General features: G+C 40.6%; 3 protein-coding genes, 1 long non-coding RNA gene and 1 other non-coding gene across 9 annotated transcripts in view; 4 read left to right on the plus strand and 1 right to left on the minus strand.

The window, feature by feature from the left end:
• Nucleotides 1-4,403: 4,403 nt before the first annotated feature.
• Nucleotides 4,404-36,059, plus strand: TMEM184C (transmembrane protein 184C). The gene is made up of 10 exons (XM_060147718.1): nt 4,404-5,085; nt 13,357-13,487; nt 13,586-13,622; nt 14,272-14,477; nt 29,732-29,806; nt 30,911-31,004; nt 32,844-32,956; nt 34,293-34,392; nt 34,917-35,088; nt 35,307-36,059. Exons 1-10 carry the CDS (start codon nt 4,963-4,965, stop codon nt 35,570-35,572), a joined length of 1,317 nt encoding a protein of 438 aa, XP_060003701.1. The 5' UTR covers nt 4,404-4,962; the 3' UTR covers nt 35,573-36,059.
• Nucleotides 36,060-37,736: 1,677 nt separating this feature from the next.
• Nucleotides 37,737-67,169, minus strand: PRMT9 (protein arginine methyltransferase 9). The gene is made up of 12 exons (XM_060147139.1): nt 66,820-67,169; nt 64,233-64,381; nt 61,926-62,162; nt 61,035-61,202; nt 58,622-58,724; nt 57,152-57,258; nt 55,454-55,646; nt 53,196-53,379; nt 49,970-50,687; nt 42,709-42,862; nt 38,442-38,564; nt 37,737-38,150 (listed from the first exon to the last, which is right to left on the minus strand). The coding sequence occupies exons 1-12, from the start codon at nt 67,006-67,008 to the stop codon at nt 37,935-37,937; spliced, it is 2,541 nt and encodes an 846-aa protein (XP_060003122.1). The 5' UTR covers nt 67,009-67,169; the 3' UTR covers nt 37,737-37,934.
• TRNAG-UCC (transfer RNA glycine (anticodon UCC)) lies at nt 43,432-43,504 on the plus strand. Its single transcript has one exon. It is a non-coding gene; the product is annotated as a tRNA-Gly (tRNA).
• Nucleotides 67,170-67,350: 181 nt separating the features above from the next.
• Nucleotides 67,351-99,886, plus strand: LOC132519217 (uncharacterized). The gene is made up of 3 exons (XR_009540121.1): nt 67,351-67,981; nt 70,351-70,399; nt 99,717-99,886. It is a non-coding gene; the product is annotated as an uncharacterized LOC132519217 (long non-coding RNA).
• An 11,170-nt stretch (nt 99,887-111,056) lies between these two features.
• Nucleotides 111,057-144,179, plus strand: part of ARHGAP10 (Rho GTPase activating protein 10) — a 326,931-nt gene continuing 293,808 nt past the window's right edge. For 3 of the 5 annotated variants that reach the window (XM_060147720.1, XM_060147722.1, XM_060147721.1), the window contains exon 1: nt 111,066-111,403. In XM_060147720.1, coding sequence (XP_060003703.1) covers nt 111,250-111,403 — 154 coding nt within the window. In that variant the 5' untranslated portion in view covers nt 111,066-111,249. Of the gene's footprint in view, nt 111,404-120,673; nt 120,795-144,179 lie in introns of all 5 variants that reach the window. The other 2 variants (XM_060147723.1, XR_009540249.1) reach the window with 2 other exon arrangements.

A 144,179-nucleotide genomic window follows, 5' to 3' on the forward strand; every position in this document is an offset into this window, starting at 1 on the left:
AAAAAAAACCATTTTCATTATGCTCATGGATATTTTTAACTTTATTTTTTTAGACCAGTTTTACGCTCACAACAAAATCGACAGAAATGTACAAAGAATTCCCATATCCCCCCCCACCCCCAAGAGCCCCACACACACAGCCTCCCCCATTATCAGCATTATTCACCTTAATGGTACATTTTTCATCAAGGATGAATCTACACTGACACAGCATAATCACCTAAAGATCATAGCTAATCACCCAAAGTCCACAGTTTACCTTAGGGTTCACTCTTGGTTGTTGTACATTCTTGGGTTTGGACAAAATTATAAGGGCATACATTCATCATTATAATATCATATAGAATATTTTCACTGCCCTAAAAATCCTCTGTGTTCTGCCTATTCACCTTACCCCTCCCCCCATCTGGCAACCACTGATCTTTTTATTGTCTCCATAGTTTTGCCTTTTCCAGAACGTCATATAGTTGGAATCATACAGTATGTAGTCTCTCCAGATTGGCTTCTTTCACTTAGTAATATGAATTTAAGATTCCTCCATGTCCTTTCATTGCTTGATAGCTCAATTTTTTTTAGCGCTGAAGAATACTCCATTGTTTGAATGTACCACTGTTCATTAAACTGTTTATTATCTAATCTTGGTTGCTTCCAAGTTTGGGAAATTATGAACAAAGGTGCTATAAACATCCATGTGCAGAAGATTTTTTTTGTGGACATAAGGTTTAAACTATCTTTGGGTAAACAATAAGAAGTGTGATTGTTGGATCCTATGGTAAGAGTGTGTTTCATTTTGTTAGAAACCATCAAACTGTCTTCCAAAGTAGCTATACCATTTCACATTCCCACCAGCAGTGTATGAGAGTTCAATCACTGGTGAAATCCTCAGCAGCATTTGGTGTTGTCAGTTTTCAATTTTGGCCATTCTAACAGGTATGTAGCAGTATGTCATGGTTATTTTAATTTGCATTTCCCTGATGACATATGATGTGGAGGATCTTTTCATATGCTTTTCATATGCTTATTTGACAACAGAACAGATGAGTTCTGTTAAGGTCTTTGGCCCCTTTTTTAATCATGTTTTGCTTCCTTGTTGTTGAGTTTTAAGAGTTCTTTGTATATTTTGGATACCAGCCTTTTAACAGATGTGTCTTTTCCAATTTTTTTTCTCAGTTTGTGTCTTTGTTCTAGTTCTCTTGAGCTCATTGATTCATCAGGTCAGGAATTAGGAGAAGGCACAGCTAGAATGGCTTCCTCTGGTCCATACGTCTAGCACCTCATCTTGGAAGACTCAAAATGCTGATGGGTGACTCAAATGGCTGGAAGCTAGAATCCGCTTCTCCACTCACAAGTCAGGCACCTGGGCTGGGCTAACTGGAGGGCTGGGCTCAGCTGTGACTGTCACTCAGCATACCTTCAAGGGCCCTCCTGATGTGTCTTGGGCTTTTCACAGCACACCAGCCTCAGACAGTTAGACTTCTTACACAATGGCTGAGAGTTCCAAAAGCAATTGTTCCAACAGATAAGGTGGAGTTGCATGGCCTTTTATGACCTAGCCGCTAAGGTCATATGGTGAGGATGATCATTTTCACTGTACTTTATTGGTCAAATCAGTCACACCCTTCCCAGATTTAAGGGGAAGGGGTACAGAGTATATATTTTTATGGGAAGAGTAAAGAAGTTGCAGCCACATTTTAAAACCATCACAGACATATTTCCATAGAGAGATACGGTAATAAATGCCAAGGGGTTAGCAGTGCCCACCTCCCAGAATCCCTCAAAGCGAATTTTGTTAACCTATTATTTTAAGTCAGACTAATCCAAACATATCCTCCATGGATGGCAAAATTTCACCTACCTATTTTCATGTGATACAGTAATAAACAGAAACTTCATGTTATCTATGTAAATTGCATCAAGAATGACTAACAGCTTGCTTTTGACCCCAGTACCATCTGCTAGTTATAACCATTTCTTATTTTTCAAACACGATCAAGCTCAGATCCACCCTCAGACTTAGGCTAAGTCATATCCTAAGAAAGAATACAGAGAACACCTAGAGCAAGTAAAGCAAGTAGATCAGGATCATGCCAACATTATGGCTTCTGAAATCAGCGGCCAATCCTTGTCTCAGTGATTACTAGATTTTAGGATTTCACGGACCAAGAACAATTTCAGGAATAAAACAAATGGGAGCAAATAAAGTCACCAACTATTTATTTTCCAAAATAAGAACATCTAGAAAACAACTACTCTGTAACTATCATCACATTAAAAAAAATAGAATGGACAATTTCAAAATAAAGCATAATCCTTTAGAATGAATAAGTTTGACCAAATAAAAACTCACTATGTATTTTTTTTCCTCATTTCTCTGCTCACCTGTAGAACCTTCATCATGAATGAACCCCAGTTCACACACTGGTGTGGGAAACCACCTGTGCATCTGACATTCTGGTCCCTTCCCTCCCTTGCTTTATTCTAATAGTTCTAGAACTTTAGCGTGCTCCTAGAAACTCAATCTAAAAGACAGACAGGGACTTCCCTGGCAGCCCAGTGGTTAAGAATCGGCCTGCCAATGCAGGGGGCATGGGTTCGAGCCCTGGTCCGGGAAGAACCCACGTGCCGCGGAGCAACTAAGCCAGTGTGCCACAACTACCGAGCCCACGCACCACAACTACTGAAGCCCGCGCGCCTAGAGCCGGCGCTCCTCAACAAGAGAAGCCACCGGTGAGAAGCCCGAGCACCACAATGAAGAGAAGCCCCCGCTCACCGCAACTAGAGAAAGCTCACGTGCAGCAACGAAGACCCAACGCAGCCAAAAATAAATAAATAAATAATTTTAAAAATAAATAAAGACAGACAAGTAAATTATTATAACATGTGAGTGCCATAAGGTTACGGGTCGGGGGGAGGGGGATAGGGGATCAAGGAAGTTTTCACAAATTACGTGAAAAAGATTTGCCCATGAGAAAGAATGGGAAAGATTATTATAGATGGCAGTGACTGTGGCTGAAAGCACAGAGACAATCTATATATGCAGTATATCCAAGGAAGACTATATTGTGTACCAAAAAAGTAAGTAGTGGATATACTTAGTTGTAGAGTAAGGGTTACTTTTCTCTTCTTTATTCTTCTATTGTTTGAAATTCAACAATGGAGTATGTGTTAATTTAATGATCAGGAAATTTTTTAAAATAACGGCTTCAATTTTGTAGGTTAGTTTAGAAAAAACAAACAAAAGGCCTATTTCCCTTTAAGAAATCAGTTTGTATTAAAAGAGGCCAAATTTTAAAAAGGAGATGTTATCAAGCTCCAAACTTTGGCTAGGACCCTGGGGAAGACAACATTCCCTCAGTGCTTCTGTGAGAATCTTAGTCTGGGTGTATTCAATACTGCAAGCCTTCTTGTCCATATATGGTCATTAGTCAGAAATTCTCAGGTGGCAGGTACTGACAGGTCCAATGCTGGAGTCAGACATCAAGGTTAGAATCCCAGCTCTACCACTAACTAGCTCAATGAGCTTTGCAAACTACTTAACCACTTGAATCCGTTTTCTCACCTGTAACATGGAAAACTGCCTACCTTTGGGGATTTTTGTGTACATCAACTAATATACTGTAAGAAAAGCGCGTAGAAAATGACAGATATAGGACATATTTGTGTATCTAATTGAGAGGTACATATTTGTTTGCTCTATTGGTTTAGGAAGGCTTTAAGATCCCATTTGCCATTTGTTTGCTCTGGTTCAGCTAAAAGCTTTAAGCACATAAAATTTCTTTGTCAGTTGTAATGTCAACTCTCTGAAACTTAAACGTATGCGAGTTTTTAACAAGTTCCAAATGCAGTACTGCTTCTAAAATTAAGCTATCCCTAGAATGATCTTTCCGCACAATCCCGAAATAACTAAGTGGCTCTACCCCTAGATTCTGGCAACTGACACAAAACTAGGTGGACGTTTCCCTTTTTTTTTTTTCTGTCTTCTTAGTCCAGCTGACTCCCCTATCCACTCCCAGGGAGAATCGGAGATGTTCGTGCAGATAAAGGTTCAGCTCTAAGGTAATGGCCTCTTACCCAGGCTTTCTTAAAGCTGGAATATAGTCAGCAGAACAATGTAGCAGGAGTTCCTCATGTGTTCTCAAACGACCTATACAGCTTGCAGAATCCTCCTTGGCCACTGGGCCACCCGGCAGCAACGGCACAACTTCCCCACACCTCGGCTTCATCCAACCTTGTACCCTTGGTATCCATCCCAACAGCCCCGCCCCGGAAAATGACCAATCAGAGAGTGGGAAGTGAGCCGGATGGGGAGGGCCTATCTTGGCGCTGTCCACGAATCACCAACCTCAGACAGCGGGGGCGGAAGCGGAAGCCCTGGTTTGGCCTTGGTTCCGCCTTGGGGGACTGGCCCGTGGGAACCAGTGAAGAAATCCTGCGGCTGGTGGGTGTAAGTTTTCATCTCTTATCTATCAGCGGAATCGGCCGAGCAGACACCTGCGAGCGCGGGAGGGAGGGAACTTCACCGCCCAAGAAAAGAGTGAGCGGGCAGGCAGCCGCGGGGCAGAACCGAACTGATTGCAGGGTCTCTACAGGCCGGTCCGGCTTGGCGCCTCTCCCCTCGAGGCCATGCTGCAGGCGGAGCTCCGGGCGATTCCTAGGTGAGAGCAGCGGCTCTGTCGGGGATTCCACCGCGGAAGAACAGGGTAGTTGCAAGGTGGGGAAGAAAGAATGCTGACCGCACTGCTCCCCAGTAGTACCCTGAGCCGCCGCGTTTGTGGCAGCAGCAGCAGTAGCAGCAATAGAAAGCACAGCGTGGGCCGAGGAGGCGGTTCCAGCTGGTGAAGTCGCTCCACGGCTGTTTTTCCGTAGTATGCGAGTCGACAGAACAGCCAAAGAACAGAGACCCCATTACCATCTCCTTCGAGCTATTTTCCCTTGCTACTCGGAGCTGATTTATGCGGAAACATGCCTTGCACTTGTACCTGGAGGAACTGGAGACAGTGGATTCGACCTTTAGCGGTGGTCATTTATCTGGTGTCCATAGTGGTTGCGGTTCCCCTATGCGTGTGGGAATTACAAAAACTGGAGGTAAGAGGGTCCCGCACCATCCGCCTCTACCCTTTCTTCTACCGTCCTGCCCAGCTAAGGTAGCCTGTTTTTATCCCGGATGCTCCAGACTTGATATCCTGAAAACCATGTCCTGTAATGAACCCGTGACATAACCTGTCTGGTTTCTGGTTGTTAACGGTTTTTCAAACCATGCTACTCGTGAAGGTAGGACCGAGAAAATAAAATATATTAAGATAGCTGCTTCGGAGAGCACTGTTTTGCAAACATTGATCAATATCCTGAAAGTAAGGTAACTTTACTTCTGAAATCTGATCTGTTTAAATATTAAGACTTAACTAGATCTAAAGACCAGGTGTTGAATTTTATTAGCATTTAACTAGCTTCCTGAATTAAAGGATTCGAGTTGGTTTAACTTCGTTTTTACTTTAGAAATTAACTCTTAACAAAGGTGTTGAAAAAAGTCCCTTGTATATTTTTTGATGTCATATTCTTATTATGACATCAGTAAAGTACTATAAGCTGAAAGACCCCAAGGTAAATATTTAACTAAGTACTTTATAAAAATTGTAATGAGCTTTTAAGTTTGAAGTTCATAAAATCCAGGGAAGTATTTTTACTTAGAAACAACTATTTCACAAGAGTTATGATAAGACCATGGCTATTTTAGGCCTTTTGTGTGGGAACAATCTTTATGTAATTAAATGAAATGCATTTAATATATGTTTGTTTTCTGTATGTTCACTCAATTTTTTTTGGTTGACTTTTCTAAACTAGCATAGTCCATATAGTTATTCTTAATATTACTATAATATTACACTACATTAAGTATTTCTAGTTTGTTAGATATTTAGGTTACTTCCATAATTTGTCTACCAGAATTCATATATAGACATCTTAATACAAATAGGGATTTCTTACTTTGGAGTATTTCTTACTTTGAAATATAGGAACTATTTTAAAGATTAATACTATGTATAATAACCTAATTTAAGACTTCTCTTAGTTGTTGGTGTCAATGACAAAAAATTAAGAAAGAGACGGAAAATTTTATTCAAGCCAAACTGAGGATTATAGCCCGGGTGACAGTCTCTCAGAGAGCTCTGAGGACTGTTCTGAAGAGATAAAGGGGGAAGCCAGTGTATACGTGATTTTGGCAAAGGGGGTATGTGCAGTCAAGCGCACATCTCGGTAGAAGGTCACAGGTCATGAGGAACAGACATCTAAGTTAATGGTTTTAGTGCTTTTCTAAGTATGGGAAGATGCAAGAATCCAGGTTCATAAAAATTTTCTCCTGAAAATATCTATCTGAAGACAAGTTTTCCCAGAGCACAGAGTGCCTCATCCTGATCTTGCCCCAACACACACCCCAAATTCCTTTCAGGGTGTATAGCCTCAGTGGCTAGTGATTTGATTCTTGTAGAACTGGATGGTGGGCAGCAGTCTTTATTTTACGATCCCTTCCTTTTCGGTCTCAATTTCAGCCAAAGTTTGGGAGGCATTTCGACCAGTTTGTCCCATGTGGCTAGGAATGCTAATTCCCAGGTCAGGTGAGGATTTTGTTGATAGGCCACTCAATGTGCTATTACTGGACGAGGCTCTGTTAACAATAACCAAAAGCCTCTGGGCCACCTATCTTACTGTTACTGTCCAGGAAACGGTTCCCTCTTCTTGTTGTTCCCTCTTCCCATATAGAAGAAGTTACACGATTACGGTTATGGATCTTATAGAACTATATATTTGGTCAGTTGTTTCAAGTGGCCTAATCATCATTAATTTTATCTGAGTCTCAGTCACACATTTGGTAATGCAAGAAACAATAATCTTGTAAAACAGGCAGAAGACAAGTAATTTAGCTAGTAACATTAATAACGTCATAAGTAAGTATTAAGCTACGAACTTCGTTAGGTATGGCCCGGTATCTCCCCAGGTCGTCTGACCAGTCTGTTCTGCACCAATCGCTGTCTTTAAGGGGAATGATATATTGGCATTGCACATAAAGCTCACCAGAGATGTCTGCACTGACAAGGCTAGTGGTGGGTCACCGTGACACCTTTCAGAATTGAAAAAGGAATGTTATCTTCTAAGGAATTATGTGGCTGGTACCAGAAGGAGAAAAAGTGATCACTATGGTTGAGCAGGTATTTCTGCCATTGAGGAGGTCTGGTTAATGCATAATGCAGATGCGTGATGCATCTAGAGGGGAGGGAGGAGGCCAAAGGGCAGAGAAAAAGTTCTATGTGTAAATATTTCTTGTCTTGCCTTAAAATGTAAATTTTTATTTCATCACTGATGTCAACTGTACTTTTTCAGTACGGGCTTTTAAGGACAATTTTAATCTGCAATCTCGACTGCTAACATCCTGAGCCAGATTCTCATCGTGTATTCCCTGGACTGTTCTGAACATACCAGCCAGAGTGTCCAGTTAAAACAGAAGTCACGTTATGTGTGTCCTCTGAAGGTTTTCCAGTCACTCCTAGTCCTGGATTAAAAGCCAGTTTTCCTGACTATGGCATTGGAGCCCAACATGATCTGAGACCACCCCCACCTCACCGCCCTCTGACTCTCTCTCCTCAGTTCCTGTGTCTCCTCCACACCTGCTTTGCTCAAATACTGGGCGGGCTCCCTCCTTAGGGCCTTTGCATGTCATAATATGCCTTTCTCCAGATGGTATTCTCATTCTTTTGTGTCCTTCAGGTTTTTACTTCAATGTCACCCAGCTACCCAGTTTAAAAATCGCAAGCTTCACTTCCTCAACTCTTGATATCCTCTTCCCTTCTTCTTATTTTTTAGGACTCACCACCATCTAACAGGATACATTTTTTATCTTGTTTTCTCCTTCTTCTCAAATATCGGATACTTAATAAATGATTATTTGAGTCCCAGTGATAAATCAGGATGGTATTCTGTATGGTTAGAGAGAGAAACATGGCACCTACTTTCATGGAACTTGGTGATGGAGACAAACACAACCAGCAAAAACAAATCAATAAAATAAAATTATGTAAAATGCTTTGAGGAAACTAAAAAAGATCTAAAAAGCGAACAAGCAGGGCAACATTATTACACATCTTCAAAAGCCAACTCTACCAGCCTATGGAAAATTAAGTGGAAGTGGAAGAAGTTAGAAAGTTCTTTAAGATAGTTCAGAGGTAGTGGGTGCCTGGGCTACGATGACTTATGGCCCAAGTCAGAATAGCAGAAACAGAGATGGAAAAGTGAATTTTAAGTATCATTGGAATTGAAGAAACAGGGCTTGACACTGGATTGGATTCGGGAAGAGAGGCAGTGGGAGAAAGGGGGAAATCAAGAACCACTCTGAGTTTTATGTCTTGAACAACAAGGTAAATGGTGATGCCAATTACCAAGATGGAAACTTGATAGATAAAGACAGGTTTGAAAGCATTTGAGTTCTGTTTGGGACACTTAGTTCAGGGTATATGAGAGACATTCCATTCACATGGGCACGTCAAATATGCTGTTGGAAATGCAAGTCTAGAGCTCAGAAATGTTTGAGCTGCAGATATAAATATGAGTTGTCAGAACAGAGATGGTGTTGAAAGCCATAAAAATGGATGAGATTATAAAGGGGAAGAAGAAGAAGAAAAAGCAGAGGATTTGGCACCAACATCTATAGGTCACAGGGAAGAATAGGAGCTTTAAAAAGCAGCAGCAGCCAGTGGGGAAGTAGGATGCCAGGAGAGGGGTGTCGTGGAAGCCAGAACAGAAGGACAAAGTAGTGAACAGTCTGCTGCGGAGCCATCCATTGGAGGGTCATTTGTGATCCTCGTCATGGTTTCTATGGAGGTATCAGGTCCGAAACTAAAGGGAGTTGTTTGAAGAATAAATGTGGAGTGAATAAGTGGTATCAGAATATGAAGACAGGGACTTCCCTGGTGGCGCAGTGGTTAAGAATCCACCTGCCAATGCAGGGGTCACGGGTTCCAGCCCTGGTCCGGGAAGATCACACATGCCGCAGAGCAACTAAGCCCGTGCACCACAGCTAGTGAACCCACGTGCCACAACTCCTGGAGCCCACGCACCTAGAGCCCGTGCTCTGCAACAAGAGAAGCGGCCGCAATGAGAAGCCCGCACACTGCAACAAAGAGTAGCCCCCGCTCACCACAACTAGAGAAAGCCTGCGCGCAGCAACAGAGACCCAATGTAGCCAAAATTAATTAATTAATTTAAAAAATATGAAGACAAGTTTTTGTTCATTTTGTTTGTTTTGAGTATTTTTTGACTCAGGAGAATGAGTGGCACAGTAGATAGAGAGGAGTGTGGGTTAAGGGAGGGTCCCCCACCCCCACCCCACCCAACCATTGTGTTTTGTTGTTAAGGTGTTAGAGACACTAACCACAGCATGCCCCTAAGATAAGGTATAATTTTCTTTAATCTTCTTAATAGTCCTGAAGCATAGGAATTACCCCCGTTTTACAGATGTGAAAACTGAGACGGATAAGTGGCTAAAGTGACACTATGCTAAGTACTTAATATACAATCATTCTCATTATTCACTGGATGAGTTTATGTCTCTAAAATGCATAACACTGTGCCCGGCACATAATAGGTGCTCAGTAAGCCTGAATTATTACTATTGTTTTTAAAATATCATCACTATTGTTGCAGTGGGGCAACAGTTCTGGGATAGCATTTTCGGATAGCATTTTCATTGGGATTAGCTTCACAGCTGAACACCTAAAGCAAAGTTATAATGCATCTGATCGAGCACTAGAAAAAGTAATTGACATGTTTAGGGACAGTTTCGTATGAAAAATACTTGTCTTTTAAACATCAGAATCACAATGCTCACCCTGTGAGAACTCAGTGGGAACTAAGGTTGTAGAAAACTGGAGGTTCGGCTAGCCCATCCCATGTCCATGGGGCATATACTCATGACTGGAGTGGCCAGGTGACCATCTGCACTACTTAAACCATCTCTCTCATTCTCTTACTTGGTTGAGCATGTTTAAGTGAGGTCATGTAAGTTAAATGCACACATCAGGGACTTCCCTGGTGGTCCAGTGGTTAAGACTTTACCTTCCAATGCAGGGGGTGCAGGTTCGATCCCTGGTCGGGGAGCTAAGATCCCACAGGCCTCGGGGCCAAGAAAACAAAACATAAAAGAGAAGCAATATTGTAACAAACTCAATAAAGACTTGAAAAATGGTCCACATCAAAAAAATCTTTAAAAAAATAAAATAAAAAATAAATGCACACATGATGTCACGTTGCTCTGCATTCGTTTCACCCTGCCCTGCTGGTCCTATGTTCCAAGTAGCTACTCTGTGGAAGTGCTCCCTTCTTGCCCTCAGGACAGGTGGGCCCAGAAAGCACTCTCCTGTTTCTCTTTAACTCTCTGCTCTGAAAGCCTTTGGCTGAGTGAGTTAACTCACTCCTGGAGGCTGGTCTTTAATGGTCTTTTTCTTTCCTCTCTGCTTTCTTCAAGTTACCTTAGGAAAAAAAAATCTACACTACTTACCTCTTCCTTGTTTTGTGAGCCCAATAAACCCTACTTATGGCTGATAAGTTTAACATTAATTGTATCCTTCTATCAGTGTGTCTCAAATGTGAATAATTTATTTAGAGATAAATGTAAATTAAAATAAATGTAATAATCATATAAATAATTTGTACAGATACCTAGAGTTGACTTGTTACATATAATGTCACCTAAATATGTACACACATAAAATAGGTTCAGTTCTTATGCACACAGCTTTTTAAATAGCTTAAAATCAAAACAGTTATAAGACCAGTGATTCAAATTAGTGGCATTAATGTGGACAGGTGATGTTTTTCTGAAACTGATTCATCACTTGCAATGTAAAACTGGTACTAACTCTATGATGCAAGATTTTAAAAATTTGGAATCACTATAGTGAAATGACTCTATTCTCCAGTCACTTTTTTTGTTTGTTTTGTTTTGTTTTTTTTAACGTCTTTATTGGAGTATAATTGCTTTACAATGGTGTGTTAGTTTCTGCTTTATAACAAAGTGAATCAGTTATACATATACATATATCCCCATATCTCTTCCCTCCCTCCCACCCTCCCTATCCCACCCCTCTAGGTGGTCACAAAGCACCGAGCTGATCTCCCTGTGCTATGCGGCTGCTTCCCACTAGCTATCTATTTTATATTTGGTAGTGTATATATGTCCATGCCACTCTCTCACTTTGTCCCAGCTTACCCTTCCCCCTCCCCGTGTCCTCAAGTCCATTCTCTAGTAGGTTTGCATCTTTATTCCTGTCTTGCCCCTAGGTTCTTCATGACCATTTTTATTTATTTATTTTTTTAGGTTCCATATATATGTGTTAGCATACAGTATTTGTTTTTCTTTTGCTGACTTACTTCACTCTGTATGACAGAGTCTAGGTCCAACCACCTCATTACAAATAACTCAATTTTGTTTCCTTTTATGACTGAGTAATATTCCATTTTATATATGTGCCACATCTTCTTTATCCAGTCACTTGTTTTATGACCATTTGAAAAAGAACTTTCTTCGTTATAGCACATGGAGGACACTTGACCATCATTAGTCACGAGCACATAATTTTTCTCTCAACTCTACCACCAAGTTCTACCTTTTGGCACTAAGGCAATCATAAAAACAAATGTGGGCATTAAAAGTACTTGGCACTACTGTTCTTAATGATCACCTTATAATGAAGATCTAGAATATATTATTATTAAGTCATCATTAAAATGAGTACTGAACTTTAAATGAAACTGAGCCAAGGAAAAATCTCTGAAAAATTATTGTTCAGACGTTCTTTTCAGAATCTTCACCTCTGTGTATTTGCTTTTGACTTGCTGCTTTGATTAATCTCCAGCATTCAGCAAGACTTTTATTTGCTTTTCAAGTTTTCCATACAGTTGAATATAGAAAGTCATTGTTGTAAAAATACGTTCTCTATACTTTTTTCTACTTCTTTAATCTTTGACCCTTTATGAAAAAAAATCTTGTTTAAAACAGCAAAAACTACAAGTTGTGGGCTTAAGTTCCTTTTCCATTAACTGTTCAAACTCCTCAAGTACTAAAAATAAATGCCCACCTTTTTTGCTTTAAAACGTTAGCATTTGCATTTTTTTTTAATTAAAAGGATTCACATTCTTCAAAGCAGGAGTACAAGTTAGCATAAAATTCATTCCTGAGGGCCCCTCAGATAGAACAGAGTTTCAGCTAAATTTGTTTTTACCAGAAAGCGAGTGGATTACTTCAACTCTATGTTAGGATAAGGTAATTCAAAGTATATTTTTAGAAATTGAGATTTTAGAGGTTAAAATGTTGATCAGATATTGACCTAAGAAAGAAATTAGGGACTTCCCTGGTGACACAGTGATTAAGAATCCGCCTGCCAATGCAGGGGACACGGGTTCGAGCCCTGGTCCGGGAAGATCCCATATGCTGCAGAGCAACTAAGCCCGTGTGCCACGACTGAGCCTGCGCTCTAGAGCCGTGAGCCACAACTACCGAGCCAGCGCACCACATCTGAAGCCCACGTGCCTGGAGCCCGTGCTGCACAACAAGAGAAGCCACTGCAATGAGAAGCCCGCGCACCACAACGAAGAGTAGCCCTCACTCTCCGCAACTAGAGAAAGCCTGCACGCAGCAACGAAGACCCAACTCAGCCAAAAAAAAAAAAAAAAAGAAATTAGATCTTTTGCAAATGTAATGTCCTGAGTTGATAATGTTGTATATAAGAGGGGCAACCTATATTAGCGCGGGTCCCTTGGACAGGAGTTGTGGCAGTGATTAGAAAATGGGAGGGTCAAAAGACATGATGCATGTAAAGAACTCAAAAAAGTTATCAGGCAAATAGTCAGCAATCAGTAACTGTTTTACTAACATGTTGGGTAACAGTAAAATTTGCAGAAAACATTGATTTGCAGATTTTTATCCAGACATAAAAGCAGAGGAATAAACCAGAAGAAGATTTTTAGATTTGACTTGCAGAAAATTTTAAAACTTTTGTACATCCTCAATCATAATAATCAAATATAAAGGCAAATAACAAGTTAGGGGGAAATGACATGATGTTATTAATATTCTTAATGTATACAGCGCTGTTACAAAAGGCCACATGAGGAAAAATCCACCCCCTCCCACAAAAGCATAAATGGGCTGTTTATTGAAGAAGTAATAAAAATAGCCACTAGTCATTTGGAAAATATTGAGCCTCGATAATAATCAAATAAATAAAAAGTTTTAAATACAAATATTTTATTTAGCTCTTTAGTTTTAATATCAGAGAACTTATACTAACATATTCTTTGCTGATTAAGGTTGGAATACACACCAAGGCTTGGTTTATTGCTGGAATCTTTTTGCTGTTGACTATACCTATCTCGCTTTGGGTGATATTGCAGCATTTAGTGCATTATACACAACCTGAACTACAGAAACCAATAATAAGGTAAATCTTTATATGTTTTGATTCTACTAGTGTTGTGTTGGCTTATCTCATAAATATGATGTGAACTGTTTTAAATTTATGTTTTGCTTTCCAAATAGGATTCTTTGGATGGTACCCATATACAGTTTAGATAGTGTAAGTATGCTTCATTTTATCTCATTAACTAAGAACTTGTTTGATGATGCTAACTGTAATTAAGGTAATAAAAGGAATATTATTTGGCAATAAGGAGTTAGGTTAATAAGTGAAAAGGTTCACTTGTTTTTAATATTAATAGAGAAGATAAAGTATAATCATAGAAAAGGCAGACGTTTTAAAATTTAAGATTAGTAGCTCTTAGTCCTTTAAAGAATGTAATACTTAAATTACATTATCATCCTTTTTATTTATTATAATATTTATTTGGACCAAAACAGAAATCTTCCCCAGTGGATTCTAGTACATGCAGTTGTTACAGATAACTGCTTTAATTTGATTAAATATAAAGAAAATATCTTTAACATCATTTTCTGTGATTGTGTCAAGAAGTTTCAGATTATATTTAAGAACTCAAGTACATAATTTAACTTCTCTCTTCATATTCATTATTTACCCCCAACACAAATGTTTTTGTTTACCAATATCCAAGATGTTTATTGCTTTTAAAAATTCATTTCACAGATTGGTAGCCCTCGTAATGATAAAATTTAGAAAGTTTGATCTAATTATGTGAGTACCATGAATTGGAGTGGTAATTCATTTTATCGTAGTTGCAACTGTTTTTAACATCTGTGCTTCTTCATAGTGGATAGCATTGAAATATCCCAGCATTGCAATATATGTGGATACCTGCAGAGAATGTTATGAAGCTTATGTCATTTACAACTTTATGGGATTCCTTACCAATTACCTAACTAACCGGTATCCAAATCTGGTATTAATCCTTGAAGCCAAAGATCAGCAGAAACATTTCCCTCCTTTGTGTTGCTGTCCACCATGGACTATGGGAGAGTAAGTATGTTTGGTTTTAATTCTTTTATGTTGGGTTTTATTTAAGCGGGTTTAACTATCATTTCTCTGCAAAGTAGTGTGTTAAGTACTATATGCAGGACGAAAAGTATAAGACAGAGTCCGTACCCTCATGTAGTTCATAGTCAAGTGTGAAGACTAAGAAAACACATTTTTATAACCCACACATATAAGATAGTTTCTTTTACATTATTCACCCTAAATAGAAAATTAAAATGTTGTGGGGAAAAAACCTTAGAAATCATTTAATCAACATCCTCTTACAGTTGGGAACCAGGGTCTGCAGAGATTAACTTATTCAAGTCACACAGTGAATTAATGGCAAAATCAGGTCTAAAACTCAAGGAGAATGTAGTCTAGGTGAGGAAACAGCATTTGATATGAAATTAGAGCAACAAATAGCAATGTTTATTCTAGTAATATGTAAGTTGGCCTTATTATACATTCATGTAGGACAGTAAAGGAAAATAAAGCCTAAAAGGTTAAGTTGAAACTAAGATTGCATTTACTCTATGAATTTATTTTTCGGCAGGAAACATTTGAAGCCAGAATTTTAGAAAGATTAATTTTACAATACTATACAGGATGCGTTAGGGGGACAAGAGTCCAGAAGGGGAAATAAATTAGGAGGTTATTATAGTAGTTCATTTGTGAGATAAGCTGAAGAGGAGTGTGAAATTGGAATAGAAAGGGAGACAATAAGAGAATGCAACTGGAGAATCAACAGGACTTGATCACTGATAGAAGGGGATGTAGGTGGAAGTTGCAAGCCAGTGTAACTGGAATGACTTGGAGGAATCAGTGTAGATATATGGCCTAGGGTTAGCTCCATTGCCTTCCATGCAGTACGGAACCATTTCTACAACATCAGCACTAAATGGAGCACCTAGTATGTGCTACTATATAGATATAATACGTATAACAGATGTGGAACTTAATGGCACTTACAGCTTGGTTAGGAATTAAATGAAGACACAAATATATAGTTACTTATTTCAGGAAATGCTATGAAGGAAAAAGAACAGGAGTCTATGAAAGAGGGTAGTAAGGAAAAAGTAACGTTGGTTGAGGATCAGGGGAGAGATATTGTGCTCAACTCCAAATAAAACAAGAACAAATAGGGATTTATGGCCAAAGAGATTGGGGTGGTCACTGGATGGAAAATTACTAAGGAGACATCAAGGGTAGGGGGATTCTCTCTAAACTGGCCTGATAAGAATCTTACTAAAGGCAGGCCAAGTAAACATCAAGGGTGAGGGAAGAGGAGCTTGATCGCATTTCCAGGGTAATCAGAAACTGGGGGTGGGGTGTGCTGATGATGGGTGTCTTAGCAGGATTTTTTGCTCAGACTGACTTCACAGGCCAAGGACAGGGCCTAAGGATGATGCCTAGTTGAAAAGAAGGCTCAGAGGAGCCCTGTCTAAAGTTTGATCAAGGAGAGAGATTGTCAAGTGAGAAGCCATTATAGGATGTTAAGCAGAGGTCTGGTTTCCAAGATTACTTGTACTCTTTGTAGACTGAACTGGACGTGGGCATAGATGCAAGAGATTGCAGTGGTCCGGTTAATATGATGATGATGATGGTGGTGGTGGTGGCAGCGGCAGCTTGGCTTCAAGCAGGACTCTTCTATTAACACAGAACCTGAGATGAGGCTCTAGCTGCCTTTTCAGGCTGGCTCATCACAGCAGGTGGTCAACCCCAGAGCTTTTTCAAATGATGCTATAGGTCAGAATTTCCCTTTTCTGTGCTTGTGCAATTGATTTATTCCTAACTACACAAGCAATTACATTTATTCTTGTTAAGACTCTGTGTTGGTTTCATTTTTTTCCCTGAGACGCTTAGGTTCTGACAGCTGCTACCTGAATAATATCAGCAGTGCATCCATAACTGTAACCCAGGTTTTCTTTCCTTTGAAGACATTAAGCATTTACCAAATCCATGCCGTTTGGGGGTATGGTTTTAGTAATATAAAACTTCTCATTCTCTCGTATATAAGTACATTTTAGGTTACCAGTCTCCTTCTATTAGATAACTGGTGTTATATATATGATCATTACTCAGAATATTGCTGTGGAGGATAATTCAGTATAATGCTTTGGTTTTAAGATGCAAATGCCACAGCAAGTTTCTAGTCCTTAGATGTTAAAATTAAGTCTGCTTTTTGTACTCTGATTTCTGTGACATAAGCAGTGAGCACAATGAGTTTTCTTTTCATGAATTTTAGATTTTATGTATGTTAGTTTGTGAGAGGAGGGGAACATTTTACCCAGTGATTTGATACTGTTATGAAACAAATGTTTTCATGAAACAGTACTAACTCTTACTATGTATTCCCTTCCTCCCTCTTGTTTCTAAAATTTGGGTCACAGCCTACTGAATTACATTTGACACAATTTGAAAAAATTTGCCCTAGGGTATGTACCTTGGAGTGGATATGCTAGGTCTTTAGGTTTTGTGCAACTTTGTGATAAATTGATTGCTGAAGTGGCAGTACCAAATTACTCTCCCATTAACAGTAGAAAAGATTTCTAATTGAACCACAGTCTCACCTATACTTAAAATTACCAGGACTTCTTTATGTTTGCCTGTTAAGAGGGTGTAAAGGATTTCCCTGATTAGTAGTGAGGTTGAGCAACTTTTCATATGTTTATTAGCCACTTGTGTTTCCTTTCTGAGGAATGATTGTTTCTGTTTCTCATTTTTTTTTTTTTTTTTTTTTTTTTTTTTGCGGTACGCGGGCCTCTCACTGTTGTGGCCTCTTGCGTTGCAGAGCACAGGCTCTGGACGCGCAGGCTCAGCGGCCATGGCTCACGGGCCCAGCCGCTCCGCGGAATGTGGGATCTTCCCGGACCGGGCACGAACCCGAGTCCCCTGCATCGGCAGGCGGACTCTCAACCACTGCGCCACCAGGGAAGCCCTGTTTCTCATTTTTTAATGGGTTGTCTATACAGGATCTTGATATGTTTAGATACTAATTCTTTATTTAATGCATGTTAAAAATATCTTTTTCTAGTTTTTGGCCTGCTTTGGCACTTTTACTATATCTTTTGATAAATGAAAGTTGTGAATTTTTATATTGTTGAATTTATCAATCTTATTTTATAGTAAGTACTTAGTGTCTTGTTCAAAAAATGCTTCCTGACCCCAGGATTATAAAACCATTCTCCTCTGCTTTTCTTCTAAACATTTCATATTTTTTCCATTAAAGCTTATAACAGGGACTTCCCTGATGGTCCAGTGGCTAAGACTCTGCGCTTCCACTGCAGGGGGTGCGGGTTCGATCCCTGGTTGGGGAACTAAGATCCCGCGTGCCGTGCAACACAGCCAAAAAAAAAAAAAAAAAAGACTTATAAACACATTGATTTTTTTTTTCATATGTTGTGTGAGGTAGGAATGCAGTTTCATTTTATTCCATTGCCTTCCTGACCTAGCACCATTCTGTCTCCTACCTCACTGGTCTATGTAGCCATCTCTGCTGTATATAAAGGTTCCATATATATGGGTCTATTTGTGATCTTCGTTTTTTATGTTTTATTGGTTAACTTCTCTATCCCCGGACCAATTCCATACATTAACTACTACAGTTTATTAATAAGCCTTAAAATAGAAGGGCAGATGCCCCACCCCTGTTATCTTGGCTATTCTTGGGTCGATGCTCTTACATATAAATTTTAGAATCAGCTCGTCAGGTTGTTTGAAAAGCCCTATTGGAGTTTTTGTTTGTTTGTTTTTTTGCGGTACGCGGGCCTCTCACTGCTGTGGCCTCTCCTGTTGTGGAACACAGGCTCTGGACGCGCAGGCTCAGTGGCCATGGCTCATGGGCCCAGCCGCTCAGCGGCATGTGGGATCCTCCCGGACCGGGGCACGAACCTGTGTCCCCTGCATCGGCAGGCGGACTCTCAACCACTGCGCCACCAGGGAAGCCCCTGGAGGTTTTTGATTGGAAGTGAATTCAATTTTCAGTTTATTGACATTTTTATGGTTTTGAGTCTTCTTATCTATGAATATTGTCTACTCTCACTTATTTAGTTCTGCATTTATCTTTTGATTAAGTATAGTTTTCTCATAAAAGTAAATCTTTTGTTGACCTTATTAACATCTTATATTTTATTGCTATTATAAATGACATCTTTTTAAAAGTTAGTTTAATTGCTGCCAGTGTGTAAAAAGGCAGTTGATTTTTGCATATTGAGCCTATATCCAAAAGTCTTGTTAAGTCTTCTTATTCTGTAGATGTTAATAAGTTCTCTGTAGCCAGTCATCTTCAAAAGAAGGATTTGTTTGCTTTCTAGTCTTTATACCACACATTTCTCTTCCTTCTCACTGTGCTGATGAGTACCTCTAGACTTTCTTGTATCATTCCTGGTTTTAAAGGGAATTCTTATAAAATTTCACATTTGGATTTAATGTTTCTAAAGGTGTTTTGTAGGCACCCTTTATTAGGTTAAAAAGCTCCTTTTTACCCCTAGTTTGTTAAGAGTTCTTAATCATGAATATGTATTGGATTTCATCAAATGCTTTTTCTATACCTATTGAGACAATCATAATTTTTTGCTTTTAACCTGTTAATATAGTGAATTAGATTAATGGCTTTTCTAATGTTAAAATCCCCTTGCTTTTAGAAGATAAATTTTAAGTGGTTATGATGTATCATCAGCTTTTCTACATCATAAGCTTTATAGAATTTTTACAGCTTTGTTCATGAGAAAGATTGGGTTATGATTTTCCTTTCTTATACTGGCCCTGTCTGGTTTTCACATCCAAGTTTTGCTGCCTGAATAGGAGTTATTGCATTTTATTTATATATCACAGAAAGAGATTATATACTATACCTTCAAACATTAGTTCTGGACTGTTCTTTGTGGGAGGACAATTATAGAACTGTTTAGGCTTCCCGTTGTTTCTGGAAAAAAATTTTTTTTAACTATAGCATTTAGGAATTAAGCAGAATAGACAAAATTTAAAAATATATAGTTAGGGGATTTCCCTGGTGGCACAGTGGTTAAGAATCCGCCTGCCAATGCAGGGGACATGGGTTCGATCCCTAGTCCGGGAAGATCCCACATGCCGCAGAGCAGCTAAGCTCGTGCGCCACAACTACTGAGCTTGAGCTCTAGAGCCCATGCGCCACAACTATTGAGCCCACGCACCACAACTACTGAAGCCCACGCACTCTAAGGCCCGCATGCTGTAACTACTGAGATTGTGTGCTGGAACTACTGAAGCCTGTGTGCCTAGAGCCCATGCTCCGCAACAAGAGAAGCCACCACAAGGAGAAGCCCACCTACTACAATGAAGAGTAGCCCCTGCTCATTGAAACTAGAGAAAGCCCATGCACAGCAACAAAGACCCAACACAGCCAAAAAAATGTATAGGTAGGGACTTCCCTGGTGGTCCATTGATTATGGCTCCATGCTTCCACTGTGGGACGCAGGTTCGATCCCTGGTCGGGGAACTAAGATCCCACGTGCCACATGGCACGGCCAAAAAATAAAAAATAAAAATAAAATGTATAAGCATATATTAGTTTATATCTTAATCTCTTTTGAATCTGTCATTATGACTCCTTTTCCCTTTCTAATGTTACTAGTATCTCTATTTTTTCCTTGAACAGTCTTGCTGGAAGTTTGCCTATTTTTAACTAGTCTTTTTAAGAACTGACTCTTGGTTTTGTTGATTATCTGTATGTTTGTTTTCTATTTCATTAATTTATACTCTATTTTTACTTCATTTCTCCCATTTCCTTTGGTTTACTCTGTTCTTATTCTAACATGAGTCTTAGCTCATTAATTTCTAGCCTTTCTTCTTTTTTAATACTGCATTTAAAACTATATAATTCCGTTCATGTTCTGCATTCACTGAATCCCTGTTTTTGTTGGGGTATAATTGACATGCAACATTATATTAGTTTTAGTTGTCCAACATAACTATTCAATATTTGTATATACAATAAATGAAATGACTACCACAATAAGTCTATTTAACATCTATCGCCCCATGAATCCGTTTTCATATTTAACATTTTCATCATCATCCAGTTTAAGGTTTTTAAATTTCTGTTTGGATTTTTTCTTCACCCAAGTTATTTTGAAGTATTTTAAAACTTCCAAATATGAGGATTTTTTTTTTCATTTTATTTATTTGCATTGTAGTCAGAGAATGTATGAGACAGTCTCTGAACTTGGTTAAGATTTGTTTCATGCCCTCTGGTACATGATCAGTTTTTATAATGGTTCTCTGTGTGCTTGAAGAGAATGTGTATGCTGTATTAGTGAGTGGCTGTGTAGTGTTTATCTCCATGAGGTCAATCTTATTTTATTATGTTATTCAGTTTGTCTACATTTCTGTTGATTTTGGCTACTTGTTCAGTTACTGAAAGAGACGTTGAAATTCTGCCACTGATAATTTGTCAATTTCTTTGTGTACTTCTGTCAGTTTTTGCTTTATGTTTAGATAGTTTCTATTCCAAAAAATCTTTTTTGTCTTAAAGTTACTTTGTCTGATGTTAACAGGTATCCTATCTTTCCTTTGTTTAGTATTTGCCTGGCTTACCTTTCACTATCTTTCACTTTCATCTTTTCTGTGTCCTTATGAGGTGTATAACTTTTTTTCTTAAGTTTAGTGTTTTCTTTAATTCTAATCTGATGATACATCACTTATACAAGGTATGCTATTTATATTTTTGTGATTATTGATATATTCATTTATAATTTTGGGGACTTTTTGTTCTGTCTCACTTTTTCTAGTTTCCTCTTTTCATTGATTACACTTTTAAAATAAACTTTTATTTTGGAATAATTTTAAATTTACAGAAAAGTTGCAAAGACAAGACAGAGATTTGCTATTACCCTTTATCCAGCTTCCACTAATATTAACATCTTTTGTAATCCTGGTGCATTTGTCAAAAGTAAGAAATAACATTGGTACAATACTATTAACTGCAGACTATTCAGATTTCCTCAGTTTTTCCACTAATGTCCTTTTTCTGTTCCAGGATCCAATCCAGGAATCCAGATTGCATTTAGTCTCTTTTTAAAAATATAAACTTTCATTTAATACTTTGAAAAAGCTATAAGAAGTTTGAGAAGGTCCTTCTAATTATTTAATAAATAATTTTAAAGTTTTTCAATCATTTCTGGGATACAAACAAATTTAATAAATGTAATAGACAAATCTATTTTATACCACCCACATTGAACAAAAGTTAATACATTACAGGTCCGTGATTCCATATTTGCAATTATTAAAAAATGTATATATATGTACATAAAGCCTTGAAAACCAAAAGTTTTTTCATAGCTTATCTAGTGATAAAACTTTATTTATAATCTTTGACTATTTGTAGTTTTAATGTGACTATCTTACTGTTTATGGAGTACACTGCAGCTGTATCAATGTTGGGTTACATGTGCTACTCCAAATCTCACTGATAGTTGATTACATTATTTTGTTGCTGTTTTTCTTATTCCATTTTTTTTCCCCTCACTACTAGTTTGGAAGTTATAGTTTCTATTTCTAGTCTTATTGTGATTATATAAAGCCCTATTTTAATCTTAAAAATTAGATATCAATTTTTGGATAGAATTTTTTTTTTTTTTGGTAATTCTTTTATAGATTTCACTGTAGTGCATCAATTTATTTGTTCCTTACTCCTCTTGCATCTCAGATCTTCTGACTGGGATCATTTCCTTCTTTCTAAAGTATGGCCCTTGAAAGTTCATTTAGTGTCAGTGTATCAGTGGCAACTTTTCTCAGATATACTTAACGAAAAATATCTTTATTTTGCCCTCATTCTTGAAAGATAGTTTTGCTGGATATAATCCTTTGTTGACAGGAATTTTCTCCAAACATTTTGAAGATTTTGTTCCACCTAATTCTGGCTTCAATTGTTACTGTTAAGCCTCTACTGTTAATCCAGTTGTCATTCCATTATAGGTGACCTATCTCCAACTGCATTTTTTTGGAAGTTTTAAATTTTATTTATGTTTTTATACAGCAGGTTCTTATTAGTTATCCATTTTATACATATTAGTGTATATATGTCAATCCCATTATCCCAATTCATCATACAACCACCCCCCACCAGCCACTTTCCCCTCTTGGTGTCCATACGTTGTTCTCTATGTCTCTGTCTCTATTTCTGCTCTGCAAACTGGTTCATCTGTACCATTTTTCTAGGTTCCACATATATGCGTTACTATACAATATTTGTTTTTCTCTTTCTGACTTACCTCACTCTGTATGACAGTCTCTACATCCATCTACGTCTCTACAAATGACCCAGTTTCGTTCCTTTTTATGGCTGAGTAATATTCCACTGTATATATGTATCACATCTTCTTTATCCATTCATCTATCGATGGGCAGTTAGGTTACTTCCATGTCCCAGCTATTGTAAACAGTGCTGCAGTGAACATTGGGGTGCATGTGTCTTTTTGAATTATGGTTTTCTCAGGATATATGCCCAGTAGTGGGATTGCTGGGTCATATGGTAATTCTATTTTTAGTTTTTTAAGGAACCTCCACACTGTTCTCCATAGTGGCTGTATCAATTTACATTCCCACCAACAGTGCAAGAGGGTTCCCTTTTCTCTGCATCCTCTCCAGCATTTGTTGTTTGTAGATTTTCTGATGATGCCCATTCAAACTGGTGTGAGGTGCTACCTCATTGTAGTTTTGACTTGCATTTCTCTAATAATTAGTGATGTTGAGCAGCTTTTCATATGCCTCTTGCCCATCTGTATGTCTGCTTCGGAGAAATGTCTGCTTAGGTCTTCTGCCCATTTTTTGATTGGGTTGTTTGTTTTTTTAATATTAAGCTGCATGAGCTGTTTATATATTTTGGAGATTAATCCTTTGTCCATTGATTGATTTGCAGATATTTTCTCCCATTCTGTGGGTTGTCTTTTCATCTTGTTTATGGTTTCCTTTGCTGTGCAAAAGCTTTTAAGTTTCATTAGGTCCCATTTGTTTATTTTTGTTTTTATTTCCATTACTCTAGGAGGTGGGAACAAAGGAGATCTTGCTGTGATTTATGTCAAAGAGTGTTCTTCCTATGTTTTCCTCTAAGAGTTTTATACTGTCCGGTCTTACATTATGTCTTTAATCCATTTTGAGTTTATTTTAGTGTATGGTGTTAGGGAGTGTTCTAATTTCATTCTTTTACATGTAGCTGTCCAGTTTTCCCAGCACCACTTATTGAAGAGACGTCTTTTCTCCATTGTATATCCTTGCCTCCTTTGTCATAGATTAGTTGACCATAGGTGCATGGGTTTATCTCTGGGCTTTCTATCCTGTTCCATTCATCTATATTTCTGTTTTTGTGCCAGTACCATACTGTCTTGATTACTGTAGCTTTGTAGTATAGTCTGAAGTCAGGGAGCCTGAGTCTTCCAGCTCCGCTTTTTTTCCCTCAAGACTGCTTTGGCTGTTCAGGATCTTTTGTGTCTCCATACAAACTTTAAGATTTGTTTTTTTCTAGTTCTGTAAAACTGCCATTGGTAATTTGATAGGGATTGCATTGAATCTGTAGATTGCTTTGGGTAGTACAGTCATTTTCACAATATTGATTCTTCTAATCCAAGAACATGGTATATCTCTCCATCTGTTTGTATCATCTTTAGTTTCTTTCATCAGTGTCTTATATCTGCATACAGGTCTTTTGTCTCCCTAAGTAGGTTTATTCCTAGGTATTTTATTCTTTTTTTTGCAGTGGTGAATGGGAGTGTTTCCTTAATTTCTCTTTCAGATTTTTCATCATTAGTGTATAGGAATGCAAGAGATTTCTGTGCATTTATTTTGTGTTCTGCACCTTTACCACATTCATTGATTAGCTCTAGTAGTTTTCTGGTGGCATCTTTAGGATTCTCCATGTATAGTATCATGTCATCTGCAAACAGTGACAGTTTTACTTCTTCCTTTCCAATTTTTATTCCTTTTATTTCTTTTTCTTTTCTGATTGCCATGGCTAGGACTTCCAAAACTATGCTGAATAATAGTGGCGAGAGTGGACATCCTTGTCTTGTTCCTGATCTTAGAGGAAATGCTTTCAGTTTATCACCATTGAGAATGATGTTTGCTGTGTGTTTGTTGTATATGGCCTTTATTATGTTGAGGTAGGCTCCCTTTATGCCCACTTTCTGGAGAGTTTTTATCATAAATGGGTGTTGAATTTTGTCAGAAGTTTTTCTGCATCTATTGAGATGATCATATGGTTTCTATTCTTCAGTTTGTTAATATGGTGTATCACATTGATTGGTTTGTATATATTAAAGAATCCTTCCATCCCTGGGATAAATTCCACTTGATCATGGTGTATGATCCTTTCAATATATTGTTGGATTCTGTTTGCTAGTATTTTGTTGAGGATTTTTACATCTAAATTCATCAAAGATATTGGTCTATAATTTTCTTTTTTTGTAGTATCTTTGTCTGGTTTTCGTATCAGGGTGATGGTGGCCTCATAGAATGAGTTTGGGAGTGTTCCTTCCTCTGCAGTTTTTTGGAAGAGTTTCAGAAGGATGGGTGTTAGCTCTTCTCTAAATGTTTGATAGAATTCACCTGTGAAGCCATCTGGTCCTGGACTTTTGTTTGTTGGAAGATTTTTAATCACAGTTTCAATTTCATTACTTGTGATTGGTCTGTTCATATTTTCTATTTCTTCCTGGTTCAATCTTGGAAGGTTATACCTTTCTAAGAATTTGTCCATTTCTTCCAGGTTGTCCATTTTATTGGCATAGAGTTGCTTGTAGTAGTCTCTTAGAATGCTTTGTATTTCTGTGGTGTCTGTTCTAACTTCTCCTTTTGCATTTCTAATTTTATTGATTTGAGTCCTCTCCCTCTTTTTCTTGATGAGTCTGGGTAATCGTTTATCAATTTTGTTTATCTTCTCAAAGAACCAGCTTTTAGTCTTATTGATCTTTGCTATTGTTTTCTTTGTTTCTATTTCATTTATTTCTGCTCTGATCTTTATGATTTCTCTCCTACTAACTTTGGGTTTTGTTTGTTCTTCTTTCTCTAGTTTCTTTAGGTGTAAGTTTAGATTGTTTATTTGAAATTTTTCTTCTTTCTTGAGGTAGGCTTGTATTGCTATAAACTTCCCTCTTAGAACTGCTTTTGCTGCATCCCATAGGTTTTCGATCAACGTATTTTCATTGTCATTTGTCTCTAGGTATTTTTTGATTTCCTCTTTGATTTCTTCAGTGATCTCTTGGTCATTTAGTAATGTGTTGTTTAGCCTCCATGTGTTTGCATTATTTACAGACTTTTTTTCCTGTAATTGATATCTAGTCTCATAGCGTGTGGTCGGAAAAGATATTTGATATGATTTCAATTTTCTTAAATTTACCAGTGCTTGATTTGTGACCGAGGATATGATCTAACCTTTGAAATATTCCATGAGGACTTGAGAAGAAAGTGTAATCTGCTGTTTTTGGATGGAATGTCAAATATCAATTAAATCTATCTGGTCTATTGTGTCATTTAAAGCTTGTGTTTCCTTATTAATTTTCTGTCAGGATGATCTGTCGATTGGTGTAAGTAAGGTGTTAGAGTCCCCCACTATTATTGAGTTACTGTCGATTTCTTCTTCTGTAGCTGTTAGCAGTTGCCTTATGTATCAAGGTGCTCCTATGTTGGGTGCATATATATTTATAATTGTTATATCGTCCTCTTGGATTGATCCCTTGATCATTATGTAGTGTCCTTCCTTGTCTCTTGTAACATTCTTTATTTTAAAGTCTTTTTCTGATATGAGTATTGCTACTCCAGCTTTCTTTTGATTTCCATTGGCATGGACTATCTTTTTCCATTCCCTCACTTTCAGTCTGTATGTATCCCTAGGTCTGAAGTCGGTTTCTTGTAGACAGCATATATACGGGTCTTGTTTTTGTATCCATTCAGCGAGCCTGTGTCTTTTGGTTGGAGCATTTAATCCATTCATGCTTAAGGTAATTATCGATATGTGTGTTCCTATTACCATGTTCTTAATTGTTATGGGTTTGTTTTTGTAGGTCCTTTTCTTCCCTTGTGTTTCCCATTTAGAGAAGTTCCTTTAGCATTTGTTGTAGAGCTGGTTTGGTGGTGCTGAATTCTCTTAGGTTTTGCTTATCTGTAAAGCTTTTGAGTTTTCTGTTGAATCTGAATGAGATCCTTTCTGGTAGAGTAATCTTGGTTGTAGGTTCTTCCCTTTCATCACTTTAAGTATATCATGCCACTCCCTTCTGGCTTGTAGAGTTTCTGCTGAGAAATCAGCTATTAACCTTATGGGAGTTCCCTTGTATGTTATTTGTCATTTTTCCCTTGTTGCTTTCAATAATTTTTCTTTGTCTTTAATTTTTGTCAATTTGATTACTATGTGTCTCGGTGTGTTTCTCCTTGGGTTTATCCTGCCTGGGACTCTCTGTGCTTCCTGGACTTGGGTGGCTATTTCCTTTCCCATGTTAGGGAAGTTTTCGAGTATAATCTCTGCAAATATTTTCTCGGGTCCTTTCTCTCTCTCTTCTCCTTCTGGGACCCCTATAATGTGAATGTTGTTGCATTTAATGTTGTCCCAGAGGTCTCTTAGGCTGTCTTCATTTTTTTCATTCTTTTTTCTTTATTCTGTTCTGTGGCAGTGAATTCCACCATTCTGTCTTCCAGGTCACTTATCCATTCTTCTGCTTCAGTTATTCTCCTATTGATTCCCTCTAGTGTATTTTTCATTTCAGTTATTGTATTGTTCATCTCTGTTTGTTTGTTCTTTAATTCTTCTAGGCCTTTGTTAAACATTTCTTGCATCTTCTTGATCTTTGCCTCCATTCTTTTTACAAGGTCCTGTATCATCTTCACTATCATTATTCTGAATTCTTTTTCTGGAAGGTTGCCTATCTCCACTTCATTTAGTTGTTTTTCTGGGGTTTTATCTTGTTCCTCATCTGTTACATAGCCCTCTGCCTTTTCATCTTGAGTGTCTTTCTGTGATTGCGGTTTTTGTTCCACAGGCTGCAGGATTGTAGTTCTTGCTTCTGTGTCTGCCCTCTGGTGGATGAGGCTATCTAAGAGGCTTGCGCAAATTTCCTGATGGGAGGTACTGGTGGTGGGTGGAGCTGGGTGTTGCTCTGGTGGGCAGAGCTCATTAAAACTTCAATCTGCTTGGCTGTTGATGGGTTGGACTGGGTCCCCTCCCTGAGGTGACCCAACACTGGAGCCTACCTGGCTCTTTGGTGGGGCTAATGGAGGGCTCTCGGAGGGCTCACACCAAGGAGTACATCCCAGAACTTCTGCCACCAGTGTCCTTGTCCTCACGGTGAGCCAGCTGCCCCCCGCCTCTGCAGGAGACCCTCCAACACTAGCAGGTAGGTCTGGTTCAGTCTCCTATGGGGTCACTGCTCCTTCCCCCGGGTCTTGATGCACAGAGTACTTTGTGTGTGCCCTCCAAGAGTGGCGTCTCCATTTCCCCAAGCCCTGTCGAAGTCCTGCAGTCAAATCCCACTAGCCTTCAAAGATTGATTCTCTAGGAATTCCTCCTCCCATTGCCAGACCCCCAGGTTGGGAAGCCTGATGTGAAGCTCAGAACCTTCACTCCATTGGGTCGACTTCTGTGGTATAAGTGTTCTCAGGTTTGTGAGTCACCCACGCAGAGGTTATGGGATTTGATTCTGTTGTGATTGTGCCCCTCCTACCGTCTCATTGTGGCTTCTCCTTTGTCTTTGAAATGGGGTAACTTTTTTGCTGAGTTCCAGTGTCTTCCTGTTGATGATTGTTCAGCAGTTAGTTGTGATTCCAGTGCTCTCGCAAGAGGGAGTCTAACTGCATTTTTTAAGACCCTCCCTGTCTTTGATGTTTTGTAGTTTCCCTACCAAGTTGTTTTTTGTTTTTAGTCCAGCTTCATTTACAGGGTGCCTCAATCTGTTGATTTGTGTCTTTGATCAGTTCTGAAAAGTTCTCAGCCGTAAACTTCTGCTTTTGCCCTTCCTCTACTCTCCTGTAACTTTTAAGTATGTTAGACCTTCTGATTCTGTTCTATTCTTTGTAACTCTCTTTCATGTTTGTCTCTTTGTCTCAGCCTTTATTACATTATGGCCAATTTCTTCAGATACATCTTCCAGTTCATTAATTCTCCACAGCTTTCAAAGGTATCTAATTGACTATTTAATACATTTGCATAGTCACCCTACTGGTCTCAGGTTTGATTTGACAATCAGCTCATAGAACACTACAGGTTTAACCCAACTTCTACTTAATTTAGCTTTGTAAAGAGTATGGGACCAGAAGCACAGTGTAGCCCAGGCATGTTCATGAAAAGGTCTTACAACAAGCCCAAGTGCACTGCCACACCCACCTCCACAGGGGCACAGTTAGTTGTCAGTGGGAGTGAGCCGCTTCAGCACAGAGAAGGCTCTCAGCACATAGAACCTGATCAGTTTTTCATTCAGTCCTGGTAACCCAATGCCTCAGGGTCTGTATGTCAGGCTCATTCTTCTCAGTCTAGATGTAGTCCTTAAATTAGGGGATTTATAATACATAAACTTGATGGAGGAGTGCTAAATAAACATTTGCGCTCAGAGCATCATTGTTTCCTAAGGAGGCTTACACAAGGTGGTCACGTAGAGAGCCTTTTTTGATAGTTGTTGTTTTGGGACTTTTTTGCTTTGTTTCTGTTTGTTACTCCTTGTGAATTTTCCCTTACATTAAGTGACCTCAGTGATAAAAACTGTTTTATGTAGGATAGGCTCTCTGTTTTGTTCTTTCAGAGTATCTAGTCAGTGATACTCTCTGGAATTATATATATATATATATATATATATATATATATATATATATATATATATATATATATAAATCCAAACTTGAAACTGAATCCTAAATGTAAATAATATTTTCTGAATATGGTTTCATATATGCAACCCTACACGTAATTTATTTGTTACTTGGTTTTTCTTCCAGAAATACACAGGGACCCACTTTCATTCTTTTTGTTCCTGATCTGTGCTGCACTATTCAGGAATTTGAGACTGGACATAGGAAGGGAGATCTTTCAGAAGATGTAGTTGTTACGCAATTTAAAAAATAGTATTTAGATAATTTGTATGCTACCATCCCCATTCTTCTCAAGTAGCCATTTAGATTGACTAAATTAAAAGAATTAAGTATAAATGTGGCATCATTTGTGAAAGTGATTTAATTTGGGGGCTTTGGAGAAAGCTTGATACTAGTGAAATGAGTAGGTGAAATGCTAAATTCTTTTTCTTTGGCAGAGTCTTGCTGTTCAGATGCAAACTGGGTGTATTACAATATACAGTTGTCAGACCATTCACCACCATCGTTGCTTTGTAAGTGCACAGAACTTATATTATTATTTATTTTTCAAAAATTCTCATGCTTTTACTTAGTGGGACAACTGAGTAGAAAAGCATGTAAAAAGCATTACTTGTTTATAACACATCTAGTCTGGTATAAAAACACAGTATATAGAAATCCTACTATATTATAATAAATAAGGTGACCATGTATAGACAAGGAATCACCACAGGATTATTCTAAATAATATTCTCTGGAGATTTCTGGAAAGCATTATCAAATACTCTTTTTCAAGTATTAATGTTCACACAGCTTTACAGAAACATCTAGTACATGAAGTTAAAGTATACCACTGTAGATTCATTACATGCTTTTATTTTCTAAATGAGTACTGTATTCTAAAGAAGAAAACATATTTTTCTTTTTAAAAGATTCTGTCAAGTCTTAGCACTTCAGGTAAAATGGGGTATCATTAAGCTACCTGGTAAAACTATTCCCTAAAAATTTAAGAACATCAAATAGTTTAAAGCAGGTAGAGTGTATATTTTATCTGCTAGCTATACAAGCATTTTGTCTGTTAACAGAGGAAGAATGGAAAGAAAGGTGAAAGAAGCATTCTTTATTCTGCTTCTGTGCTAGCAATTCTTTAGTGACTTTGCCTTGGAATTAAAACTAATTCACTTATTTATGAAGGCATGCTTTATTTCTCTGCTGTTTAGAAATTGGGTAATCAAGACAAGTTAATACTTAGATCTGGGTCATCATAAAAGTTGCCTCCAAGACAATTTGGGAGAAAAAATTATAGTTGTAGTTATAGACCTGCATTATATGTTTTTAACAATCTTTTAAAAATTAGGCAGCATCATTTTTTTGAATCTAATAATTACCCTTTCTAGTTCAATGTTATGTCTTTTGGATTTCCTTCAAATTGGAGGAATAGTAATATGGTAACATTTCTAGAAAAATGTTTTTCTTTTAATTTTTGAACAACCTCTATGGCCAAAATCAAGTGACTATCTACAGGATCTTTGAAATAAACTGACTTCTAAATTTAAGTATTGCTGTCATTGCTGTATTTTAAAATGTATTTTTGATTTAGTTATTCATAAAGTTGTCTCATTTTTACCATTTTTTAGAATCTGTGAGCTGCTTGGTATATATGATGAAGGGAACTTTAGCTTTTCAAATGCTTGGACTTACTTGGTTATAATAAATAATATGTCACAGTTGGTAAGTAAATACTCATCTTAACTGTACTAAATTTAGATCTATAGTGATAAATTTTTTTAGGGAAAGTCTCTTCTGGAATAAAGCTTAATTGTAACTTTAATATTGAACTTCATCTGTAGGAAGAACTTGAAACTTTAACATGTATCTTTATACATATATAAAGATATAATATCTTTGTTGATTATCTGGTGACTTATACACTGACTCGTTGATTATGTTTTTTCATTTGATTCTGGTATTCATTGCATAGTTATATGGATATGTCATAAATAAAAACACAATGCTCTCCTTTTAAATAAAAAGCACATATCCTAGGCATATTGAGTAAGAAAAATGTTTCATTGGTATATGACAGTACAGGGTTTGAATTAAAATGGGAGAATAAAATTCTCTCATATATTTGGAATTGAAAATTGAGAATGCCAAGTTTTTAAAAATGATGTTATAGAAACTGAAATGCTCCAAAGATATAACTACTGGATCCTTTCAACTTAAGAATGTGGGGCTTCCCTGGTGGCGCAGTGGTTGAGAGTCTGCCTGCCGATGCAGGGGACACAGGTTCATGCCCCAGTCCGGGAAGATCCCACATGCCGCGGAGCAGCTGGGCCCGTGAGCCATGGCCGCTGAGCCTGCCTGTCCGTAGCCTGTGCTCCGCAACAGGAGGGGCCCCAACAGTGAGAGGCCCGTGTACCGAAAAAAAAAACAAAACAGGAATGTGCATTTTATTGAAAATCTTTCATTAATGCTTTCAGCAAAATAATAGTTTAGGTGCAATGGCATGCATGTGTGGTATTAGAAATTTATAATAAAAATCAAATGCTTGTGTATTCAAAGCTTTTCAATATGTTCATATTCTCTGGAACCAGTAATTCCACTTCTGGGAATGCCTCAAGAAATGGCCAGAAGTACTTTTGCTTTCAGTGTGTTTGTATATAAAGCCTATTGTTTGTTAATTGCAAAAGCCTGGAAACAGTCCAACTAGTTAAATATACTATGTACCTTCCATTGGCCAAAACACTAGGCTGTTATTTAATGAAATATATGGAAAAGGGCACTTTAAGTGGAAAAAAGAATCAGGCAACAAAGTTTCATATTTAGTTGGTTATACCTGCTAAAACCCACCTTATGTGTAGAAAGAAATGGTTGGATGATGGGACCATGCTTTCATATTCTAAAATAATTTAAATGAGCATTTTATAATAGGAAAAAGTAAACTTTTAGGGAAATGTTCATTGTTATGCAACACTACGCTAATTACAACTGATTTCTAAAAATAGTTAATGTCTTGAGCATTTATCTTTAAAAAGTAAATTCAGCTGGATTAACATACTGCCCTCAAGAAAAATGGTTTCCCTGATTCCTTACTTTCTGATTTCATGGTCAGTTTTATTGAAGTAGTACTTATTTAATGTGTTCACTTATAAATAATATGCATACAATTAGTAGTTAGTAAGCTCAGCCCTTATACAATGAACGGTAATTTGTGTATAAAAGCCATTAACAAGCAGATAGATGTTTTTATTTTGGTTGAATGAGAGCCTTTTCTTCCACTCATGGCAGTCACTTGTTCATTGTGTTCTTTGTGGGCTTCTGTAAGTGAACACTTAAAACCATTTTCAGGGAAGATGTTATACATCTCTTCTGAGAAATTTCATACTGTATATATTCATCCACAGTAAAATATAAAAGCTTGTTGTCAATCTAAAAATAGCAAAATAAAGCGTAGAAAATTTTGCCTGAAACATTACTCTGTACCAGGTCTCTGGTCTCTAACTTTAATATCAATATCTCTAATACCATATTTAGTTATTCTTATTTAAGAACTTTGTTTGTTTCTAGTTTGCCATGTATTGTCTCCTCCTGTTTTATAAAGTACTGAAGGAAGAACTGAGTCCAATCCAACCTGTTGGCAAATTTCTTTGTGTAAAGCTGGTGGTTTTTGTTTCTTTTTGGTAAGTGTTGCTTTCTCTTAAATGTTCTCATTTTCTAAAGGGCAATAAAACTGCTGATTTGGAAGGATTTTTAAAAGTCTTAATATGGAAGATGAATTAAAATGTCTACTTAGCTTTCAAAAAGTTCATTCTTTTAGCCCTTCTTGGTTTTTCATAAAGAAATAATTAGATGGTCACTGTAACATTTATAAAAAGAAAACAGTTTGAGATACTAAATGTCTCAACACTAAGGGAATCATTAAAAAAAATCATGGTCTCTTTATATAAGAGAATACAGTTTGGAAGATAAACATCATGTAGAATATTTAATGTGAGGAAATGTTCATTAGTAAAAATACAAAACTCTACATGGTCCCAGTTTAGTAAAGGCTGGGTGATAGGGGCCTAGAAACAAATACACCAAATTTAACAATATACAAATAATACAAAAAGGGGGGAAAGAAAAATCCCTGAAATCCTACCACCCAGCATGAATGATTGACATTGTGGTCCTCATCATTTTATATAACTCCACAGAAATACAAATACATACTATAAAAACTTGTAGAACTCAATGATACATTTAGTATATTGCAGTCACAGTTCTTTGTAAGTACAGTGAGGATGTAATTTTGTTTGGGTTTTTTGATTTCACCTCATATAATATTGATATGTGGATAGAACTTTGTAACCAATCTCCTATTGACATTTAGGTTGTTCCTAATTTTTCTTTACCATTACAAGCAATATTGAAGTGAATATTCTTGTATATAGATCTATGAAAGCTTATCTAACTAGCTCATTTTAGCTATTTAAATTTCACCTAGGGGCAGATCCCTAGATTTGCTTGAAATGCTCAGTATGACTCCCCATCTTGGAGTCAGACCCCTTCTGAGTTTGTCTCTAGTTCCAGGACTTCAAACAAGACTGGTTTCAAAATGTTCTTTAAAATAATCTGAGTAATCAATTGATACATGCATAAATAACATTTAAGTATCTGTTCTTTATTTCATTTTAAATTCCAGTTGTACAAGGTGTTAGGCATTGTCTATGTGTAGGAAGAACTTAAAAGCTAATTACTGTGCACACTTTCAAAATAAAAAGACTATAAACCACGTACTGAAGTTCTAAGAATACATAATCAAAGTTCATGTGATGAAACTGTACTAGAAGTAAATTTGTAAAACAAGTATATTTAATATAGGTACACAGTGCCTTCACGAATACACTGTAAAGGCAGGGTGGCGGTGGTCCACAGGTTGTGCTGGGGGTTAACTTTTTAAATGGCATATTTTTAAAGCAACTGCTCATTTTATGCTTGATATAGATTTGGCGTTTACCTTTTCCTAACATATAGGCAAGCAGTAGTTATTGCTTTGTTGGTAAAAGTTGGCGTTATTTCTGAAAAGCATACGTGGGAATGGCAAACAGTAGAAGCTGTGGCCACAGGACTCCAGGTAAGTAATGCTCTCTCTGAATTCAACAGAACTTTACTATTTGTTAAGCATTTTTACATGTTATCTCCTCAGCCTGACCACATGCAGGCTATGGAGCTACTGCTATCCTCACTTCACATGTGAGGAAATGGGGGAATCTTAGAAAAATTGGTCACAGTTACTAATTTGTAGTAGAACCAGGAACAGAACGTAGATTTTGTTATTCCTACTCTATTTCACTTTATGCATTTCTCCTCTAAGTCCTTGGACAGTGGAAGAGAATGCATTGTACTTGGCAAAGAAGTACTTGATTGAGGTAGTGCAAAATAGAGTTAAACTTCTGGCGTTTTGTGTTTGTTTTTTTTTTTTGAAGAGGTCAAAAATTATTTTGGAAAATGAAAAAATGAATACAGTCTTGTGGGAAAAAAACAGCTGTTGGTACTTAAGTACTTTTGAAAAGAGAGAAAGATAGTGCTTTCCCTTTTTACCTGCAAAACTAGATTTAAACTCCAACATGGCTGACATTGTTGATATTGTTGTTGTAGGACTTTATTATCTGTATTGAGATGTTCCTTGCTGCTATTGCTCATCACTACACTTTCTCATATAAACCGTATGTCCAAGAAGCAGAAGAGGGCTCATGCTTTGACTCCTTTCTTGCCATGTGGGATGTTTCAGATATTAGGGATGATATTTCTGAACAAGTAAGGCATGTTGGTAAGTACCAGCCATTTAATTCATTCGAATAGGCTATTGTAGTTCTCCTATCAGGTCTTGTTTAAGAGGTGAAAAGACTTCGTGTAAAGCAGTACCACAGTAAGGCTCTCCAAATTGGGAGGAGGGAAGCGGGGAGCTTATTTTTAGCATGGCAAGTTTATAGTGGTAAAAATAACCAAACTTTTGGCTAACTCAGAAACCTTTATGTTACTTTAAAGGAAGGACAGTCATGGGACATTCTAGGAAAAAGTTTTTTCCTGAGGATCAAGATCAAAATGAACACACAAGCCTGTTATCATCGTCATCACAAGATGCAATTTCCGTTGCCTCTTCTGTGCCACCTTCACCCATGGGTCACTATCAAGGGTTTGGACACACTGTGACTCCCCAGACTACACCTACTACAGCTAATGTATCTGATGACATATGTAATGATACTACAGGAGAGAAAAAAGACCCTTCAGATAAGTCCGTGGCCTCCTGAACAGTGTGCAGAAGCTGTGCTACTACCACGTTATTTCATTACCTGGTATCCCATTGCTCAGGATTTTGTGCTTGGGACAAGCCGTTAATGATGGAAAATTTCAGCAAAATGGCGAAAACCAGGTACAACTACTGGATTCATACAACTAGGTTTTGTATATCACAGATAACCAGTCTAAATATCCTAGACTTAGACTTGACTTCTTAACACTATAGAGTATCACGTACTCAAATGGAGGAAATGACTACTAAACGTTCTTGACATTACAGTGCTCTATCAAGAGGAGGACGTTAAAAAAAAAAAAAGTGCTTTCTACCACCGCTGCATGAATATAATGCTCTGGAATTAGCAGAAAGTGAATTCAGAAATATGAATTAGTGGAACTTAATCATAATCATGTGCCATATCTGCTTACCTAACAATTATTTCTCTATTTCTCAACTGGATGTCTTTCAATAAATAAGAATTTATCATTTATTTTCTGCAACTTTTTATATCTCTCATTCTTTCAACATAGACCCTTAATGTTATCACAAAAAGTTCATGATTAGAGGCACAGCAGAAAATAATTAAGTCCAAAAAATTAAAGGGTTGCAAATCATATACCTACAATGAAAGAGGCCTATATCTTACATTCCTACTAGGAGAAATATCTGACCTAATCTATTAATCTTAAAACAACTACTGTCTAAAAATCATATTTGCACCAATGTGAACAGATTAATACGTTATCCAGGACTTTGAGATGAAAAGAATAAAGTGGATGGAAGAGTGGAAGAATAAATAAGAAACTTGTGATAGAAACAGAGTCTGCTTTTCCTCAGTGCTACTAAAGGTGTCAGCAAATGTAAATCTCAGCTGAGTCGTCTTAATTATTTATCAAACCACAGTCAGAAGGCTTATAGATGCTATTTGGGAGAAATTTATTACTTAGGATGGAGTTCCTCTAATTGTTAATCACAGCCCATTGGGTCTAACATTTTACACTGAAAATAAATACAGAAAGGGCCAGAGCGGTATGTTGCAAATAGCAAGGATAAGTATCATTTCTCAAAACCTATGCTTTATATATTTAAGCGCATATACATACACACACACACATACACAAACATACCTACTGGTTCACAGTCATTAGATACAAAGTTTTTATTCTGTCCATTTTTTTTTTTTTAAATTTTATTTATTTTTTTATTTATTTTTGACTGTGTTGGGTCTTCGTTTCTGTGCGAGGGCTTTCTCTAGTTGCGGCAAGTGGGGGCCACTCCTCATCGCGGTGCGTGGGCCTCTCACTATCGCGGCCTCTCTTGTTGCGGAGCACAGGCTCCAGACGCACAGGCTCAGTAATTGTGGCTCATGGGGCCAGCTGCTCAGCGGCATGTGGGATCTTCCCAGACCAGGGCTCGAACCCGTGTCCCCTGCATTGGCAGGCAGATTCTCAACCACTGCGCCACCAGGGAAGCCCTCTGTCGATTATTATAAACTAAACATTTCTATTGAAAATAAAGTTGGGTAGTATAAGAGGCAAGGAGAACAGGCAGTGTGAAGAGAAGGTACTCTTATTTTCTGTGTGGCTAACCTACAGAGAGCACACAGTATATACAAGGCATGATAATCTTCTTCCTTATTAATCTCCCTATTTCAAGTCTTTAAAATCTGGACTAATTATTTTTTTCTTTCTGTGTATTCAAATTAAAACTTTGAAAAATAACTGGTTTAGGTTTAACTCTTCCTTGAACTTATCAGCTTAAAATTTTTTCTTCGCCAAACGTAGACCACGAAAAATACTGCCTCCTAAGATTTTATTTTGTCCCTCTTTTACTCTTTTAATTACATTTAGTCTAGAGCTTAAATTCTTACTCAGGTTTGCATACCCAAAACACAAAAACTGAGCAAGCTTGGAATTTACAGATAACCATAAACCCTCAATCTAAAGTGGAAGCCAACTTTTTGAGGTATCCCCACTATAAGTTTGGATTTGAGAAAAATAGCCAAGATGTGAAAAAACTGAAAATGAGCCTCAAAATTCCTTATATTTATAGCTCTAGAGTACAAACTAACAGGTTTGGCAAAATTTAATCTATAGTAAGTAAAACCAAGCAATAAAAAGTTTCCTAATTTGAAAAATTAATGACAGCCTTTTCCAGTAAGGAAGTCTGCAGCAATATTTTTGTAATCATGCTACTCTTTAATTTAGGATCTTTTAAATACACTTTATTAATGTCAGTTTTTAAAAAATATTTGACCATTGCAAGGACTTAAATCTTTGTACCTCCATTTTATGATTACAATCCCACTACTAATTCAGACTAGAACTGTGTACTTGCTGCTCTACTTCCACCTTTTTTCATTAGAAAACTGCTCTTCATTGCTTTACTGTGATGCTGACGTTGCTTTTGTGGTGCTGGACGTTGAGTACAAGTTCGTCTCCCATTTCCACTTGGATGGGATTATCTAAAACAACTGCAGCTTGTTTCCAGTGGGAGGATTCACTGGAAGTATCCAACCTAATCTCATCGTCAAGGTACATATGATACCAAAAGGGAATGGCAGTCACTTGTCCAGATTTACATATGCATACCTAGGAAAATTAAGAAATCATGAAAATTTCATCAGAGTAAACAGAGCAGACTTGGATAAGTCTTTGTCTTTGTAGCTTTAGATCCAAATTTTATAAAGGAATATATTTAATCACCCAATTCAAATTAATACCAACCTGTTTTATTCACTAATATTTACCCAAGCCCATGTTTGGATATTGTTCAGAAAATTTAAGTCTTCAAAGGAAGTGGCTAAAACTATTTTATGTATGTAAAGTAGTATATAGTTTAAGATAATTCTGAATATGACAAGAGTAATCATTTTATATTACCTTTACTTCTCTGTTAGAGGTGTTCAAATATGGCGTCATTAAGTCTAGTCTTAAGAGTTCCACTGGTTTGCTTAAAGGTATACAGGGCAGCGAGGATAGGTCCAAAAATACACGTATAGGTACCTAAAGAAAGTATAAAATTTTCACTTTTACTCAATTCTTTTTTTGACCAAGTCTCGTTAAGTTTCCTGCTTTGTACTTCGCTCAGTATGATATAGTGCTTTTGACATCTATTACCTCATTTAATTCCCACATCAACCTTAAGGCATAAGGACTTCCATGATTCCGTTTTACAGGAAGAATGAACAAACCAAGGTTTGAGGCTGGTTAAATAATTTTCTGTGATTTCAATTATCTATAGATTCTTCACTTGGATGAAAGCAAATTTTTACTTAACCAGGCAGCTCCAAAAAGTTTAAGCCAAGGATGTGCTTATGTGTGAAAGATGAACTAATAAGCAGATAGTACAGTAAGCCCCCTACGTACGATCAAGTTCCGTTCCAAAAGCACATTTGTAAGTCCAACCAAGTTAGCCTAGGTACCCCACTAACACAATCAGCTATATAGCACTGTACTATAATAGGTTTATAATACTTGTCACACAGATAATGCATAAAAAACAAGCACAAAAAATAAAGAGAACATTTTTAATATTATAGTACAGTACCTTGAAAAAATGATCCAGTAATGTCTGGGTAGTAGCTCCTTTTTTCTCATCACAGATGAAACAGTAGCGCTGGATTGCATTCTGAATGGCTGCTGCAACCTTCGTGGTACCGTTCTACATTCGAGTCCTCTGCCTCAAAAACTAACAGTGCCCCCCCAAATAAAGAAGATCCCCTTGCCACTTCCTGCACTGTGAATCTCTTCTGTTCTTCAGTCTCTTCTTCCTCTTGTCTCTCTTTGTCCTTTCTCTGGGTCAAAGAGAATTCAGGAAATTCCCGGGCAGCTACCGTATCTGTACTCACTGCCTTGCCGCTTTTACACTGTGAAGGTTGGCTCTAGCCTTGAACCGATGAAACCAGCCATGGCTGGCATTAAAAGATGTGCCCTCTGATTCTTCGCCATGTTTCCTCTTCAAGTCTTCATAAAGGCTTCTAATTTTCTCTTGCATCAGCATTAAGCTGAGCGGGACTCGACACGGATGCCGATCCTGCCTCCACACGCTGAGAAGTTTCTCCATCTCCTCCATCACTTTTCCACGCTGCTTCTTCGATATTATTGACATCATCGGCACAGCAGACCTCACATGTTCCATGATCTTGTCCTTGTTCTTTAGAATCATGCTGATGGTTGAACGATTCACGTTATAAGAATGAGTGATGTCTACCATCTTTTCGCCTCACTCCACTTTCAACTGTTTTCTCTTTTGTTTCCATCGTTATCGCTTGGTGCCTTCTTAACAGTACCAGCTACATCACTGCTGCTTTTACGCTTGCTTCCAGACATCTGGGCTTGAAATAAAGATACTGTACCACTGTACTCTATACAGTATTGTAAAGTACACAAAAGCACAACCACTTGTAGAGGATGCACGCACATGACAACGTACGCCAGACACATGAACTAACTTAAGTGATTGGACATGCGAACGCACGTTCGCATCTTTGAAAGTGCGCAACTTGAAGGTTCATACGTAGCGGACTTACTGTACAACATTAATTATTGAACTGTTTGAGCAAATATGCCAAATTCAGCCAAACAGCTAATAGTGAATTTCATTTTGAAAATAGGTTATTTATCTAGAAGGCAGTGGTTCTCAACTTTGACTGCAAATTAAAATCACCTGAGGAGCTTTTAAAAAGCCCAACTGCTCAGGCCACACCTCAGATCCATCTGGGGTTGGGATCCAGATATCGGTAGTTCTGAGTACAGTCAAGGTTGAGAACCACTGCTATAAACTGTTCCATCAATTTTAGTAGCAATGGACACTTCCTACTAATAACTTTTAGCCTTCTCATTTGAAATAGAAAGGAAACTGTTTAAAAAGTGTTCTCTTTCCTTTAAATATTAGAGAGCAACTGTTCATGGTGAGAAAGGACACATATATCAACCTCTCCCTGGGCATCCTTGAAGGCATCCAACCTTTCCTCCACATAAAAACAGCAATGCCATGCCATTTCCAGGACTCTTGCCCTGTATCCCTATTTGTATCAGTCACCAGAAGAACAGCCCTAGATTCCTGTGTCACCTCTCATCACCTGCACTCTAATCCCCACACAGCTGTACCCATCCCTCATAATCTGTCCTCACTTGTTTCTTAACCTAGCCTACTGGCCACTCCTGTCATCTTTGCTAATTCCTTCTTAGATTTCCAATGTAGAGCTCATAACTTTGTGAGTTCTCTAGAATTTAGTTCTCAGCCCTCTTCTCTTTCTACACATCCCCAAGGTGATTGCATCCCATTATTCTGGCTTTAAATATCATCTACCAAATCTGACTGCCCAATTTACATCTCCAGGCTAGCTATTTCTCTGAATTCTTATCCAACTGCTTAATGACCCCATAAAAACGTTAAGCACAACCTGATCCCCCTGTTATTTTCCCCATATCAGTAAATGGCAACTATCCTTCCAGGCGCTTTCTCATACCCCATGTCCCATCTATCACAAAACCTACCTTCAAAATACATCAACCATCTGACCCCTTTGCACCACATCCATTGCTACCACTCTAAGTCACTACCACCTCTCTCCTGGATTACTGCAGTAACCTTATGCCTCTGCCGGCTCTCCATGGTGGTCTACTCCCAATACAGCAGCCATAGCAAGCCTTTCAAAACAAGTCACACCTTATCACTCCTCTGGTGATGCCCTCCAGTTGTTTTCCACCCCTTTCAGAGTAAAAGCCAAAACCTTCACCACGACCTCTACAGGAGGCTCTACAGGATCTGGCTCCTAATACTTTTCTCACTGCATCCTTCATCCGACTCTCCCTCATGGTTTCCTGCTGTTTCGGAATACTCCAATCATGCTCTTGCCTCAGGTCTTTGCACTCGTTGATCCTTTGACTTGTATATGGTTTGCTTCCTTATTTCTCTCTGGTCTCTGCTTAAATATCACTTATCCTTGAGTCCTTTCCTCAGGCATTACCTAAATAGAATATCCCATCCCTCCAACTCCCATTCTCCTCTAGCCTTCTCACTTCTCACCATCTATCATACTAATCTTTCTACTCCTTTGTTTACTGTCCATCTCTTGTCTCTTTATAGTCAATTTGAATGTTAGCTCCATGATATGTGAAAAATATATCAACCATGAAACATAAGCTGTGAAGGAAAGGAGGATATGAGATGGGAGGCAGGGTGAAAAGATGGCAGGATTAAAATATCATAGATTCTGATGGAATCGAAGAATTGCTGATGTCAGGATCGGGAGAGAATAAGCTAGAAAGATAGGAGATGGTAGTGTTTTGGGACCACACAAAGAAATAATTTAAACTTCTCTGTCTTCTGCTAAGTGTATTTTGTTTATTAAACTCTCCAGAAAAACTAAGTAAATAAACTAAAACCTTAGTCTGCTCTGAAAAAATCATTTACTCAACAAATTTATATTTGTTTAGCAAGTATTGTTCATGGAAGATCTAACAATGCATATTCAAGAGCTTACCATCTATAGCCTTTTGATAAAAGGTTTAGATATCACTCCTTTAATTCGGTACTCAACATCCCACTTCCCAAAATGTCGCTTTGGCTTACACAGCAGATCCCACCTATTTCCAACCCCACACCTCTTCCCTAGACATTACATCCACTCCCACAGTTATAACTCACAAATTTTATTTTGCTGCTAGTAGCTCTGCCAGCACCAAATCCTTGTTTCCCAAAGAGCAACTAACCCCTTTCCTAGGCTCCTCCATTCCGGCTCCCTGCAGCCTGACTGCCCAGACGTTAACTGCTCACACCTGTCACCTGCCAGCCGGAAGTCTCACTGTGATTAAGGGTTCATGTTTAGAACAGATGTCTCCTTCTGGCGGCTGCTTTTATGGACAAGGAGCACACTTTTTCATAAGACTAAACCCAGTACCCTATTTTCCATTTACAACAGTGGTTCCGAGCAAAATCTATAGACTTTTGTCAGTAGGAACAACAGAATTCCTCAGCTATACTAACCCCTAGGTTGATTTTTACCAGTAGTAAGTTCCTTTGCTACAGAAAACTGATTACCATCCCAATCCAGCTAAACATAGTGACTATAAAACTACAGAGAGAGATAAGGCAGACTGTGGGCGACAGCCAAGTGGTTGAACTTCTCTTCAAAACACTTACCCGAAACTGGTTAATGAAAGGTGCGATATTAAATCCAAGAGTTCGTTCTGTTCCCTGCACAGCGTTCTCCTCCACCAGTGTCTGCGATTCCACGAGCAACCCAAACATCAGCATGTACTGGGGAAAGATCTTACCTCCAGACTGTAGCAAACACCTGAAGGAAGGAAAAGTGCTTTAAAAAGCATCCTGATTCTCCACGTTCTGTAAGTATCAATAACTAAATCATGACTAATTGGGGAGCTACAGATTGTATATAATCTAACACACTTTAGACTGGTAGCTGGCTGGTAGCTCAGAATGGCAGACCGCTTGAAAAGTAACGGGTCAGCTGGATGGATACAAGTTTTTACATTAAGGAAGAATCATCAATGGCTATTAAAATTAGTGGGTAAGGGCACTGATGGCACAGTGGACAGGACTCCACGCTCCCAATGCAGGGGGCCAGGGTTCGATCCCTGATCAGGGAACTAGATCCCACATGCGTGCCACAACTAAGAGTTCGCATGCCACAACTAAGGAGACTCGGAGCCACAACTAAGGAGCCTGCCTGCCACAACTAATGAGCCCACGTGCTACAACTAAGGAGCTGGCGAGCTGCAACTAAGGAGCCCGCCTGCTAAAACCGAGACCCAGTGCAACCAAATAAATAAATAAATGAAATGAATTAAATGAATAAATTTAATAAATGAATAAATTAAAAAAAATACTAGTGGGTGAGGGAATTCCCCGGTGGTCCAGTGGTTAGGACTCTGCACTTCCACTGCAGAGGGCACAGGTTCGATCCCTGATTGGGGAATTAAGATCCCGCATGCCACGCAGTGCAGCCAAAAAAAAAAAAAACCAAAAAACTAGTGGGTGAAAGTTTGATTAGGAAAAGGATATTTACATAGTCTCAAAGTATCACCCCCATAAATGACTTACTTATTACAAAGGGAAAATAGCAACTTAGGGTGGAAAAACCTAATGGATACAACTTAAACTAACTGATCTAAATTCACAACAACAATATGGGATAAAGCAACACCATTTGCCTTTGTGACAAAACTTCTGTGGTATTCCTCTGTAAAATGGGTAATCTGACTCTAGTAAGAAACATGAGAAGCATTCCACAAAATAAAAGGCCTGCACTTTTCAAAACTGCAAATCTCATGAAAGACTAAGGAACTCTGGGCATATACCCAGAGAAAACCATTAATTCAAAAAGACACATGCACCCCAATGTTCACTGCAGCACTATTTACAACAGCCAGGTCATGGAAACAACCTAAATGCCCATCGACAAACGAAACGAATGGATAAAGAAGATGTGGTGCATACGTACAATGGAATATTATTCAGCTATAAAAAGGAACGAAATTGGGTCATTTGTAGAGACATGGGTGGACCTAGAGGCTGTCATACAGAGTGAAGCAAGTCAGAATGAGAAAAACAAATACCGTATATTAATGCATATATGTGGAATCTAGAAAAATGGTACAGATGAACCGGTTTGCAAGGGAAAAACAGAGACACAGATGTAGAGAACAAACATATGGACACCAAGGGGGGAAAGTGGGTGGGGGGGATGAATTGGGAGATTGGGATTGACGTATAAACACTAATATGTGTAAAATAGATAACTAATAAGAACCTGCTGTATAAAAAAATAAAATTAAAAAAAAAAAAAAAAGACTGAGGAACTGTTCCAGAATAAAGGAGACTAAAGAAACTAAATGCAATGTGCGATCCTAGATTGAATTCTGGACCAGGAACAAAAAGGCTATAAAGGATATTACTCCAACAAATGGTGAAATCTGAGTAAGATTTTTCCCTTAGATATCAGTACTGTGTCCATGTAGATGTCCTAATTTTGTTAAGTGTGTGATGCATATATAAATGAGTGTCCTTTTTCTTACAAAATACACACCAAGGTGTTTAGGGGTAAAAGAATACGATATCTGGAACTTACTCTAAAGTGTTCAGAGAGAATACTAAAGCACATGTGGCAAAACAGCAGCAATTTGTGAATCTGGGTGTAAGGTACATGTTTGGTTCTTTGTACTATTCTCTAACTTCTCTGTAAGCTTGAAATTTTTTCAAAATAAAAAGTTAAACACTCTGAAAGGGTAAAAAAAAAGGTGATTAAAAATCCAAACACTCTATTAAAAGTATGAATAAAGGGCTAACAAAACCCTTTCTCCTCCTACAGTTGATCCTGGATTCACCTTCTGTTTCCCTGGAAATCCCCAAAAGGTGGAATGTCAGCTGTGTTATCAGCAACACTGCTTATGATTTAAAAAATTTTTAAATGTCTCTTAATAGGTAGATGCATCTGGATTGAGAAACTATAAATGCCTGATGGGAAGCCACACCACCTCTGGGCTTCCCTGAGTGTGGGATGACTTGTAACCACGTGTTCCTATTGCTGGGACTTGGAAGCTATGCCCCGGGGAGAAGTTCCTATGTGAGATGTAAGGCTCTTAAGCCAAGGCAGCTCCCACGCCCACACACACAGGGCTGTTTCCACACACCTGAGCTGTGTGGGAGGCACGAGCGCGGTGGGTGGGTCACCTACTGCCATCAAAGGAAACGGACGTGGAGGATACTGTAAGGCACTTTCATCGTTCGCCACATTTACAATCAAACGTTAAATCCCTCATTTTTACTGAACATTCCAAGTCGGTTTCCACTTGAACTTCTAGGATAGGCTACTACAGACAGCTGGACTTTGTATTATCTATTGTATGTATCTTTCATAGTAAGCTTTCAGTCTTAAATACTTCTAGTCAGTAAGGATCTATTTATAAAATTACAGGACTAAATGTTTGACCAATGCGTATCTAAAAAAATAGTTCCTGCAAGTTTCTAAAATTGTACGCCATGCGGTTTCCCTGAATAGATCACTGAAATCTTGACAAACTATAAAAACACCCCATTCCTCAAAACCACTTTGGCCCTTCTGCTCTTAAGTTAGTTTCAAATTCTTCATTCTGCTTTTAGTAAACTGATTATCTCAACCATTTAAAAATGTCTAAAACCAGAACAACCACTGAATTATAACAACAGGACATGGTAACGAAATGTAATACATGTCCCTTGATTAGAACCTAGACTGGGGAGAAAAAAAAAGCAATAAAGAATATTACTGGGATAGCTGAGAAAATTTTCATACAGACTACCTACTAAATAATAGTATTTTATCAATGTTAAGTTTCCTGAGTGTGATAGTATTGTGATATGCAGAGGAAAGCCTTTGTTCTCAGGAGATACACGCTAAATGTTAAAGTAAGGGGGGAGGTCATGAAGCCAACTGTTCACTGTTCACTGTTCACTGTTCACTTTTACTTTTCTTGCATTTTTTCTTTAAGTTTGCAATCTTTCAAAATAAAAAGCTGACAGAAACGTTTACAATAAGTACACACAGGCTGCTCTTCCTAAAGACTAGGTAATAGGGAGCCAAATCATAACCAGGTCATTTCATGAGCACAGAATCAGCAAAGAAAGTTAGAGACGACTCCTTGAGTGTAATGGCCTCAGTCTGACTTAGACAAGTCATGATCCGAAAGCAGGATAATCTCTCCTCACTAAATATAAGTACATGATCATTTAAGTTGTAGTAAGTCCTTATATATATATATATATATATATATATATATATAGGTTAGCCCAAAAGTGGACTCCACTCTGACTCCAATGCTTTATTCATTTTTGTTATTCCTTTCCTACCAACTTTTTAGCATTTTAGGTGAAGTCTGGTAGAAACTGAATCTCCACAATTAGTAAAATTACATACCGCAACAAAAACCACACAGCTGTTATCAAACTTCCAATCTATACCTTTACCAAAACAGAAAAATTTTAACATCTTCCTAAATAAGTGGAGAAACTTACCCATTTTCTTCAAATGGATGAAGTTTAATCCTGACAACCCATGTTATTAAATTTTCTAAACAACTGAAGTTATCTGCTAATTGTGATCCATTTAAATAAAAACATCTAATTTTTCTTAACATCACGAAGTCTCAAATGAGAGACCAGCCACAGAGCTTTGCGTTGCTTGACTAATTCCCTCCACCCCCAAATAGCCACAAAAAGGTAGCGTTCTCTTAACTCAGCAAACGAAAAGCACATAGGTTAATAAAAGCCAAACTTCTAGCCATAAAGGGAGGGAGGGAGGGCAATACCATTAGGTCATTTAGGGGGTAACCAGAAATCAGGCTAAACAAGATGTCAAAAATACATCTGCTGGGGCTTCCCTGGTGGCGCAGTGGTTGAGAGTCCGCCTGCCGATGCAGGGGACACGGGTTCGTGTCCCGGTCCGGGAAGATGCCATGTGCCGCGGAGCGGCTGGGCCCGTGAGCCATGGCCGCTGAGCTTGCGCGTCCAGAGCCTGTGCTCCGCAACGGGAGAGGCCTCAGCAGTGAGAGGCCCGCGTACCGCAAACAAACAAACAAACAAACAAAAAACATCTGCTGAACCCTGTAGAGTCAGAAAAGGTGAATCAAGTACTAACAACCATGCAGAGATAAATACTACACAAAAGCAAGTATGCAAATTATTTTAAAAGGCTGTGTTCACACTATTTTAATCTAAGATCTTAACTCAAATCCTTCTTAACTCAATGTTACCGTTACTGACAAGAATGCTTCTTAGTCATAAAACAGTAATCGTCTTGCAACTCCACTTAGCTTTACTGACACTGAGTGGTTTGTTGTCACTTACACCACTGCAGCTGCCAGACTCCTCAACGGAATCCTCTGCAAAGCCAAGTAATATCTCTGAACCATCTGTGCCTTCAGAAATAAAAATATATATATATATATATATATGTTCCAACTCAAAACTCTAACCATAAATGGCAAAAATTCTGAAGAAACTCTTCGCTGTTTCCTTGTGATCCAACACGAAGTGTTTTAAAATGGGTTTAAATAAAAAAAAGCTCACCAGGCTTTTAAACTTTCTCCTGTATTTTAATCTAGTATGACTGAATAAAAGTTAATAACGAACATTTTAAAACAATGTTAGCAAAGGTAACGGAATACTTCAGTTTGTGTAGTGGCTTATTTTTTTTCCTTGCCTTTTTTTGGGAGGGTTGGTATCCAGTGAGACAGATGCCCTTTATCCTTATCCTAAATACAATCTATCCTCCCAACCCCTAAGTGCATCCTCTTTGACCAGTCATGAGGCCTCCCCACTGTCAGCGGCTAAAGATAATAATAAAAGTCTTGGGTGGGAGTCGCTGCACACCTCTGGCCCCAGAAGCAAGGGAAGCTGACGCCTCCAGGAACACCTGGTAAGGGGCCTGTGCAGGAGCTTCGGCTGAAGGGCAGAGCACTGGCTCTCCACTGTTGCTCAGGAGCTGTTCTGCGGGACCGGGAGAACACTGGCTGAAACAGTGATCGCGGGTGCTACTAGCATTTAGCTCCCAGAGGTGCCAAACATCCTGCAACACATAGAGGATAGTCCTACCTAAGAACTGACCCCACCCCACCCCCTAAAAGACCGTCCCACCCAAACTGCCAACAGGACCCCTCCCTCTGCTGAGAAACACTGAAGGGGAACTATAGGCAGCTTTACATAAGTTGTTTCCCACTAACATAACCAATCAGTCCATCAATGGATGGATAAGCAAAATGTGACATATACATACAATGGAAGATTATTCCACCTGAAAAAAGGAAATTCAGACATATACTACAACATGAATGAACCTGAAGGACATTACGCTAAGTGAAGTAAGAGTCTCACACACATACACACACACACAAAACCAACAAATACTGCATGATTCCAGTCATATGAGGTACAGGAGTCAAACTCATAGAAGCAGAGAGTAGAATGGTGGTTGCCCGGGCCTGGGGTGGGGTGGGGGGGTGGGGGTGGGATGAAGAGTTATTGTTTAATGGGTATAAAGTTTCAGTTTTACAAGATGAAAAGAGTTCCGAGGATGGCTGGGGAAACGACTGCCCCACACTACAAAAATATTTAATACCACTGAACTATCCACTTCAAGTCGGTTAAGACGAAAAATTTTATGTGCATTTTACCACAATAAAAAAAATTAGAAAAAGAATTAAATCAAAACTAAAAATAAATAAACCATTAGGTAAATTGTACACCTTTCCAAGGTGATTCTACCAAATAAGTCAAACCTCATCTGTGTCAGAAATTCGTAGGGCTGAAATGCCTTCAAAGGCATCTAATCCAGTATCCCTCATTTTATAGATGAGGGAAACTGAGGACGAGAGATATTAAATGACTTAAAAAAATGTTTACTACTTCAGGAATTCACAGACAAATCTGAGACTAGATTCAAACACACCCTTCCAGCTCCTTGTTCTATACTCTACCTAAAGTACATCTGTTTAAAATTTTAAGAGTGTATGTTTCTATTTATATATGTCAGACCTCTATATCCCCATAATTTGTGATATGTACAAGATTGTTTTAAAGACTAGAAAATGGCAGTGATTTTTACTAGTTACCTCATAAGAAAAGATAAGTGTGGTTAACAAAAGAAAATGCATATAAAACCTAAAATATAATTAACTATATAAGCAAATTTTTTTTCCTGAACAATTTGCCTTTTGCTATTGCAGTTTGGTCTGCATTTCCACCACTGCTCCTGTACTACAAAACCAGCCCTGTTCATATACCACACAATTTAAAACCTATAAATTCATTCTACTTAAACTTGGGCCCCCAAATATTCAATATTGCCATCTTTTCAGATATGAGCAGCACAACTGAAGAACCTGGAAGCTTAGCCAGATTTGCTTTCAATTTTAAATACTAGGGTCAAGTTTGTCGCCAGTAACCTAAACTGAAGGGCAAATTCCTTAGGGACAGAACTGTACTATAGAGATTTTAGGACCTAAAAGGACTAGGACTTGTTCCCAAGCAGCACTCTGCTCTCCCTATACACCATCAGATGCATACTATATGTTTCTCATCAGTTTTTCTTATAAAGATGAAATTTGATTTTTCCTTATTTATCCTTGAATGTCTTATCTGTTCTTACAGAGCTCTAATTAATTCCCTATATTATACATAGGCAGTCCAATCCCAACGCAGGCTCTCTTCACACCTGCAGGGCAGAGGATCCTTTAAAGAAAAAAAAAAATTCAGTAATGACATGCACAGAAAGACAAGAAGTCACAGGCCCTGAAAAGCAATGCTTGAGGAACACTCGATGATCACGACTCATTTGTGCAGTGACACTATTAAAGAACTAAAAGAACTTACGTGAAGTCTAAGCCAAAGGTTGTATTTTGTGTTTTACCTGGATATTGCCGCTTTTTCCATTATTTCCTGCTGAAGGAGCCCAGATGGCTCAATGACATCCAGTATAATTATACTCCACAACTTGTCTGATTTTGGCCTTTGCAACACAGCGGATTCATCTTCCACATGTCTCAACCAAAACTCAAGTGTTTCTTTAGGAAAGTGATTGGCTTCAGATATGAGGTCCAGAGTCATACGATGCTGGTCTTTCTCCACAGAACTGTAAGGTTTAACCTGCCCGAGTGTGCCAGCAATTATAGGCAGAATAGAGAAGCCCTCAGACACATCTAACACATACAAAGGTTCAGGGATGCTCTGTGCAGAATTATTCTGTCCACTTTCACAGCTCATCTCGTTACTCTGACACTGGGTATCCATGGCCTGACCCCGTTTCTCCAGAGTTAGTGAAGACAACACTTTCTTCATTGCCATTTTAAAGCCTTCATGGTATGGGATGTTATTAAGCAAAGCAATTTCTGTGGATTCCAAAACACAAGTCTGCTCCACAGCATCTGGTTTACTGGTCTGAAGATTGGCCAGGGCACTACAGAGCTCAGCCTCATTTCCTAAAGGCAGCAAGTCTTTATTCTTGGTAAAACTTTTCCCAACATCCATTTCATGCTCCGAATTGAAGACACTGATACTCTGGATTCTTAGGTAACAATCTTGACAAGACACTTCCATCATCACCTGGTCCCCAGGCTTTATCCAGTAGTCTTCATAAAACAGGAAGAAAGGAAAAAAGTTGTAGTTGATGAATACGAGTGTTTATAAGTCTGAGGATCACACAAACACCTCTGTCCTCCTGTCATTTTTTAAACCATGACAGGAAGGATTGCATCTATTGATTTAAAAGAATTAAGTGAATTAATCTATTCATTTCAAAAAAAACCCAAAAAAACAAAACTAGGAAAATCCCTCCAGCTTTACATAGGGAAAAACTGAGGTTAGAAGATCCAATTGACTTACAGCATAATAGATTCAAGAGATCATTATTGGACCTTAACTATCAGTATTATAGTGCTTTTACTGTAATCACTAGGTACCATCAATGTCCCCAGATTGGAGGGTGGGGGAAGGACTTCAGGGGACTCTCAATCTTTGGTAATGAAGCCAACAATAACAAAGATAGATGAAACTCAGGGATCAGCACCAAACCTCACTTTAGCTTAAAGGGACATTCTTTTCTCTAAGAGAAATTTCCCAAAGAACAAGGCAGCATTCAGTAGCACCTTGTCAGTAATATCTCTTAACTGTAAGTACTTAGATATTCTTGCATGTTCAGGAATTTGAAAATATAAGGAAGGACTAAGTCCTACAATAAAGACTGTATCATGCTCTTATCCATGAGCTTTCACACGTGGTAAAACTTTAAAGTGTAAATGTATAATTGCAATTCCTTCTCATTAGCCATAGAGCCAGTTGGAAATGCAAGTTGCTATTCTTGTGTTTACACATTTAAAATATCCTTTCCCAAAGAAGGACTTTTTAAAAAAATACCATCTAAGTTACTGAAAGAGAGTTAGAATAAACAAAATTTTAAAGTAAGTGCTCTTTATTGAGTGCCAGTCACTATGGTAGGCATTTTATACCTAGTATGTCTAATAATTCCTACAACAATCCTGCAACATAGGCAGCATCTTCTCTTTTTTTTTTTTTTTTGGCCACGCCGCACAGCTTGCAAGATCTTAGTTCCCCAACCAGGGACTGAAGCCAGGCCCTAGGCAGTGAAAGCGCAGAGTCCTAACCACTGGACCAACAAAGAATTCCCAGCATCATTCCCATTTTTATACATCACATAACAAAAGCTCTAAGAAATAACCAGCAAGGCCTGCCAGGAAGTCAGTAAGTAGCCAAGACCCAATTTCAAATCTACCTGACTGAAAGAAAAAGACAAATACCGTATGCTAACACATATATATGGAATTTAAGAAAAAAAAAATGTCATGAAAAACCTAGGGGTAAGACAGGAATAAAGACACAGACCTCCTGGAGAACGGATTTGAGGATATGGGGGGGGGAAGGGTGAGCTGTGACAGGGCGAGAGAGAGTCATGGACATATATACACTACCAAATGTAAGGTAGATAGCTAGTGGGAAGCAGCCGCATAGCACAGGGATACCGGCTGGGTGCTTTGTGACCGCCTGGAGGGGTGGGATAGGGAGGGTGGGAGGGAGGGAGACGCAAGAGGGAAGAGATATGGGAACATATGTCTATGTATAACTGATTCACTTTGTTATAAAGCAGAAACTAACACACCATTGTAAAGCAATTATACCCCAATAAAGATGTTTAAAAAAAAAAAAAAATCTACCTGACTGACTCCAAAACCCATACTGGCCACAATACTATATTGATTCCATGACTTAATGACCTTGCCAAATTAGATCCTTGATTAAGAGACTACATAGAAGTAAATAGAGACTACATAGAAGTAAATATTTATTACCTTCCAGTTTTAAAAAGGTAGAATTTTTCTATGTAATACAACTGCTAAAATTGCTAGTAAAATTGCCCATAAAATTGCTAGTAAAAAATTTCTATACAAAAAATATCTTTAATATAGGACATCCCTAAGTAAGTCCATGGATTCATGAACTCTAAACTGCAAAATTCTGTACTTCTATGAGTGTGCATATTTCTAGGACCTGGGGCTCCACAGATGCTATCAGATTCTGTAAGTGATAAGAACTCCTGCACTAAAAGCAGTATTTTTCCACTGTGTTCCATAAAAAATGGACTAGCATTTCCCTTATTTACTGATAACTAGAGTAATCAGAGCTGAAGAAATGATTTAATGATAGATATTTTTGAGTGGTATGCAGCAGAGTTGTGTTTTAGTCTTTTTTTTTTAATATTGGAATATAGTTGATTAACAAAGCTGTGTTAGTTTCAGGTTTACTTTTTCAAATTCTTTTCCCATTTAGGCTATTACAGAGTATTGAGCAGAGTTCCCTGTGCTATACAGTAGGTCCTTGTTGGTTATCTATTTTAAATATAGCAGTGTGTACATGTCAATTTTAGTCTCTCTTCTTAACCACATATATTAATTATTTAAAACTATTTTTAAAAAAGAAAAAGAAAATTCTGAAAGATTTAACCAATCTCCCTTGACTAGAAACTTCATATTCATAGTGAATTTTCTGACACTGACTCAAATGCTTAGAGGGTTAAAACAAAAAGTTTTAAAAAACAACAACAACAAAAATTAGACAAGATATACCTGCAAGGTCATGTACAGGGTAGACAGCCTGTTCCCAGCATGTTTCCTCACTAGGACTTGTGGATAAACTGTGTTCATCATCAAGCTGGAGTACAAACCAAACCACAATAGCATCGAGTATGCCTTCTTTAATAACAGGGATACCAATTTTATCAGGTTTTTTAGTTGCAAGACTTTTTAATTCCTGAAAAAATGTTAAAGGAATAAGAGGATTTTAGACATTCATTACATACTTGCCCCAATATCATATCAATTCCCGTTTCTGTAAGTTCTCAGTCCTGCCCAGCACCCTTAGGGGATGGGTATCTTGGCACACCTACAATCATTTAAGGCATGCTGGATGGGAAGCTCTGATATATGGTATATGGTAGTGAGCACCATACAGTTATTACAGACAATGAGGCAGACACATATTACTGATGTAGAAAGAAGTCCATGACATAGTGTTGAATGAAGGTAGCGAGTGGCAAAGCAATAGAAATTATTTTGTTTTAAAAAAGTGTTTGGGGCTTCCCTGGTGGCACAGTGGTTGAGAGTCCGCCTGCCGATGCAGGGGACACGGGTTCGTGCCCCGGTCCGGGAGGATCCCACATGCCGCGGAGCGGCTGGGCCCGTGAGCCATGGCCGCTGAGCCTGCACGTCCAGAGCCTGTGCTCCGCAATGGGAGAGGCCACAACAGTGAGAGGCCCGCGTACCGCAAAAAAAAAAAAAAAAGTGTGTGTGTGTGTGTGTGTGTGTGTGTGTGTGTGTGTGTGTGTGTGTGTGTGTGTAAGATTAGAAAAGCAAGTCTGAAAAGATGTATTTCAACTGGTGACCTGGAGAAAGAAGGGCCTAGATTTTAAAAAGGAAAAAATATACTTTTTCTTCTTCTTTTCTACTGTATTACTTGAAAACGTTAAACAGGCAGATATTATTTTCAAAATTAAAGTCTTAATAAGGTGTTTTCATGTGTGTGTGGCATATAAAAATTAAAATAAGAAAAGGATAGCTTTGGAGTACTCAGCAGCTATGATCGTACTGTTCCCCATTGGAAGACTGTTACATCAGAAAAGAAATGCTCGTGAAGCTCAACCACAGTAATCAATGCCAAAGTGTTAATTTAGTTCCACACCACCTCAAAAAACAAACAAAATACCTAGTAACAATGAACAGGGGAAAGCTTTCATTAAATTACAAAGATCTGAGGCTAAAATGACCCTCACAAAGTCTTCTGTACGCAGGCAAGTTTCATCTCAAAAGCTTCATGTACTTAAACATTTAACCTTACAGGAAGAGCTCCAGAAAAGGACTCGATGTAACTTTTCTCAATTTCCTTGGGCTCCTTCTTTGTGCAGTGCACCCCTCCACCACCCACACAGACACACCAGGGTGACAGCAACTTGTCCTGGTTTGCCCAAGACTGTCTCTGGGGAACCCCTCAGTCCTGGCAAGCCAAGATGGCTGGTCACATACAACCTAGAGAGCTGAATTACGTTTCATTTCAAGGAATACTGTTAATTTGAAATGGCAGGATGACACAGAGAAGAGTCAGAAGACCTAGGTTATAACTCCTGCCCCTACATTCATATTTGGGGGGAATTAATGTAAGCTATAGTCCCTTCATCTGTATAGCACAGGATAATTATAACTGTATTGCAACACTGTTTTAAGAGCCAGCTAAGAATACCCATGAAAGCACCAGCACACTGTACATTCCCAAAAACCTTAGGGATCTTTTTCTCTGTATTTACAGTAAGTAAATAATTTCAGGAGGGAATTCTGGTTACCGTTCAATCATTTTCTTTACATATAGTCAGAGGAATCCCACTCAAACTCATAAAATAAGACTGTCCTATGTATTAACTATTTAAAATAATGCATGAAATTTAATGCTTAAAAACAGTAACTGGGGCTTCCCTGGTGGCGCAGTGGTTAAGAATCCGCCTGCCAATGCAGGGGACACAGGTTCAAGCCCTGGTCCGGGAAGATCCCACATGTTGCAGAGCAGTTAAGTCCCTGCACCACAACTACTGAGCCTGCGCTCTAGAGCCCGCGAGCCACAACTACTGAAGCCCGTGCACCTGGAGCCCGTGCTCTGCAACAAGAGAAGCCACCACAATGAGAAGCCCTCACACTGCAAGGAAGAGTAACCCCCGCTCGCCACAACTAGAGAAAGCCCGCGCACAGCAACGAAAACCCAACACAGCCAAAAATAAAACGAAATAAATAAATAAATTTATATATATTAAAAAAGACAGTAATTGAACTTTCATTTTTACCTGAAGATTGTTGAAATCTACTGTCATAATTTCAAAGCACTCTGTCAAAGCCAAATATCCTCCAGGAACTCGACTCATCTTTTCGGTTGTATAAGGTTCAATTGTTTCTTCAGCATCTACAGAAGAATACGCTGGACTCTGAAATTTCACACTGGTTGGCAAACAGATCCCAGCAATGTCCTTAATACCCACCCTGGTAAGAGGGGGAATAAGAGAGGAAAAGGAGAAAGACAGGTTTGTTTTTTTGTTTTTTTAAGAATCAAGTAACACCATCTAATACTGAATCCAGCAAAAATAAATATAAAAATAAAATAAAGCTTCATAGACAAAGGCTTCTTAAACACAGTTATAAACACAATCACTAACTATAAAGGAAAACAAATGATAAATAAGTGTACCTTAAAATTAAGAACTCTGCTCATCAAAAGATACCCAGGAAGAAAGTAAAAAGGCAAGCCACTGAGTAGGAAAAGAGATTTGTAATACATTACTCAACAAAGGGCAAATATCCAAAATATATTTTTAAATTCCCACAATAAAAGAAACACAAAAATAGGCAAAAGACTTAGACACTGTACAAAAGAACATATCCAAATGACCAATAAGCATATGAAAATTTAGTCACCAGGGAAATGAAGTTAAAGCCATACTACACAACCACCAGAATGGGGAAAATAAGTGTTGTAAGAATAGTTTCATGCACTATTGGTAGGAATAGAAAATTAACAAGACCATTCTGGAAGACTTTCGTAGTTCCTGCTCAAGATGAACATGACTATTCTAGATTCACTCTTAATATGGGAACCTCAGAGTGTCTGACATTTGCACTTTTAGGAACATAGCCAACAGAAATTCATACATACCACCAACAAAAGAATGTTCAAGAATGTTTATAGCTGTGCTATTTATTTCCAATACTCCCAAAACTGGATATAACCTAAATGTCCATCACCAGCAAAACGGAGGAATGCACTGTGGTGTATTCATACAACAAGGATGAACAGTAGTTGCCTACTAGTGAGTCTTTGGGATGATTTTTATTTTCTTCAAATACTCATCAGTATTTCTTAAAATATAATTATGTTACATTTAACACTATCAACTTATCAGATGGAGGGCCTCCTTAAAAAGTTCCAAAAAACTATGGATCAATATTTTAGCAAAATAAAAAAATTCATTAATGTTCAAGAAAAACATGTAACCAAGAAACTTCTATAACTAAAAAAATTTTTCACCTGTATCACATGTGATAAATCTCAGAATCTCAAGGGTAGAAAGATCCTAAAATTTCATCCCACCCAACCAGAAAACATTATAATGTCAATAGTTATTAAGAAGAGAAAAATGGGAGAAATAAAATTATTTTCACATTGGAAATTTTTACTTCACTTTCTCTAAAATCAGTCTTAACTTAGTATTTTTCTCATGAATCTATCACACATCAAAAGGATACTAAGTTGTATCAAAATTTATTTTCCACTAGAAAACTGAAAGCTGATTTTAATCCTAGAGTTCTATTTTCGAAGAAAGTTTAAAAAAAGCAAAAAGAAAATTAAGACTGGAATAAACATCATGAATTTAAAGGTCAGAAAACTACACATTCTCATCTGAATAAATGTCCACTAAATAACCTCTGGAGTACAGTCTATGCCTTAAAATTACTATTTTTTAATATTTACTATTTAAATAATCACTTACCTATGATGTCTTCTTATCTCTGCACATTCTACTGCCATCCCAAATATAACAGCACTTGCCGGTATAACTTTCCCATGTTTTTCACAATTACCATTTTCACCTTTGGTCTAAAAATATAACAATAAAAATTATATTCTGTTATATTTATGTCAAAATATGTGTGTATGATGGCAAGCTATGAAAATTTATCAGAAAAGAACTCAAAAAAACAATAATTAAGATAAGCAGGACTTCCCTGGTGGCACAGTGGTTAAGAATCTGCCTGCCAACGCAGAGAACACGGGTTTGAGCCCTGGTCCAGGAAGATCCCACATGCCACAGAGCAACTAAGCCTGTGTGCCACAACTACTGAGCCTGCACTCTAGAGCCCGTGAGCCACAACTACTGAGCCTATGTGCCACAACAACTGAAGCCCGTGTGCCTAGAGCCCGTGCTCCACAAGAGAAGCCACCGTGATGAGAAGCCTGTGCACTGCAACAAAGAGTAGCCCCCACTTGCTGCCACTAGAGAAAGCCTGCATGCAGCAATAAAGACCCAATGCAGCCAAACATAAATAAATTAAAATAAATAACTTTTAAAAAATAAAGTACTCATCATGGGAAAGGTAGAAGTTTATTAAAATAAAAAAAAGATAAGCAGGTTAAGGGGTTTTTCCTTTAAAAAGTTTCTTTTATTTTCATTGCTATATGTGTGTGTGTGTGTGTGTATACATATTTTTTTTTTCTTTTTTTCCAGTACAAATAGGAAGGAAGGGAGGGAGGGAGGTGGGGAGCTAAAAATCTCTAAGTCTGCATACAACAAAAGACTATTCAGTATGACTTTAACTGAGAGGCCAAAATCACCATTACCTACTTGAAAAACAAACTGCTCTTCTTTCAACCTTTCATTAGCTATTTTAAATCCAAATCATTTTCTGTAAGTATTAAATTCTTATTAAATGTTAAAATCCTTTCATTCATAATACATATATATAAACCAAATCTACAATTTACTGGGCCACAGTAGAGGATTTCAATGCAAACTATAACTTGGCAATTATAAGAATCAGTCCTGTCCAAGCAGTAGCCTGGGTCCAACTGATACGTTAAAACCATACCATGCCAGTTATCACTATATTCCCTTTTGATAATCTGCCAAAAAATACAAGCAGTGAAGGCTGTGAGACTGAAAGTCCTTCCCTTTCTCAACCCTACTCAAGAATTCCAGAGTCAATCCCTTCATAACGTAATCTCAATTCCTAAGAATTCTGTCCTGGAGTGTTTTTTGCCTATATACACCATTTGGGCACACAAGTATACACTGCACTATGTTATTAAATGTTTTTTCACACTGATTTCTTTCCAACAGTACAGTATGCACGTCAAGAGTGGGATGTATCTCATACTGATTTGCAATTATGCTAGGGGCTCAATAAATTATCTACTGAATAATGAATTCTTAATCAGATGTAAGTGTTTTCATGCTGCTTACCTTTGGCTGCAAAAGTAAATGTTCCCATGCATGAATCAAACTCTCCACAATTCCTTCTCCAAATAAACCTGCATCGACAGTTTCTGTTACAACAAGGGACACTCTATAGAATGATTTTTTAAAAATATATGTAAGTAAAATATCATGCTATTTATATAAAAGATGTCAAAGCTGAGAGCAGAAAGGAAGAGCTTATTATAGAAACAGTTCATATGTAAAATTTTCTAATACATTTTGTGTTTAATATCTACCCTGGAATCTTGAGGAAGATTCAGGCTCCTCTGTCCTCCACCAGCAGCTTCCTGGTGGGGACAGTAGTGGGAGTCCACAACCTTCACTTGACCCCCTGCCTCTCGGATTATCCTTTCATTGCCTAAATCCTAAGGAGTGGTTCATACCCATTACCTTTTTACCAGTCCCCCTCCTTAACCCTGAGTAACTGGACTTCTATCCCCAACACTCTATAAAAATACTCTCTATCATCAGTGACTCCCCGACTTACCAAAATGAATACTCTTTCTCGGTTCTAATTTTCCTTGATCTGTAAATAACATTTAGTGCGGGTGAGGAGGCCTGCCCCTCAAAATCCTTCCTCTACCTCTGGTGTGTTTACCTCTACACATTGAGTGTCCCTCTCCTGTTACTTCTCTTGCTTTACCCACACCTGTGAGTTTTCACAAAAGCCTAATCCACAGAGCTCTGATCTTCTGTCCATTCTTTCTTTCTAGAAAATTTCACTCAAAGACACACCAAAAAAATTTCTCCCTTCTCTGAACCTCTTTACTACTTACTGCCAGTATTGTTCATTTGTGTAATTAGAAGGTAAAGATATTTTCATGAATATTCCTTATCTTCCTATCTAGACTGTAGGTGCCTTGAGGACAGACTTTGGTATCCCCTACAGTGCCTAAGCCCATATTATATATATTCACAAAATTTTCAATATTTATGATTGCAAATATTTAGAACATGGAAGGTATCTCAAATCATCTATTCCAAGATCTTCAAGTCTCTAGATTTGCTCAAGGTCAAAATAAATTATTATTAATTATTATTACTGAACCGTATCTCTTAATTCAAAGCCAATAGATCCTTCTACAACACCATCTGTGACAAAAATGTAGATTGAATTAACATAACTTTGATTCATGCTCTGGACTGAATTGTGTACCACCAAAATTCATGCTGAAGCCCTAACTCCCAGCGTGACTATACTTGGAGATAGGATCCTTACGAGGTAATTAAGGTTCAGTGAGGTCATAAAGGTGAAGTCCTAATCTGATAGGGCATGTGTCCTCATAAAAGTGGAGGAGACAGCAGTGATCCCTCTCTCCTCACATGCACAGAGGACAGGCCATGTAAGGACGCACAGGAAGTCCATCTGCAAAGCTAGGAAGAGAGCTCCCATCAGAAACCAAATTTGCCAGCACCCATGATCATGGATTTCTAGCCTCCAGAGCTGTGAGAAAATAAACGTCTGTAGTTTAAGCTACCTGGTCTGGTATTTTGTTAATAGCAGTCTGAGCAGACTAAGACAATTGAGGACACTGTTTATTTCTATAAAATGGTATAATATCTGCCTCAACAATCTAACAGGACTTCTTTCATGAGAACATATGTAGAGACCATTGAAAAGCATAACTATTATGTAAATATAAATATTATCATACGTATATGGCAGAAGACTTTTTAAAATCATAGTCTCAATGATGACAGGGCATAAAAAAGCCCTGTTTCAATGTAAACTGAATTTAAGTAAGATGAAAAGATAGACTACCCACAAGAGGTAGTAGAGCAAGTGCTACTCAGAGAAAACTCTGTATCTAAAATGATAGTTTACTGGACCAGATGATTTTTAAATCCCCTCTAGCTCTAAAATTCCATCCCCTTGTGAGATGGATCAAGGTGAAATAACATACTAAAAAGCTAAGACTTATGAGATAATATTCAAAGCATTTGAAGGGCCCAAGCCAAAATACATTTACAGCTGACGCTTCCAAAGCCAAAGGCTATCCTTCACTTTAGCCAGGGATATTAACACCAAATGTGATTAAGCCCATCAAGCTTCATCTACTCACGCATTATTTTTAAGTACAATTTTTAAATAGTTATTGACCACACAGAAGGACAACTAGAACACTGAAATTAACAAAGGTAAAGTAACTTGCTAAAGCTGAAGTTTATGTATTAAATCCCTTGCCACAAATTTTTCTCAAGATCTTTAAATCTTTTTTACCAAGAAAATGATCTTACTATGAAATCAATCTTAGGCTAAACTATCCTATACCTGCATCTTTACAATATAAGGGTTTTAGCATTTTTGTTTGGACTAGAAGCTAGAAATGTGAATCTCTTAATTTTTTTTAAAAAAATACTGGATTATAAAAACTAAAATTAGTTCATATTATAATACCTTTCAGGAATGTGTTTTGGAATTTCTATGTCAAGCGACTTCATATGTAAGAGTTTGATCCCTGCTTCCATCTCGTTTGCTGCCACTACATCACAGGCAAGTTCATACATGGTCTTGGATAACTCACAGGCATACACCAAGTGCGCTCCAGCTTTTTTAGCAAACATGCTACAAGAGGAAAAAGTGTTCCATCAGGAAAAAATAATCTACTGTAATCTTTCAAATTTTAGTGGAATTATAATGCTTAAACATGAGGTTTTCCTTTTATTTTTTAACACAACCATTGTTCATTCTGCATTTTAAGGAATGAACTAATATTCTTGTCAAGCAATAAATCACACAATAAATCATGACATTCACCTTATTAAAACACAACTGGCATGCAGGATGCTAATAGACTTTAAACAACTAGATTCAACCAGAATGTTAATGTAAAAAGTACTCTTAAAATTCATTATTTAGGGCTTCCCTGGTGGCGCAGTGGTTGGGAGTCCGCCTGCCGATGCAGGGGACGCGGGTTCGTGCCCCGGTCTGGGAGGATCCCACATGCCGCGGAGCGGCTGGGCCCGTGAGCCATGGCCGCTGAGCCTGCGCTCCGCAACGGGAGAGGCCACAGCAGTGAGAGGCCCGCGTAATGCAAAAAAAAAAAAAAAAATTCATTATTTAAAATTTCAATGATGACCCCCAATTTTTCTTGGTGGTTATGTCGAGTTCTTAATTAAGTAAAAGTTATAGTGAAAAATATAATTATAATAGTTCCATGAATAATCATAATGAGATTATGAGAAATAAACTCTACTTTTAAATTCTGTTAAAATTTCCATATTTGGTACAATCCTTAATTTACATTAGTATATAGGTATACATAATTAAAACACAATTCCAACAAACCTTAGTATTCCAGTTCCTGCTCCAATGTCCAAAACGCTTCTGGAGCCCAAACGAACCGCCTTTTGGATCGCTGCGTTATAAATCATATTCCTCCTGGTGTCATTAAGCATGAGAAAGTGCCAGCGCTCCACCAACCAGTTTGCAACACGATAAAAATTCTCCTTTGCATCACTGAAATCCGGGTTTAGCTTCACTGCTTTACGAAAATACCCGGCTGCTTCATCTCTGAAGCCCATTCTAGAGTAAAACATAACAGACAAGATATTCAACTATATACTATCAATTACAGTGCCTTTGTTCGTGCCGCTTATCTGGCCTGAGAACCCCTCACCAGCACCCCAGATCCTACCCAGCCCAAGCGCCATCTCCTTGGGAAGCCTTCTGTGAGGACTGCGATTCTCATTCACTTCTTTCCTTTCTGAATCGCTTTTATATTTATGCATTCCAGGACATTAACAACTGACTGACTATGAATTACTACTTTACTATGGTATAGTAGAGGCTCTCCTAGCCATCCTCCATTTAAACAACTTTCTAGAACACCAGTGGTTTCTAAAAACCACTCCCTCTGTAAAAGATATTAACGCCTACGGCTAAGAGGTGCCTCTTCGCTGTGCCTGCATACCTTTTCCCTCAGCAATTGAGTTGAATGGTCATCAAGAGTCAGTTGAAGGGCAGGAATAAAGACGCAGACGTAGAGAATGGACTTGAGGACACGGGGAGGGGGAAGGGTAAGCTGGGACGAAGTGAGAGAGTAGCATCGACATATATACACTACCGAATGTAAAACAGATCGCTAGTGGGAAGCAGCAGCATAGCACAGGGAGATCAGCTCGGTGCTTTGTGACCACCTAGAGGGGTGGGATAGGGAGGGTGGGAGGGAGACGCAAGAGGGAGGGGATATGGGGACATCTGTATGCATATGGCTGATTCACTTTGATGTACAAAGAAACTAACACAGTACTGTGAAGCAATTATACTCCAATAAAGATCTATTAAAAAATAATAATAAAATAATTAAGACACAACAATGTAATGCACAGCACAGGGAATATAGTTAATTAATATTTTATATTAACTTTATGTTGAGCATATTCTATAAAAATGCAGAATCACTATGTTGTATACCCGAAAGTAATATAATATTGTAAGTCAACTATATTTCAGTAAAAAATAAGTAAATAAATAAATAAGTCTAAATTAAAAAAAAAAAAAAGTCAGTTGTATTCGCTGCCAGACCAGTTTACACCAGTCGCGCTTGTTATTATTATATATTTTAATTAAATACAAAAGAAACCAAATAAATATGACTGCAAAAAGAGCGGCATTGTGTCTAAGGAAAAAAGTTAAAGGTGAGTCACCCAAAAAACTACTACTAAATTAGACGTGAGCAAATCAATAATAAAAGACAGGGGGAGAAAACTATCAAACCATCCGGAACAGTATTTCTTAAACTATCTATGATAAAGAACTCCCTTTCCTTTTAAAATATCTAAGTATCTGTAGACCAACATACTTGTACTGCACATGATTAGTTAGTGTGCAACTCCCACACCAGATTTCAGCAGCAGAGTGGTCCATGCTCTCTTCAACAAGGGAGTTCCCTGACCACATGCTTGGATTTACAGCAACGTCAAACTGCTACATACATTTCTAACTGTTCACTCACAATTTTTATACTTCTCTGTCATTGACTGGTAATCTGTGGATCACACCAGTGTGTGGTCCACACACTGAAGAGAACTAAGCTAGCAGAACCCTTTTACACTCATACTTCTTCACAAGCACCTCTAAGCATTCTGCCAGTTTTAAAGATTGAATCGGACTATTCATTTTGGGTATGGTTTAAGCAAAAAAGACATTCTGGAACCCAAACAGGGAACGGCACTCTTACAAAAGGAAACAGCAAATTTCCAGGAAGCTCCAGAGGACAGATTTACAACAAATTCCCTGGCAAGGGACCACAGTGACTTCTCTGCCATCCTGTGAATGAGGGCTATGTCCTCTCCAACAAGGTGTGGATCTCAGCCCAGTGAGAGGAACTCTTCCACGGATGCTCTATCTCAGCCCCAGGGGCACTGGCTATTACGTAGTATAACATATAATATTATTACATATTATATCTGCTATTCCTATATTCTTTTCAGTTCTCTTCTTACTAGCCAACCCTTCATTACTCTGATCCCCTGTTATAATTAATAATTGTTTATATTAAACTTCCCATGTTCGAATTAGTGTACAACAATTTATCCGATCTGGACTGATGCAGAATAATCCTTAACTAGTAATACTGAAACCACTACCTACCTGAAGAGATGCTCCCCCATACTATTGCAAATCACTTCATCATCAGGAAACAGTTCCAAGGCTTGCTCATAGCAACCAAGTAGGTCTTGTGTTCGACTGAGTGCATCAAGTTCTTCAGCCCATCTGAAGAGCGTATACTGAAAAGTTTCCTTTACAAAAGAGAAAACAGTAAATTAGTCAGTAACATAAATGATGAAAGAGGGAATTCCCTGGCAGTCTAGTGGTTAGGACTCTGAGCTTTCACTGCTGAGGGCATGGTTCAATCCCTGGTCGGAGAACTAAGATCCCGCAAGCCGCATGGCGCGGCCATTAAAAAAAAAAAAAAAAAAAAGATGAAAGAATATTCAACACTGGTTGAAGATTCCACAGAAAATAAAACTTAGTTATAACTGAAAATCACCATAAGTTTAATTTAGCTTTAATAGGCCCTGTTGCTAAATAAATACATAAATGCATAAATTTTACCACCTACATGGCAGTAACATGCAGAATTAAGACAGTTTGACCACTCTGCAAAATCTGTCCATACTTGGCTGCCATATCATATTCCCCACCAACCTCTTTTTTGTGGGCTCCTATGTTTCAGCGGTACTTCCTTGACCGGCTTCTCTCTTCTCATGCATCCCCAGTGCATTAACTATCACCTATGTGTTAATGGATGCTACATCTCCATCTCCAATTGAGACCCTCTCTCCTGAACCTCAGACCCATAGTTACCACTCCCTATCGGTCATCTCAACCAGGGACCCTCAGCCATCTCAAATTCAGCTCAACCCAAATATTTCCTGATCGGTGTGCAAAGAATACCAAAGAACAACATAACATAAATCCTGTTCCTATCCTCAGAGAGGCCTCATAGAGAGAAATATAACATACGATTTTGAAAAAATTCAAAATGTTCTAAACTGAACCCATCGTATTCTCTCACACAGGATTTAAGGTTAAGGTACCGCCGAACCTCAGACTAAGAAGTCACCTTAGAACGCCACCTTAACTCCAGTACAATTAATTTGAAACCCAGCCAATTCTCTCTCATTATAGTTAAATCTGTCACCTCCTCTCCCCCACACTGTTACAACATGGTCCTTGTAACCACTTGCTGGACTACAGGAAGAGTCTTCCCACTGTCACCCTAGCTCTAATTACACCTCCACCAAACATTCTCCACACTGCAACCCAGTGCAAAGACAAAGGCTGTAGTCAGGAACACATTTTATATCATCTTCACATATTTTATACAGAAGAGTGTATATCTGAAACTGAATTTTGATAAATTTTACTAGAGAGTCAAGGAAAGGAAGAAGACTCTAGGATGTGAGGGGAAAAAACACAGATTATATTAAATGGATCAGGGAATTTACAGCTAAGCAACTTGGTATGGCTGAGGTGTAAGGATGGGGAGTAGAAGGAAATAAGACTAAAGAGATAGGTCTTTCGCAGAGGACCCTGCAAAGAAATGTGGGACTCTGTTCTGCAGGAAACAGAGCTAGTTACTTAACCCTACTGAACACCGAGCAAAGAAATACAAACTTTAGATAATACTTTTAATACACACTAAATATAAAAAAAGATATTTTCCCTGTTTTACTAAAGAGGAAACTAACGAACAAAGAATTGAGGAAAAAGCCCTTGGATTGATCCATTATTCTACTTCTGCCTACCTAAAAGAGCAAACTGTATCTCAGCATAACACGTTCTCCTCCCTGAGGCCAGCTGCTTCTGAAATTTAAATGTCTATATGCTACTGACATCTACTGGGTAGAAGTCAGGGATGCTGCTAAACATTCTATCATGCACAAGACAGCTTTCCACAACAAAGATTCCATCCAAAATATGAGTAGTACTGAGGTTGAGAAACCCTGGGTGAAATAAAGCAAAGTAGCTTCAGGCTGAAAGTTGAATGCAAAATTAAGTTAAATCACTTTTTGAAATTTAGATTCTGAAATAACTTGGAAAAAATGTACAGCATTTCAACAGAATAACTCACAAATAATCCAATAACTGAAACTTAAAGAATGCATCATCGAATGATTACTTTAGGCTAATCCAAAACTTAATTCAACATTCGTTCCACGTAACAGTAGAGACAAGTGCAAAGGGCCTGGGGCAGGGACTTGCTAGAATTAGATATAGGAGGTGGCAGATCACCTGAGGCCTCATGCAATATAACCTTCGGAATTTTGAATGAAATGGAAGTTTTGAAATAGAGAAATAACATCATCTGGCTTTTATTATGAAAAGCTCATACTGGCTGTGTTGCGGTAGGCTGCAGGAGAAAGCCTAGTTTCGAGCCTGAGCCTATTGCAAAAGTCAGAAGGAGATGACTGAAGCTTGAATCAGGGCAGTAAAAAAGAAGGTGGTAAGAAGGGATACGATTCTGGATATATATTTCGATGGTGCAGCAGACAATATTTTCTGATACGCTGGTTGTGGTTACGAACAAAAGAAGAGTCAAGGGTGAACAGTAAACATTAATAACCACCACCAATCACTTATAGTACCCCCCTCCAATTTATTTATGTATTCATTTATTTATACGAGAACACAGGATTTGCCTGCAAGCGAGAGAAACAAGGGCCCTCCTCACCTTCACATCGTCTTTCAGCTCCGGCGCCAGGCTGAGCACGAGGAGGTAGTGGGCATAGGCGGTGCCGAAGTCCTGGGCGCCCAGGCAGTGCTCTGCGCTCTGCAAGGACCGCGACACCAGCTCGTCCCGCCCGGCTGCCCTGGCGCCCCGTCCGGCGCCTCGGCGGGGCCTGGGCCGCAAGTTCGGCATGGCAGAGTCACCGGCCGAAATCTGCACCTGTATCTCCAAAGGGAAGATGCTTTGGTGAACGGAAAGCGCAAACTGTCTAGGTGACCGCACTTCCACGTGACTAACCAGAGCCCGAGAACCGGAACAGGAAACCTATTCCCCTACGACTGCAAGAGCTCCCACCTCTGCCAGGCAGAAACCCCTCCCCTCCCCAAGGGGCGTGTCCTACGCCGCCGACGCACGCTTCGCGAACGGCAGTGCGTCCGACGTGGGTACGTCGTGGCCCGCCCCCTCCCGTGGGAGGGGAGGTGCGGGGTGGCCATTGCGCTTGCGCGTAGGGGATTTTTCCTGACTTTGTGCTATGCTGGCGTGTCTCACATCTCTCCGGCTGGAATCGGAGCTTTCTGTCCCTTTCTCCTGGCCTTTAGGAGTGTGTGACTTCAGCTACGAGACTTCCTTCGGCAGACTCAGTTACCGCGAGGGACGTGGGTGTGTATGAGGAGAGACGGTCAGGCAATTGTGGTGATGCTTAAGGCCTTTGGGTCGTGATGCACCAAATCTCAAAGTGGCGAGAGTGGAAGGAGCCCGGAGATAGCAAAAGCACCCTAAATGGAGTAGAGGAAATGCTTTCACTGGCATTTTAAAAATCATCCTCACAGAACTCGGTGAGGTGGACCTTTGGGTCATACTCATCTTACAGACCGAGAGGGGCATCCTGAGAAGTTACTTGCCCAAGATCACAGAACAGTTCGTAGCATAGGCACAGCTCAAACCCGAGTCACTGGCTCCCTGTTCAGTTTTCTTTCAAACGAGCTTAGGGTTTATCTCACTGTTCGGTGTATCACCACTGTATAGTGGTTACATTTTAAAAGTTTTTTTGCATTCAAGTGTGGATCCTAACGGGTAGATTGAGAACTTTTAAATGGAGGGGGTGGTGCATAGGAATTACGGCTGAAAAAAGTCTCTTTTGCCCCTGGTTTCATACATGCTGATGGTGAGTATTTTACTTAAGAAACAAAATAATAGAGCAATTTTCGGTATCAAACTGACAAACTTTGGGGTCTCCTTCACTCTCAAAAGTTCATCATTTATATGCCTTTTTGCCTTCTCTTTTGACCTGATTATCTGAACCACCCTTCCTCTGAGCACACATGTAAATCCTAATCAATTCTTCAAAGTCCAGATCACTAGATTGTGACCTGCTGCCCTAGTCAGAAAGTTCCTCGAAGACAGGATCTGTTCTTAATCATTTTTTAACTTTGCACCTAGCAGAGTCTGGCTCAAAGTAAGTACTCATATGTTTAAATTTTAGTGGAAACTACATCCCCCAACTCCCAGGTTTTGCACTTAGACTTTCCCAACCATTTAAGGTCCTTATTTCTTTCTCAACCTCAATTGCTGCTTTACTGAATTTAAGATTGAATTGTATTTATTTCACTGTGTAGAGGGAAGTCATCAATAGCTGATCTATAATAAGAATAGAAGAGAGTTTTGAGCCAAACTGAGAAGTATAGCCTGACAAACAGCCTCTTGGGTAGCTCTGAGGAACTGTTCCAAGGAAACATGGTTTCAGCACAGTTTTATATCTTGTCGGAACAAAGAATATCAAACGCGAGAGAGGTACATTCTTTCAAGGTTTCAAAAAAGACAGCATCACGCACACAGCGAGTCAGTATGGCCTTGTGCCTGGGAAGGGAGCTTTGTCATCTAAGGAGTACTAGCATTGACCATTGACGTCCCAGGAAGAGGAAGACATTTATCTCTATCTTAAAAATGGACATATTACTTCTGGACAAGGCACCCTTTTCTTTAATGGTTAAAGCAAATGTACAATGTATGTTTAATAGGCCACAAAACAGGCTGTTCTGGTTAGCATAAAGTTTAAGTTAAATCACGTGTAAGCAAGAATGTGTTCCCCATACCTCAGTATATGAAAACTTCTTCCTTCATCACCTCACACAACTGAAATGCTAAGGACTTAGAGAGTCCCAGTGCGATGTGGTAGAATGTGAAAAGACTTAAAAAAAAATACATGCATTCTAGTCCAAGCTTGGTCCTTTCTGGCCCATTTAAGAACATTTCCTTAAGAGTCATTATTTGTAAGAAGGCCTAACAAAGCTACCTTTCCTACTTTGGACACAAGATTGATATGACCATCAAATGAGATACTATATACAAAAGCATTTTATATATAATATATACATATGTAATGCTATGTGTTATTACTATTATCTAGAGTCATTTAAAACTTAGCTGGATTATTAAAAATTAAGTCACTAACACCTTTAAGCATTTGATTAGAACCCTATGCAACTCATATCCTTTAAGAGTCAGATGTAATTGGCTGGAATCTCTTTCCAGAAAGCAGAGGGAGACCTCCCAATCATTCTCTCCAGAGATTTTGGTTTGGAGAAATCACTTTAGACTTCATCATTCAATCACCTCTTTGAGTCCCTGCTCTGAGTTATGCAATACTTCATTTTACAGATTATCTTGAACTCCAGGGTCTGCTTTCCCATTCCACAGGGCAAGGTTTCTTTTGTCTTGTTTTGCCTTGTTTTGTTTTTTGGTCTGTTTGGTTTGTGAGATAACCAAACTACCTAAAGCATTTAGACTGCATGAAACTGAAAGTGGACATATTATTACCAAGTCAACATAGGCTGAGATGGAGGGAAAACTTGACAGGAAGTGGAGAAAGGGCAGAGAAGAAATAAAAGAAGCCAACTTGGGTTGTTTCATCATCTACAGTATCAACCTGTGGGCAGTGACTACTGCTAAAAAAGTGCAAGGGATGCTTCCTGTCCCTTCTGAAATACTTCAGATAACTTTGTGAGCTACTAGGCCTCACTAAGTTACATTGCAATTATCCTAGATAGAGAAATCACAGGTTCTCTGCATTCCTGTGTAGTTTATCTATAACTCAGGACACTCTCTACATGGGGAAAGTCACTTAGAAAAAATGGAACTGACACAAATAACATGGAACATTTGCTCACCGTAAGAAACTGAGACAGAAAACATTTTAAAAACTATTTTCTTATTACCTCATTCCTAACTAAGACTTGGAATTACTCAAGATCATGTATATTTATTGAAAGTAACTGTATTTATTGCAATTACCTTTCACTTTTGAAAGAACCCTATATTTGATCACGAAGAACCCTGAAGCATGATGCAAAACCAATGCAGAATACACATTTTACTTCTTGATCCTTAGTCAAAGCTTTCTTTGAAAATATTGAAAGCATCGTTCTTTTGTTCACAATAGCCTTCCCCCTCCCCAACCCAAACTGTTACCTTTAACGACTGTTGAGAGTCTATTTGATTCCTTCATTTATATGCTCTTTTTTCACCCTCTTTTAGGGTCCTAAGAAAAACCTCACTGATGGAGAAAACCACTGCTGACTCAGAGGTAGGTTTAATTGTGGTTGTCTTTCACCATGTTCTGGGCAGCTTGTCAACAAACCACACACGTCAAACAAGGAAGCAAAACCAACGGAGGGGCTCTCAATCAGCTTTCCAGTGTGCAAAAACTGAAGGTTAATGGGGGGAAAAGGCTCACAGGAAGTTCATTAACAAGGGATAAACAGACACAAGGTATCTTGGGTTTATACATTCTGTGGAGAGTCATATCTTTTTGTGTGATCTTGGTGGTTTTATTTTATGGTTTGGAGTGTTGTTCTCAACTTTGTTCATTTTAGGATCATTTGGGGAGTTTTTTTTTTTTTTTTTTTTTGCGGTACACGGGCCTCTCACTGTTGTGGCCTCTCCCGTTGCGGAGCACAGGCTCCGGACACGCAGGCTCAGCGGCCATGGCTCACGGCCCCAGCCGCTCCGCGGCATGTGGAATCCTCCCGGACCGGACCGGGATTACGAACCCGCGTCCCCTGCATCGGCAGGCGGACTCGCCACCACTGCGCCACCAGGGATGCCCTGGGGAGCTTTAAAACAATATCCTCAACTGGGCCTCATTTCCAAATTGCTGATTTAATTGGCATGGGGTGGAGTCTGGGAATGAGTATTTTTAAAGAGCTCCCTGGTGAGTCTAATGTGCATGCGAGGGGTGCCGGGTTTGGGGCAGTCTTCTATAGGGGTTGTTAGGGTATTTGAAGTATTTAGGGTATGCAGTATAGGCATAAAGGCAATGTAGGGAGTAGAGATACAATTAATGACTTATACAAGCATTATGAAGAGTCTCTCAACTAAAACTAAATTCTTGTGAGTTGAAGTGATTGTTATATGATGAAGAATAGATTGTTCATCATACTGAATTACTTGTTGGAGAGAAAATTCTATAATTTAATCAACAGAACACTACAGCCATAGGCCAACTGCTTGGGTATTAAAATGTGCACTAATGCATTCTCACTGCTAAATAATCCCAGTTTCTTCAATGTTTTCAAAGCTTTTACTATAATTGGGAATTTTGTTGTTGTTGTTTTACATAGCCCTTTCTAACTGTCCCATGTACATTTCAAAATCTAGAACTCAAAGTTAGATATAAAACTAACAATGAATGGCCAGACCAATGCTGAGTTCAAACTCTGAGTGTATGGGGGCCTATAATAATGTGACAGTAAAGTTCAGAGACACTGAGAGAGAAAATCCATGTATGGAGTGCCGCTCTACACCAGGCACCATGCTTGGTTCTGGAGAACCTGCCTGAATCTCCTGCTGGAAATGCCAACCAAAGTGGTGGTGCCAGGGATGGATTCCAAGTAATCTGAATAGAGCATGTCCTAACAAGACACTCAGGAAAACGCTAAAAATCCATTTGAGAGGAAAGAATCTAAACCCGGGAGTCACCTCAACTCTTTGTACTCCTCTCCCCATTCCCCATCAATCACTGCTAGTCCAGGTCCCAGAAGGAAAAAGACTCAGAGGGCTTATTAATTAAAGAGAGTTTAGCCAAAGGACTCTTTACAGAGGTCAGGGAAGTTAAGGGAGTCAGCAAGATTTGAGAGGTACCCACAGACCTGAAGAAGCAGGAGAGGACTGTATTACCAGAACCAGAAAGTTGTAGTTATGGAAGAGGGACCACCTAGATGGAACTATAGCCGTAAGCAGAGGAGAGAATTCCCTGACCTTTTTCTCCCCCTGCCCACCAGTCTCTTACTAATGCCTCCTACTAGCAGAACCCAATCCAAAGCCAGCCAGTAAGGGATTTTGGATGATACAGTCCAGAGAGTCAGCCACCCTCCAGGGCACAGAGGTGGGCAAAGAAAGGTAGAAAATGGTGCTGTAGGGCAAATGGAGAATAACCAACATAATTACCAAGTTTTACCTCTTTACTTACGAAATTTTGAAAAATCTGCCCTCTCCTCTCCATGCTTATTACCACTGCCTGCGTTCATCTTCTTTTAATCTTTCACGTTGTCTGTTATAATGGCCTTTTCATCATTGAGCCTTCAGTCATGCACCCCTTAAATTTATCTTCCATGCTGAAGCTAGAACAATCTAAAAAGCAAATTTCCCGTTCAGTGGCTCCCTAACGCCTATAGCTGTGTATTATAAACTTAAAAATTATTTGTGTGGAGAATAATTCTAAATCCTAATTAAAGATTTCCCTTAGAAAAGGGGAAGCAAGAGTCATGTTGAATGTGTAAGTTTACACACTGAGGTTGTTTGGTTTAGAATGTACATTTGAAAAAATGCATTAAAGATTTGGGGTTCCTTAGTGGTTAAAAGACCCAAGAATTTCTACTAATAGTGTCCTCCCTGAGCAAAATAAAATAGTTGACCCAATTAGAATTGACCCGTGGTTAGTAAACGAGTTGATAAGGACACAGCCTCAACTTCTTTTGTAGCAACCTTGGGGGAACTGGACCATCAAAGTACAGTAAGTTCCCTACACACGAACGAGTTCCATTCCAAGAGTGTGTTCGTAAGTCCAATTTGTTCGTAAGTCCAACAGAGTTAGCCTAGGGACCCAACTAACACAATCGGCTATATAGTACTGTAATAGGTTTATAATACTTTTCACACAAATAACACATAAAAAACAAACAAAAAGTAACGAAAACATTTTTTAATCTTACAGTACAGTACCTTGAAAGGTACAGTAGTACAGTACAACAGCTGGAATATAGGGGCTGGCATCAAATGAACAGGCAAGAGAGTTACTGACTGGAGGAGGGAGCGGAGGTGGGAGATGGTAGAGCTGAAGGATCGTCAGCAATAGGAGGTGGAGGGCAAGCTGCAATTTCACTCACGCCTGACGCTGATGGCACAGTTTCTGGTTCCTTGCTGGATTCAATTCTATTTACCCTCTTGAAAAAACGATCTAATAATGTCTGGGCAGTAGCTCTTTTTCTCTCATCATAGATGACACGGTAGCACTGGGTGCATTTTGAACGGCTGCTGCAAACTTCGTGTACCGTGCTACATTTGAGTCCTGTGCCTCAAAAACTAACAGTGCCTCCTCAAATAAAGAAAATCCCCTTGCCATTTCCTGCGTCGTGAATCTCTTTGGTTCTTCAGTTACTTCTTCCTCTTGTCTCTCTTCGTCCTTTCTCTGGGCCTCCCAATTCCTGGTGCTTCTTAGTACCAGCTACATCACCACTGCTTTTACACTTGCTTCCGGACATCCTGGGCTTGAAATAAAGATACTGCACTACTGTATACAGTACGGTACAGTAAAGTACACAAAAACACAACCACTTGCAGAGGATGCACGTGCGTGACAATGTATGCCAGGCACGAGAACTAACTTACGTGACTGGACATGCAAATGTACGTTTGCATCTTTGAAAGTTTGCAACTCGAAAGTTCGTATGTAGGGGACTTACTGTACAGGCTTTCTTTTTAAATGGTAGAGATGAGATAAATTGACTTTAAAAAGACTAAGCCCTGGTCCCAGGCTAGGCTTGCTGGGGTTGGCCTTTTACACCCTTTGCATTGAAGGACTCTGTGTAAGACCCACTTTTAAGGAGACGCTTTAGCTCAGTGATTGTGAGATCAAATACGGGAGCCAGGCTGTCTGAATTTGAATTCTGGCCCTGCCATTTGCCACCTAGGTATCTGAAACAAGTTACTTAGCTTCTATACCTGAATTTCCTTATACTTAAAATGAGGATCACACAGTACCTATCTCTTAGCTTCATTGTAAAGGTTAAATAAGTTAATGCAGTTATGGTACCCAGAACATATTAAGCCCTCAGTGAGTTGCTGTTCTTACTCCAGCTCCCCCTGGAGCAGAACTCTGATGATTCTCAGAGGAGCCAGGCTTCCACCCAAGAGGAGCCGTATCTCCTGCCAGTTACAGAAGCCTTACACAATGCTTGGACTTTGAGACCTCTAACTGGGGGGAAAGAAGACAAGAAGTCTTTCCTCCTCTGCCTGCTGCCTCCCAAATAAACTGACATCTGCCTTGAGAGCTGAACAATAAGTGCTTAATTCTTTTCTCCCACAGCTGAGTTAAGGAAAGGGAACAAATACAGTGTTTTTCTTGGTACAATAGATCTTAAATTGTGGTGACAAGCCCACAGAAGGTTTTTTGAACTTGGTGGAAAGCAAGTGATCACAGAAGATTCCTGTCACCTAATTTTTGCGCAAGGTACTGATTGGATGTGAAAGATCATAGAAAGCTATGTGGAAATAATAACTGAATGTCTCATCTTGTGATTCGTCTGCAGAGCAGTTGGCTTAAACTGTTCAGCACTCATGCTTTCCAAGCTAATGATACCCTCGCCAACCCCGTTATGTGTGTGATTTTGATAAACACCCAACACCTTTAGGTCAGGGAACTATTATGCAAATGATGGGATAAAGGTTAGCTGAGCTGTTCCCCTTGAAGTAGGTGTCAGAACCAAAGCTGTGAAGCCCAGCTGGCCTTCCATGCCCCCGCCCACTCAGTGAACCCTGAGGAGCTTTGTTTAGCCCAGTTTGAAACTACTGCCCTGTAAGGTTAAGTCTAAGCTCCTTAAGTGAGTCCACGTTACATGATTTGGCTCCCACTTAACCCCTCCCTCTAGCCTCAGTCTTCAATATTTCCTTCTCGCTATCATCATTCACACTTTTGCTAAGGCAGTTCTCCCTCCCTATATATAATGCGTTCCATTTAATTTGCTCTGCTCACTCCATGTCATCCTTTCTCAGTTCAAAATTCTCCACTTCTCCAAATGGCTAGTTTAGGTAAAGCATTCTTTCTCTGATTTCCCGTAGTCCCCTATCCATAACTCTTTTAGCATTTACCCTGTTGTGTACATGAAATGATCTGTTTATCCTCTTGACTAGAAAGTGAGTTCCTGGGCCTCAGGGAGTATGCCTTATTCATTCTTTATCTGCAGCATTTAGAATAGCACTTAGTATTAAAGAAGTCATTAAATGTCTGATGGAACTGAGCTGCAGGCCATGGCAGGAGAACCAGAGGAAAAGGACGATTTGGCACACATGTAGAGAACAGACTCTACAGGAATTGAAACAGTTACATGATTGGAATAGCAAGGGCATGAGGAAAGGGGAGAAAATGAAGGTGAGGCCAAAATGTTGAGCATGAGCAACTAGGTACATGGCGGTGCCATTAACCAGGATAGGCAGTACAGGCCCAAAGAAGAAGGAGAAGAAAACAGATTTGAAAAGAAAGATGATGAGTAAAGTGGCTGTGTCTGAGGTGTCAATGGGACATGAAGTGAAGGTATCCAGTGGGCAGATGGGTAGGTGTGTCTAGAGCTCAGGAACAAGATCTGGCCTAGAAATATATTTGGAGGTTTTAATTACATTGGCAGGTTGAGGTTGTATGAACGATTATAGTTCTCCAGGGAAAGTATACAGAGGGAGGAAATATGCAAACCAAAATGTAGACTGGGGAAAAAAAAATGTAGACCAGAGAGAAAGCAGCAAAGCCTCTGATTGGGAGAATCTTCTGAATATTGAGAGTGGAAGAAAGTAAGAGACTGCGTAAGGTGGATCATCATTCTAAGGAATGGTTAAAAAATGAGTTGCCAGTAGGACCAGGGTCTCTCCTAAATGCAATCAGGGCAACCAGCATATATAAGAAATATGAATAAATTATGTTTTCTCAATATATTATAATTCACCTTTATGATGAGAATGTTTTATGACTCACTAAACATGGGAGTTGGAAAGTTAGGATTTATTGATGTTTCTCAGGGGAGTCTATATTGAATGCATTCTGTATTGTAGGCACTGTTTTAAATAATTTAATGTTTCACCAGCCAGCATCTCCCCTCTCTTTTTCTGGGAACTGCTTGTATTAGCTTTCACCAGGTTATGCTATATAACAAACAACTCTGAAAATTCAGTGACTTAGAAAACAAAGGACTAATTTTTGTTTATGTTACATGTAGACTACAAGTTGCTTACAGTGCTGCTTCAGGCTTTGGGAAGACTATGGCTGTGCACCATGTGCTGTCTCATCCTGGATTCCAGGGTGAAGAAACAACTCCTACATGAGACTTGCCCAATCTCAGGGCAGAGTGGGGCAACCCGGGAGCTGCCAGAGAATCATGGTGCCTCTTAAAGCTTCTGCACGAGTGTCACATCATATGGCTAAGCTCAGCCTCAGTGGAGAGGGGATATATACTCTTTCCACAAGGAAAGGAAGCTTCAAGTCACATATACATGGAAAGTGAGGAGCAAATAATTGGGGGCAATAATACAATTTATCACACTGTTCCTCTGTCAGCTTAAACCCTGTAGCACCTGTGGGAAAATTGCATGTTCTTTCCTTTGGCCACAGTTGATTTCTTCAGGGTTAAGGACGTAACCCAAACATCTTCTAACAGGAATTGAGAACGAAAGGAAAAAAAAAGTAGAATCTTGGTAGCCAAATTGTAAGATGTAAAATGTGGGAGTTATCAGTGACCATGTTCCTCACCATATGGAGGAAACTAAGCTGCAGTTGCAGGGAACAGAGCCAACACACAGAGTAAAGTGAAACAGGGACAGAGAGGAAGGTATTATTCCTGCTCTTCCTATGGTTTGGTTGTTCAGTCATTCCTTGGATTCTGTGAATTATGAAGTTTTCCTTTTTGTCTAAGCTAAAGTTGAATTGATTTCTGTCATAGTGAAATCATGATTCATGCACATGTGTAATTTCATTTAATCCTAACCAATACTTTTAAGTAGTTACTGTAATTGACATTTTATAAATGAGGCTCAGAATTAGAGATGGAAATTCTCCCTGGTACCCTGCCTAGAAGAAATATTTTACAGTAACACCCAACTGCATTATTCTACCCTGTGCTCACCAAGCAATTTTTTTTTTTTTTTTTTTTTTTGCGGTACACGGGCCTCTCACTGTTGTGGCCTCTCCCGTTGTGGAGCACAGGCTCCGGACGTGCAGTCTCAGCGGCCATGGCTCACGGGCCCAGCCGCTCCGTGGCATGTGGGATCTTCCCGGACCGGGGCATGAACCCGAGTCCCCTGCATCGGCAGGTGGACTCTCAACCACTGCACCACCAGGGAAGCTCCCAAGCAATTTTTTGACCTGGTCTCTTCCACGGCTACTAACACACTGGGAAACAGAGACCAAAAAATGGTCTGATATTGGTTATCTTGCCAGAAATAGTTTGCATTATGAAATAATCTATTGACATTATGATTTATAAATTAGTTTCTTATTAGTTTGGTTAGCATGAATCATTTCTGAGAATTAGAGGTAACTCTTTAAAGTTTAAGGATCTGAAAAGTTGAGGGTCATATTAGAGCTAAACCATCTCAGGATCTGACCTTGCCTAGACTTGTACGACCTCTTTTGGACATCTTCTTAGCTGCACAGCTGCCATAAACTAAGATTCCTCAAGATGTCAAAGATAGAGGTTCCACCAACAATTGAATCCTGGCCACAAAACTGAACTTTCTAATCAGTTGTATCTCAACAAACATTTTTTAAAATTATTAGGCAAAATTCCCAATGAAAAATGGGCAACAACTGTCAGAATCAACATTTTTTGAACTCTGGAAATTAGCCAAAGGCCTGCAGCAACCTGGCAAAAATACTTACTTAAGGAAAATAGCTGATTCTTAATAAGTACTAATGTGATTCCAGTCCCATCCCCCTCTCCTTAGATCAGTGGTAGCTGTGAGAATAACAGCCTGCATTCCTGGTACCAGAGTGAGTAAAGAATTGTGGTTAGTTATTTGTTCTCATCTGCCTGGTGGCTTCCTAGAATAGTGGCTTAAAGGCATGTCTTTATTTTGCCTAACTACAAACTAGCCTAGTGCTAAATCTCCTTCCCTGGAGTATTGGTTGAAAATATTTACAGTCTAATAATCTTAGGTTACTACTGCCTGTGGTGATCACTAACAGCAGGGGCAAACAGACTAAACAAAAAGCTTGTGAGGAAAGGCTGGGTAATGAGTGTCTAGCAAGGGCTTACAAAGCTCTGACAAAGTCCTGAGAATGTAGAAAGCCAAATGCATGCATAGGGCTGTGTGCGTGTTCAGGAGAAACCAAAAAAAAAAGAAATTTTCACCTCTCGCTGACCTTAAGGGTCTAAGAAAGCTGGAAATAATGGCTAAGGTAGAATTGTAAAGTTCTTGGCAAGTGTTGAAAGCAGGCCAAAACAAACACGTATGAGCCCTCTGCAAAGACTGGAAGATTTTTTGGTTCCAGGTACAGCCATACCTCATGTTATTAATTTCACTTTATTGTGCTTTGCAGATACTGCATTCTTTACAAATTGAAGGTTTGTGGCAACCCCACATCAAGCAAGTCTATCAGCACCATTTTTCCAATAGCATTTGCTTACTTCATGTCTCTGTGTCACATTTTAGTATTCTCACCATATTTCAAACTTTTTCATTATTATTATACTTATGGTGATCTGTGACCGGTGATCTTTGATGTTACTATTGTAATTGTTTTGGGGCCCCACGAGCCATGCCCATATAAGACAGAGAACATAGTTGATAAATGCCATGTGTGTTCTGACTGCTCCATCAACCAGCTGTTCCCTGTCTTTCTCCTTCTCGGGCCTCCCTATTCCCTAAGAAAAAACAATATTGAAATTAGGCCAATTAATAACACTTCATTAGCATCTAAGTGTTCAAGTGAAAGGAAGAGTCACATGTCTCTCACTTTAAATCAAAAACTAGAAATAATTAAGCTTAGTGAGGAAGTCATGCCGGGCTGAAAGCTAGACCTCTTGCACCAACAGTTAGCCAAGTTGTGAATGCAAAGGAGAAGTTCTTGAAGGAAATTAAAAGTGCTTCTCTGGGCTTCCCTGATGGCACAGTGGTAGAGAGTCCGCCTGCCGATGCAGGGGACACGGGTTCGTGCCCCGGTCCGGGAAGATCCCACATGCTGCGGAGCAGCTAGGCCCGTGAGCCATGGCCGCTGAGCCTGCGCGTCTGGAGCCTGTGCTCCGCAACGGGAGAGGGCACAACAGTGAGAGGCCCGCATACCGCAAAAAAAAAAAAAAAAAAAAAAAAAAAGTGCTGCTCCAATGAGCACATGAATGGTAAGAAAGCAAAACAGCCTTATTGCTAATATGGAGAAAGTTTTAGTGGATCAAACCAGCCACAGCATTCCCTTAAGCCGAAGCCTAATCCAGAGCAAAGCTGTAACTCTCTTCAACTCTGTGAAGGTTGAGAGAGGTGAGGAAGCTGCAGAAGAAAAGTTTGAAGTGAACAGAGGTTGGTTCATGAGGTTTAAAAAGGAAGCCATCTCCATAACATAAAAGTGCATGCTGAAGCAGCAAGTGCTGTTGTAGAGGTTACAGCAAGTTATCCAGATCTAGCTAAGATCATTAATGAAGGTGGTTACACTAGACAACAGATTTTCAGTGTAGATGAAACAACCTTATATTGGAAGAAAATGCCATCTAGAACTTTCATAGCTAGAGAGGAGAAGTCAATGCCTGGCTTCAAAGCTTCAAAGGACAGGCTGACTCTTGCTGGTGCCAACACAGCTGGTGACTTTAAGTTGAAGCCAATGCTCATTTACTATTCCAAAAATCCTAGGACCCTTAAGAATTGTGCTAAATCTACTCTGCTTGTGCTCTATAAATGGAACAACAAAGCCTGGATGACAGCCTATCTGTTTATGACATAGGTTACTGAGTAGTTTAAGCCCAATGTTGAGACCTACTGCTCAGAAAAAAAGTTTTCTTTCAAAATATTACTGTTCATCAACAATGAACCTGGTCATCCAAGAGCTCTGGTGGAGATGTACAGTGAGATTAATGTTGTGCCTGCTAACACGTTTGTTCTGCTGTCCATGAATCAAGGAGTAATTTCGACTTTCAAGTCTTATTATTTAAGAAATACATTTTGGGGCTTCCCTGGTGGCACAGCGGTTGAGAGTCCGCCTGCCGATGCAGGGGACACGGGTTCGTGCCCCGGTCCGGGAAGATCCCACATGCCGCGGAGCGGCTGGGCCCGTGAGCCATGGCCGCTGAGCCTGCGCGTCGGAGCCTGTGCTCTGCGATGGGAGAGGCCACAACAGTGAGAGGCCCGCGTACCGCAAAAAAAAAAAAAAAACATTTTGTAGGGTGTAGCTGCCATAGTGATTCCTCTGATGGATCTGGGCAAAGTAAATTGGAAACCTTCTGGAAGGATTCACAGTTCTAGATGCCATTAAGAGCCTTTGTGATTCATAGGAAGAGGTCAAAATATCAACATTAACAGGAGTATGGAAGAACTTTATTCCAGCCCTCACGGATGACTTTGAGGGGTTCAAGGCTTCAGTGGTGGAAGTAACTGCAGATGGGGTGGAAATAGCAGGAGAACCAGAATTAGAAGTGGAGTATGAAGATGTGACTGACTTGCTGGAACCTCATGATAAAACTTTAATGAATGAGGAGTTGCTCCCTAAGGATGTGCAAAGAAAGTGTTTTCTTGAAATGAAATCTACTCCAAGTGAAGATGCTCTGAAGTTGGTTGAACAAAAACATAGGATTTCGAATATTACATAAACTTCGTTGACAAAGCAATAGCAGGGTTTGAGAAGATTGACTGCAATTTTTAAGTTCTACTGTGGGTAAATGCTATCAAAGAGCATTGCATGCTGCAGAGAAGTTGTTCATGAAAGGAAGAATCAGTGCGGCAAACTTCATTGTTGTCTTATTTTAAGAAATCGCGGGACTTCCCTGGTGGTCCAGTGGTAAAGAATCCACCTTCCAATGCAGGGGACTCGGGTTCAATCCCTGGTCAGGGTACTTAGATCCCACATGCCACGGGGCAACTAAGCCCACGCGCCATAACTACAGACCCACATGCTCTGGAGCCCGCACGCCACAACTAGAGAGAGAAAACCCGCAGGCCACAACTAGAGAGAAGCGCACGCCGCAACGAAAGATCCCGCGTGCCGCAAAAATGATCCTGCGTGCCACAACTAAAACGTGATGCAGCAAAAAACAAATATTAAAAAAAAAGAAAAGTAATTGCCACAGCCACCCCAACCTTCAGCTGACGACCCTGCTGACCACTCTGATCTGTCAGCCATCAACATCAAGGCAAGACCCTCTACCAGCAAAAAGATTACAACTTGCTGAAGGCTCAAATGATGGTAAGCATTTTCTTAGCAATAAAATTTTTAAATTAAGGTATGTACATTGGTTTTTTTAGACATAATGCTAATAGACTACAGTACAGTGTAAACATGACTTTTGTATGTACTGAGAAGCCAAAAAATTTATGTGACTCACTCTATTGAGATATCTGCTTTATTGCAGTGATGTGGAGCCAAACCTGCAATCTCTCCGAGGTATTCCTTTGTTTAAGGACTCTGCCCAATCATTTGCTGACCACTAAGATAATATAACAGAGACTTCAGGAGCCACATAAAACAAAGAATAGACTACAGAATTTGTCTGTTTAGAAAAGTCATTAAACAATAACAACTACAATAAGCAGCAACAACAACAAATCCTCGGAAATGGAGAGTTGATACAATTATTATCACCCGAAGTCCATAATTTACATTAAGATTCATTCCTGGTGTTGTACATTCTATGAGTTTTGACAAATGTATAATGACATGTATCTGCAATTACAGTATTGTACATAGTAGTCCTAAAACTCCTCTGTGCTCTGCCTATCCATCCTTTTCTCCCTCTAACCCCAGGCAACCATTCATCTTTTTACTGTCGCCATAGTTCTGCCTTTTCCAGAATGCCATATAGTTGCAATCATATAAGATATACCCTTTCCAGATTAGCTTTTTTCACTTTGTAATATGTGATAAATGTTCCTCTATGTCTTGTCATGGCTTGATAACTTACTTCTTTTCAGTGATAATATTCCTTTTTCTGGATGTACCACAGTTTGTTTATTTATCCATTCACCTACTAAAGGGCATATTGGTTCCTCCCATGTTTTGGTAATTATGAATAAAGCTGATATAAACATCCATGTGCAGGTTTTGTGTAAGCATGAGTTTTTAACTCCTTTGGCTAAATACCAAAATCATGATTGCTAGATTGGGTGGAAAATTATGTTTCATTTTTCAGAAGCCACCAAATGCCTTCCAGAGTGGCTGTACTATTTTGCATCCCTGCAAGCAATGTATGAGACTTCCTGTTGCTGCATATCCTCAACAACATTTGATGTAATCAAATGGTTTGAATTTTAGCTATTCTAATAGATGTATGGTGATACCTTGTTTTAATTTGCAAGTCCCTGATGAAATGTGATGTTGAGCATCTTTTCATATGATTATTTGATAACTGTGTATCTTCTTTAGTAAGGTGTCTATTCATATCTTTAGCCCATCTTTTAGTCAGGTTGTGTGTTATTGTTGGGTTGTAAGAGTTCTTTGTATATTTTGGATAACAGACCTTTATCAGATCTGTCTTTTACAAATATTTTCTCCCACTCTGTGGCTTGTCTTCTCCTTCTCTTGACAGTGTCTTTTTGCAGAGGAGAAGTTTTTAATTTTAATGAAGCCCAGGTTATCAATTCTTTCCTGGATTTTGCCTTTGGTGTTATACCTAAAAAGTCATCACCATGCCCAAGGTCATATAGATTTTTTCCAATGTTATCTTCTAGGAGTTTTATAGTTTTGCATTTTACTCTTAGGTCTGTGATATATTTTTAGTTAATTTTTGTAAAAGGTATAAGGTCTGTGTCTAGATTCACATTTTTGCATATGAATGTGCAGTTATTCCAACACCATTTGTGGAAGAGTCTACCTTTGCTCCATTGTGTTGCCTTTGCTTCTTTGTCAGAGATCAGTTGATTATATTTATATGGGTATAATTCTGGGCTCTCTAGTCTATTCCATTGATCTACATGTCTTTTCTTTTGCCAGTACCACACTGTCTTGATTACTGTAGTTTATAGTAAGTTTTAAGGTAAGCTTGTGTCAGCCTTCTGACTTTGTTCTTTTCCTTCAATATTGTGTTGGCTATTCTGGGTTTTTATCTCCCCATGTACATTTAGAAACAGTTGTTGATATCCAAAAAATAATTTATTAAGATTATTAGGATTGCATTGAATCTGTATATCAAGTTGGGAAGAACTGACATCTTGACAATATTGAGTCTTCTTATCCATGAATATGGAATATCTATTTATTTAGGTCCTTGATTTCTTTCATCAGAGATTTGTAGTTTTCTTCAACTAGATCTTGCACATATTTTGTTAGATTTATACCTAAGTATTTCATTTTGTGGGGAGGGGTGCTAATGTATGTGCTATCTTTTAAAATCTCAAATTCTACTTGTTCATTGTTGGTACACAGGAAAGCCATATACTTTTGTATATTAACCTTGTATGCTGCAACTTTGCTATAATTGCTTATTAGTCCCAGAAAGGTGTTTTTGGCAATTATTTCACACCTTTTGTATAAACAACCATGTCATCTATGAACAAAGACAGTTTTATTTCTTCTTGAAACTCTATATCCATTGAACAATAACACCCAATTCCACCCTCCCCCCAGCTGCTGGCAGCCACCATTCTACTCTCTGCTTCTCTGAGTTTGACCACTCTAAGTACCTCATGGAAGTAGAATTATATAGAATTTGTTTTTTTGTGACTGTCTTATTTCATTTAGCATAATATCCTCCAGGTTCATTCATGTTGTAGCATATGTCAGAATTTTCTTCCTTTTTAAGGCTGAATAATATTCTATTGTGTGTATATATTACATACAATGTATGCATCCATTACTGGACACTTGGGTTTCTTCCATGTTTTAGCTACTGTGAATAATGCTGCTGTGAGCAGGGTTGTACAAAACATCTCTTTGAGACACAGCTTGCAATTCTTTTGGGTACATACCCAGAAGTGGAATTGCTGGATCTTATGGTAATTCTATTTTTAATTTTTTGAGGAACTACCATACTGTTTTCCACTGTACCATTTTACTTTCCCACCAACAGTACACAAGGGTTCCACTTTCTCCAAATCCTTGCCAACACTTTTTATTTTCTGGTTTTTTTGATATTAACTATTCTACTGGATAGGAGGTGGTATCTCATTTTACTTTTAATTTGCATTTCCCTAATGATTAATGTTGTTGATCTTTTTTTTCATGTGCTTATTGGCCATTTATATATCTTCTTTGGAGAAATGTCTATTCAAGTCCTTTGCTGATTTTTGAATCGAGCTGTATGGATTTTTTGTTGATGAGTTTTAGGAGTTCTCTATACATTCTGGATATTAATCCCTTATCTGATAAATGATTTACAAGTATTTCTTCCATTGTGTGGGTTGCCTTTTTTACTCTGTTGATATTGTGATTATTATTATTACTTGCAGTAACATAAGTTATCCATAAGGTACATGGTGTAATGGAAAGAGCACTGTATCAGGGGACTTGATTTCAAGTCCTGTTCACATTTATTATCTCTGACTGAGGTATATAGAGTCCTGGGTTTGAATTCCAGGTCTACCACTTATTAGCAATCTGAACTCAAGAAGAATTTTGAAACTTAGTTTCCTCATCTGAAAAATGGATAATATAATAAATCGCACCTTGTATGTTCTTGTGAGATTAACAATACTATATATAAAGCACCTGGCACATAGAAAATGATTATTATTTGATATTATTTTAGTGTTTTTTTTCCCCTTTGAGTTGTTCTAGTTGTATACTTTAGGAACTTAGGGAGAGATTATTGTAGAGTGGTTTTTAATCCCAGTAAAAAAAAGTAAGACCACTTAGTACCGTCCCAAGGAATAGAGATAAAGAATAGCGGATGGGATACAGCTTCATGGGATACCTTATCTAGTTCTTTGATAAAGGAAAAAGAGATGGAAAAGACAGAGAAATCAATTATGTTTAATTTCAATTTCAAAATTTTCCTCCTTAGTCCAAGATGTTCAGTATCAAGCCATATGTTTGATGACATTGGCAGAAGGCAGGAGGAGAAATTCCAGAATGTTCTTTGCAGCAAATGGAAATATAAGGAGAATCATTTGATAGCAAATTTTGGTTGTTTTTTTTTTTTTTTTTTTTTGTGGTACGCGGGCCTCTCACTGTTGTGGCCTCTCCTGCTGCGGAGCACAGGCTCCGGACACGCAGGCCCAGCGGCCACGGCTCACAGGCCCAGCCGCTCCGCGGCACCCAGGATCCTCCTGGGCCGGGGCACAAACCCGCGTCCCCTGCATCGGCAGGCGGACTCCCAACCACTGCGCCACCACGGAAGCCCAATAGCAAATTTTTATCTTTCTCTATGGTGTATAATAAATATATACGAACCCGAAATTTTTATTGGATATTCAAATTTGTAAATAGGCAAATTACCTTCAAGTGTAAATGTGGTATTCAAATATACATTTGTCTCTCTGATAAAGATAATTAAAAGAAAGGGTAAAGCTTTGTTTGATAACACATCATGTCCATTTCTCTCCTGAAAATAATAAATACCATAAAGAATAGTATATCCCATAATAAAATTTTTAATAATATGGTTGAAACAAAGGAAATCAGGTTTTTTATATATATATATATGTCATGATTAAATCCTGTTATTTATTAATGCACTTAAAATAACAGTGATAAATTCATTAAATATTACCATGCATAACATATTTTTATGAAGAATAATTACATTTTCCGAAACAAAAAAATAGTGAGGACAGTGGCATTGTTTTACATTTTCAAATCTGATTAATATCTAACTTAAACAAAGATCCTCATATCTTCTCATTCTATGAGTGCAATATGTTGTTTTAGTAGAATTTTATAAAGAAAATCCAGCCTGATATAGATATGTAGCTGTAAAAGTGAGGAATATTCTAATAACATTTTTGCATAATCGAGGATATTTTTCTTTGATACAATACTCAACAGCGAATAGTTTCTTAAAGGCTAGTTACAATATGAAATCTGAAAATATATCAATGGACTTTTAAAAAAAATCATCTGGCTGGAACCGTTATTATTTCAGAAATAAGCATCCTGTGTAATTTGAGGTGGCTAGAATAGTTATATCTGTAATATAATACTTGTCAGATTACTGTAATAAATATTTGTCAGAAACAGTCATCTCAGTAATCATACACATTTATTTTATTCATAAAGTACTTACAAAAATAATTCTTCTGTATCAAAAAACTTACAAATGTCACAAGAGAGTTAGCTAATGGTCTACACAGTAGAGAAGGAAAAATCTGCTAGGGAAAGCTCTAAAGAAACATTTTCCCCATTACATTTTTGAATGGTACAGTTCATGAAGAAATCCTAGCTTTGCCTTCCTTTTTGGTGCTTTGTCTGAGAAGCAACACAAGAAACCAAGTCTTAGGAGAAAAACTGCTTTCAAAATCTCAAGTGTAAGCCACAAATAGGCTCTTTTGATAAAAGCTTCAAAGTTAAAGACATGAGAAATACAAGTATATATTGTATAAGGTATTTCAAAAAATTCAGCAACTATAAATGTATCCTTTGTATACTTGAAATTACAATTTTCATGCTTTGAATATTTTATCCTGAGAAAAGGTTTGACTATTCTAGAAGATTCGGAAATGAAATTTACACACACATACACACACACACATATAATATATATTATGTGTCAGGGATTATGGATATATTATGTACAACAGGATTTCTCCATATGATTAACATTCTGGACTGTCCAAACAATGTCAAACAATGAGAAACCAAACATAATCACATCTGTGTTGTAAAAAGAGCACGGAGGGCAGAGTCAAGATGGCGGACCAGGAGGACGCGGAATTCACGTCTCCGTACGACTAGGGCACCTACCAGGCACCGGTGGGGGACCACGGACACCTAAGGGGACGGGAGGAACCCGCAACAACCGGGTAGGACGTGGGGCATGGGGGAAGTGAAGGGGGACGAGAAGTGGAGGCGGGACGGGACTGGTGCCCCTGAGAGGTGGCTGGAGGAGGGGAAGGGATCCTACACCCGAAGGGGGAAATTGGGGGACCACTGGGAAGGCAGAGCATCAAAAGGGAGCATGTCCAGGATTCCCCTGCCCCCTTGGGCCCCCTTCGGCCCTCACCAAACTCCAAACTCCAGAGGCCCTCCTTTGGACATGCTGTCTCTCCCCTTCCACACAGGTCCTAAACAGAGGCCCCACCCCATGCTTGAACATCGCCCTGCCTAGGCCCTGCCCCCAGGGCCTTTTCTGGCTGCCTGTGTCCTGAGCCAAGGCCCCACCCCAGACTCAAACGTCACCCCACCACCCGCCTAGGTCCCACCCCACCCTAAACCCCGCCCCTGCCCAAGTTCCACCCCCGCCTAAACTCCACCCCCATAGCTAAGGCTTTTTTTTCTTTTTTCCTCTTTCAAATTGGGGTTCTGTTTTACAGAACCCCAATAACAACCCCAAAACAATTAAGAAAATAGTAATAGGAACATATCGATAATTACCTTAAATGTAAATGGATTAAATGCTCCAACCAAATGACATAGACTGGCTGAATGGATCCCAAAACAAGACCTGTGTATATGCTGTCTACAAGAGACCCACTTCAGACCTAGGGACACATACAGACTTAAAGTGAGGAAATGGAAAAAGATATTCCATGCAAACGGAAATCACAAGAAAGCTGGTGTAGCAATTCTCATGAGACAAAATAGACTTTATTTTTTACTTATTTATTTTTTAATTCAAGACCCATTCTCTAGCTCTGCCCACGTGGAGATACCCTCCTTGAAAAGGCATTAAATCCTTCCGTTCACTTTAACACCTTGTGCTGAAAACACATGTTCCAAGGTTTCAACTATGAGATCCACATTCTTAAAGCACTAATTCTTAAACCTCATCTAGATTTCTCCCCTTGGAGGGGGGAGATGACCCAAACACAGCAAAGAACAGCTCAGGACTGTGGGCTCTGCTCTCCCAGAAGACCTTGCAGCTCCGCTGACCACCCGGCTGGAGCCAGGATTAGGACCCTGAGACGAGGGGTGCCTGCTGGGCTGCTGCCACCAAAGATGGGACGCCACTGCCTTTGGGCACCTTCCTGCTGCCACCGCCACTGGCCCCCAACTCCTGTCCTCTTCACTAGGCTTGCTGTCACCTTTAGTTTCCCTGGAGTTTGGGGATTCCAAACGGTCTCTGCTCACACTTCTGTATCACTCCTGCTGCCTCAGCACTACTGATCCACACCAAGAGGTGAAAAGCACACAGAACTGCTTTTCAACACACCAACATTCCACACAAAAATTGGTTTATAAGCCTGCAGGTTCTTTTTCATCAGAGGATATTCCCAAGGCCATGACTTCCTCCGGCTCTCCACTGCACTTTTAAGCAGACTGGCCGTGCGTGGCCGCTGTGCTGTGAGTCGGGCACCACCCTCGCTCCACTACTGTGCACTCTCCTGGAGCACTGAGGACGGTGCCCTGGGCTCATCAGCAGGATCTGTCCTGAATCCAGTCCTAGAGTGACAAGAGCCACACCTGCAGGTCTATTCCACTGACCAGCCGCACAGGACCAAGCTGGGCCCATGGTCCTTGGTCTGGATTCTGTTGGGTGATCATTCTTGCCTAGGTTCACAGGCCAACAGCCACCATCCTTCCTTTCCTGCTCATCACTGCATCAGTGGCTCACTCCTACCTGCTGCTTTCACATGCCTGGCAACCTCATATTCCAGGGCAAGCCAAGAACTGAGACCCCAGCAGGCCCTAGTTCCCAGCAGGCAAACTCCCCATTATGCTACTGCTGCCTAGACGTGTTCTCGAGACTTCAGAGCCAGGAAAGTGCAGAGAGCATAGCAAGCTGCGGCGCCCTCAGCCCCAGACCCACGATGCTCCGCGGAGGCACCGGAACCTCACCACACCCCCCTGCAACACAAGCAACTTCTGCACCTGCCTGTCCCGCAGACCTGGGTGCACCTCTGGCCACCGGGACCCAGGATGGAGGTGCAGGATGCGGGGCGTGGCTGGCGGTGGGTGCTGGGGTGGGCGGGGACCTGGGCTCCAGCCCTGAGGCCTTGCAGACCCCTCCAGGCCCACCTGCGTCCCCACCACCCAGAAAGTGACAAAACAGACTTCAAAATAAAGACTATTACAAGAGACAAAGAAGAACACTACATAATGATCAAGGGATCAATCCAAGAAGAAGATATAACAATGGTAAATATTTATGCACCCAACATAGGAGCACCTCAATACATAAGGCAAATGCCAACAGCCATAAAAGGGGAAATCGACCGTAACACAATCACAGTAGTGGATGTTAACACCCCACTTTCACCAGTGGACAGATCATCCAATGTGAAAATAAATAAGGAAACACAAGCTTGAAATGACACATTAAACAAGATGGACTTAATTGATATTTATAGGACATTCTATCCAAAAACAACAGAATACACTTTCTTCTCAAGTGCTCATGGAACATTCTACAGGATAGACCATATCTTGGGTCACAAATCGAGCCTTGGTAAATTTAAGAAAATTGAAATCATATGAAGTATCTTTTCCGACCACACCACTAAAAGACTAGATATCAATTACAGGAAGAAAACTGTAAAAAAAAAACCAACACATGGAGGCTAAACAATACACTACTAAATAACCAAGAGATCACTGAAGAAATCAAAGAGGGAGTCAAAACATACCTAGAAATAAGTGATAATGAAAACATGACAACCCAAAACCTATGGGATGCAGCAAAAGCAGTTCTAAGAGGGATGTTTGTAGCAATACAATCGTACCTTGAGAAACAAGAAACATCTCAAATAAACAACCTAATCTTACACCTAAAGCAATTAGAGTAAGAAGAAAAAAAAAACCCAGAGTTACCAGAAAGAAAGAAATCATAAAGATCAGATCAGAAATAAATGAAAAAGAAATGAAGGAAACAATAGCAAAGATCAGTAAAACAAAAAGCTGGTTCTTTGGGAAGACAAAATTGATAAACCATTAGCCAGACTCATCAAGAAAAAAAGAGAGAAGACTCAAATCAATAGAATTAGAAATGAAAAAGGAGAAGTAACAGCTGACAGTGCAGAAATACAAAGGATCATGAGAGATTACTACAAGCAGCTATATGCCAATAAAATGGACAACCTGGAAGAAAAGGACAAATTCTCAGAAAAGCACAACCTTCTGAGCCTGAACCAGGAAGAAATAGAAAATATAAACAGACCAAGCACTGAAATTGAAATTTGTGATTAAAAATCTTCCAACAAACAAAAGCCCAGGACCCGATGGCTTCACAGGTGAATTCTATCAAACATTTAGAGAAAAGTTAACACCTGTCCTTCTCAAACTCTTCCAAATATAGCAGAGGGAGGCACACTCCCAAACTCATTCTATGAGGCCACCATCACCCTGATACCAACACCAGATAAAGAGGTCACAAAAAAAGAAAACTAGAGGTCAGTATCACTGATGAACATAGATGCAAAAATCCTCAACAAAATACTAGCAAACAGAATCCAGCAGCACATTAAAAGGATCATACACCATGATCAAGTGGGGTTTATCCTAGGAATGCAAGGATTCTTCAGTATACACAAATCAATCAATGTGATACACCATATTAAAAATTGAAGGATAAAAACCATATGATCATCTCAATAGATGCAGAAAAAGCTTTCTACAAAATTCAACACCCATTTATAATAAAAACTCTCCAGAAAGTGGGCATAGAGGGAACTTACCTCAACATAATAAAGGCCATATATGACAAACCCACAGCCAACATCGTTCTCAATGGTGAGAAACTGAAACCATTTCCTCTAAGATCAGGAACAAGACAAGGTTGCCCACTCTCACCACTGTTATCCAACATAGTTGTGGAAGTTTTAGCCACAGCAGTCAGAGAAGAAAAAGAAATAAAAGGAATCCAAATTGGAAAAGAAGTGAAGTGTTCACTATTTGCAGATGGCATGATACTATACATAGAAAACCCTAAAGATGCTACGAGAAAACTAGTAGAGCTAATCAATGAATTTGGTAGCGTAGCAGGATACAAAATTAATGCACAGAAATCTCTTGCATTCCTATACACTAATGATGAAACATCTGAAAGGGAAACTAAGAAAACACTCCTGTTTACTACTGCAACAAAAAGAATAGAATACCTAGGAATAAACCTACCTAAGGAAAGAAAAGACCTGTGTGCATAAAACTATAAGACACTGATGAAAGAAATTAAAGATGATACAAACAGATGGAGAGATATACCATGTTCTTGGATTGGAAGAATTAACATTGTGAAAATGACTATATTACCCAAAGCAATCTACAGATTCAGTGCAATCCCTATCAAACTACCAATGGCATTTTTCACAGAACTAGAACAAAAAAGTTCACAATTTGTATCGAAACAAAAAAGACCTTGAATAGCCAAAGTAATCTTGAGAAAGAAAAACAGAGCTGGAGGAATCAGGCTCCTTGACTTCAGACTATACTACAGAGCTATAGGAATCAAGACAGTATGGTACTGGCACAAAAGCAGAAATATAGATCAATGGGACAGGATAGAAAGCCCAGAGATAAACCCACACACATATGGTCATCTTATCTTTGATAAAGGAGACAAGAGTATATAATGGAGAAAAGACACCCACTTCAGTAAGTGGTGCTGGGAAAATTGGACAGCTACATGTAAAAGGATGAAATTAGAACACTTGCTAACACCATAGACTAAAATAAACTCAAAATGGACTAAAGATCTAAATGTAAGGCCAGACACTATAAAACTCTTAAAGGAAAACATAGGCAGAACACTCTGTGACATAAATCACAGAGTGCCCTGGTCTGGGAAGATCCCACATACTGTGGAGCGGCTGGGCCCGTGAGCCATGGCCGCTGAGCCTGCACGTCTGGAGGCTGTGCTCCGCAACGGGAGAGGCCACAACAGTAAGAGGCCCGCGAACCACCCCCTCCCAAAAAAGAAAACTGGCTACACAATATTTAGGGGACTCCACAAAAGAATCACCAAGCCCTTAATCAGGGGCGCGGCACCCGAGGGCTTTTTACACCCAGACAGGCCTGAAAAAAAGGGGATAAAGTTTCATTCTTCTCACTTACTCCATCATCCTCTCCATCTTGAGCGTTGTGCTTGACTGTCCCCGGCGCTGTCCCCAGGCCAGGTTTCTGCCACGAGCCTTGTCCCTGTGCCATTAATAATCATCGAGGTCGCCCGCACGGCAAGGGCACGCTCACTGCCTTCCCTGGCTCCCTGGGGCCCACATCCCAGCTACTCTTTGTTTCCTGTTTGGAGAACTGGAGGGGCAGGACCTCATTTCTCGTTCTCCCTGGATGAGCCCCAATGTCTCCAGGGCAGAGATCCGCAGACTGTGGCCTGCCTTTGCCTGTTTGTATGAATAATGGTTTATTGGCATGCAAAAAAAAAAAAAAAAAAAAAAAAACCACTGAGAAGGAACAGTGGGAGAATGAATCACCTATGTCTGTGTTTTTTATTTATTTATTTATTTGTTTGTTTATTTGTTTATTTATTTATTTATATTTTGGCTGCGCCGGGTCTTAGTTGCAGAACACGGGATCTTTGTTGCAGCATGCAGGATCTTTAGTTGTGGCATGCGGACTTCTTAGTTGTGACATGTGAATTCTTAGTTGTGGCATGTGAATTCTTAGTTGCGGTTGTGCACTCTTAGTTGCGGCATGCATGCAGGATCTAATTTCCCAACCAGGGATCAACCCCAGGCCCCCTGCATTGGGAGAGTGGAGTCTTACCCAATGGACCAACAGGGAAGTCACCGTAACTGATCAATTTTATGTATTTCTTCCATTGATGCTTCCGGGAAGGCCTCCTTGAATTCTTGGCCAGTATTTCTATAATGGTTCTCAATTCTTTTCTTGTTGGTGTATTCCCTCCTGGGTGTTAAGAGCCATTGATCCTTTGTAATGAAATTCTTCACGGCATGGGAGGCCTTGGTTAAAGCTGGGTGGAAAACCCCAGAAGGATCTGGAAAGCTCAGTCCCTGGTCACCTCAACTGCGCAGTTCCCCTTCTCGATGAATGTTTCATACTGTTACATTAAAGTTTAATGTCTCTCTCACACCTTTCACCGAACTTTAACGCATGGATGATTTTGTAACCTCATGCATTTGTCATTTGGAAAATAGTTAGCTGAGCTCTGTGGATCTTCCAAATGTTGGCACACTTCATTACACAATATCAAAAAATCACATTTGCTAATATTGCCACCAATCTCATCAGAATTCTTTGTGTTTTGGGAAGCTGTCAAACTAACAGTGGTGGATACAGATTTTCCAAAATTCTGATTTTTACCTGAAAGGTTGAATTTTACTGCCAGTTATTTTCCTGGAAGTTGCAGAATTACTTGGCTCATTTTCAAAAAAAGAAAAAAAAAGTCTGCCAAATTTTCAAGTCTAGAAAACCATAGTTTATCTTCCAGTTGTTCTTTCAAGGAACGATGAGGTTTCATTTTAAAAAAGCGGCTAGCTCAGCATGCAATTCAAATCATCACATGTGCTTTTCCTCAAGACAACCATTGTATTTCTGGATGCAGCAGAGGTACTTAATGTGTATTTCCCTTTTTGTCACACAGAATGTTAAGAAAAAAGTGTACTCAAAGGGTGAAATTTAACATAAAAGTTGATCAGTTTTATTGCTCCATTAAAGACTGCTTAAATGAAACTGGCTTTTTTTTTTTTTTCCTGAAGGTGTGTGGTGGTGGAGAATGCAGTAACTACTATACAGTTGGTACCACTCCCTTTTTTTTTTTTTTTTTTTTGCGGTACACGGGCCTCTCACTGTTGTGGCCTCTCCCGTTGCGGAGCACAGGCTCCGGACGCGCAGGCTCAGCGGCCAGGGCTCACGGGCCCAGCCGCTCCGCGGCATGTGGAATCTTCCCGGACCTGGGCACGAACCCGTGTCCCCTGCATCGGCAGGCGGACTCTCAACCACTGCGCCACCAGGGAAGCCCGGTACCACTCCCTTGATTCATGCTAAGGCACTTGCAGTTTAACCCACCATTGTTTTTGTACCATCAGTGCACATATGAGCACACTGAAAAAGTCAAATAATACCTTAGTATTATGAATACAATGTTTTTGACCTCTTGGACCCTCTGAGATATTTTTCAGGGACCACACTTTGACAACTGATGATCTAGAATGTGAGCTCTATGAAAGCATTGAGTTTATTTTGTTCACTGTTCTATTTTAAATATTTATTTATTTATTTATTTTTGGCCGCGTTGGGTCTTTGTTGCTGTGCGCAGGCTTTCTCTAGTTGAGGCGAGCGGGGGCTACTCTTGTGTGCACAGGCTTCTCATTGCGGTGGTTTCTCTTGTTGCAGAGCACAGGCTCTAGGTGCACGGGCTTCAGCAGTTGTGGCTCATGGGCTCTAGAGTGCAGGCTCAGTAGTTGTGGCACACGGGCTTAGCTGCTCTATGACATGTGGGATCTTCCCGGACCAGGGCTTGAACCCATGTCCTCTGAATTGGCAAGCGGATTCTTAACCACTGTGCCACCAGGGAAGTCCCACTGTTATATTTTCAACACTGCTGTAACTAGAACAGTGCCTGACACACAGTAGATGATTAGTAAATATTTCCTAAATGTATTAATGAAGCAAGGACAGATGGGAGATTAATCCTCTGTGGAGAACAGAATAACTTAAAATGTATATATTTTTTTACTACATATAGCTCAATAATCAACCAACACTTGCCACAAAATGGTATGAAAATCTAGTTTCATTATTGCCATTTCCTCTGCTGAAGACTCTACTGACTTCTAAATTATGAGCAAAAAAGACTAAATGACCTTTGAGAAGGAAGAAATGTAAAGCGTGCCCAAACCACAGAACAAATGCATTTTTTTCATTGAAGCACAGAACTGAGATGTCGTTAGATCATCTAGCCCAATACCTTCATTTTTACAAATGAGAAAACCAAGCTGCCTGTGGGGTTAAATGATGGACCCTAAGTCATAGTTAGTGACAGGGCTAAAATATAGGCTCTTTCACATTTTCTCTTGCACATAGCAATGATGGGAATGGGAATGAGAAGCAAGAGATGAACTTTGGTGTATTTTTTATGTAGGAGACTGGCCAAGCAAGCTCAGAGGCAAAAACTCAAACCACTCCATGGATGGAAGAGGAAAATGAAGTTAAGAGATGGAACACCTAAAGGTACCTCTCCGTCCAGCACCCTGTTCCTCCCGCAAACAGCTCAGGCTGGAGAGGTGCAAAGACTGCATGGGGAGACAAGCTAGTCCCTTGGAACTGTGGAGAGGAAAAGAGTCAGCTTCTCAGAGGTAAGAAAGGAGGACCCTGGAGCTGTACCGTTTAGTAACACAGATGGGGCCAAAGATTGGAAAAGCCCACAAAGAGAAGAACATCTTTGGTATTTTTCAGCAGGGAGCTATTGGCATTTTGTATGGCATTGTCCTGCAACTGCATGATATTTACCATCCTTACTCTTGCCCACCAAATGCCAGTAAATCCCTAAGTCACTGTGACCACTAAAAATGTCCTGCACGTTTCCAAATGCCCACTAGGGGGCTCGCATCACCCCTGATTACCATTTCCCCCTTCACCCACTGAATCAATAGCAGTCATCGCTCTAGGATGAGGGTAAACATAGCCAAGAACGAAGAGGACAACTAAGTTTCTGAATGGAATTTTAAAATCAAAGCTGAAACAGTGGACTTCCCTGGTGGCGCAGTGGTTAAGAATCCGCCAGCCAATGCAGGGGACATGTGTTCCAGCCCTGGTCCGGGAAGATCCCACAGGCCACAGAGCAACTAAGCCTGTGCACCACAACTACTGAGCCTGCGCTCTAGAGCCCACGAGCCACAACTACTGAGCCCACACGCCACAACTACTGAAGCCCACGCACCTCGAGCCCGTGCTCCACAACAAGAGAAGCCACCGCAGTGAAGCCCAAGCACTGCAACGAAGAGTAGCCCCCCTTCGCTGCAACTAGAGAAAGCCCGCACACAGCAACGAGGACCCAACACAGCCAAAAATAAATAAATATAAATAAATAAATTAATTAAAAAAAAAGCGGAAACAGTAGGCTTTTTATAATAGGGCTGGTTTCTTGAAAGTGGAAACATTTTTTGAGTTCTAAATGAATAAGCGCTTGGAGGACTCAGGACGTTTACATCATAAACCAAAGAGTTAGGAGGTATGAAGTTGTCTACGGAAAGGGAAAAAGAGGAAGAAAATCTAAGGGCATATGACAGAATTTAGATGCTTAAGAAAGGATCGTACCCTCTGTCCACTCTCCTCAGTCAGCTGAGAGGACAAGAAATTCCCTGCGGGAAGACAGGAAGGACTTGAGGGCAGAGAGGATCCTCACCTCGCTTCCAGCAGGCCTCACTAGGCGACTGAGACATTGCTTCCCACCCTCCAGGTTAGTGAGCATCCAGCACTTTCCTGAGCACCCCCAGCCCCCAAAGCACACAGGAGTGGCTGAGAGACGGATGGCAGAACAGGAGGGGCCTAGTGTTCAGGACAAAGCTGGCAGAGGTGGGTGCAGACATGGGGCAGCAAGGGAAAGAAGCTGACAACCAGACCAGGGAATTGCCCAGCTCAGCGGATCCTGGGCCAGGGGCCTTTGAGGTCAGTACAACAGAAAAGAGAAGGAAAATGGAGAGGGGGAAAACCCCTGTACTGACTGAGTTTAAATCTGTAAATTGCAAAGTTTACATAAAAGGTTAAGTCTTAGGCTCTTGAGTGGAAAGGGGACTCAGCAACTAAGTATAGTAATAAAGACATAAAGAGCCCAAGAAATTCATGTTTAATACATTAATGAATATTTACCCTTCTTTAGTGAAGCCCTTTTAATTTGCAGGATGTATCTAGGTGCCAAAAAACAGCTATTCAGCTTGTTTGGAGTTAATTGTCTGTGTGTCTCTGATGACTGTATATTGGCAAACAAGTGCTCCTTTTACCTCTCTGTGATTGTAGTTATCACTGAAGTAGCCTCTACCTATATAGAGGCTGCAGATCGTTAATTTTGCCATTATCAAAGGATGAGATACTTGAGCTGGAATATGTCCATTTTTTAATCAATGAAATATTTACTCCCTATTTTGTGCAAAGTGTAATTTTAAAATTGTCACTAAGAAAACAAGCACCTAGACCTTAGGATGGTTTTCTTGAAACATCTGCCAAAGAATTACAATCCTTAAACTGAGAACCATAGTGTAAATTGAGAGAGAGAAATTCTACTTTAGATTTGACTAAATATCTAGGAGCAAATGATTTTCTCTTTGTTCACACTCTTTTTTTTTTTTTTAAATGCTATAGTGTCTGAGTTTCACCCCATCAGCACCACATTTTTTGTTTTTAATTAATTAATTTATTTGGCCATGTTGGGTCTTAGTTGCCACAGGCAGGATCTACATGGTGGCTTCTCTCCAGTTGTGGCACGCAGGCTCTAGAGCATGCAGGCTTAGTTGCCCCATGGCATGTGGGATCTGATTTTCCAGACCAGGGGTCGAACCCACATCCCCTGCATTGGAAGGCAGATTCTTAACCACTGGACCGCCAGGGAAGTCCCGAGGCTTTTTGTTGATGTCATTAACATTCAGATTTTTTAATTTGCTAGACGTATGCGGTGTACAGACTCAGCTCGCCTATGGAGATGACCAAAATGGGCACTCCTAGCCTACTTACACCCAATCCAAGTAAGGCTGGAGCTGATTTCCTTGTTTTGATACTGGTAAGAAGCTCCTGTTTTACATTAGTAATTTCATCCTCTCTCTCTCCCTAGAAAACAAAGGAATTTTAGTTTGTTCACAAAGAATGCCAAAATAGTCTGAAAAAGAAAGAAAGCCTTAAGCTCATAAACACATAATCAGATCTTCCTGCCTTTCATGGGGACTGTTGTTTGGTAAATTCTGCTTTATGTTCTAGAAGAACTAAGTGGTGGTGTTCTCACACAATTCTAGTTTTGCAACAAAGTCGGATAAAATGTCATGTTCTCAGTATTCAATATGTGGCTTTTTAAGGGCAGTCTCCTTGCCTTATGTCAAAACCAACTGATGAAACAAAGGAATGTGCTGAAGCCAGCCTATTTTATTGCATACCTGACACCTTTTGTGGTTGACTTTATTACTTGATTCATGAAAAAAATCTGCAAGCTTGGCTTTCAGGTCATTTCTGATAGTCTTGTGGTTTCTTCTGTTGTTACTTACAAGCTTCGTATTTTGCTTTTCAGTAGTTTGTTTTACTTTTCAGTGAAAATGAGTTGGTAGCTTGAATGGCACCTATGCTTCAGTTATGCAAAGAATAAAGAGAGATGACTTCTTAGACTTCTTAATCGTATTAATGTGTTCTCGAGGAAGATGGCTGAGGCTGAATGGAACAGAAAGTCAGTTGTGAATGTAGAGTTTCTTTTTTTCTTTTGATCACTTCATTCCGTAAGTAACAAGAAACCCATGAAACATAAAATTCTAAAAACTAACTTTTAAGCTCAATGTTTAAAAACCAACTTGTAAATTAGAAACTGGATATTACTCACCAAGCATGCCAAGCAACTTATTTCTTGCACTCGTAACTCCTTTTTTCAAACAGGTTAAAAACTGATAAGAAGCTTGGGAAACTCTTATCAGTCATTGCAAAAAATAGCTTAACCCATCCTAATCTGGCAAGATTTAAAAGGCCTAAATTCCTTAAAGTTTTAGGGGATTTATTTATTTTTTTCTATTCGCTGTGTGCAGAATAAGAATCATTTGTGTTACAGTAAATTCAGATTTAAATATCTTCCTATTCATGTGATATACTCTATGAGGGCATTTCCAGCCTATAAAATAGATCGTTGCTTAAACTGATGCTGTAAAACATTGCAGGAAGTACAGGTTAGACTTTGCACATTTGCTCTGAGTTTGTGAATTCCAAGCAGGTCTGCTAATGGGAAGGAGCGGCTCTTCCATGGCTGTGTAGCTCTAGATCACGGCCACCTGGGTCTGTTTCCTAGGAACGACTGCCACTGATATTTTGGTGCATATTCTTCCTGTCTTTTCCTCTCTTCATATACTTTTCTTTTTTTTTTTTCTCGTTACACGGGCCTCTCACTGTTGTGGCCTCTCCCGTCGCGGAGCACAGGCTCCGGACGCGCAGGCTCAGCGGGCATGGCTCACGGGCCCAGATGCTCCGCGGCACGTGGGATCCTCCCGGACCGGGGCACGAACCCGTGTCCCCTAAATCGGCAGGCGGACTCTCAACTACTGTGCCACCATATACATTTTTTAATTTGCAAAATTAATCCCAGTATACTTGCTAGTTTGTAATCTTTTTTCATTAACAGTCTTATTAATTAAAAAAAATGGTTAACCATGTCAGATAATCCATCATTTGCTATAATGTAATTTATTAAACTACAGTTGACCCTTGATAACACAGGTTTGAACTGTGCAGGTCCACTTATATGCAGAATTTTTTCAAACAGGAAATACTACAGTACAACCTGATCCGCTGTTTGTTGAATCCAAGGATGCAGAACCGTGGCTGTGGAGGAAATAACGGATGTGGAGGAACCACTCCTGAGGAGAGTTGACAATATGTTATACTCAAATCTTCTACTGCGAGGAGGGTCAGCGACCCGAACCCCCTTAGTTATTCAAGGTCAACTCTTCTCTCCTATTGTTATACACTTAGATTATTTCCAATTTTTACCTATTGTAAATATTGTTGTGACTAGCATCCTTGAACTTAAATCTTTGGGCATATCCTAATTATTTACTATAGATAAATTCCTAAAAGTAATATTATTGGGTCAAAAGACAAATATTTTTAAATAGTCACATGTGCTATTACCACCCTAAGATAACCACTGCCAACAATTTGATGCATATCTTTAGTCTTTTAAAAAATGAATATGTATGTGCATGAATATACATTTTTTTTTGGGGGGGGAAGTTGTTACTGTGTTATGTATAGGAGGGGATGTACTGAAGAATTGTAAGCAGAGGAATGATATGATCTCTTTTTGTTTGTTTGTTTGTTTGTTTTGCCCGCCACTCAGCTTGCAGGATCTTAGTTTCCCAACCATGGATCGAACCTGGGTCCCGGCAGTGAAGGTGCCAAGTCCTAATCACTGGACCACCAGGGAATTCCTGATTTTCATTTTAGAAGGATCACCCTGGCTGCCCCGTTAAAGATAGACTGTCAGTGAACAAGAGCAGAGGCAGAGCCCAGGGTGGAGTCGACAGGTCCGAGCGGCTTGCAGCAGAGGGCAGCATGGAGGGAGTGAATGGAGGTCAGATTCTGGATATCTTTTTTGCAGGAAGTCAGACTGGATGTGCAGTATGAGAGAAAGAAAGCAGTGCAGATTAACTCCAAGTTCTGGAGGCCTGAGCAATTGGAAGGATGACACTGACGTCAAGTGACGGGGGAAAAAGGCTGTAGGTGGAGCAGGCTTGGTGAGAGGGAAGAACAGGAATTTCATTTGGAGAGAGTGTTTGAGGTGTCTAGTAGGTATCCAAGTGGAGAGGTCCAGTGGGCTGCTGAATATGACTTTCGAGTTCTGGGGTGAGTAGCTGTTGGAAATATACACTTGGGAATCATTGGCATATAGATGATATTAAAAGCCAGGAGACTGGGTGAGGTTACCAAGGGAGTGAGTACAGACCAAGAGAAGAGGAACTAGACTAGAGACGGGGAGTAGGGCAACATGAAAGCACTTACTCTGCACCAGGCACTGTTCTGTGTGCTTTGCATAGATTATAGGGTGACTCGTTTACTCGCCAAAAAACTCAGTGAGAGGGGACGGTTATTATCCCCATTTTACAGAGAAGGAGTCTGAAGCATAGAAAGATTGTCAGTAAAACAATAACTACTTCCTATTATGAACTGATGAAATAAGTTTTAACTCTCTTTTTCAATAATGCAAACTTATTTTGAAATAAATCATGTGAACTTTTTCTGCACAGACTTTACCCATCATGTCTCAAAAATCTTCGCAATTATACATTTTAGTTATACTTTAAAGAATCAGCATGACTAATCTGTTCAAAGGTGCTTTTCTTTTCAGCTGACAACACATTCTAGGGTGGAATATTGAGGAGAGACCAATAAAAAAAAAGCTTATGTTCAAAAAGGAGAAAAGGAGAGCCATATTTAGTGTTCGATATTTCTTAAGGACATTTTTCTTGCTTGCATGTGTCTCTTCCTCAATAATCATGCATTTTCTAATTATATTTGAAGATGGGAGAGGCAAGTTAATAAAGGGAAATTGTCATCATTCCTACCACCTCACCCTATAACATAATCAGAATATCTCAACGGGACAGTTTCTAAGGCCATAGTTACTCTTAACAGAAATGTACAAAAGACAGGGAAAGACAAAAAGCACTATGGTGGGTTAATCATTACAGAAGGCTTCGAGAAAACAATCTTTGAAATTGTCCCCTTGGTACCCTGGAGATTCTTACATCTTGGGACAAGGATGCAGATGAATGAGCTTGCAGTGTGCTTTTCCACCTTCTCCTCTTCTCTGGGAAAAGGGTTATTGTGAAAGGGGAGGTGGGTAGGAGAACTTGCAAAATACCTTTTCAGACAGATCAATTTTAGGAAGAAGAACAAATGGAAATTGGGGATCTGGAAATAAAATTTTCCCTGCCAACAGTGCTTCTTGGAAAATTTCTACATACGTTTGGGGGTTCCTGTAAGTCAAATTGAAGATGATTGTCTTAATTCCAATAGGGGAGAAATAAAGAACGATATCTTAAAAAACCAGAAGCAGCTGCGGAGGCATTCCTCTACTGAGCTCAAAATATGAGCTAATGGATAATGTTTATATTTACCTAAATACCAGAGAGCACATTATTTACGCATGACCCTTAAGTAACAATATCAGGAAAAGCAGATGCAGAATGAGCTTAGAGATGTGAAAAATAGTAGAAAACCAAAAAGGGTCCTTTTAAGGTCATGTTCATAGCAAGAACAAAAACACAGAGACTCTGGGGAAAGATGATGTAATGTTAAAAAGATAACAGAGAAAGCAGAACTAACCAAAGTCTCTTTTTCTCCATTCTTCTCTCAATAATTACCTTCAGATGGAAAGGGGAAACGACTTATGGTACGACAGAACCTAAATTCAAGAAAGGTAAGAAATAGGAGGAGATATTTTTTAAAGTTAGTTATTTTAATGAGCTTATTTTTATGCCCAGATACATTGTATCCTGAGATATTTAGAGAACTTGTAATTTTAATCATGCAACCATGGTTAACAATCTTAGAAAATAATTTTATGAACAGAAAGTCAACTGCATTCATTAAGTCAAAACTGTCAAACTAACCTTACATCTAGGAACTTACTACTCAACTTATGAACGAAGGTTTGTATTTTTTTTTCATTTAATATTATATTGGAGCAGTTCACCAGTATTCCTCATTAAACGTTCTACTGTACTATAATTCTAAATAGCTAAATAATGCTCAATTATATGAATATACCCTAAATTACATAACCAATCCCCCATGGTCCACTGTTGCACATTTTTAGCTTTTAAAAACCATGCTGGGGTTATGATAATTTTACAGAAAATTTTGTAAATTATTTTTTAAATTTTAGGTCAAATACCCAGAAAAGGAATAAATGAATCAAAGGGCTTCATATTTCAAAGGCCTTTTTTAGTACCAAAATTGCCTCCAGAAAGAAGTACATATTTATATTCTCAATAACAACATATGAATGCCTTATTTTCCAACCCTTATCATTATTGGAAGATTTTGATAGAAAAAAAGTTTTCGGTGATTTTTTAAAGATTTTTTTGATGTGGACCGATTTAAGATCTTTGTTGAATTTGTTACAGTATTGCTTCTGTATCATGTTTTGGTTTTTTGGCCACGAGGCATGTGGGATCTTAGCTCCCCGACCAGGGATTGAACCCTCACCCCCTGCATTGGAAGGTGAAGTCTTAACCACTGAGCCACTAGGGAAGTCCCTGGGGATTTTTTAATTGTGGCAAAATATACGTAATATATAAAATTTACCACTTTCACCATTTTTAAGTGTACAGTTCAAGTAGCATTGAGTACATTCACAATGTTGTATAACCATCATAACTATCTATTTCCAGAATTTTGTCATCATACCAAACAGAATCTTTGTACCCATTAAACAAAGAAAAACTTTAAAATAATTTTTAAAAATATTGCCCTTCTTTTGCTATATGTTATTCAATCCCATTAGCGATACTCTTCCCCCTTCCTAAGATCTTGGAATTCTTCTGTGTTAATCAGAATAGGACAATCAACTCCAAAATCTTGTGGCTTACCCAACAAGGCTTTATTTCTCACTCAAGTTACATAATCTATGCCAGTCAGTGAGTATACCTGCTTCTCAGTCTCTCAGAAGTTCAGGCTAATAGAGGCCCAATCATTTCATTGCTTCGTCTTTTGGAACATGAGGACTTCATGGTTACTAAGCCAGGGCAAGAAAGTGCAGTAGAGCCTTGTACCAGCAATTAAATGCCTCAGGCTGGAGACAACACATGTCTTGACTTGTTTCTCCAGTGTGTGCCATGGGCTACTAGGTTCCCCTCTCAGAGTATAAAAGCGTATGTAACTGTTTTCTCTTCTAGCTCAGCCACATAACCAATTCCAAGTGCCCTACAATTTCCCTGAAGGTCCATTGCCTTCTAGTACCAATCTAGGTATCTACTGCTTCTTGGGTTGCAAGGAAAAACAAAAAGATTCTGGCAACTTAAGCCAAAAGGCATTTCATTGGAAGAATGTGGGGTGCTAAAGGAAGCCTGAAGAACTAGCCTGGGAACTAGAAGCTGGGTAGCCTTCCAGGCAGCAGGTCTCTTTTGACACTCTCGGCTGGACAGATGAACTGTTCCTCTTGTCAGTGCTTTACCGGGCGCAGGAGTCAAAGTCCAGTTGGCTGAGGGTAGGTCACGTGCTCAGCCTTTGGCAGCAGCAGGCCTGAGAGGAGGGATTAACAGAAGGAACCTCCAGGGATCTCTGGATTCCCCAGTGTGAGGCAGGCACACGCATTTTACCGAGACTCCATGCTTTGCGGGAAAATGATTACTCAGGTGGAAATCAGTGTGCTCTGGGGAAGTGGGAGTGAAGGTAAAATGCCAGTGTCCACCACTGAGAGCTAAAGCACGATCATATTAATGGCATCAAAGCCCGTGAACCCCTGAGTCTGCTGAGTTGATATGTGCTGATTTGTTTTGCTATTTTCAATTATTAGATTGGTTCTTTTTTTCCCCCTCTGTAATGAATAGCCTGAGGCATATACATCTAAAAAAATTAGCTTCTGAGGACAAATTGCCAGGTCTGGAATTATTGCATCAAAAGATATGAGTATTTATACGTGTTCATTTTTTATTTTACTGAAGTGACCGTGGACTCTGAGAATATGTCCCTAGTCATGGCAGATGGGCTTTCTAGTGACAGGATAATTGCCTGGTTGAAGGTCATCCTACGGAAACCTCTCTCTGGGTCATGCCAGGGGCATCTGGGCTACTGGGAAAAACATACTCTTTAGAGCTCTTCTCTTTTCTTCGACATTTGTTTTATATCCATTGCTATCTGGATAAAATAAACTGCAGCGTCACTGCTTAGGTCAGTCGATCCACATGTTATAGGAAAGAGGGTAGCATTTGCCTGAGGGACCCATAGGCACTGGGCGTGCCTGCTGATATACATCAGCAAATATAAGATGGGGCACCCAGCTCCCTTTTCTCCACGCCAGGTCTCTCCAAAAGCTGAGGGCAGGGGAAGCAGTGATTGCACGAGGACAGGGCACACCACCTGGGGAGGGTACCGCTTGTGTGCCTTGACCTACATTTTAAGCCAGGTTCTTCTAACTCCAAACTTGAAAAGATAAGAGTCCCAGATTTTTCAGAGGATTTTAACTTAAATGAGAGAGAATTGGAAAATCCCTCCCGCTTCCCTGCCCACACACTCATTCCCAATTCCCCCACCCCAGCTTCACTGGAAACATCCCCTTCTCAGCCAGACCACCAGGGTGGCTAGACCAAGCGGCAGTGAACTTTGTTTTGTAATTATCCCTGTGTCAGCTTATTCCCCATGGCTGGAGCATATTAGATGGTAAACGCCTTGAGATTAGGGACTGTCTGACCTTAGTACTCCCTGCAGGACTCTCCACAGTAGCTTGCCCACTCCAGGTATGCAATCAGTATTTGCTGACTGAATATCCTTAGGAAAGTGGAGTAGTTCTAGAACTTCCTTGGGGTTCCAAACTCTTCCAAGTTATGATGTCTAGGAGTGTTGGGAAAGGGAGCTCTCCCTAGAAGCAGTCAGGGAACCCTGGAGGGGTTCTGAAACCCACGCTTAGTGTTCTTTTTCTTTTCTTTGTTTGTTTTTTTAGTTTTGGCCACACAGTGTGGCTTGCAGGATCTTAGTTCCCCAACTAGGGATGGAACCCACGCCCCCTGCATTGGAAGCATAGAGTCTTAACCACTGGACCATCAGGGAAGTCCCTCACACTTAGTGTTCTTCAGCAAAGAAATGAGTCTTGTGCAGAAGCAGGTGGGATGGGCCCTCACTCCGTCTTCGGGGGCTGTATCTCAGCCTGTGGTGCTCCAGCCACAGAGCCTTTTTCAGTTTCCTGTTCTAGTTCTTTGACAACACTTTCCCTGGGAACACGTCTTCCCTCTCCACGTCACATCCTTTTCACCTCTACCCATTAACTCCTCATCCCACAGATATCAGCTCAATTGTCAGTTCCTCAGTGACGTCTCAGAATAGGCCAAATTCCCATTTAACACCTGTGCGGCTCTTCCCCAGCACTTATCAGGATTTTCAATTACTATTTACATTTGTGTTTGTAATTATCTGATACGTGCTTTCTCTCTGACTGGAGACTCTTGCTTCATGAGGGCGTGAATTGTGCTTGTTTTGTTTGCTGTTGTCTTCCTGGTTCTAGCACACCGCTGGGCATGTGTATAATGGGAGAACAGTTACTGTTAGAGGCACAAGTAACAATTTCTCTACACCACATGGGTTTACTCTCTGCAATCCTGGGAGACACAGAGTGTATTAGGGTTCTCTAGAGAAACGTCATCAACTAACAGGAGATAATATATATTTATATCTGTATATCAATAGCTATCTAGATATCATCATATTGATATTGATATATATGAGAGAAAGAGAGAGAGAGATTGAGATTTACTATAGGAATTGGCTCATGCAATAATTATGGAGGTTAAGAAGTCTCACAATCTGTCATTTGCAGGCTGCAGAACCAGGAAAGCATTGGTGTAAATCCCAATCCAAGTCTGAAGCCAGAGAACAAGTAGCACCAACGTCCAAGGGCAGAGGAAGATGGATGTCCCCACTTAAGAAGAGACAGAGGGGACTTATCCTTCCTCTGCCTTTTCTATTCAGGCCCTCAGTGGATAGACTGATGCCCACCTGCATTGGTGAGGGTGATCTTTTTCACTCAGTCTACTGATTCAAATGTTAATCTCTTCTGGAAACACCCTCCTAGACACACCCAGAAATAATGTTTACCAGCTCTCTGGGCACCCCTTAGCCCAATCAAATTGACACACAAGAGTAACCATCACACAGAGATTCTGGCTTGACCCTCAGTAGAGCTTATGCAATGTGGTGCTCTCAGAATAGAATTTCTCAAATTGCATTACCCAGATTACTAGTTCATGAACTCTTAATAGGGTTCTGTGAAGGAAAAAATTTCTTTTAAAAATATAGATGTAATGAAAATGTCAAACACGCTTGGACAGCTATTTATTCTGTGATAATTTATCTTTAAGAAAACATACACTCCAAACTGCTACCATTGGGTATGTATGGGGAGGAGGTTTTTCCGCTCTCCCCTCTTTATACGTTTCTGTTATAATGTATCTAAACCTAATTCTAACTGACTCACAGCCTGAAACAGATCCAAAGATAATGTTCAGTGGAATCCATATTTGACTTTACAGGTAGCAACTTTGTGACTCATCAGGGAAAGACAATATTGTATGTAGTGGAACCTACATAAAGGGAAGGTTTCATCTGAGTTAACATCTAGACTGGAACCTGACCAACTTTTTTTTTTTTTTTTATGCGGTACACGGGCCTCTCACTGTTGTGGCCTCTCCCATTGTGGAGCACAGGCTCCGGACGCGCAGGCTCAGCGGCCACGGCTCACGGGCCCAGCCGCTCTGCGGGACATGGGATCTTCCCGGACCAGGGCACGAACTCGCGTCCCCTGCATCGGCAGGCGGACCCTCAACCACTGCGCCACCAGGGAAGCCCTGACCAACTTTTATTGATTCAAATCCTTAACTCATCCAGGCACTGATGAGTGCCCACCTGACAAACTGACATGCATACTTGAATATCTCCCAGGCATCTTAAGCCTAATGAGTCTGAAACTGAAACTGATCTTGCCCATCCCAGTCACCACCACCACATGGACTCCTTATCCCCTGTTTTCTTTGCAGTCAGTGTTCAGTAGAGTTCATAGCTGTCTACCTAACTTATCATGCCAGGAGCCTGGGGCCATCTTTGACACCTCCTTCCTCATTTCTATATCCAGGTCTTTGTCAAGTCCCAGAATCTCCCTCTAAAATACATTTGGATCTATTACTCTCTGTCTCCACTGTCACTTGGAGGGTGAAGCTGTACCATTTTTTGCCCAGACAACTCCAAAAGCCTTCCCTCTGGATTCCCATTCCCTATGCAGCACCTGGAGAGAAAACACAAACCAGATCACGATACCACCACACTGAAACCTCTTCAAAGGCTCCCGATAGCATTAGGATACAATCCCAAATCCTACTGTTGACAAAAACAATCAATAAACAATCTACAGTAGGAATAGAAAAGAGTTTCATTTGAGCCAAACTGAGGACTATAGCCCAGAAGACAGTCTCTCAGATAACTCTGAGGAACTGCTCCAGAGAAGCATGGTTTTCAGTGCAGTTTTATGTCTTGTCAGAACAAAGAACATCACATAAATCATGGATACATTCCTTCAAGTTAAAAAAAAAAAAAAACCCAAACAAACCAGATCATCGCGAACGCAGTGAGTTAGTGTGGCCTTGGCCCCTGGGAAGGGAGTCTTATCGAATGAGCTCCAGCACTGGTGTCCCAGAAAGGGAGGCATTGAATCTTTATTTTTAACATGGACATTCTTATCTTCTGGTCAATGCAGCCTTTTCTTTAAAAATTAAAGCAGATGTACAATGTATGTTTGATAAGCTACAAACAGGCTATTTTAGCATAAAATTTGAGTTAACTCATGTATAACCCAGTAAGACTTCCCCATACCTCCATACGTGGAAATTTCTTTCATCAGTATATATGGCCTGTGAGGCTCCACCAGATCTGACCCCTGCTGACCCTCCACCACCCAGCATTGTCATAGTTTCTCTCACTCACTAGGCTTGAGCCTCCTGACCTCCTCTTTTAGTCTCTGGAATGTACCAGACTCTTTCCCATCCCAGGGGCTTGCACAGGCTGCTTCCCTGCCTGGATTCCTCTGCTCCCCCCCCCCCCCCCCCCCCCCCGCCTATTTAATGGTCACGCCCTACTGATTCTTCTGGTCACTGTTTAATGACACCTTCAATGAGGGCTTCTTTTTTTTAAATATTTATTTTATTATTTTTGGCTGTGTTGTGTCTTCGTTTCTGTGCAAGGGCTTTCTCTACTTGTGGCAAGCGGGGGCCACTCTTCATCGCGGTGCGCGGGCCTCTCACGGTCGCGGCCTCTCGTTGCGGAGCACAGGCTCCAGACGCGCAGGCTCAGTAGTTGTGGCTCACGGGCCCAGTTGCTCCGCGGCATGTGGGATCTTCCCAGACCAGACTCGAACCCGGGTCCCTTGCATTGGCAGGCAGATTCTCAACCACTGCGCCACCAGGGAAGCCCTAATGAGGCCTTCTTAACCCCACTCCCAATTTATATTCGGACACTTCATACTGAATATTATATGTGGTGTTTTGTGGCTGGCTTCTTTCACTTAGCATAATGTTTTTAAGGTTCATCATGTTGTAGCATGCATCAGTACTTCATTCCTTTTTATTGTAGATGAATTATTCTGTTGTATGGATACACACATTTTGTTTATCCACTCATCAGCTGGTGGACATTTGGGTTGAGCCCACTTTTTGGCTATTATGAACAATGCTACCAAGAACAAGCATTTGTGTGGACATATGTTTTCATTTCTCTTGGGTATATGCCTAGGGAGTGGAGTTGCCGGCTTATATGCTAATTTCATGTTTAACACTTTGGGGAAGTGACAGCGGCCCCTCTTTATGAGGAAAGGTCTAGGATTTTGCCCAGAGGGTCGCATGCCTGTCAGTGTTTGGTTGTTTTGCAAGGCCCTCACTGTTTACACCCTTCCTGTTCCTGAGTGTCTTTCCCCCTTTTATTTGCCTCTTTTATTTTCTGCTCTGTAGACTCCAGCCCCCCAGCTGATTGTAGCCGGAACCAGGCTTTTCAACGGGTAAAAGTTATTTGTAAAACATTTTGAACTCTCTGGAGGATGGCCATTAAAGTAATAATGTTTATCTGTGGGCTAGCCACTCACAACGCTGTTTTGTAACGAAAATCTTATTGAGTAGGAGGCTTATTTAACTTGTTTCTGAGGGTTACAGCCCTACAACCTGCCATCCAGAGCCTCAATTACCCTACTCCGAGCTTGAACGTTTTAAAGAATCACTTTGAAGTCGCTTGGTGACATTATTAGTGAACCTATATATGTAAACATATGTTGTGAGCCTGTAAAAATGTATGTAGAGTTCCTGGTGTGTGCCTGGCACATAATAATTGCTTAATAAACTGTTAGCTGCTAATTACTAAAAGTTACTCTAATGAACAATCGGGTTCTTTGAGGTAAGGCTTTCAATCATTTAAAATGTCTTAACATTTTGGGGACACATTTGAGTTGTTTCAGGACACATGGAATAGTACCCTTGTTCCATCTGCCCTGACAAATTCTCCTTTGATCCCCGCCTTTGATCCCCGCCTTTGATCCCCGCCTCGCGAAAACCAGAGAACCTGGCATTCGTTGTCAGGTGGTTATACTTAGCATAATAAAGATCGACTCTACCTACCCAGGCAAATTTAATTTGCTGAATACAACAGAACACTTCCGTGGTTTAGATACCTTCCTCCCCTCCCCCCAAGTCGTTCAGTGTGGATACACAGAAGAGTATGCTGCCCGGCCCATAAGAAAATGCACCCTACCCTTAAAAAGCTTTCAATCTAAAGCGGAGATTTACACGCATTTTACTTTAGATGGGGATCGAGAGTGGGGAAGAAAGAGCCATGAATGCGAGTCCATTCACAGCTCAGGGTCCGTCCCGGTTCCATGAGATAGTTGTCCATCGTTTCCCCTAGCAAGCCAGACCTGAGTTAAGTCGCCCGGCTGCGGGGATTTACAGATGCTCTGAAGACGCCCCTTCCTGGGCCCGGTCAAGTTCCCCGCTTCGGGGAGCCGACAGTGAGTCACCCCGAAGAAGGGCGCTAAGAAAAGGGGAGGCGCCCGCGCCCGGAGGAGAGCCGCGGGGCGAAATTCTAGATCGAGGAAGCCTCGGAAGGAAGAGGAGGGGCCACTGCGCGTGGGAAGAGAAGAGGCGTCTGGGGGGAGGAAGGGAGGGAAGGGAGAGAAGGAAGGAGGAAGGCGGAGGAAGGAGAAGGGGGCGAGCGGCTAGCGCGGGAGGGGGCTGGGCGGGAGGCGCCGGGGCGGGGCGGGCTCGCGCCTCCGGGAGGGCGTGCGGCGCGGGGGCCGGGCGGGGCGGGGCCGCGGCGCCCGAGTTTAGGCGGGGGCTGCCGGGATCGGAGCTCCGCCGGGATCTGAGCGCCGCATTCTCGCTCGCCTCGGCGGCGCTGCTCAGCGTAGCCGGGCTCACCTCCGCAGGGTATGTCTGCGCTGCTCTTGCCGCGCGCCTGGGACTGCTAGCTTCTCCGGCGCTTCCTGCGCGCGGGGCCCCGCACCTGGTACCGAAGCCCGGCTCGCGCTGTGCTCGCGGACCGCCGCCGTCATGGGGCTGCAGCCCCTGGAGTTCAGCGACTGCTACCTCGATAGCCCGTGGTTCCGGGAGAGGATCCGCGCCCACGAAGCGGAGCTGGAGAGGACCAACAAGTTCATCAAAGAGCTCATCAAGGACGGCAAGAACCTCATCGCGGCGACCAAAAGTAAGTGGGGGCGCGGGCGGGCTGCGGCGTGGCGAGGCCGGGAGGAGCCTCTCCCGGAGGGAGACCGACCGTCCGGTGCCCGGGGCCGGCAGCCGGAGGATCTGGAGATTGATCCGGGACCCGGAGGCCCCGGGGTCGTTCCTCCGCGGCTCCCCGAGCAGCCAGGGGCGAGTCCCCTTTCCCGTCCCTGCCCTGCGCGGCGGCCGGAGCCGGGAGCCGTGCGTGCGAGCGCGCCGCCCGCCAGCCCCGCTGCTCCGACCCGGCTCCTTGTGTTCCCCGCTGGACCCCCCCGGGGCAGGTTCTTTTACCCACTAGAGCTTATCAGTGTCTCTCCCGAAACAGACACATAAGTTTCACGGGTCTTGTCAAGTTCTTTTGAGAGATTACGAGACTGGGAATTCTTTGAAAACCTGCTGGGTGTTGAATTGTTCAGAAGGCCCTTAAGCCGTACGCTTTCCGTGTCATTTTCGGATCGCCTGCGACAGTCTCGTCCTGGGTCCCTTACTGTGCTCAACCCGAAAGTCCACCTGGCGTTGTGCTGCCTTCCGCACATTCCTTCCCTCCTCCTGCGCCGAGGACGGTTCAAAGATTGGGGCTTGTGAGGCTGTGCAGACAGCCTGCCCTCCGGCCCGAGCGAGCACTGCCTGCAAAGAGGGAATTTCACCCCGGTCAAGCTTAATGCTTTCCTCCCCTCTCTTCCTCCATCTTTTAACTCGGAAGTGGCCACACAGGAGAACACAATTAATTAGTTGACTATCTGAAGAGTCTTTCTAGGAGGGAGGGGGCCTGAAATTCGTGTTGAAACACTGAGTTGGCTGGAAATGGGGAGACATTAGCTTGAGTGAGGAGCTGCGCAGCCTGACCACACCTGTAACCCATAGCCGGTTCTGAGGAAGCCTGTGAGCGCTCCCTTTTCCCAATTAAAAAGACCTACCCGTATAGCAGACTGGGAAAAATGCCCCGTGTCATCCCTCCCCCGCTTTTGCATTAAAGAAGATGAAAACATACTGAACAGACTGTCTCAGGTACCCAGCCCAGTGCCTATTTGTTGAATGAATGAGTTGAAAGAAATACGTCTTCATGGGTAGAATTCAGTGAGCCAGCTCTGTAATTTTGGAAGCACATCCCACGACTTCTCTGGATGTTGTCCGTGGTTTCTTTTGCCTCTGTGACCTCTTTGGTGTTGCAAAACGAGGACTGGGAATCACTTTGTTTGGGACATGTGATTGGTGGGCATATTTGGTTGGTGGCTCTCCAGTGCCTTGGCATTGGGTATGTGTGTTGGGATGGAGGTGGGGAGGGGCTGTAAATATGTAGGAGTGGAGAAAGGAGGAGGAGAGAAGGGTATGCGGTGCCTGTGTGTGTGTGTGTGTGTGTGTGTGTGTGTGTGTGTGCTCGTGCGCGAGCGCGCGCACGTGCATGCACATGCGTGTGGGTATGTGTGTGTAGTGAACATCTCCCTCTGTAGTTTGGTCTTAACTAGCGTCACTGGGTAGGGGAGTGCCCCTTCTCTCTTACTGGCTGTAGCAGCTCCCTCTGGGACATGGGGCATGAGGAGGGAGGCTTTGGTGTGGAGAGAGGTAGATGGCAAAGCCAGTTTGGCCACTGGTAGAAAGCTATTTATGTGACTGCATATTCGCTCTTCTGCCAACAGGACACATGCCCGGTGTTCCAGCAGCAGCTAGTGCATCTGGGGGGCCAGCTGTCAGCCTTCCCCTCCAGAATGTAGACTTTCTTGAGTTTACGAATTGGCTCCTTACTCCTTTTGATTCTTGTCCTTTACCATAGGAAACATAATTTATGCTCAAAGAAAATACCTTTTCTCGTTGTGTGTAATTACCTTAAATTCTTTTCCAGAGGAGGATAGAGATACAGCTTTAGCTCACACGCTTGTGGCAAGTTAGGGGGACCTGGCCTTTGCCCAGCTTGCCCCGTACGTAAAGTTGACGTCCAGCTCCTATCAAGACTAAGAGCCCTGGACGTAAGTCAGGACACCTGGGTGTAATTAGCCTTCACTGTTAGAGCCTGGCTACAGGACAATTGGGCAGGTCATTTTTGTGTTCAGTTTTTCTTGTCCTACTTCTCAGAGGCATCAGTAAGATTCTGCAGTGTTTGGAAATGGCGTGATTAGGTCATTTGAAATTGCAGTCTAGGTCAGTCGTTGGCCTAACCAGTTGAGCTTTTCTATAACATCTGAGAAAAGCTCAAGAGGTCGAGGCAGGACCTGAGACCGAGGGGGAGCTACAGAAAGGAACAATCAGCTAGGTCAGACTGATTATATTTTCAGATGTTTTGCGCTTTGTTTTGCAAAAACGGCGTTTTGCGCATTTTCAGAATTGCGTGTTTAAGTGATTTCTGCTTTTAATTGCCCTGTAAGATGCCTCCTCCATGCGCTAAATACATGTTGGATTTATATAACTTTGATGTCTTGATGCTTTAGTTTTTTTTTTAAATTTCTTAGTCGTTGGGGAATGCGTAATCTCTGAAAATTATGAAAACATCCCTGCTACATTTCTAAATACACAACTGACGACCATATTGTTACTTCCGTGTAGAATGTCTTGATGCTTTGACTAATCCGCAGATATTTAAAGAAGTTGGAGGTGACTTCTGTGGGACCTGAAAGTTTATTGCTGAGTTCAATTATGTAGCGATCAGCAAATATTTAGCATCTACAGTTTGTTAAATATTGGGCTTGAGACACAAAGAGGAAAGAAGTTAGAGGCCCTTGTCCTTGAGGTTATTGTCCTATAGTTGAATTCAGTTCAATCTAGGAACATGTTTGAACTGCTGCATGCATTGTGCTAAGTTCTTGAAGAAGTGAAGGATACACAGACACACATATTAAAAGATTCAGAAGATTCAGTGGCAAGGTTTCTAACTTTGACAGAAACAAGAGTATGTTGTAGGTTAGAGTGGAAGTTTGGGGACTCATTGGTGTTTTAAGGAAGGGATAGAACCTTGTAGAACCCTGTCAGATTGGAAACAGCTGAGAAGAAACCAGCGGGCCCCCCGCCCTCCCGCCACCGTGTCTGAAGAGGATGAGAAGACCAGTTTGGCTGGAATGGTGATGATTTCATTTGGGGGAGTAGAATGAGATTCATGGAAAGGTCAGTTTCAGATTGTGGAAGCCATAAAAGTGGGCTTGGAATGTGGGCTTTATCCTGTGGAGAATCACTGACATAATGGGAAAGAGATGGTTTAGAGGCTGTGTATGGTATCTGTCTGTGTGTCAGGTGATTTTTGGAGATAGCAGTGGGGCTGGGGAGGGGCTGCGGAGCGCAGAGTCTGGGACCACTGATTCATGTGGTGGATTTGGAGATCATTCACTCAGTTCAGTGGAGTCTTTGTTTAAATGGTTTTATTAGCCCTTTTTCTTTTTTCACTCCTTTCCTAGAATAATCAGTGTCTTCTTTCAATACAGTTTAAACTTTTGTGAGCCTTTCGTAGGATGTCTATGTAGTTGCAGATGCTTATGATTCGTAGAAATGCATAGTCTGTTTACCAGAAACAGCAATAAGCTATATATACTTTTCTCATACATTTTACAATTAGGTGTTCTTTTTCTTTTTTAATTTAATTTATTTTAATTTTTGGCTGCGTTGAGTCTTCGTTGCTGCACGTGGGCTTTCTCTAGTTGCAGAGAGTGGGGGCTACTCTTCATTGCAGTGCTTGGGCTTCATTGCGGTGGCTTCTTTTGTTGCAGAGCATGGGCTCTAGGCGCATGAGCTTCAGTAGTTGTGGCCCGTGGGCTCTAGAGCTGGTGGCTCAGTAGTTGTGGCTTAGTTGCTCTGCGGCATGTGGGATCTTCCTGGACCAGGGCTCGAACCCGTGTCCCCTGCATTGGCAGGCAGATTCTTAACCATTGCACCACCAGGGAAGTCCCAATTAGGCATTCTTGAAAGAATATGTTCTGTTCTAGAGAAGGAGAAGGATGTTAGTGGTGGCCAGGACCAGAACTTGAGTCTTTCAAGTCTTGGTACTTCTTTAGGCCTTGATGTTTAATGATTTTTGCCTTGTTTTTCTCAGGACAACATAAAAGTTCCCTTTTGCTGTCTTTGTATTTATTGTTCCAGAAACATGGTTCACGTGGTAATTCCTTTTGGAAAAATTTCCCAGGTTGCTCTTGCATGGAAACATAGGGAGATTCGGAAGACTTAAAAGAATTTCACTTTGTAAACTTCAGCCTTGGTCTCCTTATCTGTGAAATGGGACTGTTGCATATAGCCTTGAGGATTGAACCACATGTGCCAAAGTGTTTTTATTTTTATTTTTTTTGTGGTACGCGGGCCTCTCACTGTTGTGGCCTCTCCTGTTGCGGAGCACAGGCTCCAGAAGCACAGGCTCAGCGGCCATGGCTCACGGGCCCAGCCGCTCCGCGGCATGTGGGATCTTCCCAGACCGTGTCACGAACCTGTGTCCCCTGCATCGGCAGGCGGACTCTCAACCACTGCGCCACCAGGGAAGCCCCCAAAATGTTTTTAAAACACAAGTGTGAAGCGGTTGTGTAGGCTTTATTGTTTGCCCAGCTAATATTTTTTTCTGACAATCCAAATTTTGTTCAGGTGTCTACACTCTTTCCCAAGTGACTCATGGAAAGGTGATTAGGTATAATTCTGATTAGTCTGACTCAGTCGTTCTCAGTCCTGAGCATGGCTGACCGTTAGAATCACCTGGGGAGCTGTAAAAACCATGCAGTTGGGATTGAGAAACACTGAACTCTAACAACTCAGCAGGGTAAACCTATTTTCTGGGCTGGTAGTTGGATAAATGAGGATGTATCTCAGTTCTGACCAGTGAGACATGATAGGAAGTCTGCTGGAGACTTTGGGAAAGGTTTTCTTTTGTGTGAGAGGAGACTTGTAAAAAGGGTTCTAGACTCTTCTGTGATGTCTGGTTGTGTTGCCTGGAGCTGCTCCTGCCATCTTGGGACGGTGAGTGGAGCTCAAGGTAAGGACCATTGGAGCAGAGAGGTAACTGAATCTGGGTTTTCGATGCGGTCATGGAAGCCACAGATGGTTCTGTGCCTGAAGGCTACCTCTGCATAGCTTGTTAAATGACATAAGCCAGTTTGAGTTGGGTTTTCTGCTACTTTACACCCTAATTTTGTGGGGATTTTTGACTGCACCACGCGGCTTGTGGGATCTTAGTTCCCCCACCAGGGATTGAACCCGGGTCCTCGGCAGTGAAAGCGCAGAGTCCTAACCACTGGACTTCCAGGGAATTTCCAACACCCTAATTTTGATGGAGAGATATAATTGTAAATTTTGGGCTGATGCTTCGGTTAAGTGGAAGTTAGAGAGGCATGGAAGTGAAATGATATTTAAATTACAAATATAATTTTACCCCAGATGGACAAGAAGACTCATCAATATTCTTTGCCCCAAAGAAATTACTGTGGACCCCCTACATTTCAGGGCATCACTTGGGGGTAAGTCTTCAGCTCTCACTTGGGGTCTTACTAATGGGCTGGTCTCTAAAGCTAATGTAGATTTGCTGTGAAAAGATTTCCTATCTGGCTGGAACTGGGCTGTGGACCCAGAAGGGCTCTAAAAGCTTTCATTGCTTTACTCTCTGCAGGTGGTCCATGTCTCCATTTAGAGTAGTTCCAATTGAGGGCCCTCCACCAGCCGACCCTGTCTGTATGGCACGTTTGCTGGGTCTGTGAGTCATCTGCTGTTGTGAGTTTTCCTGCCACATTGCCTTTTCCCTGCCCTCCCATCTACCGGGGTTCCTTTGCCCACCTCCTCTTCACTCTGTTTTTGAGGTGGGGGGGGCCAGAAGCATTGTGGACTTCTGGAAGAGGGAGAAGGCCCAGGAGGAGGGCATTTTTGTGTTTTAACGTTTAACGTGGCTGATGAGACAGTGTAGTAGAGAAGATTAAGAGCGTGCTAAGGCGCTGCCTTTCATTCACGCTGGAAACCTCAGTCACGTTGCTTAGCTTTTCTGTATCTGTGTTGTCCAACAGAAAATGGAGATAATGATACTGTCTGCCCTGTAGGGTTGCCAGTTGGGTTGAATGAGTTCATACGTGTAAAGCATTTCAAATACGCCCTCAAACGTGAGCAGTCATGATGTTCTAAATTGCAGGTATATGTTTTAATATGCAGGCCCTTTTCTTGCCTGAAAGAGGGTTGCTCTGGCCCAGCGGCTAGCATCTAACTTTTTAGCGCTCATTACCCCTAAGAATGTATTTGTCCAAATCATCGTGACCAGTGACCAAGAAGAAAGACAAAGTGGTCAAAGTCTGGTAAGGCTTCGAAAGTTTAAATGTAGCTCAGTATGCTGGAAAATCTGGCAGGTAAGTGGATGAATCAAAGCTAAGTGGTATCTTGGGAAAATACGTCCCAGGATTTGTTTCTGAGTCACAAAGATCTGAAGATGATGTGGAAGGTGTCACTAAGAATGTTGGAAATCTAGCCCAGCCATCTGCAGCTGAGACTTGAACAGGCCTCTCATTCAGGGGATTGCTAAGAAAGCCAAAGAAGGCGGGGAGAGCTCTGACCAAGGAACTGGGATGACATCGTCAGAGGCTGGAACCTGCAGATACTTAAAATTGCAGTGATGCCTTTAGAAGGTATTCACTTTAGTGTTTAACTTGCAGGAGACCCTAACAACCTACTGGACAGTGCTTGTATTTGCTGTGGGAAATGTACCAGGAGAAACACAAGGCAGCCAGAGACCGCCCAAAAGAGTTGTTACGTAATCCTCCTATTTTCTGCAAAACGATACTCAGAGTCTCCTGGACAGATTCCCAAAGAAGCTGTTTTGAATTCTGACTCCAATAGCTATTTATCACCTTATGATTTTGTGTTTTTTGGGGAGGCAAGAATTATGAAGGAGGTAAAAATATTGGGTAGTCAGCTAGGTTACCGTAAGTCATGCTTAAGGTGATTGCTAACTGTATGTGGCAGTGAATAGGTCAAGTGTTTACATCTGACCATAGTAACATCTGGTGTCTTTTCTCACTTTTTAAAAGTTTGATGTTAGAAACGTAGCTATGAACACATTGCTTTATGGGATTCAGTATGAGCTTGCATTGCCTTTGATTCTACATCTTGTTTAGAGAAAACTCATTTAGTCAGGTTGGCTTTCCTTCAGGATTTGTAGGAGAGTGTTTAGAAATTTGTAGATAATAATTCTGATTAAGGGTGTCTTGGATGTTTTACTAGGTTACTTTTTAAAAAAATATTTCCTTCGTGGCACAGATCAGTATTTTATCTTATTTTAAAATTTTATTTGTTTTGGCTGCATTGGGTCTTCGTTGCTGCACGGGAGCTTTCTTTAGTTGCAGCGAGCGGGGGCTACTCTTTGTTGTGGTGCATGGGCTTCTCACTGCGGTGGCTTCTCTTGTTGTGGGCTCTAGGTGTGCGGACTTCAATAGTTGTGGTGCGCAGGCTAAGTAGTTGTGGCACGTGGGCTCAGTAGTTGTGGCTCGCAGGCTCTAGAGTGCAGGCTCAGTAGTTGTGGTGAACGGGCTTAGTTGCTCTGCGGCATGTGGGATCTTCCTGGACCAGGGATCAAACCAATGTCCCCTGCACTGGCAGGTGGATTCTTAACCACTGCGCCACCAGGGAAGTCCCTACTAGGTTACTTTTTTTTTTTTTTTTTTGCGGTACGCGGGCCTCTCACTGTTGTGGCCTCTCCCGTTGCGGAGCACAGGCTCCGAACGCGCAGGCTCAGCGGCCATGGCTCACGGGCCCAGCCACTCTGCAGCATGTGGGATCTTCCCAGACCGGGGCACGAACCCATGTCCCCTGAATCGGCAGGCGGACTCTCAACCACTGCGCCACCAGGGAAGCCCTAGGTTACTTTTAATGGAATTACATTTCAGAGACAAATAGGCAATCACAAACTACAATCGAAAAATGTTATTTAAAATGTATATGTTAATGATTTTAATAATAGCTAATTTTTATTTATTTTTATTTTAAATAAATTATTTATTTACTTTTGGCTGTGTTGGTTCTTCGTTGCTGTGCTCAGGCTTTCTCTAGTTGTGGAGAGTGGGGGCTACTCTTCGTTGCGGTGGGCAGGCTTCTCATCGTGGTGGCTTCTCTTATTGCGGAGCACGGGCTCTAGGCGCGCGGGCTCAGTAGTTGTGGCTCGCGGGCTTAGTTGCTCTGTGGCATGTGGGATCTTCCCGGACCAGGCCTCGAACCTGTGTCCCCTGCATTGGCAGGTGGATTCTTAACCACTGCGCCACCAAGAAAGTCCCAGCTAACTTTTATTAAGCATTTACAGTTTGCTTTACTTCGTGGTAAATTCTATTATTTAATGTGAAGACTTCCTTATTGAGGTATGTTGTTATTTACCCCATGTTACAGATTTGGAAACTGAATTTAGAGAGGTTAGCAGCTTGTTCCAGTCACACAGTTTGTCAGTGGTAGAGCTGGAACGAAAACCCACATTTGTCTGACTGCAAAACCCTTAACCACAACAGTAAGCTGTCCCTGTAAAGAGATGTAAGTGCGTTCTTCTGTTAGGGGAAGTTATTACGATAAATCCTGGTTATCTGGCAAGTGTGTACATTTCACAGTCTGGTTAGGAGACTATTCTTGTTAGCTCAGCCCAAGGACCATGATTTAAAATTTAAGGCCACCTGGGATGGTTACTGTAAATAAAACTGATTATTAATTTGTGCAGTAAGTGTAGATATTCAGAGATTGGGTTGATTTAGGATGAATTACTAGATGCAGACGTCCACTCAAAAAAGTATGATTTCCTTCCTTCAGTCTCTCTCCCTGTCTCTCTCTTTTTTTCTTTTTTAGTTCCCCAACCACAGATCAAACCCATGCCCCCTGCAGTGGAAGCATGGAGTCTTAACTGCTGGACCGCCAGGGAAGTCCCCTCTCTTCCTGTCTCTTAATCTTCATCTCTCCCCCTCTCTTAGTGTCTTTTACTCTCCATCCCTCATCCCACCCTTTAGAAGAGTAAATTTTAATTTTGTTTTCGTAATTTCGTATTAGGCTTTTTCCTCTACAGAAAATTAGAGTTGTTTTAGAACTATAAACCAATACAAAGAATCTCATAATCATTTCTGTATTTGCCTCTCAGCTTAGAAATAAAAGCTTCCTGTCTGCCTCTTCCCAATGGCACCCTTTCTAATAGAGAACCTGTTCTTTTCCCCAAGAGGTGCAACTGTCTCAAATCTGGTGTATATTATTCCCAGACATTTTAATACATCTGTACACATTCCTGAATAATAGATAGTATGTTTTGCATGGTTTTAGACTTTAATGGATTCATATACTATTTGTTTTTCTGCAGTTTCTTTTCTTCCCTCAAGATACTTGTGAGATTTATCCATGTGGACACATGTAGCTCAATTTCATTGAGTTCAACCTCTTTTTCCTACAGGTGGCATTTGAAAAGACTTGGTTAATTGATGGTATGTAGATGTTATATAAAGAACTTAAGATGTTTTATGATGTACCTTATTTCCATGCATTTTTGGATTGTGAAACAATATAGAGAGTTTATTCAATATAAAAGCCTTATAATTAATTTTATAAACTTTAAAACACTAGCTTTGACAACACTCTATAGATAACGAATCCATAAATTTTAAAGACATTTAATAAAAGTTCTGTTTGATATTTAACGTTATCAGCTTGGCATGGATAATCAGACCAAACGAGTTTAACTTTCAGGATTGGAAGAAATAAGTGGTCTGAGTCACAAAAAATCTTCAAGGGCCTTTTTGCCTCATTGAAATGAGATTTCCAGTGTTAGCATATAGAGAAGAAAATGATATCTTCATAGACACAGTGCTAGTGAAGCACTCTGGAAGCCGTCAGTCTAGATAGGTCAGATGAGCATGACTTTTAGGCAGGGATTGGTTGGTATTTTGTGATAGGCTTCTATGCAAACAGCCTGTTGATTGAATTACCCTAATGTAGGAACATAATTTATAGACTTGCCAAGGGGATGCTTTTGTAATGCGAAAGCCTTGGCACCCTTCTCTTTAAACAAACAAGCAGGCACACTGAAAAACCCCTGACGCTTTACATTCGAAGGGCAGGCATCTCTCTAAGGCCCAGGATCTGCTGGGACCACTGCTGGATGCTAGGCCTGCCTCCCTGGTCAGACCAGAATTCCCTCCCTGTGTTTCCTGAGGAAGCTGTTAATCCTATGCCACTAGCTATTTCAACGGGGAGTATGGGTTCTTCTTCGTTGCCCGGTTCACTGCAGGCACTGTCTGCCCTTGGGTCCCCAGGTCCCATCATCGTCTGGTAGTGAGTCATGATGAGGTGTGTGACTGGAGGAAAAATCAGTTTGGCTGGGAGATGTCACCTCTGGTCTGAATGCTGGATATATTTAAGACTCTCTTAAAAATTTTTTTTTTTTTTTTAATCTCTGACTATAAAGTTAGCTGCTTCACTTATTAGGTGACCTTGGGCAAGTTACTGAAACCGTCAGTGGCTAATTTTCTGTTTCTTTGTTAGTAAAATGGAGATACTAAGAACTCTGTCTCAAGGGGTAGAGGTATTTAATCCTCATGTTACTTACTAGAAGATCTTAGAACTCTCCCTGGCCCATGGTAGGTGCTGTAATTATCATCATCACCACCACCACCATCATCGTTGTTGGAAGAGCACTGTCCTGGCTTCCTTTGGTTGAATTTGGGTACAGCTGTGGCTTTACCCGTAGTGACAGTAGGAGTAATCTGTGAACGTGTTCTTGCCTCTCTTTGAAGCGAACCATATTTTGAAGTGCAGGGATGGTGTAGGCCTCTCATTTATTAAACAGGAGAAACCATCTGTAGAAATCCAGCATATTACTGAAGATCTTTGCTTGAAAGTTTTGGAAACAAAGCCAAAAAAAGTACAAGGGAGCAGAGTGTCGTTGATGTGTTGTTACTTGTATTTGAGAATCTGGTAGATAGTACTTCTGTCACTGTGACGGATAGTTTTGTTTTTCTTTTGTGAAATGCAGGTCAAAGGCAGCACAGCCAAAATATTAAAGATCATGGTCTTTGAAGTTACATCTACTTCCTGTGTGACCTTGGGCAACTTGCTTAACTTCTTTGTGCCTTAATTTCCTTGTCTGTGAAATGTGGATAGTAATTTTATCTCCCTGAATGTTGCTAAGATTAAATTAGTTATTTGTAAAGCACTTAAGAAAACAGCCTGATCCATAGTGAGCCCTATATGTGTGTGTTAAGTCTTGGAAAAAAATTTGTAAAAATCTGTTTACTATATAGTCTTCACTGTGACAATCTCCTGTACGACAGTGGGGGAGAGGTGTCATCCCAAGTCATTGAACTCGACCTATTGTTGAGTTGCTAGAGGATTAGCAGTGAAAAGAGACCTTTTATATCTCCGTGCAGAAGTTAGAGTTCTAATGGGGAGAGACAGATTAATTAAGCACTGTCATTCACACCCCTGAGTGAGAATGGAGAATGGGATGCTATGGCCGTAGTTAACAGGACTAATTAGTTGAGGGGGTCAAGGACAACTTCAAGAAATTGGTAACTTCTATGGGACTTCCCTGGTGGTCCAGTGGTTAAGACTCCGGGTTTCCAGGGCAGGGGGCGTGAATTCGATCCCTGATCAGGGAGCTAAGATCCTGCGTACCGCGCGACATGGCCAAAAAAAAAAATCTGAGACCAGCAGGAAGGCTAGGAGCTCTCCACGCTGAGAGTAGAGATGCTCCGAGCACAGTGAAATGCACGCGGGAGGCTGTGGAGACCAGAGCCAGAACATGTGTGGTTGCAGGAGCTGCACAGATGGGTCTGGGCGGGAAGAGGGGGCTCCAGAGCGAGCAGGCGCAGTGTTGGGAAGCCCTGGTGAGGCCCACCTCAGGGTCAGGGACTTCAGAATTTATTCAAAGCTCGGTGGGAAGCCATGGCGACATTTTGAGCAGGGGGTTGGCATCATGCGAGTCACATTTGAGAAAGGCTTCCCAGACTGCGGTTGGGAGAATGGATTTGAGGACAGCAGGCCTGGAGGGGGTGGGTCCTCACTCACCCAGGCCACAGACTTGGGTGGAAAAGGCAGATTCTCCAGGAGTCAGGATTCAGAGGCTGCGGGCTTTGGTGGGTGCTTGGGTGTAGGGGCCGAGGAAGGAGGTGTCCAAGACGATTCCTGGGTTCCTGGCCTGGGCGGAGAGCGCTGGGTGCTGAGGTAGTCCAGCCAGAGGAACGGGTTTCATGGGAGTGAAGATGTGTTTTCGGTTTGGCCTGTGTGGAGGCGGAGGTGCTTCTGGGCTTCCCAGTGGATGTGTTCGGGAGTTTGTTTCTTTTACGAGTGTGTACTGCGCAACAGGGAGCAGAGCTGAGGATTCTGGAGATGCAGCACAGAGATAGGAAATGACACCAGGCAACTGGATAGCAAACCAGCTGCAGAAAAAATGTAGAGGAAGAGGCAGGGTGGCTCAGCGCAGATCTTGGAGAGCAGAACTTTTAAGGGATGGGTAGAAGAAGAGGTTGATAAAGAGATTTGACAGCGGTAGCCATTGAGAGGGAGGGAGGGAGGGGGTGGGAAAGCCCCGAGAGGGTTTCACAAGTTAAGGAGAAAGACTGTTTCAGAAAGTTAGGAGGGAGCAGACAAGGTCATGCTACAGAGAAGTCAGGTCCCAGGAGTCCAGATGACGCTGCGTTAGCAAGACAGTGTCATTGGCACTCCTATACATAAAATAGGTTACTAATAAGTACTGTATAGCACGGGGAACTCTACTCAATACTCTGTAATGGCCTATATGGGAAAAGAAGAAAAAGAAAGAGTGGATATATGTATATGTATAACTGATTCACTTTGCTGTACCGCAGAAACTTAACACAACATTGTAAGTCAACTGTATGCCAATAAAAATCAAAACAAAACAACAACAAAAAGACAGTGTCATGGGTAATGAGTGGGAGATGAGTTTGTGGCACGGCAGGGATGGGAGCCTGATGGCACAGGGTGGAGAAGAGGGTAACTGGAAAATACATGAGCCTGTGGTGCAGGCATTTCTCCCAAGCTGTTGGCTAATTGGTGAGATTTGAACACGCCGATTTAAGTGTCCAACAGAAAGGAAGAGGTGGAAGATTCAGGGAATATTCTAGCATACACAGGGCTTCTGAATAGCATAGAAGGTGGGATTCAGATTCCAGGTGGAGGGGGGCAAGACACATCTACTTCAGTAACGGAAGGGGTGGAAAGGATGGGTGCAAACCCGGTTCCATTTGTAGCTTTGTGTCAGGACATTGAGGAAATGAGGAACCGATGGATTTATTTCGTCTGTGAGGTAGACAGCAAGGTGGTTTTCAGTAATGAATTCTGTTTTAATTTCTCTCTTACCACATTCTTTTTCCGCTTAATAAGTAATACATGACTTGTAAAAGTTTTGTCTGTTTGAATCGGGTGGGATGGAATATAGATGTTGAAAGAGAAGAAGTGGTGAGAGGTGAGTGGGGAGAAAAAGTAGGAATAAAATGTCTGGAAAAACAGTCTTGGGACTTCCATGGTGGTCCAGCGGTTAAGACTCCACGCTTCCACTGCAGGGGGCGCAGGTTCGATGCCTGGTCGGGGAACTAGGATCCCGCATGCTGAATGGCATGCCCCCCCCCCCAAAAAAAAACCCAAAAAACAAAAAGCAGTCCTCAGACACCGAGACGTGCGTCTATTTCAGAGTTTGTTCTGCTGGCTCTTCAGGTCGAATGCTTTATTCAAACAATCTTTAATCTTGGTTTTTTAAAAAAAATATTCAATGAAGATGGCTTTCTTTCTTTTTCACTGAGGGACCCTGCTGATGTTTCGGTTTGCTCTCAGTGGAATTGTGCTGGTTCTCTTTGGATGTTTGTAAAGAAGAAGTTTTTCTTGGCAACACCGGAGAAGAGATTCCAGGACTTCAGGTTCAGAGGAGAACCTGTAAGAGTTAAAGGCGTAGCCATTATCAGTGATCTAAACCAGAGGTCCCCAGCCTTTTTGGCACCAGGGACCAGTTTCGTGGAAGACAGTTTTTCCACGACGGGGGCGGGGATGGTTTTGGGATGACTGAAGCACATTACACTTATTGTACGCTTTCTTTCTATTATTGTATTGTAATATATAATGAAATAATTATACGACTCACCATAATGCCAACAGGAGGCGGAGCTCGGGCGATAATGTGAGCGATGGGGAGTGGCTGTAAATACAGATGAAGCTTCACTCGCTTGCCCGCCGCTCACTTCTTGCTGTGTGGCCCGGTTCCTAACAGGCCACAGACCGGTACTGGTCCATGGTCCAAGGGTTGGGGACCCCTGCACTAAACATATAATATCTTTTCTTCCTCTTTTCTAGCTAACTACTTAGTTAGGTTCCAACTAGTTTAAGAAACAATTCATGGCCGTCCTCTTCCCTCTGGCTCCGGATGCACTGGCTGTGAGCACGCGGCACCTTCAAGGACGGGAAGCATGCAGACTTTCAAGTTCTTCACTGGGAGAGAGATTCTAGGACTTAGCAGAGGAGTTCATAGCCTGTGTCGCTACAGCTAGAGTTGGTGGCCTGTTCTTGTGGAAAGCAATAGGACAGGGTTCAGATTAATTCTGGGTTTTTTTTTTTTTTTGACAGTTCAGATTTTGGCATAAGACTTCCTGCATATCCTCATGCATTGCCTTCAGTTGCAAGTGAGAGAAACCCAACTAAAACTAGTTGAAGCAAAAAAGAGACTTTCTGGCTTGCATGAGTGAAGTCTTGGGAGTGGGGTTTCTTTGGCTACACTGGCATCCAAGGGTTCAAGCGATGTCATCAGGTCTCTCTTTTTGCATCGCTAGCGTTTCCTGCAATTGGCTTGACCCCGATGGGCACTCTTTCCACAGTGGCGATAGCTTAAGTTTACTTACATCTTTCTCATTGCTCTGGGGATTCCAGAGAACAGTGACTCCTTTTCCTTAGAGCAGTTGTTCTCAATCAGATGGTTTTGTGATGTCCTGGAGACATTTTTGGTTGTCATAATTGGGAGGTGCTGCTGGCATCTAGTGGGTAGAGGCCAACGTTGCCATGTGGCTGAACACCCTACGATGCACAGGGCCAGACACCGCACCCCACCCCCCAGCCCGCAACCTCCCAAGAACGATCTAGCTCAGAGCTAATTGCACTAAGGCTGAGAAACCCTGCCTTAGACATAGAAACACCACATCGTTTATATCAGAATACTTTGGGGGGTAAAATTACGCTGGGACCACAGGCATAAACTGGTCTTGTCCTGGGTGAACCGGAACAGGTGGCTGCCCTCTCTGAAGGCCCATCAGTCCTGGGTCACTTGTTCAGCCTGGACCCATCACTGAGTGTGGCAGATGGGATGCCTTGGCCAGCCTGAATTGCATGCTTACCACGCGGGAGAAGCAGGTGACAAGTGACGTCTGCCTCACCGGAACGCCAAGGGTCCCAACAAGGGATGTGCAGAACATAGAATAAAGCTGTCTAGCGTGCAAGAGAAGGTGCATTTTTTTTGAAGCTTCCTCTAAGTTCTTTTTTAAAAAAATAGTTATTATTTATTTGTTTTTATTGTAGTTTTACAATGTTGTGTTTGTTTCAGGTGTACAGCAAAGTGTTTCAGTTATACATATATATCTTTTTTCTTTTTTTTCTTTTTATTGGAGTACAGTTGCTTTACAATGTTGTATTTTTCGATTCTTTTCCCTTACAGGTTATTACAAAATACTGAGTATAGTTCCCTGTGCTACACAGTAGGTCCTTGTTGGGAACACGGATTTCGGAAAGCAGCTTTACTAGACACTGTTTTTGTCCGGACCTAGGGGCCACGTGTGGCAAAGGACTCTGTGAGATTAGCGAGTCAAGATAAGGAAGGCTTCTCTTTTTTCCTGTTGTTCGGTTGATTCATTTTAACCAAAATAGAGAAGGAGGGGAGAGGTGAGAGGGTGGAAGGGAAGACTCTGGTCTGCGCAGCTCGTCTGGATACAACATCGAGGTTGTTGATTCACTGCAGTGCTTAGTGTCTGTGCCGTCCAGTATTTAACCTCTGAGCTATGGAGTAGCTCAGACGCTTGTGATCATTGTGGAAAAAGCTGGAAGTAGTTAACGTTTATAACATCTTAACTTGTTAGAGTTCAAGAAAATGTTTTAAAAACTAAATAGTGATTTTATGGCTTAATTTAGATTTCTGACACAGTGTTCCTGTTTAATTTTGGAGAAATATTGTTAAGAAAAACTGATCCTTGTGAGTGTAATTCATCTGGCAGAGTGGATTGAGTAATTTTATGTTCTTTTTCCTTTTAAACAAACAACATATTTGAACAGAAATGAGAGCAGATTTAAAAAATTTCTTATTTTCTATATGCCTGGCTTGATTTTAAGTTTGAAATCAATTGAGAAATCCTATAAGCACCTAGAAGAGTTGTCCAAATAAGTTTATTTTCTTCTGAAATTGTATGATAGTCCCTGGAAATGCTTTCCTTGTCTCTGTTTTATTGTGTATGCTGGATAGTATCAAAAGCGAGGATTCAAAAGTAGGTAAGTGACCTGTTTGGACTGTTTTCTTTTCATTCATACTGTAGGGGAATTGAGATGGTTAAATTAAATACTTATGATGTGAGCTCTGAAATCTTTTAGAATTGACTGCTAGGTCTTAATTGATATTGTCTAAAAGGCTTGCAAATTAACCGGGTAATGAGCAGTCCTATGTCCAGAAACCGGATGTATCACTTAACCACAGCTAAGTTTTTTTGTTGCTGTTGCTATACGATGGTTCAGTGCCTTTTGGCAGTGTCTACAGGGTGTCTGTAGGACTGATTTATCTTGACAGTCATCGGACCAAAAAGGTTTCAAAAAGTGCTTCTTTGTCCAGGGAACAAAGAGGCAACTTTAGTAAAGACCTTCACGTTTTGTGACTTCGAGGCTTTCATTTCCAAAAGCTTTAAAGCTGAAAGTAGAGCTTTGAGTAAACACACTTCCTCAGTTTAATGTCTGCAGCGAGAGCACAGCAGAAGAGTGGAGAGGGAGTCGGGTCCATGGTGGCAGCTGGTGCATCAGTGAGCATTTGACCTTCGGAGGGCACCTTGGAGTGAAGCCTGCTAGATTGTGGCATGGTGAACCCAAACCCAGAGTTTATATTAGGAAGAAAATTTGGAATGGAGTGGAATGCACATTCAGCTCTGTGGGCTTACGTGTGTGTGTGTGTGTGTGTGTGTGTGTGTGTGTGTGTGTGTGTGTGTGTGTGTGTAATCTAATCACACTTTAGATGTAACTAAACCATGTTTATTATTTAAGAAGCATCAGTGATGATTCCTTTAAAGTGTAAAGTCATCTCTCAACCTATTATTTTGTGCATGTGAATATCCATTTAATTTTTTTCCTTTTATTATTGAAATATAGTTGACTTATAATGTTTCAGGTATACAGCAAAGTGACTGTTAAATCAGATTCTTTTGGTTATTACAAGATACTGAATATAGTTCCCTGTGCTACACAGTAAATCCTTGTTGTCTACCTATTTTATATATAGTAGTGAGTATCTGTTAATCTCATACTCCCAATTTATCCCACCCCCTTCCCCTTTGGTAACCATAAGTTTGTTTTTGATGTCTGTGAGTCTATTTCTATTTTGTATATAAGTTCATTTGTATCCTTTTAGATTCCACATATAAGTGATATATGATTATCTTTCTCTGTCTGACTTAATTCACTTACATGATAATCTCTGGGTCCATCCTTGTTGCTGCAAATGGCATTATTTCATTCTTTTTTTATGGTTGAGTAGTATTCCATTGTATACATATACCACATCTTCTTTTTCCATTCCTCTGTTGATGGACATTTAGCTTGCTTCTCTGTCTTGGCTATTGTAAACAGTGTGTGAATATCCATTTTTCTGTCTTGGATTTGGTTAAATGAAGGTGCATATAAAATATCTTCAATCTGAAACAGCAATGAGTAGATTACTACAATCTCAAATTAGAAGTGTTAGATTTTATTTTCATTTGCCTCATAATCTACTTATAAGTTTAGCTATTGGTAAACATTATCTGAGATGTACTAACACAAAGTTTAAGTTTCCTAGAAGTCATGATAATAATAGTGGTTGTCGTAAAAGTAGCAGTTAATAGGGTTTTAAAAATTTTTATTATTTTTTTTAAACCATGTAAGGGGACAAACCTTTACATTAATTAGCATTGACTTCTCACAACCGTCCTATTTGGTAATTACTCTGACAGGACACACCATTTTGCAGTTTAGGAACCTGGGTTTAGGTCGGTTAAGTTACTTGCCCAAAGGGCACTTGCCTGGAAAGCTGTGTGGCCCCCGCCTGTTTCACACTCTCTGAAGCCTTTAGTTTTCTAGAAGAGCATATATTATTGCCATTGATACCGTATGTATTTCACAAGCTTTGTGGTAGTATCTTGTGTAAAGCCATGGGGGGAGGGTGTTATGTCTGTAGAGCGTACTTTAGGAAATTTAAAAATTTTCCATGCAGGTGATAGAAACTTCCTTTAAGCTATTAAAAGTCACAGGAAAGGAAGTCATTTTCAGATGATCTGGAATAGTGGCTGTATGATTCTACTTGTATTGCACAAAATGAAAAAGAGCGCTGTTGCTTGCTTTTTAGCCAAAGCAGAATTTAAAGAGTAACGTCATTGTTAACGATCCAGAGGGCTCATTGGGTTTGAATGGTGCTGACAGCTTGTTATGCCATTTTCAGCCTCCATGTCTTGTCACTGATAGGCAGAGGCCTGTAGGATTTCTCTCTTTAAAGGAAAACACTTTCCTTTGTTTTGCGGAATGGGTGCTTTGCTGTCAATGTCAGTTTGGACCCTTGCTTAAATTTGCTGCTTATTTTATGTCCCCAAACTGTACTGCCGTTTAATTTTCTTCGCAAATAGCCATTCCCTTTCTCTCTAGATGTATTTTCATTCTTTCTGCTGATGATATTCTGAATCTATTTACCGTGAAATGAATTTTCTCCTGGTTTACCCATGAGCGACTTGCTATCCAGAAGGTTAAGAATTTTGCCCAAAGTCACATGGCGAAGGCAGAGACAGTGTTAATGAAGACATTGTAGTTAGGTTTAAAATATTTCAGATTCTGTCTGATCTTGAATTTAGTAAACCTCAGTTTCCATGTAGAAAGCTGGAATTTAAGTCCTGCAGTGCTGACTCCCGTGGAGCGGGAACGAATGCCCAGGCCTCCTACTCTACAGCTGAGGAAACATGCCCCACGTGTCCGCCTAGATACCTGCTCTGTCCCGTCTGTTGGTTTCATGAAGCTCATTTGGTAGTGTTGAGTCTACATTGAAGTCATTTTTCTTATCTGTATGTTTGCAGCATTAATGAACAAGTAATGAGGAAATCCTATGTAAAGGGTGACTTTTCTTTTTCCCCTTTGGAAACCAACTGTTTTCATGATGCTCACATCATATTCATGTTCATGAAAAATTTAGATCCGGAGGAGAGAAAATACAAGGTCGAAGATCGTTACAACAGGCCAACAAGTTCTTCAAAGTAGGAGGCTTGGAATAAAGCCAATTCTGGTCCCTCTAATGGAGTCCTTATAAAAGTTCCTGGCTTGACTTTCACTATCAAGTATTTTGCACATATTAATTATGCTTATGTGTCCTTCCATTGAGATAAGTGGTACTGTTCCCAATTCTCTGATTTATAGGTGTGCATAAACTAACTTAGTCCCAAAGGAAGCTATGATTCCATACTAAGCTTACCCCAATAATATATGCTGGTTTTTTAAAACATCTTTATTGGAGTATAATTGCTTTACAATGGTGTGTTAGTTTCTGCTGTATAACAAAGTGAATCAGCTATACATATACATATATCCCCATATCCCCTCCCTCTTGAGCCTCCCTCCCACCCTCCCTATCCCACCCCTCTAGGGTGTCACAAAGCACCGAGCTGATCTCCCTGTGCTATGCGGCTGCTTCCCACTAGCTATCTATTTTACATTTGGTAGTGTATATATGTCAGTGCCACTCTCTCTCTTCGTTCCAGCTTCCCCTTCCCCTCCCCGTGTCCTCAAGTCCATTCTCTGCGTCTTTATTTCTGTCCTGCCCCTAAGTTCATCAGAACCATTTTTTTTTTTTTTTAGATTCCACGTATATGTGTTAGCATACAATATTTGCAGCACTATTTACAATAGCCAGGACATGGAAGCAACCTAAGTGTCCATCGACAGATGAATGGATAAAGAAGATGTGGCACATATATACGATGGAATATTACTCAGCCATAAAATGAAACGAAATTGAGTTATTTGTAGTGAGGTGGATGGACCTAGAGTCTGTCAAACAGAGTGAAGTCAGAAAGAGGAAAACAAATACATACTGTTTTTAATCTGAGATTCATAAGGCCGTTTGAAGCAAATCCTCAGCCCTCAACCATTTAATCATTCCCATGAGTAAGAGCGCTTCCTCCTGACACCTCCTTTGAAGGTGAAGTAGAGAAATTAATGAGTTGGATAGAGATGATGTGACATTGTTTTGTGGTTGGGACATCCATTCATCTGCTACGACTGGTCCTAATAAAGCCTGAACATTCCTAAAAATGTCCTGCCCCTCACCTTGCTCCTGTTCCGCATTTCAGTAGACGCTCAGCCCCTTGAGGGCATTGTCCGATTTGGGTCCCCAACTAGTGCCAAGGACTGTGCCTGGCTCTCAGGTTTTGGATTCATACTTGCTGTGTAGATTCCTGTCTGGCTCCTGGCATGTTGGAAGCCCTTGAAGTACAGAGGTTGGATGATACCAGTAGAGAAGCAGATGCGATTGTGAGAATCCAGGGCCTCTGATGGCTGCCCTGTCTCCGAGCTGCTGATGGAAGGCGGGAAGGGCCTTTTGTAACTTTGGACTACCATCTCCCATCTCAGCTCCTCTGCAGATGCCCGCCAGGGTGCTTTACATCTGATGAACACAGTCAGAATCAGACCTCTCGGGAGGTGAAAGTGGCTGGAGTCTGGTTAGAAGGTTGTTTTGGCCTGAGTTGAGTTGATAAAATTTTCAAAGCATGAAGAGAGGCCTGGGAGGAGTTAGGGTACATTTGGGACAGCATTCAAATTCTGTTCAGGGTCCCAGACTGCCGCCACATGGAAAGAAAAACTCAAGAGTGGTTAGTAGTTTATTTCTTTTGGCTGACTTTCTATTGTCATTCCTTAATGACTGTTTATATTTAATATGCTGCAAGTTGTATATAAGTTTCTGTTTAGTCTGTCTCTGTATAGAGATAAATAGCGTAGGTGAATTTTCTCTGTTGTACATGAGTAAAGAAGGGTGTTAATGTTTCATTTGTTTCACATCAAGCAAAATAACAGGACAAAGACAAGTAAAAGTAGTGATGTGGCTACACAGTCAAGTTGTACTTCTTTTATTAGATTTAATAGAACGAGGTCCCTGAAGGAATGTTAAAATCTGTTCAGAATAATAACTCCAAAACGTTCCCAAGCAGTAACGATAAAATACAAGGAATCGTATTATTGATGCAAAACCAGAGCTGTGATATTAGAAGTCCTTGTTATCTTAAGAAGAACAAAATGTCATGTTTTTCCTTATTAAAATTTTTTTCTTACATAACCAGCTCTGTGATAAACTCAGTCTGGACGTTCTGTGTTCATGGCATCACTTCTCATTTTATTTCTCCTAGAAAACTGTGAGGCATGCCATCCATTGGATGCTTTGTACACGGGAAGGGACCTCGGCCATAGGAAGGGACCCCAGTACCGTGTTGTCAAAAAGAGAGAGGGCTCTTTTTGAAAACAGTGACATCACTGACCTTTTCTTTGGCAAGCTGCCGATAAAATATTGTAGGGAGTAGCTAGCTCTCTTTTTGCTCTTGTAGACACAGTAAACAGAGACTGGCCTCTTTGGCTTTTCTTACCCTTATTATAGTGCAGGTGATACTTTTCTCTGTCTCCTTTAGAAGCTAGACTATCACTAAAGAAGGTAGGTGTGTGTGTGTGGGTGTGTACGTAGTACGTGGTGAGTCAGCCTCTGTGGCTGTTGGCTGTGTATTTTGTCCTTGGTTTATATTATGTTTTTTTTTAGCTTAATCTAGATTTTAAATTTTCTTTTTTTTTTTACATTGAAGTATAATTGACTTACAATATTGTGTTAGTTTCAGGTGTACAGCAAAGTGATCCAGTTATACATACATATCTATTTTTTTCAGATACTTTTCCCTTATAGGTTATTACAAGATACCAAGTATAGTTCCCTGTGCCATACAATAGGCCCTTTATCCCATTATGTCTTGAGGAGCAGTGTGTCAGTAACAACTGGCTGCATGTTACAGAAAAGCCAGTTGACAGATGTTGACTGTGTCGGTTGGTGGATTTTTTTTTTTTTTCCTCTCCCATAGTAAGTCAATAGTTGGTGGTTGCTGGCTGGTTTTCAAGGCTGAGGAGTCTACAGGTTTTGTAGCCTTTTACTCATGGTTTGCAAGATGGCCTAGCCATGACACCCCCTTTCTAGGGGACAAGAAAGAGGAAAAAGAACAAAGGGGGGAAAGTCTGTATCAAAGGCTTTCCCAGGAATCTCCTATCAGCTCCCGCTCATAGATCATCGGCTGCAGCATTCACGTGGTTTCCCCGCACTGCAAGGAAGTCTGGGAAGGAGTTGTTTGTAGTCCAGCCTTTGTTGCAGAGGAAGGCAAAGGGAGAGAAGATTGGAATGGCTGTTGAATGAGACAGTTTCTGCATCTGCCAGAAGCAGGTCCAAATTCTAGTGCTGAGGATCTTCATAGTGTTTCTCCATTTAACGTCACTTAATCAACAGGTCGTCACAGAGCACTGTTGATGTGAGCTGTGTAGTTATTGGTCTTAGTGAGCCAGAGAGAGATGCTAATGGATAATGTGTTGTCTTATTAGGATTTACAGTCTAGTTATAGAAATATAAAACACGTGAAAGAAATGGTTCTGGGAAATTAAGTGCTATGTTTTCTCACCAGATGATAAGAAGAGGGACCTTGATGGATACCTGGTGTAGTTAAAAGGGCTCCCTGGAGAAGGTAGAATTGACTGGGGATGGGTGGGTGGGACGGATAGAGGTGTCTGGGAAAGGGGAATAGCTTGAATACCCAGGGTTATTTAGGATGTAGTGCAGAATATTAGGGCCTATAGGAAAGATGAATGTGGCTATAAGTTCTGCCCTAAAACAAAACCAGAGAGTTGTGGTTTTGGAGCAGGAAATAAGGAGGTAGGCTGCTTAAGAAAAAATGATCAGATACTCCTCTGTGGGAGCCTGTAGAACCTGGGGCCAGGGAAGCCCATGAAGTCCTGTTCTGCTCACCTTGAGGACAAGGGCCATGGTCTAGGTTGGTGGCAGTGCCTTTGGGGAGGGAGCCCAAGGGAGATGAATGAATGAGGCCAAAGGAAAGTTAGCAGGACTCACTGGCTTCTTAGATTTGCTGAAAAATCTAAATCAAAGATAATATTTTCAGTTTGGCACGCTAGGAGAAAATTAGAAACCAGAACAAGAAAGTCACTGGGAGCACAGGGCAGTTTGGTTTTGAGCCAAAGGCTTTGTGCCCCAACTGGTCTTCCCAGTCTCTGCTGCTCTGTGTTCATCATCTTGATTTCCCTTTACCAGCTTCCATCCCTGTAGCACCGATAGCTTCTGTTTATTCACAGTTTCTGCTTCCTCCAAATGTTGGCTAACTCATGGGCTGCTTCTTTGAGTGTTCCCTCAGCCTCACTGTTCCTATACTCCACGTCTGAGTTCATAAGTCAGCTTCCTAAGGGAATGTGGTTGGCCCAGCTAATTACCATTGTTCTTGTTTGGGGGAGAAGTTGTCTGGCTCTTGGGAGGTCACTGGCCAGCCTTTTTTAAAAAAATTTTATTTTTTATTGAAGTATAGTTGATTTACAATGTCGTGCTAATTTCTGCTGTACAGCAAAGTGATTCAGTTTACATACATTTTATATATATATATATACACACACACACACACACACACACACACACACACACACACTTTTTTTTTTTTTTTTTTGCGGTTCGCGGGCCTCTCACTGTTGTGGCCTTTACTGTTGCGGAGCACAGGCTCCGGACGCGCAGGCTCAGCGGCCATGGCTCACGGGCCCAGCCGCTCCGCGACATGTGGGATCTTCCCGGACCGGGGCACGAACCCGTGTCCCCTGCATCAGCAGGCGGACTCTCAACCACTGCACCACCAGGGAAGCCCCAACACACTCGTTTTTTAAAATATTCTTTTCCATTATGGTTTATCATAGGATATTGATACAGTTCTCCGTGCTATACAGTAGGACCTTGTTGATCCATTCTGTACATAATAGTTTGCATTGACTAACCCCAACCTCCCACTCCATTCCTCCCCCAACCCCTTCCCCTTTGGCAATTTTTTGTTTTCTGTGTCTGTGAGTCTGTTTCGTAGATAGGTTCATTTGTGTCATATTTTAGATTCCACATATAAGTGATATCATGTGGTATTTGTCTTTCTCTTTCTGACTTACTTCACTTAGCATGATAATCTGTAGTTGCATCCATGTTGCTGCAAATGGCATGATTTTGTTCTTTTTTATGGCTGAGTAGTATTCCATTGTGTATGTGTGTGTATATAAATATACACACACACCACATCATCTTTATCCATTCCTCTGTGGATGGACATTTAGGTTGTTTCCATGTCTTGGCTCTTGTGAACAGTGCTGCTCTGAAATAGGGGTGCATGTATCTTTTTGAATTGTAGTTTTGTCCAGGTATATGCCCAGGAGTGGGATTGCTGGATCATACGGTAATTCATTTTTAGTTTTCTGAGGAACCTCCATACTGTTCTCCATAGTGGCTGCACCAATTTACATTCCCACCAACAGTGTAGGAGGGTTCTCTTTTTTTCCACACCCTCTCCAGCATTTGTTGTTGTAGACTTTTTAATGGTGGCCCTTCTGACTAGCGTGAGGTGATACCTCATTGGCGTTTTGATTTGCATTTCTCTAATAATTAGTGATGTTGCCTATTTGGCCAGCCTTTCGATGGGCTGCTCTTGGATCTGCTGCCCCTCCCTGCCTGGCCAGTTGTAAGCTATCATATAGAACAGGTTTGCCCAAGATTGTCGCCTCACCAGGGCCTGGGAGAGGAGGAGAGGGCTGGCTGGGGGCAGGCACCGTGCAAGTAGGAACCTGGTCCATGCGCCAGAGCTTGCTTGGTGTTTTACAGTCATTTCTTTATCAGAGGGAGCTGTTTTCCATCTCACTGTATGCAGAAGGTGGTGCAGTTACATATGAATAAACCTGTGATTAATACTTCTTTCGGTATTTATTTTTTAACAGCTTTATTGTGACATAATTCGCACACACCATATGCTTCACCCATTTAAAATGTACAATTCAGTGGCTTTTTGTACGTTCACAGATTTGTGTAGCCATCACCCCAGCCGATTTTAGAATATTTTCATCACCCCCACAAAGAAGCCCTGTATCCCTTGGGCTAATTAAAAAAAAATTTTTTTTTTTGCTGCGCCCCATGGCATGCAGGGTCTTAGTTCCCTGACCAGGGATCGAATCTACAGTGGAAGCGCAGAGTCTTAACCACCCTGATGATGTGTAACATGCTTCCCACCCCAGTGCTATTCCAAGTGAGGCCTTTTTGACCACAGTTTTTCCATTTGCATTGCTTCCCCATTCTTCTTCCCCCTTGGCCACATAGCACTTATCACCTACTGTGTGTTTTTATGTATCTAATGTTTGTTTTTCTCAGAATGTGAGCTTTATAGAGGAAGGGGTTTTTATCCTACTTAAACTGTCCAGTACCTGGTCAGTATTCAGGTATTTGCTGAATGAATGAATTATAATCAATTTGTTATGCTTCCAGCTACCAGTTGTGCTAAGAACTCTGTACCTTATACTATCTTTATTTTATTCCTATAGAAATTGAAGCTCAGAGGTGGAATAATTTGCCTCAAGTAGGTAACTGGCAGAGCGGATTTGTGAATCAGTGTAGCTCATTGCTGTCTGCTGAAGATGTAATGTAAGCCACGTATATAATTTACATTTTGTTAGTAACGTCATTAAAAAAAGTAACAGGTGAAATTAATTCAAATCAGATTTCATTAATCCAGCATATCCAAAGTATTACCATTTCAACCTAAAAATTGTAACCAGTATAAAAATTGTCTTGTGCATTTTTGTCCAACCAAATCTTTGGAAGCCCGTGTGCATTTTATACTAAAATGGTAAATATTCATGGGGCCCAGCCACATTTCCGGAGACCAAGAGCCCCACGTGGCCAGTGACTGTTGTGTTGGGAGCCCGACTCTAAATGACATCAAATCTCATGGTCCTGCGTCTGTCCCTTGCTGCTTCCCTGTACTCAAGCTGCCACCCTTTTCCAGCTTGGGAAGATAATAGCAGAATCTCCATCTGACATTTGTAGAGGCCAACCATGTATAGAAGCCTTAGTTTACATGCTCAGCTCCTTTGATTTTCAGAAGAACTCAAGGAAGTAACTTTGTCAGGTCCCGGTTCCCTTCTAATCAGCAGAGAAATTTTACAGGCAATGGTATGGAGATCTAGAGAGCTTAATAGCTTGTCTGAATTTACAAGGTTTCTATTGATACTTGGCAGGGTCAGGTATAGAATCCAGCTCACGTGAGGCTTGGGATAGTCCTTCGACATAAAGTCTGCCCCCAAGTCCATAGTTGGCCCGAGGACCTCGCTCTGTCCGAGATCCCCAGAAGTTCTGTGTTGCTGGTTTCAGTCTCTGCACATTTGGACTCCTCCCATTTTTCCTCTTGTTTTGAACACTGTTCTTCCCTCCCTACCCTCATTCACTTGTTGGATCTCTTCTTTCAGACTGGGCTCCTTCTGAGACTTTCTTATTTCCCCCAATTCTCCCCTGGAAGTTCCCTGTCCTGTCCCTTTCATGATAGGTAACGTCAGACAAACCCATATGAATCTTTTGAGAAAAAGGTTTGTTAATTTGCCGACTTGACTGTCGGAGGGCCGGTTCGGTAGTTGGCAGTATGGAACTAGGGGAAGGAAAGATTTCTCATTTGTGGCTAGTTCCCTGCCCTCCCAGTTTGAGGGGGCTCTGTGGGTGTCTTCTGGGCAGGAGGGGAGAGCCTGCAGCTGTGTGGGTGCTGGGTGCGGCTTTCAGCGGCTGAGAGCTGGCAGTCCTTGCCAGGCTTGCGGAAACTATGTGGATTGGAACAAAAGGCTGGGTGTGTGAAGTTAAGAACCCTCGACTGAGAGCTGGAAAAGAGCTGCTTATGGGCAATTGTTTCTGAGAGACAGTGTATTTGATACGTTCGGGTATCCTCTTTCTGGTATCCCGGAGTTAAATGTGTCGAGAACGGTTTATGTCTCCTCTCGGGTTTTCCCTTGTAATAGTAGTTTCTTTACTGACCTCAAGTGCTGTTCTGTGTGTGTTTTGTGTTTGTATTGGGCTGGGGTGGGTGTGGCAGTGACATTTAATTCAGACCGCATAGTCTGCAGCATGACCTAGCAGTTCCTCTCTGATTGAAAACTTGGTATTTGGATTTATTCCACCTTCATGGGAGAAGCAGCATTCTTTCATGAATGGAAGGAACGCTTTTGTTGGGGGGTTAGTCATTACATCACACTTTTAAGTTTATCCACTCTAAAAAGGAATTGCGTGGACTTCTGGAATCATATAAAAGCGAAGAGTATGAATTGGGAAATCTGTCCATTGAGAACATGTGGGCTAGTTTGCCTTGCATAGTATTGGACTTTTCTTAAGATTTTGTGCTGATTGGTGCTAAGCAACTTTTAAGGTGATTTTAAGAAGGCTTTTCTAGGACAAAAGAAGGAAAAATGCTAAATGAGTTGAATTGAGTGAGCCGCCACTTGCTTCAGCCATTTGGGCAGCAGCAGTAGCAGTAGCAGCAGCGTCTTTTCTTGGGTCCATTCTCTTGACTCTGGTTTTCATGCTCATGCCTAGATCAGAAGCTGCCAGATTCTCCACTATTAGAAATTCATTCCTTTTGAAATATAAACACGATACCAATTCATGTTATTGTCTTCTAACAGATTACACTCTTCAGCATTGGTATTTTTTCTTTCAACTTCATTGAGGTATACAACTTACCCTTGAGAAACACCAGTTTGAAATGCATAAGTCCACTTATACATGGATTTTTTTCCAATAAATATTTACTACAGTACTGAATGGTCTGTGGTTGGTTCTGCATCTGGAGATGCAGAATTGCCTGTGTGGAGAGCTGACTAAAGTTACATGCAGATTTTTGACTGCACGGGGGTCGGCACCCCAAACCCTTCATGCAGTTCAGGGGTCTACTGTAATGGACAAGTAAAATTGTAAGATATTTAAAGGGTGCAACGCAATGATCTGTTATATGTGTACATTATGAAAGGACCGCCCCCCCCCCCACGGCACTGATATATTTTATAAGGCTAGTTGAAGCAGATACAGAATGGTAACCCGGTAGGGGTGGAGGAAAAGAAAAATGAATGTTGATGTGGTTGATGAGACAGCCCCAAAGAGGAATGATTTGTTTATTTCTTCACTAAGAGGGCTGGGCTGGGGAGCAGAGAGTATTGTTACTCATCAAAGAACAGATATCTGCTGCTCACCTATTCTCTGTTGCATTCCCCAGGAATTCTGAAGGATAACAACAGCTTTTAACAATTGAGACAGGACATAAACTTTGACAGGACGTAAGCACAAGGAAAGGAAAATCAGATATAATGATATTATAAAAAAAGCAGAAGACCCATAATAAGGGTGTATAAGGTTTATTGCAAGATGGATATTAAAGAACAGTGGCTCTCAACCCTCACTATGCATTACAATCAAATGTGAAACTTGTTTTTTAAAAAAAGGATGCTGATGCCTTAAAAAAAAAAGGTTGAGAGATTATATTCTACTTGCTTTGGGGTGAAGGTTGGGCATTTTTGAAGAGTTGGGAATATCTGAGATGGGTCATGAATTAAGCCTTACGTAGAGAGTGATTCATGACCTTTAGGGAATCAGAATCACCTAGGGTGACTCACTGAAAATGCAGTTTCCTGGTCTTCCCTCAAATTCTGTCCTGGGTCTTGGGCTACCGTTTGAGAAACCCTCTGGTAGGAGTAGAGTATTGGGTCGTGAGATCACTGGGTACTGAATGGGGTTGGACAGGTTTCCTGGAAAGTGGGGCATGAGCAAGTGTCTGAGTAATGCATAGAATCCAGAAGTGTGGGTGGGAAAGCAGAAGGTGTGTTTGGGGCATTGAGAGAGTTGGTTTCAGTGGGAGAGACATGCAAGATGAGGCTGGGAAGGCAGAGGGCCTTCAGTGCCACTTGGAGGAGCCTTGTTTTTGCATTGTTAGGCTTGGAGAGACCTGAGTTTGGAGAGCCTGGCCTGAGCCAGCCAGGTGGGTGAACATGTCCAGAGGGTAGGTGTCCTTGACACTAGGAAGTGGTGGTTATGTGGACGGTGACTTGGGAAGTACTGTTTCGTTTCATATCAGCTCCCAGGGAGTAATAAACTGGTGACACTTGAACTAAAACCCTCTAAATCTGGAATAACTTAATTCAGCAAACTTTTATTAAGTGCCTTTTATATAGCAGATATGCTGAAGAACTCTAGGTTATTTTTTAAACGTGTGTTAGAGTGCTGTGTTGGTAACACGTTTATATAATTCCTGCAGGCCCCAGTCCATCAGACCAAGGAGAAAAATAGCAACTGTGACTTTTATTTGTGTACCGATTCTAATGTCACAGTCAGGGCTCATTGCAAACGTCTTACTCAGGACAATTTGCAGTGTTTTTGAGGATCTTGACTTGACACATACAATTGTTTTGTGTTGGAAATATTACCAGAGGAAAGCTGAAAGACTGCTTGTTCATTGGAAGTGTTTTAAAAATATATGCTGGGGGCTTTCCTGGTGGCGCAGTGGTTGAGAGTCCGCCTGTCGATGCAGGGGACACGGGTTCGTGCCCTGGTTCGGGAAGATCCCACATGCCGTGGAGCGGCTAGGCCCGTGAGCCATGGCCGCTGAGCCTGCGCATCCAGAGCCTGTGCTCTGCGATGGGAGAGGCCACAACAGTGAGAGGCCCATGTACTGCAAAAAAAAAAAAAAAAAAAAAAAAAAAATATATATATATATATATATATATATATATGCTGGGCTGTGGAACCCTTTGAGTAGCTAATAAAAGCAAGAGCTGCCTTTCTACAAAAATGCACGGAGACATGGAATCTTGCTTATAATTTTAGGGCTTTTAAATGCTCTGAAATCGGTTCATAACTCCTGTAGGTCTCATAGACTCCAAGTTAGTGCTTAGAGTAGACTATGGAATAACTGTGATGTTGCTTACATCTTAGGGGAGTGGAGCAATACAGCCGTCCCGGACATTTTCTTTTCTTTTAGTTATTAGCCATAATTCATCAAGACCTATGAGTAATTCAACATCTATTTAGCAAATAGTTTTTGAATGAAGCTGGCATAAGCCACAGCCAAATGTTTGCATATCATAGTACTATAATTAAGTACACGTCGGAATAGGTGTGTGTGTGGGACTTATGCCACATCCGTTTTCACTCCTGACAGGCTGCACAGCAATGAGCGTGTTTTTGTTAGGTCTTCTGAAATAACACACGAGATATGATCTAAGCTAGCGATTCCCAGGGTGTTTTGCGGGGTGGGGTGGGGGAATGCTAGTGCCAATAGAAAGAAGCTCCTTGAAAACAGTGTCTGAAGTAAACATTGTTCTGTAACTCATGACATGTTCTGTCCTGTCTTGAAGATACATCGTACACCTGATTATATTAAAGGAAGTCTGGCAGTAAAGAAGCCTGTTTAGTGTGGTTTAAACCCATTGATTCCTAAGTTTATTTAACTAGGACCTCCCTTCTCAAACCACTCTTTAACTTCTCAAAAATAAATATTGTGAGATTTTGTAAAAAATTAATTTATTTATTTGGCTGCATTGGGTCTTCGTTGCTGCTCGTAGGCTTTCTCTAGTTGCGGCGAGTGGGGGCTTCTCTTCGTTGTGGTGCACGGGCTTCTCACTGCGGTGGCTTCTCATGTTGCGGAGCACGGGCTCTAGGTGCGTGGACTTCAGTAGTTGTGGCACACGGGCTCAGCACTTGTGGCTCGCAGGCTCTAGAGCACAGGCTCGGTAGTTATGGCGCTTGGGCTTAGTTGTTCCGCAGCATATGGGATCTTCCCCAACCAGGGCTCGAACCCGTGGTTCGCGGATTCTTAACCACTGTGCCACCAGGGACGTCCAGTATTGTGAGATATTAATTAAACTTATGGTAATCAAAGTTGGCTGCGTGAAATATAAATGAAGCCTTAATGTGTGTGAGCTGCAGAATTTACTTTTTTTGTTTTAACCCACATGGAAGGAATTATGTAGACACTTTGGGTGTGAACTTCATCTCCCCGCAAATCTGTTGTCAGAATTTTGAATAATATTGTGAGATGACTGAGATATGCCTAGTAGTACCTTAAAAAAAAAAAACCTGTATTTGCTCCTATGAAAGAAGACAGAACATACCAAGAGGTGATCAAGAATCGTGTTGAAAATCAAATGAAAAACTTGACAGTTTTCTTCTGCTAACCTTTGGCTTTTGCTCAACTGGAATCTTTTCTTTCCCCAGCATAAATTGCAAATTTGAAAATAATCACGAAGGGGGTGGAGGACCGGGGAATAACATATTTGAATGCTCAAGGGAATGAGTCTTAAAATAATAGGACCGATAAATTAGAGTGCTTTATGTATTGAAGGAGCACTGATAAACGATTATAGGATCATGAAGGATGTTATATATGAATATACTGGGCAGTAACTTCCCCCCGAAAATGGTATAAGTCTTAAGGTATGAAAATTGTAGTGTGGTTAATGGATTAGTCCTTCTTAATAGTTTATTATCTATTTTAGGATGACTTTCAAACATTTAATTGATTAGATCACCTACCAAACACTGGATAAGCATCTGTAATTGACTGGCCAGTACCCTAGCTGCTGAATATTCAGGAAAGGATAGGATATGGCTCCTGCCCCTGAGAGGCTCCTAATTTGGGTGGAAGTAGCTTTCCCGATGCAGTTTTCCTCTGGGTTGCATCTTTTTCCTCTCTGGGCCCTCTCTCCTGCAAACCCCTCCCACCCCCTGACCCCTACTCACTATTGCTATCTACTGTTGCTAGCCTAATTTCAGGCTGAGTGAGTCATGGAAAGGAGCATGGCAATACTTATTTTGCCACCTTGTGTTGTCAAACACTTCTTGATGGTTTCCAGTGTCTGGAAACATTGTAAACCTATGGCCCAATAATCCTAAAGGATTCCCTACTAACATCAGTGTAAAGACTTATCAGTGACCTACCGATTCCTTATTCCTATCACAGCAGTCTCCCTAGTTAAGAGAAGTCATTAAAGTTTTTGGATTTAATGAATTTTACTTATTTTCTCAGGAACAAGAAACTTGAGCATATTCTCATTATGAAATTGTTCATTCCAAGAATCTCCTCTGCCAAGTTTTCCATTTTTTCCAAAGCATGTATTTGCCATTTTTAAGTTGAAATGGGTGATGGAAACTGTAGAAACTGAAAGAATTAGATGTTACCTTGTATGGTTCTGAACTTTTATTTTTGTTCCACATTTTATAATCTTAAACTACATAGGGCTATATTCATGGAATATCAAATATGATAGGGAGACAAAGCTGAGAAACATTTATAGTACAGTAGCATAAGTTGCTAAATTCTTCACCAGCATTCTCTGAAAAAAACTTCTCAGGCCTTTCTCCTCTGGATTTTAGCAATGGATTGTGGAAAATGTGCCATTTTCTCTTGACTTGAGTTTTTGTTTTTAGACAAATAAAGGAATGTAATATTGGAAAGAAACAACAGCCAAAAATCTAAATGCTT

Source organism: Lagenorhynchus albirostris, chromosome 4 (genome assembly GCF_949774975.1).
Source record: "Lagenorhynchus albirostris chromosome 4, mLagAlb1.1, whole genome shotgun sequence".
Classification (NCBI taxonomy): Eukaryota; Metazoa; Chordata; class Mammalia; order Artiodactyla; family Delphinidae; genus Lagenorhynchus; species Lagenorhynchus albirostris.

Coding starts and splice junctions, on each gene's coding strand:
- TMEM184C (XM_060147718.1), top strand. CDS start 4,963: ATGCCTTGCACTTGTACCTGGAGGAACTGGAGACAGTGGATTCGACCT. Junction 31,005..32,843: donor TAAATAATATGTCACAGTTG/GTAAGTAAATAC, acceptor GTTTGTTTCTAG/TTTGCCATGTATTGTCTCCT. Junction 32,957..34,292: donor GTGGTTTTTGTTTCTTTTTG/GTAAGTGTTGCT, acceptor CCTAACATATAG/GCAAGCAGTAGTTATTGCTT.
- PRMT9 (XM_060147139.1), bottom strand. CDS start 67,008: ATGCCGAACTTGCGGCCCAGGCCCCGCCGAGGCGCCGGACGGGGCGCC. Junction 50,688..53,195: donor CCCTGTACATGACCTTGCAG/GTATATCTTGTC, acceptor TGTTTTATGAAG/ACTACTGGATAAAGCCTGGG. Junction 38,151..38,441: donor CCTCTAACAGAGAAGTAAAG/GTAATATAAAAT, acceptor TAATTTTCCTAG/GTATGCATATGTAAATCTGG.